The sequence below is a fragment of the Xenopus laevis genome, chromosome 2L, assembly GCF_017654675.1.
Source record: "Xenopus laevis strain J_2021 chromosome 2L, Xenopus_laevis_v10.1, whole genome shotgun sequence".
NCBI lineage: Eukaryota > Metazoa > Chordata > Amphibia > Anura > Pipidae > Xenopus > Xenopus laevis.
This window is the reverse complement of record NC_054373.1, coordinates 164487084-164631262: the sequence shown is the minus strand read 5'-3', so window position 1 is coordinate 164631262 and position 144179 is coordinate 164487084. Positions and strand designations below refer to the sequence as shown.

General features: G+C 39.5%; 3 protein-coding genes across 5 annotated transcripts; all 3 read right to left on the bottom strand.

The window, feature by feature from the left end:
• Nucleotides 1–4982: 4982 nt before the first annotated feature.
• cdx2.L (caudal type homeobox 2 L homeolog) lies at nucleotides 4983–15039 on the bottom strand. Its single transcript, NM_001096486.1, is given in 3 exon segments — nucleotides 4983–6928; nucleotides 8665–8813; nucleotides 14458–15039. Coding segments are annotated over 3 exon segments (771 nt in total). The 5' UTR covers nucleotides 14897–15039; the 3' UTR covers nucleotides 4983–6745.
• A 36855-nt stretch (nucleotides 15040–51894) lies between these two features.
• urad.L (ureidoimidazoline (2-oxo-4-hydroxy-4-carboxy-5-) decarboxylase L homeolog) lies at nucleotides 51895–69349 on the bottom strand. The gene is given in 2 exon segments (NM_001097792.1): nucleotides 51895–52771; nucleotides 69168–69349. Coding segments are annotated over 2 exon segments (528 nt in total). The 5' UTR covers nucleotides 69343–69349; the 3' UTR covers nucleotides 51895–52418.
• Nucleotides 69350–73253: 3904 nt separating this feature from the next.
• Nucleotides 73254–139395, bottom strand: LOC108707566 (receptor-type tyrosine-protein kinase FLT3). Of its 3 annotated transcripts, none has more exons than XM_041582656.1 (24): nucleotides 139284–139395; nucleotides 115353–115456; nucleotides 113606–113808; nucleotides 111174–111289; nucleotides 108741–108852; nucleotides 107697–107857; nucleotides 106712–106839; nucleotides 103783–103945; nucleotides 102991–103153; nucleotides 100042–100145; nucleotides 98338–98446; nucleotides 97049–97224; nucleotides 95701–95804; nucleotides 95482–95614; nucleotides 95296–95400; nucleotides 90171–90281; nucleotides 86619–86772; nucleotides 85291–85418; nucleotides 84935–85056; nucleotides 82406–82528; nucleotides 81295–81406; nucleotides 79798–79897; nucleotides 74697–74802; nucleotides 73254–73829 (listed from the first exon to the last, which is right to left on the bottom strand). In XM_041582656.1, the coding sequence occupies exons 1-24, from the start codon at nucleotides 139378–139380 to the stop codon at nucleotides 73722–73724; spliced, it is 3042 nt and encodes a 1013-aa protein (XP_041438590.1). In that variant the 5' UTR covers nucleotides 139381–139395; the 3' UTR covers nucleotides 73254–73721. The 3 variants fall into 3 exon arrangements, with proteins under 3 accessions (XP_041438590.1, XP_041438591.1, XP_041438592.1); XM_041582657.1 differs by having other exon boundaries at nucleotides 103783–103861; XM_041582658.1 differs by lacking the exons at nucleotides 111174–111289; nucleotides 113606–113808; nucleotides 115353–115456; nucleotides 139284–139395 and adding an exon at nucleotides 109792–110542.
• Nucleotides 139396–144179: the final 4784 nt, after the last annotated feature.

Below are 144179 nucleotides of genomic sequence, written 5' to 3'. Positions count from 1 at the left end.
GGTACATCCTTTACAGGTAAGCCCATTTTTTAATATAGGGGGACCTTAGTCTACTTATTTGGCAGAGCCCAACGCCCATGAGCCCAAGCAGTCTTCTTTGAGGTGGGCCCATATAAATAAGGGTTTACCATTTATCTCTGTGGCTCTCTACTTTCCTTCAAACCATCCTCTGTGTCTTTCTCTCCCCCATTCTCCTTTAATTTTCTTCTTCCTTTCTACTATGTATTGGCTTAGGCTATGGGCACACGGGCTGTTGTCAGTGGCTGTTGTCAGTCTGTGTATTTTTGCTCAGTGACCCTGCTCCATTGATTTAAATTCGATCCAACTGTGTGCGGCCACACACTGTCCTCAGCTTCAGCTCAACTATGTGTGACGGCACCCACAGGCTGACTGTTGACAACTCAATGGAGCAGAGTCACTGAGCAGATCTGCTTCTCTCTCAGAATGACAACAGCCAATGACAACAACCTGTGTGCCCATAGCCTTATCTTTCATTTCCTCTTTACTCTTTACTTTATTTTACCCCAGTGGCATAACTACGGGGGGAGCAGGGGGTGCGATTGGGCCTGGGTGGCACCCCCTCAGAGCCCCCCGGCAGCTCACGCACCACTGACTTTGACAGAGTTCCTGGCGTACGGAGGCTGCACTTCCCGCGCCAGGGCCCACCCCCCTCTAGTTACATTACTATTCTACCCCCTATATACAATCTTGTCTACACTCTTGTTGCCTCCTACCCTTAACTGTTTGCTGTCAGCACTTTCTATGTCCTCTTGGTGGTGTATTTTGTCTTGGCCACCAGGTGGCAATATAAGCAGACTTTGCCAGTCACACTTTGAAACACTTACCTGTGCTGAGTTCATCGACTGAGAAATATGTGCTGACATCAGAAGTAGCACCCATATCACATGCAATATATTACCATCTCTGACGGTTCAATTGAAATGTCAGAATCTATTCCACCTTGCAGTGCACATGGCTTGCTCATTATTTGTTGTGTTTCTCTGTCCTCTTACTGTACTGTGTAACTGTGTAGGTGCCAATCAGGCCGGGGTCTGGTGCTAAAGCAGCACAATAATTTAACTAAGGTTTTGTGGGCCCGGGTGTAGGCTTTCCACATCGGCACCCCTGGCCCATTTGTCATTCCCCCTTCACCCTCTGGGCAGCTCCCCTCTGCCCCATGTATAGGCACCTATGTAAATACCATCCTCTTCTCTTCATGGATTGTTCACCTTGAAACTAACTTTAAGTAAGATGTAGAGAGTGATATTCTGAGACAATTTGCATTCGGTTTTATTCAGCAGCTCTCCAGTTTGCAATGTCAGCAATCTGGTTGCCAGCGTTCAGATTATCCTAGAAACCATGGATTGATTTGATAAAGAGACTGGAATATGAATAGGAGAGGGCCTGAATAGAAAGATGAGCCTTACAGAGTATTTGTTTTTAGACGGGGTCGTTGACCCCATTTGAAAGCTGGAAAGAGACAGCAGATAAAGGGAAATAATTCAAAAAATTATAAAAAAGAAAAAATCAAGGCCAATGGAGAATTTGCTGAGAATTAGCCATTCTAGGTGAACCACCCCTTTAACCATCCTCACACTGCTATGTCTACGACAGATGGGCCCTGTAATCCCCTGTTCTATAGTCGGCATCAGACTTGGGGTCCAGGGCCCAACAGGTTGCCATATTAGGGAGCCCCCACACCCCTGCAGCCCGCCTCAGGCGTATCCCCCCTCCAACGGCCCCCCGCTCTGCTTGTATATTTTTTCTTCAAGACACGACTGGGCCAGTAAGTGAGGTCAGTAATTGATGTAGGGAGAAGGTCCACCCAATTTTTTCCCAGTGTCCTGCCAGCCCAATCTGACCCTGTCTCTAATACCAGCCATGTATCCAAAAAGACCCAATTACACTGTGATCCCTTGATCCTATAGTCATTTTTACAACATTATACTGAGTGTTAATGCACAGTTTTCAGTACACGTGGCAGCCTGTTGATCCTGACCAATATCCAAGTCCGGACTGGCAATCTGTGGATTCTGGCAAATGCCATAGGGGCTGCTGTAAAATGCCATAGACAGTCACTATTTAGTGGGCTGGTGGGGGGTTCCTTGTGCCTCTGTGTTACTGAAAAGCCAGGGATTATTTTGAATCCCAGTCCTGACCTTCCAATATCCATGTATTATTCTGTGAGCTTGAACAAGCAGATCAATGGAGAGGTGGCAGTAGCACATATAATGCCTCATACATAGTGATGGGCGAATCTGTCCCTTTTAGCTGAAAAATACAGAAATGGTAAAAAAAAAATGCAAAATGGTGAAAAATGTGCGAAAACGCATTGAAGTCAATGAGCGTCAAAATTGACATGGGCAAAAATTTTTTACGCACGACTATTTTGTTCAAATGCATTAAAGTCAATGGGCGGCCGAATAATTTTGACGCAAGACAATTTTTATGTGTGCGCCAATTTCGACAAGCAACAATTTTTTTTTGTAGCTTTGAATGTTTTGCAAACACATTCACGGGCGGTGAAACGCAGAGATTCAATTTATTTTGAAAGGTATTCACCCATCATTACTCATACAGTCTCAGTCCATTTGCTCAAGGGTCAGATGCTCCACAAGTCCATGTAGGGCCACCTTTAGGCCCAACCTCAAAACCAGTGTTAGAATAGAGACCCAGTGGTTGATGGGAGGTCAGGGAATTAAAGGGCACAGTGGGGAGTGGAGTTAATTTGTGATAGATTCCAGGGAAAACTCACATAGAGGGAACAAGCATAGACATTTCCAAAAATACTGCCTTAGCACCAAATGACTGGATCTGCAGGTGAATCTGCTCCTTTCCAATGTGTTTGTATGTGCAGGGGCTGCCATATAACTTGCACTGATTGCACTCACATAGACAGGTACAAACACAATGTGGAGCAGGAAATGCTCACGGTTAATTCTATATCTGACTGAAGTCCAAAGGTGACACGATCCATGCAAATACAGGGGAGTGGAGACGCTCACTAGGAGTGTTTCTTTGAGTGTTTGTGGCTGTAACCAGCAATGATATATATATATATACCTGGAGCTCACTGCGTGTTTGTGTCTGTAACCAGCAATGATATATATATATATACCTGGAGCTCACTGCATGTTTGTGTCTGTAACCAGCAATGAGATATACCTGGAGCTCACTGAGAATAACAGGGTCACAGTATTCCTGTGTTCATTTTTCTCCTGGACTGCACAGACAAATACACACATGATAACTGGACGCCTTCAGAATTGTGTTGTTTTATAGTGTAGTATAAATGTACTTCCACTTTTGATTTGATTGCATTCTGAAAGGCCTACTGTGTCCCCAGTTTGTATTTCATCAAATCTTAACGATCCAATGAGGGGTGGGGTCTGGGTAGAGCACCCAAAGTACTTGAGATGGGAGTGGGTCTGAGTTTGCAGGGCCTACAAGAGCTGGGCCCCCTCTGTGATTCACTGAAACTACACACTAAGTCCAGCAAATCTGGGCTGTTGAAATGCCATTCGCTGCTTTCTGCCCCATGTCTGCGATTGCACTGACAGACACAGCATACATAAGGGGTAGATTACGGCACAGAAGCACAAAAGCGTGCATTTGTTTCTGCAGAAGGCAACAGAAGTAGTTTCCTATGCTAGTAGTTTTCTATATAAGTTGCCAAAAAACATAATTATAGATGTAAAAAAAATTCACCAGTGAGAATTCTACTGATCACAAACTTCATTATAAATGCAAAAGAATGTTGAATCCCAGTACCATGTCAGGCATCTTGCTGTTATCTTACATATAGAGATAATTATGGCATTTTCTTTTTCATTATATTGCACTGGAATCAAACATGGGGATAAAGGACAGACTTGTCCATGGCCGGGTAACTGTGCTTAAGGGCAAAGACACACGCTCAGATTCGGGGAGATTTAGTTGCCCGGCGATTAATCGCCTTTTCTTCGGCGACTAATCTCCCCGAACTGCCTTCGTTTTTCTGAAGTCGCCCAAATTTTTCTAATGAGGCAACTTCGGAAAACTAAAAGTGCCATCCCGCCATCGATTTACATTCTAGCCGGCGGGAAGGCAGTTCAGGGAAATTAGTCACCCGAAGAAGAGGAGATTTGTAGCTGGGCGACTAATCTCCCCGAATCTGAGTGTGTGTCTCTGCCCTAAAGCTTCCAACTCCAACTGCCGGAACAAAGAACATGGAGCCAAATTGATACAGATCAGCTGGGATTCTCATTGGAGGATTTTTTTGTATTTTAAAGCAGTCGATGGCTGTGGAGATTTGGGGAAAAGTTTTGGGAAAGTTTTATTGTGAAATATTGCTTTAAAAATACAACCCTGATGTTGCTGGACTACAACTCCCAGAATGCCTTAACCTTTATAATATTTCACATTATTCTGGGATTTGTAGTCCATCAACAACTGTTGGTTGAGCAGTGCAGTGATTTACTACCCCTTTAAAATTATATTTAGAATTGAATTGCTACTGAAAACAGTATCTGTCTGGCTGTGTAAACTCTCTGCACTCCCAGCCTTCATGCAATGTAGTAAAAGCCCGTGACAAGACTTGGGCATATTTGACTCGTTTTGTTTCGCCAAAAATTCGCCCATCCCTACCCGTGACAGTAACACACAGGAGAACTGAATTCTTCTACATTGTTTGAGTCAGAACCAGAGAAGAGAGTGGGATAATAAAATAAAACCCATGGCTTTCAATTGCAATCGCAGTTACAAATAACGTTAACACCATTCATAAAAAAATGTGTAATGAATTTATGTGGGAAAGTTGCTTAGAAAAAACATTATTTATGTTCTAATGCTGAGGTTGCATACTGGCCTCAAGTCTGAATATACAAGAAAGGGTTTGGATTTTGGCTGGCTCTTTTTATATAGATAAATTCAACACATCTCTTGAATGAATCCCATTGTAGCAGCTATAATAATGTTGCTAAATAATCAGCCACTGTGTCTAATTCGCCACCAAATTTCATCTTTATTTTGCATCGCTCACAAATTCCTTCTGTTCCAACAACTGCAATGATCTGCATGAAGCATGACCCTGCGGCACAGGCATAACCTTTGCAATAAGTTAAATATATCCTCCGAGTTTTTCGTACTTTCTTTAGTTTCTTTTCAAATACAGAGCAGATATAAAACACTCAGAACAACAATTCACAGTTCTTTGCTGCAGGATTCCAAGGTATTGATTCCCCATTCATCTTCGTTGCTGAACCAAACAATGTGCCTAGCCAGATACCAGCAAGGAGAGGCGCAAATGGTGATGTAAACGTCTCCCAACATAATTGCTTTATAGTACAGAAAGAGAGACAGACAGGCTTTTGTGTTAACTGGAGACAGAACTACAACTCCCAGTGGTTGAGGTGCTAAAGGCTGCCTACTCCTGTTTTAATGCCATTCATCATGGTCTATTTATCTGATTGATAAAATGCTGAAATAAAAGATTAATATCAGCAGCAGGATGAACTGGCACCCCTTGAGCTTGGAACCTTTACATTCACACCCAATAGTACTTTGCTCATAGAACTGGGATCAGTTAACTCCTGCATTGCTGTATCTTGGAACTGGGGCTGTATTTAGGTCCGGTGCTTCCGTGGGCACCCACCTCAGCCTCATTGGCACTGCCACCAGATTTAGCTGAAAGCATCCGGTGGTGGGTTGGGGGGGGGGAATTATTTTTTTTCTGGACATCCCTAAAGCTGCTGCCTTAAGCACATGCCCTAAGGTACCAATATAGTAAATACGCCCTGGGTGGAATTCACTAAAATGCTACAGAAGGGGAAGCCACTTATAAATGCCTGTGTGTAAGAGCCCTGAGTGGATGAGGCCCCTGATCTTCAAGCAGCAGGAAATGTCAGCTTACGGGACAAGGTCTCTTACCACTGGACAGGGAAGAGGTTGCATTTGAGAAAGGGAGATGGGAGCCCCGTGTATGCCACACACTGCTGGCACAGTATAACTTACAATAAAATATTTTAATAGAAGGGATCTAATCCTGCATTGAAATGTCGGTGTGCTTGCTTCTATTCTATTGCATGCGGCAGGGTACTATACATATCATTTGCTTTGAAGATGGTTAAAATTTAACAGAATATTTCCCCCACCCTGTAGCATCTGCTCCCATTAACTGGCACATGTGGAGCTGCCATATCATATAGACGGTCAGCCTTTACCTCTGTAATAACCCATCCTGTCAGGTTATATTTAAGTAAACAAGTAATCCCTGAGACATACAATATCACATAAAAATATCATTTTTGTTACCATTTTATGTACAAATATATTAAAATTAACTGCATATTTTAAAGCCTGGGTTCCAACCCTTCAATCTCATAGGAGAAATGATTTTTAGGTAAAAGTCTATAAGAGTATGCAGGAGTCCTAGGGTGCTGTCAGTGACCCCCCAAGGATACACACCCAATGAATAGCAGTCCATTCCTGGGTGTTACTGTTAGCAGCTCCCAGTTGTATCCACCTAATGGGTACCAGGAAGAGCCTGGGTAGGCAGGTGATACTATTAGCAGCCCCCAGTTGCATATAAAACCAGGGAGTAGCTGTCAGAGCTCCCCATCAATCCAACTACTTAAGAAGGGTCTTGCTCATAGTGACTTCCATGCACAAACAGCACCATCTGGGTCCATGTCCAACCAGCTGGGGATCCAGAGAGTGGGCCAGTCTGTGAGAGCTGCTCATGATCAAGCATTCAGATGTAGGGGTTTCACTGTGTGACAGCATTTGGCAAGCCCCCCACATTACTCGTAGCATGTTGTATCATGTGGTGGGTAATGGAAGGTTCTGGGCTGAGAGTGTCTGGTCCATTTTGGCCAGCCTGAGTCTGCTGGATTCTTTTCTTGTTGATTTTTCTTTCTTTGGCTCTTCTGTTTTGAAACCAGATCTTTACCTGGAGGTGAAAAAATGGCAGCAAATGATCAAGCCAAGGTTCATTTTATTATATGCTGGGACTTGGTTAGTAACATTTCAGAAAAAGCATGAATTATGGAAACTCGTTCGTGAAGATTCTCGTTCATCCGGGTCATGGTACATCTGTAGAGATAAGTCGAATCAACTGGGCTTGTTGTGTTTTTTTTCCTTGAAGATGTTGTGCCAGTCATCCAACTGACTTTCTCAATTCTCAATAACAAGTTATTCTGAACTGAGAAAGCCAGTTGGATGACTGGTGAAATGTCTTCAAGGAAAATAAACGCAGCAAGTCCAGTTGATTTGACTTATTTCTAGATATTATGGAAACTCCAGTATATGAAAAATAAAATATATGCTGGGGGCATAGGTTTTACTAAAATCTGAAAGGGGTTGTTCACCTTCAAACATTTTTTTCAGTTCATTTGGTTTCAGATAGATAAAGACTTTTTCCAATTAATTTTCTATTTGTGACAGTTTTTCCAATATTGAAGTATAAAGTGTCATTTTTCACCTTCTTATGTCTTTATAAAGCAGCTCAGGGAGGAGGGGGTCGCTGGCTTTGTAAACTCTTCTAAACTGATACATTTTGTTGATACGTTTCCTATCTTTGTCTCTGCTGAGCAGAATCCCAGAGTGTCATTAAAAGCAGCTGTTAGAGTTGATACAATAGTTACTAATATTCCACAGATGCTGCTGAGAAATGTATCAACTAATGTAGCAAATTCTTTAAAATCTGCACTTGGATCACTGAGCTGCCAGACTGAAACACCAGAGACAGGGACAATCAACTTCGATTTTGGAGAAATGGTAAGAAATAAAAAATAAAAATAAATTGAAGAAAGTCTTTATTTCTGATGAATGATCTGAAAACAACTCAACTGAAAATAAGTGCTTAGAAAGTGAACAACCCCTTGAAGAGACCAGCAGAATTGCAACCCTGATGTGATAATAAGCCATCACCAGTAACAATTAAATCAATTAACCTAAGGGGGTACAAAATTTTGGCTAATGAAAGAAAATGTAATTCTAAGTATCTTTCCACAAACATTAATTATACGGGATTAAAGTCAATTCCTAGATGTATCAATCCAGACCACTGTGAAGAAGCATGTAAGGTTGCCCTCTGCTACATTGTTTCAAGAGACAGACTGCAGAAGGACAAATACATTTACAGCCAGTACCAATTCTACTGAATGTATATTGGAAAGTTCATTAGAACTATTTTTATCGTAAGGTTTACTTCTGCTTGTATACAAAATCTCCTTTATGAAGATGATAGCAATGGACAAGTGAAGCCCACCGGGATACCAGGAGAAGTCTCAGTGGGCCCAGGTGTCAGTGGGCCTCTTGCTTCAAACCATTTGGCCTATTTCATGGTCATTCTCTATTTTTTTATGGGAAAAAAGAGGCTTAATAATGGAAGAATTGTGTATAGTATGTGGAGTAAAGAGACTACAAGAATAAAGAGGTTGAGTGAGGAAAGGAGGTATAATAGTTTGGAAAGTGGGTCCTCAGCCTAAGGTTTTCTGGTGGGCCCTTGGCTGCAGAACCTCTTGGGCACTATAAGGTGTTGATACTGCTTGCAGCTCTGAGGCTTTGGCAGGTACAGTAACTGCCCAATTCCCAAGTTACTGATGTGGCACCCAGGGGCAGTCTCCCAGGAAAATAATGGACCCAGCACTATTTTATGCAATCTATTTGCTCCTTGGTCCTCACCTGCCTCTCGGAGAGCCCCAGACCGACTGCCAGCTCTGCCTTCCTCCTGATAGTGATATATCTGCTGTAATGGAATTCCTTCTCCAGCTCTAACCGCTGCTGATCTGTGTATACAACGCGATACTTGTCCTTTGTCCTTGTCTTGGATCCTGGGGGAGAAGTCAGAAGAGCGCTGTCAGTTGTAATTGCAGAACACTGTATTGTCTCTACATATATTATTTATTTAACATTTACTAAATATTTGTTTTCTATTCTCTCTCTCTCTATCTCTCTCTCTCTCTCTCTCTCTCTCTCTCTCTCTCTCTCTCTCTCTATATATATATATATATAAAGCAAAAAAACTTCCGCACTCATAGGTCTTGATAAGTGAAAAAAAGCTGGTAGATTTATTTCAACGTTTTGGCTTACAAACTCAAGCCGTCATCAGGATATATATATTTTTGAATGATTTTATATATATATATATATATATATATATATATATATATATATATATATATATATATATATATATATATATATATATATATAATCATTCAAAAAGACCACCAACATTGGGAATTTTGTTGAAACAAGTAAAAAAATTGTATTGCATATACAGCCATTTAAAGCGGTGTGCCACCCTACGGATATATATATATATATATATATATATATATATATATATATATATATATATATATAGTCCCACAAAAGTACAGCACTCAACAGGTCCTGTGCAAACAAAAATAAGCTTTTTTTTTTATTTAATTTGCAAAAATAAAAAGTTACAAAAAAAATAATCTTTGTTTGCACAACACCTGTTGAGTGCTGTACTTTGTGGGACTATTACATTATTTGTTACCAGCACCAAGACAAATATATAGATGTGTGTGTATATATCAGTCTGCATATTGTTATGCATATTACAATGCACAGGAGAAATTGCATTTGAATTTGGAAGAATATGATATATTTTACTTATTCCAAGCCCAAAGAGATCCGCACTCACAGGTCTTTTTGAAATAAGATAATATACTTTATTTCAGAGCTGCATAATATATATATATATATATATATATATATATATATATATATATATATATATATATATATATATATATATATATATATATATATAATTTAGGATCTCAGGATTAAGATAGTGATAAGAATACGAATACTAATAATATAATGCACCACACACATCAGACAAGGAAGGGGTATATTTGATTGGTGTAAATCACTTTAACTGGAATAATCTAAAATTATAATCTTACATAAAAGTGCCAGGCTGCAATGTAATAACTGTAATACTGGAGACCTTAAGTTATTTCAACCTAATAATTATTATTAGTAGTAGTAGAAGGAGTATTTTGATATCAAGAGAATGAAATATTATATTGTATAATTAATTTGAAGTTTCCAATGGTTACTTTTAAACAATAATATAAAAAAAAACAATGACAACAAAAAGATAGATAAACATTAACTGCTCAATTAAATACATTATTTATCTTTTTTGTTGACATTGTTTTTTGTTTTATATTATTGTTCTAGAGTAAAATAACCATTGGCAAAGCTTCAAATTAATTATACAATCCGATCAACTGTTCAATTAAACATGAACTGTTCTAAAATAAATAAATTTTTACAAAAAAAAACCAAAAGAAACGATTCTAGCAAATTCGTTGTTGTTGATCACAGCGAAATGAAGTCGATTAAACGCTTTAACAAATATGAATGCAGAAGTGGATGGATCGCTTCTCCTTTTCCCTGGATGATCTGTAGGGAATTACTATATAAATGACACCCATATTACAACTAATCATCTTTAATTTGATAGGTGTTGTAAAATAAAAGTACAATTAGCGCCAATTTGGCCTTGTAACCCTCAATTGACAATACAGGTCTATGTCTGTGATGAAAAATGATATGAAAATTCACCTGCCACCGTTACTATTACACTGGGAAACACTTTATTCGTTTGTTTTTTTTTTAATTTCAAGGGTCGCAAGAAGTCGGCAGCTGCAATCGCAACAATCGCAAGGATTTATTTATTTATTCCGTATTTTGAATACATTCGGCGACGTATCCGTTTTGTAAAGGGGACGTTGTGTTGTAAGGGAACGTAAAAACAAAATGAACTACCTGGGCCAAGTGGCATCCTTTTAAATCAATCGAATTGAAATAGACGAGTTAAAAATCAAGTCTCCAGTAGGGAGTTGAATGGAAAGAGAGCTGGAGGAGTAGAGCTTAGATCCTAGAATTAAGGCAAGACGCGGCCCTCCAGTTGCAACTCCCAGCGCTCACCTACTTTCATGGTCGTAGCTCTTTGCTAAATTGATATTTCTATGCAGAAATATTGAATCGAATTGGGTTTACAAGGATAAAGAAGCTGAGTAGGAGCAGGGGCAGAAGTCTAGGCGACAGAGACGTTTGAAGTCGCACTATCAGCTGCATCTTGTAGTAGGTGTGTAATGCCTGGCAGGCTGACTTTGTTCAGGTTAAACTCTACAAGGGAGAACAAAGACCCCCTGGAGAGGGGACAAGGCAGATCAGAGAGAATTGGGCAGTGTCAATGAATGGAGAACACAGGGGCTAACAATGAGCTACAAGGCAAAATGTTATCAGGCCTATAGATATTTGGAATTACCACTACTGAACAAACGCCGCCGCCGAAACCTTTCATCCCCGACATTAACATAAAGCGACAAACAACAATAGCAGTGGGTCTATACCAGAACCAACACTAGAAACAGCAGCCCAGAACTGGACCCCATTCATTCCAATACCTACAGCCAGTCTGATCCTAGAAGCAAAAAAATAAATAAATAATAATTATTTCTTTGGAAATAAAAAAACACTCAACCAGAACCAGCATTAACAAAGCAATTTGGCCTGCAGTCCAACGCAGGGAATCATTGTAGGCCCATTTTACACAGACCTTTTATTTTTCTGTAATTATAGATTTTTTTTCAACTACACGCGACAAACTCTATTAACTATTAAGATACCAAAGGGATGCAAAAAAAAGAGCAGCTTTATTGGACATGGGCTGACAATCTAATGTGAAATGGAACAGACTCCATTGTCAGCAGATTTTAGAAATTATCATTTTATTTCTCTATTTTGAAAATCACCAGGACTGGAGACATGACTGTCAATGTTCGATACTGAGCCAGGGTTGCAGGGAGTTGTATTTAGCGTTTCCCCTCTTTCTCTCTCCTGCTAGGAGGGTCTTGTCAAAAATCTTTATTTACTGCTATTTGCAGCGTGTTTTCCGGTCTCAGGGGGAAACAATGGGTTACAAGGTGGATATCAAAGCAAAGACGCATGACAGATGTGCGACTGGCGCAGACAGCACCCTCTTCCCTATAATCAAGAGTGCAACTCAAAGGCAACATTAACATGACAAGAGGACAGGGCGCCTGACTTTCTCGCCATCCAGGTGAAAGGGACATCACCCTGCTCCTATCTGACCCCTCAAATCTACCCCCCAGCTGTCTCCTGTGCACAGCGACCCCCCAAACACACAAACACTGCAGGTCCAATGATATATTGCTCATTCTGCATTAAAGAGAAAAGTCATATATATATATACACATATATATAATCGATCAGGAGATCAGATATAGGGAACAGATATATTTCTACTTGCTATATACATTATTCTAACTCTCAAAAAATCATATGCCCTAGTGAAGTTATATCAGTATATATATATATCTATATACATACTTCTATGTCTCCAATAATCATAATATATATATATATATATATATATATATATATATATATATATATATATATATATATATATATATATATATATATACACACACACATACTTCTATGTCTGAAATAATCATAATATGATATAATCATAATAATGTCCTAGTGGAGTCATATAAGTATGGAATAATAAAAGGTATAATTGAATCTTTACTGTAACATATGCAAACTACATACAAAAACATAGACAACACACACACACACACACATATATATACATATATTTGTGTGTGTTTGTGTTTTTATATGCAATCCATTTACATAGTAGAATGCAATCTTTAAAATATGCAGATTGCATACTAATACATGTACATTACACAAATAAATAGATGTATTGGATATGTATTTGTTTCCACTCCTTATACAGAGTATAATGACATCTTTAACATATGCAGTAATGCAGATAATATACAAATACACATTCAATCCCCAAATATACATATGTCTTGTATCACATGCAACCCATATACACATAAAATACAATCATCTTTCTAAAATATGTAAATTGAATACAAATACATATACACTCCGCAAATATATGTATTGTATATGTATTTGTATGCAACCCATATACACAGTATAATGGAATAAATAAATATTTATATATATATATATATATATATATATATATATATATATATATATATATATATATATATATAAAATAATATATATATATATATATCTCTGTCTTATTGTACAGCGTGGTGCAATGTGTTCTATTGCGCCTAATAAATATCTATAATTTGAATACAATACACTAAGGGCGTGAGCAGCCCCCCAGCACAACATAAATGCAGAGATTGTCAGAGCTCAGTAAATACACTGTCTCTAAACAAAGCCCAATATAACTGATTCAGATTTAATAGATCAGGAATATCTACTTAATGAATGCGTCAGAAAGCGATAGAAGAGGCTGCAGGATTCACAGGATTCTAATAAGGCATAAATGATATATAATTGGCCATAACTAGGGCAACAAGAAGGCTTTTTTAAGTGTCACTGGGTCGAGGGTCATTTTGCCTGTTTTAAATTCCAAAAAAAAAAAATAGAATGGAGAAAAAGTCTGCTTTATACCCAGGGTATAAACATCTAATTGGAATTTAGAATTATCTTTATTATGTAGCAATAAATTGTAACTGGTGAAACATTTCTACCAACGTTACAGTGTTACATGATTGCATTTTATTTCTAAAAATCATGGTCTTTGTCTTTTTTTATGCACTTTTGACATAAATTGGCAAATCTTCTTTTCAGTTCCTAAATTCCGTTTTAACCACTTACCTGCCAGCAGAAGAGCAGTCAATATTAAAATGTTTATGCAACTGCAGTTTAATAGGGCGATTTTTTTTTTAGACTGAACGAATATAAAAAGTAACAGTCCCCCCAAAATCCACCAATTAAAGCGCAGAAATTAATAGTATTTTTCCTGGCGTAGAACTGTAATTCGATCTAACCCTCGGATTTTTACACAAAACAAGAAAAAGGAGCGCATTTCTGTCCGATGACTAACGTTTCCTGGGAATTACCTGCCAGAAAGTTAAAATTTAACGCCTCCCCTTGTCAGATGAATGGGCACTGAAAAGCAGAACTGGGTAGTGCGAGTTTCGTTGTATTTAGGTATTATTTTTCTTGTCTTGTTTTTTCTATCATTTTGAATTGGACTTGTGACTGCAGTCTTGCAAGTCGCACATCCTATATAGAGATCTACAAAGTCTTGTTCCATTTTGAATTGGACTTGTGACTGCAGACTGCAGTCACAAGTCCAATTCAAAATAGAACAAGACTTTGTAGATCTCTATAGGATGTGCGACTTGCAGGACTGCAGTGTCTTGTTCTACTTTGAATTGGACTTGTGACTGCAGTCCTGCAAGTCGCACGTCCTGTAGAGATCTACAAAGTCTTGTTCTATTTTGAATTGGACTTGTGACTGCAGTCCTGCAAGTCGCACATACTATATAGAAATCTACAAAGTCTTGTTGGGAGTTGAAGCTAATAAGGGGGGTGTAGGTGGCTTACCCGGTATGTTTGCCTGGGGGACTGGTTTCCTGAGCCATTCGTAGTGATGCCGTCGGTGTTCATCTTCTGATTCTGGCGATAGTTGAGCTGGTGGTGGGGGCCCAGCTGGTAATACCCCAATACAAGGCTGTCCTTGCACCTGCGCCGGGGAATAGTCAGGGCTAAAGGTCATGTTCCCTACAGGAGAGGGGTTGATGTGAGAGTGCCCGGGGGAATAAGTTGGATGAACCCCCCATTCATCCCTTGGGGGTCCATAGGGGGTGATCCAGCCAGTGGAGGAGCCAGAGGAAGGTGCCCCGTGCTCTATCCCCATTGCATGGTATCCGGCATAGTCAGGGTACTGGGGGGCAGTGGGGTAGTTGTGCAGCCCCGGGTGGGCGCGCATAGATCCAGGGTACATGGCAGCAGCGTCCTTTTCCAACAAGTAACTCACGTACATGGTGGCAGGGGGGTGCCAGTCAGCTGCATAATCCTCTGCCCCTCTAACTGCCAGCTCAGATGCCTGGAGAAGCCCCCGATGCCTGTGAGCTCGCCCGACAACTTCCACTCAGCAACAGCAGCAGCAGTAGCCCATTGGCCTAGCACCCATCAAATGCAGCCACTACTACTTGCCTCTATTAGTATGGGCGCTCCCGCCACACGTGACGTCACGCTAGCCTCCTCCCCCTCCCCCCGCGCTATTTGCATGTAAAGGAGATAAGAGGAGGCAGCAAGCTGATCCCAGAGAAATACTCCAACCTTTATTGTCTCACAGCTTCCTCCTGCCATTACCAAGCCCTGCACTTTAACCTTCAGTCATGGGTTCAAAGAGCTCAGCCGAGCAATTGGCTCTACAGGCAACAAACAAGGGCCAAGTGGGCAAATATCAACTCCCTTCTCTGATGTCTTCTATAATAATATGTAATACATACACTGATGACATCATTAACGTGTAGCTGAGAATAACGGGGTTCTTTATAGTAGTAGATATTCTTTTGACATTCACTATCTGCATAACTATCCATTATTATTATTATTATTATTACATTATTATTAGCAACATGTATTTATCTATCTATCTATCTGTGTCTTTCTGTCTGTCTATCTGATCTCTATATAATTTTCCATCAATCAATCATCTACCTATAATTTAACCATCTATTATCATCTGTAATTCCCTATTTCATCTATCTATCTATTATCTATCTATTATCTATCTATCTATCTATCTATCTATCTATCTATCTATCTATCTATCATCTATCTATCTATCTATCTATCTATCTATCTATCTATCTATCTATCTGACTCTGTCTTTCTGTCTATCATGTATCTGATCTTTAAATAATTTTCCATCAATCAACCATCTACCTATAATGTATCCATCTATTATCATGTATAATTCCCTATTATATCATAGATCTGTCTTTCTATCTATTATCTCTCTCTCTCTCTCTCTCTCTATCTATCTATCTATTATCTATCTATCTATCTATCTATCTATCTATCTATCTATCTATCTATCTATCTATCTATCTATCTATCTATCTATCTATCTATCATGTCTTCTTTTATCACACATAAATGTATCCATTCACCTATCATGCATGTGTGTGTTATTTTGTGAATAAGGTCTGCATCTCTCTTTCTATCATCTATAATCGATTTGTGTCATATATAAATGTAACCAAGCACTTTGTATCTCATTAATTAGAGAACATGATATTGCAGGGGAGTCATGGGGGTTTGCTGCTCTATTAATAGAGCTATCTAGAAAGCTGTTTGTAAATAAGGGATATATATATATATGACTCTTTTATTACTGCACATGTCTAAGCGTGCTCAGTGTATTAGTGCAAGTAGAGATAGAGATTCTCTGTAGTAAATCTGATAATCTCTTCATTGCTTTGCTGACTACTAACGAGAAACCTTCCTTTCTGCAATTTATTCAGTGCGAATAATCCCAAACCCTTGTCCACCCCGGTCCGGTACCTCCAGCGTCAGGTTCGGAATCCTGATCTTTAACATAATATTTGGGTCATGCGCTTTTGCTATTCAGTCAGTTGGAACTGCGGGAACGAATTTATATTATTCGGGATTATTTCTAATTAGCCCATAGGCAAACCTTTGCAATTGAGAACCCAAAATGCTTTTCAAAATGAGTTGAAATACAAAACACATAAAGAAAACCTGCCAAATATTTGTAACTTTCGGAGCAAATTGTTACAATTATTATTATTATGTTAAAAATGAATTAGGGGGAAACAATGTCCAGCCAGAACAATTCTTATATAAGTATTTATTTCCATTGTAAATCTACATGTTGCAACTGGTTGATGTCTTGTTCAAATTGATGTTATTTATGGCTGAAAGTAAAATGATGGGTTACAATGTTTCTTTCAGGAAAGGGAATCTAAATATTAAATCAGAAATTCTTTTTCTAAACAGTTTTTTAATGAAATATTTTTGGCAATTGTGTTTCATAAAATATATTAGCAGCTGATCACAGCCAGGTAATTCCTATAATTGACATAATAATAATTATAATATGTTTTGTAGGGCTTCCAGTTGCAGGAAAGAATAAGGAGATTCTCCCCTCTTGAGAGAATTCCCTCCAGTCAATTTTTAATTTCCAAAGGAACAACACATTCAAAGTAAAAAAAATCTTATTTCGAATTGAATAAAAATAAAGTATATATGGTTGATTTTAACCTAAATGTCCTGGTGTTTTGTGTGTAATTAAATTGTAAGCTCTTGTATCTGTAATAATAATAATAATGATAATAATAATAACAGTTAATACATGAATAAACGTAGATGCCAATTTTTGTCTATTATTGAAAGGTTTAAAGATGTCATTTTAATTCGTTTGTACCAAAACGGTTCAGGCGCTATTTGCATCTATTCCCACATACACGCACACGAAAAGAACAACCTATGAATACAGAGTAACTTTGGGGCCATAAATAATCATTAATTACTTAACTGGTGTGAAAGTCTAGAGCAGTTATTGTTAGTGGCCAATCTATTCTGTATAGGTGCCCACAGACCTCTATTAGAGAATTTGTATGGGATACACAGTTCCCCTGGCAGCTGTAGGGTCGCTGGGGATTTAGGAGATTTAGCGCCATGGTGTCAATTGCAGTGATATATTGTGCAAAGAGAAAAGTCTGTCAGTGCAGGGAAGTGGGGAAAGCACAGTACTGTATGTGTCTCTGTCAGGTTCCAAAGTTCTTTGAGTGTAACTACAGGCAAGAGACTCATATGCTGCAAATAATCTCTCTGGATCCATATTTATTTAACAAAACTAAAACAAAAAGAAAATAAAAAAAATAAATTAAAATGAATTATGGATACAAATGGGACACAATTAAAGAGATACTGACACCAGAAATGAAACCTGTATGTGTCTCTGTCAGGTAAGAGACTCATATGCTGCAAATAATCTCTCTGGATCCATATTTATTTTACACACAAAAAAAAAATTAAAATGAATACAAATGGGACACAATTAAGGGTAGGGACACACTGGGCGATTTGGGGAGATTTAGTCGCCTGGCGACTAATCGCTGCGACTTTCCACGACCAATCTTCCCCGAATGCCTCCCCTCGCTCTGTGCCTGGCTAAGGGCTGGGACACACTGGGCGATTTGGGGAGATTTAGTCGCCTGGCGACTAATCGCCGCGACTTTCCACGACCAATCTTCCCCAAATGCCTCCCCTCGCTCTGCGCCTGGCTAAAATGAAAATCGCCTGCGCTAATCACACGCGGCGATTCGTTTTCCGAAGTCGCCCGAAGTTTCCTCGTGAGGCAACTTCGGGCGACTTCGGAAAACGAATCGCCGCGTGTGATTAGCGCAGGCGATTTTTCATTTTAGCCAGGCGCAGAGCGAGGGGAGGCATTCGGGGAGAAAAGTCGCGGCGATTAGTCGCCAGGCGACTAAATCTCCCCAAATCGCCCAGTGTGTCCCAGCCCTTAAATGAAAAATCGCCTGCGCTAATCACACGCGGCGATTCGTTTTCCGAAGTCGCCCGAAGTTTCCACTTCGGGCGACTTCGGAAAACGAATCGCCGCGTGTGATTAGCGCAGGCGATTTTTCATTTTAGCCAGGCGCAGAGCGAGGGGAGGCATTCGGGGAGAAAAGTCGCAGCGATTAGTCGCCAGGCGACTAAATCTCCCCAAATCGCCCAGTGTGTCCCAGCCCTAAAGAGATACTGACACCAGGAATGAAACCTGTATGTGTCTCTGTCAGGTTCCAAAGTTCCTTGAGTGTAACTGCAGGCAGGAAGCTCATATGCTGCAAATTATCTCTCTGGATCCATATTAATTTTACAAAACTCAAACAAAAAAAGTAAAATGAATTATTGATACAAATTGGACACAATTAAAGAGATACTGACACCTGAAAGGAAACCTTTTTTTACATCTTTCATAATAGTGTCTTTGCATGCTATTTATCATTTTGCCATAAAAGTATTTGCCTGATGCTTCACATTACCTGTCTGATCCCCCATGTTTCTCTATGAGGGGGCTGCCATATTTGTGCAGCAGAAGCCCATTAGCATTAGACTCTCTTACAGTCAGGTTGGCAAAAGGGAAAGTCAGGTTGGCAAAACAATCAGGTTTAGGAACTTCAAGTAACAATTACTTATAACTATCAGCAAAAAATGATCAACATGACTTATCATCATCATTTATTTATATAGCGCTGTCAAGATACGCATATAGGTAACTTTTAATGTACATTAATATATTGAAGAGATGTTTTTTTAGTGTCAGTATCACTTTAAGGACAATTCAGCAGAAGATTACACCCATACACACAGCTAACGTACAGCATGCACCTGTATAATGTGAATTGACTAAGAAATACCTGTAACATGCTTTTCTGCAGCAGCCCACAATAACTGCAATTCTGGGAGGAAACTTTTTCATAGCACAGGTATGGGATATGTTATCTGAAAACTCATTATCAAGAAAGCTCCGAATTACAGAAAGGCAGTCTCCCATAGATTTCATTTTATAAAAAGAATCCAAATTTTTAACTTTTTCTGTGTAATAATGAAACAGTAGCTTGTACTTGATCCCAACTAAAATATAATTAATCCTTATTGGAAGCAGAACCCGCCTATTGGGTATATTTAATGTTTATATGATTTTCTAGTAGATGTAAGGTACAATGATCCAGATTACAGCAAGATCCATTATCCGGAAAACCCCAGGCCCCGAGCATTCTGGATAACAGATCCCATACCTGTGTAATGACTGGTACATTCCCTTGGGTTTGTAAAATGAGCCTTTTGGCTCATTGTAAGGGAAAACGGATTTTGAGATGCACCCTTTGCTTCTAAGGCCTCTCTCATGGAGCTGATTTTGTAGCAGAGATGATAAGTTACAGTATTTATTTTTGCACCATTATCTGTCCCGTGTGTGTCTGCTGATAGGCCAGTGCCATGCTTGTCCATGCACACACAAGTGGGGGCAGTCACTAGCATTTCTGCCCTTTCTTCACTGGCCTGATGCTTATTAATATACGATGTACTACATGTTTATATGCATTGCAAAAAGGCAATTATTAGCCCCTTTCTAAAAAAAATAAAATAAAAAAATAAAAGTTATTATAGTTAGATATAACAAGCAAACATTGACCAATATCTTGATACCTTGGCAAATCAGAAGATATTTCCCCTTTAAAATCAAGGAAACCACCAAGGCCCAGATCAGGTCCTGAGAATCCCAGATTGGTGCAGTGACAGGTTGATCCTGTGCCACTAGGGTATCCAATCAGCTCTCTCTCTGCAATAGAAAAGAGCAATTAAAACTAGGGATGCACCGAATCCACTATTTTGGATTCGGCCGAACCCCCGAATCCTTTGCGAAAGATTCAGCCAAATACCAAACGGAATCTGAATCTTGATTTGTATATGCAATTAGGGGTGGGAAGGGGAAACCATTTTTTACTTTCTTGTACGCAATTTCCCTCCCGCCTCTAATTTGCATATGCAAATTAGGATTCAGATTCGGTTCGGCCTGGCAGAAGGATTTGGCTGAATCCGAATCCTGCTGATTCCCGAACTGAATCCTGGATTCGGTGCATCCCTAATTAAAACAAAACATACACTCACAGGCAATTATTGAGTTACCAAATCAGTTTCAGACTAGGGGCTGCCACTTCAGAGGACCCAAATCCCACAGGCCCCCTGCTGCAACCACAATCCCCCTGGGCTCCTTGCCCCAACCACAACCCACCTACACCCCCCTGGCATGTACCATCCTCTTCTTGCAGCCACAATCGGGGAGAGAGGTCAGGGGGCAGCACTGCACAAGTCTACAGGAGGAGTTGCTGGGGCCCACCTGGTTTTTCCTGGTGTCCTGCAGGTCCAGTCTGACCCTGTACCAAATTTATTCTGCAATTAATTTGGTTCCCCAGAGAAAAAGGTCAAGAAACACTATTATATGGTGCTTAGTGATGTCATCAGTGATAAAAGGTGCTTTGTGATGTCATTTTTCCTATACCTATCATTAAACCTTGTGCATTACAAGAAATAATTTATAATATGAGAATATAAAATGTCAAATCAGAGTTTCATGACCTGTATAGAATCACTCAGCCTGTTGCCTGATACCGTTATGTATCAAACAGCTGTATGTACAGTATGTTGTATGTATTACAATATGGGGGTCCTTATTTCCTATATATTCTATTCTTTATCCATTCTGGCAGTGCAAACATGCCCATATACACATAGATTAAAAAAAAAAAATCACATTTCTTTAGACTGATCTGTATTTAAGGGATATTTGTTTGAAGCGCTATTGACCCCTACAGTGCTTCCACCAAAAATTCCCATTTATCTTTCCCATATCAGTATTTAAGGAAATGTACATAATGGTCGGTATTGACCCCCTAAATGGCAGCAAAGCTGTTAGCAAACACGCCTGCTCATGGACTGTTAAATTGCTTTCCAATATTTGTCAGGCTAAAACAAATGGAGCTGTTTGTGCCGGATTCCAGACAGTGAGACGATTGTGACTTGGCCTTCGAGTGCAAGTATTTACTGCAAGGGAACAAGTGTGGGATATTGCGTGAAGAACTTCCTTCTTGTGGTGGGTGGGTGATCATATTCTACTGGGACAACTGATGGAGTTCTGGTGGATAACACATACATAATACAGGTTCTTCTGGTCAGGCCATGTTGGATTTTACTGGGACCAATACTATGAGCACAGTTAAGCTCATCCACTTAACAATTTGTTTGCCATAAGGAAATAGTTTATAGCTGGCTGCTGCCCAGAAACATGTCCCAATGTGCTTCTCAGCCACATAGTTGGCCAACTGGTCTAGAGTGACAGAAATAGTGGCTGATATCTACCCATACACGGGCATTTATAGCTGAGTAAGCCACACATTTACAAAAAGAGCATTACAGAAATTCAAGATGGGGGCAACTAAAGGATATTAGTATATAGCCTGCTGCCTTATTGGTTGGATATTACCAATTAGTTTGAATGAAGGGAATGAGAATAAGGTAATTCCCCAGTTACGTGCAATGCCTCGCACATGAATAAAGAATAGAATTCTTAATGAATCAGATAAAATTGAGCATAGGACTGGCCAGATATGGGATGACTTTGACGTAGTTGGCCAGCTTAAATATATTGCAATATATGGACAAACAATCCCTGTTTTGTTTAAAGGGTAAGGCATTTTTCAGTAGCAGTATGCACAAAATGTCTGTCTTAAATATATTGATAATGGGTTGAGTGCAGAGGACTCTTGTAGTTGTCTATATGTATTTTGTGGTCACAGCCTCATTGCACCCCCGCCTAATGGTTTTAAAAAATAGTGGTGAGCACAACTTTCCCTTGTTTGTTACATGAATAAAGAATGGCCAGTGGCCAAACAGATACAGTTACCCTACTGTGGGCAATTTTAGGCTCACCTACGAGGGCACTTGCCCTGGGCCTTGAGTATCACTGGGGTCCCATGAAAGGAAATGTCGCTGGTTAAATGTGAATAGCTGCTGTCACTTTATGGCACTTTATTATGATTCAACATGGCTAAGGCCAGCTATGGGGAACAAATTAACTGCATTTTAGTAACAGTTTAGCCAGTGGCGTAACTAAATATTACTGGGCCCTACAGCAAATTATTTTTCAGGCCTCCAAAATGTCTAGTGATTTACCTGTTTTATCAATATTTATTGAAATTGTATATGAATTAGGGCCTCATGGGGCCCCTGTGCCTCCTGGTCCCCCTTGCAGCCGCAGGGTCTGCTTCCTCTGTAGTTACGCCCCCAAGTTTAGCCTTGACAGGGGTGTTAAGCTTAAATACGCTATGGCAGAGGTATTATGTTTTTTTGGTTCAGGCATTTTTTTAAAACATTTTTTTGGTTTAGACCCCATTAAGGTGGCCATACACGGGGCAATAAAAGCTGTTGACAGACAATGTTGGCAGCTTATTGGCCCATGAAGGGGTCCTCCAACAGGCTTCTTTATTTGATATCTGTTCGAAAATATCAATTGAACCGGTTAAAAACTCATGAGCAATCAACGAGCCGATGCGGTCCTTGCGCAGACCTCCTGTTTTCCTGTCATTGGATCGATCATTGGTACTAGGATCCACGATTCGTCCGATATCGCCCACTTCAAGGTGGACATATCTGGGAGAGACCTACTCACCTGGAAACCTTGCCAAACCAGTGGATGTCTGACCACAGGGCCAAATAATTAGATCAGCCCAATATTGCCCATCTCAAGGCGGGCATATCAGGGAAAGATCCATGCAGTTAGCAATCTCACCAAACAAACTTTCTGTGTTTGGCAATAACTTACACCACATTCAGTTATGCATATTAGGAAGCAGATAATAAAGGCTGCAATGAGGCCCTTAGCAAACATGCTCTCTAGTGCAATCACACAATCTGCACTGTTGATGCGCACGCATGAAAAAGTAATTGCTGGGGGGCAGCATTGCTCTGCCTTTATTTATCAGCTGCTCTATGGTATGGGGTAAGGACAGGGCCGATTGGCATCTGCACTTTTTGCTGTATTTTTTTTAGTGAGGGGCACCACAAAGTTCCACCTGCTTGTGAGTCCCTATTCCTGCATTACTCCTACAGGTAGCAAGAAGGACCTCAGTGAAGTCTTACATATTGGGCGGGGTCCCTCTAGCTGGTGGCCACTAGACATGTGCCTAATGGCTAATCTGTTACTGCTACAAAACAAAGCACACATGAAAGGAATACTGTCATTTGTTATGTAAAGCTTGCTAGTGTACTTCAAAAAGAAGCAGACCAAGCAATTAGCCTGGGGCTGCATTGTGCAGCCTTGTGAATCCCCCTCCCCCAAGAAGCCGATCTACGAGTCAGGATTGTACTGTATTCGTTTCTGTGCCACTGACATCCCAGACATTATTCATCTCAAAGGGAAGTTTTTGGTTGCTACACGTGTTCTCAATGACCTCCTGGAATGCAGTCAAACTGTTTGTGATGTTTGTGACGGCCAAAGCTCCTAGTTGTATAGGGACAGAAAGGACAGTGTGATACATGCAGAACAGGCTGAAGGCAAATTCACTAAAGGCGAATTCTCACCAGCGACTGCTTTGCCAAACTTCGGCAGGTGCAAATTCGTTACCAGGGCAGTACCCCACAGCAACCAATCAGTGATTGTCTTTTTTTAAGCCAAATATAAGTAGAACAATTAAAGTAGCAATTCGATTGGTTGCCATAAGTTACTGCCCATAGGCAAATTTGCCCAGTGTTGATAAATGAGTCCCACTAGTAACAGGTCAAAGACTACTGAAATGAACTGCATATGGCACAGATGGTATTATATTATTATAGTTATGTGTGTTAATAACACTGTTTTCAAATATTTACAGCACCAGTCATGGATTTCTTTGCTTAAAATGCCTTTATTGAGACATGGGCTCAGACCCCGATGGCAACGTTTCAGACCGCCATCGGTCTTTTATCAAGCCACCCACTGTAACACTGTTACTGTAATAATAACTGTAATGTGTTGTCTCTTGTTGACTTAATTTCTTTTAAAATCCCATGTTATTCCCATGCTTATTCCCTGAATTGTGCTTTATTAATTTAATACCCCTATATCTGATAGCTGTATAATGTCAGTGAAAGCATTACAGGTTTGGGATGTTATCATTTTGGCTCACACAAAAAAATGTACGCTGAGCACAGAATATTGAATATTTTAAGCATTTATACCAAGTTTATGTCATATGTGTGATTGTTGTGGCTCTTGTGTTATGAGCTGGCACCCGCAGAATCATAAGCGTTATGATGTCATCAGGACCAGAAGTGCTGTTAAGGCCTATTTAATCTTAAAACTTAAGCTCAACAACATTTCTAGAGGTGTACAGAGTTATGCCAACCTGTAGCCAATCAGAGTACTAGCATTTGCAGCCAATGACAGCCTTAGCATGTTCACACCTGCACCCAAAAAAGAGCATTGCCAAGTCCAGAACATAAATGTTAACAATTCATTCTCCCAACCACACTAGAAAGAACATCAGGATATGCATTTGGTGATCTACAGTAAGGCCATTCCTGATGATACATTCAGGGATTCTGTGCTTATTGAATCTGAAATAACAATGACCTGACAACAGACTAAATATTATTATTTCCCTGCGTATGACATGGACACTACATTCTCATAAAATGCATAACTTACCAAAAAAAATATAAGCTCAGGCTTTCTGCATACAAAAGAAAGTGAAGAGTCCACCCTGGAAATGTTCTTCTCGTGTTTGGAATGGTGGCCAGCAGAGTTGAATTGTGTAGGATCACTGCCGGAAAACAAAACTCATTTGGCTGTAGGGAAGAAGCCTGTTCAAATAATTACTAGCTGTCTCATTTTAAAAATTTAAGGAGGATAAGGTATGAGGTCTCTGTGGAAGCAACTCCTTTCCAAATATTTGCTTTGTGTCTCATGAACTTATCACCCTTTTAGTATAGTAATGTTTGTCCCGTGTCTGTTGCACTACTGACCTTTAACCAATATATGTATGAAGCACTGTGGACATGGTATCATCATTTTAATAAAGTTGTATGTATCCTTTATACAGTATGTCTGTGGCTCAGAGGGTGTCATTATACAGTGGTAGTGGTTATTGGTTTAGATTGAGCCATTTGGCTCATGGCATGTAATAAACATGGACCTCCTTGCTTGGACCTCCTAGGACCTCCAGGATGGATAATGTATGTCTCTGACCTCCAGGTCTACATTATGGATACAGTATGTCTGTGGCTTAGAGGGTGTCATTATGCAGTGGTAGCGGTTATTGGTTTGGATTGAGCCATTTTTCTACTGCTAATAGTAGAAAATTCGGCAAGCACTCCGGACGTCACTCGTTAGATAAAAAGTAACTTTATTTCAACTGATTAAAACATCAATCCTGACGCGTTTCATATCATAAAATATTCGGCCAGGATTCGATTTTTTTCAGCAGGATTCGGATTCGGCCGAATCCTTCTGCCCAGCCAAACCAAATCTGAATCCTAATTTGCATATGCAAATTAGGGTTGGGGAGGGAAATCGCGTGACTTTTTGTCAGAAAACAAGGAAGTAAAAAATGTTTTCCCCTTCCCACCCCTAATTTGCATATGCAAATTAGGGCTCGGATTCGGTTCAGTATTCGGCTCAATCTTTCGCAAAGGATTCAGGGATTCGGCCGGATCCAAAATAGTGGATTCGGTGCATCCCTAGTAGTCATAGGCATGTTTAACACAAACTTCTAACGGCTATTTAAATCACAAGCCGGGAAATGACATCATCATGTGAATTAACAAGGTGTTCAATTAGAGTATATTTTAACCCTTAGTGATTGACAGAAAGCCGTCAAAAACAAATAAAATTACAAATTCTCATATATTTAATCAAGCTGAAATGTACTTAGTGTAAAATGGCCTAGAATGGTTTTATTGAAGATCCAAGGATTAGAACAATTAATTCCAAATTTATGATTGATTATGACTTATACTTATAATTGCTTTTATAATTGTTTTTTATTAATAGTGGTTTTATTTTTCCCTTGTTCTTCTTCAAAGATTCGTTACTTATTGTCCATTCAAAATTGTAATTTTTGTTTCCTTAAGGCTTCTACATACTAAGTAACATTCTGAAAATATGTAACAACATTTGTTGCAAAAGGCCATATATATTAACCAGATAAGAGTCATGTTTATAAAAAGCAATCAAAAAAGCATTACTATACTGATATTGAAAAAAACACTCGATATTCATCTGGGAATTAAAATCATTCGACTTCAAATATCGAAGTTGAAGGATTTTAGTGCAAATAGTGCTATCGAACGATCGAAGGATTATTCCTTCGATCAAACGATAAAATCCTTTAGAAGGATTTTAATCCAACGATCGAAGGAATATCCTTTGATCAAAAAAACTTAGGAAAGCCTATGGGGACCTTGCCCATAGGCTAACATTGAGTTCGGTAGCTTTTAGATGGCGAACTAGGGGGTCGAAGTTCTTTCTTAAAGAGACAGTACTTCAACTATCGAATGGTCGAATGGTCGAATAGTCGAACGATTTTTAGTTAGAATCCTTCGTTTCGAAGTCAAAGTCGTAGTCGAAGGTCGTAGTAGCCCATTTGATGGTCGAAGTAGCCCAAAAAAAACTTCGAAATTCAAAGTTTTTTTACTTCAAATCCTTCACTCGAAGTTAGTGAATTGGCCCCTAATTGAACACCTTGTTAATTCACATGATGATGTCATTTCCCGGCTTGTGATTTAAATAGCTGTTAGAAATTTGTGTTAAACATGCCTATGACTACATATCTTATGATACGAAACGCGTCAGGATTGATGTTTTAATCAGTTGAAATAAAGTTACTTTTTATCTAACGAGTGACGTCCGGAGTGCTTGCCGAATTTTCTACTATTTGCACAGACACCTCCAGCTACGGGTTCGGGGCGATACACCTGGGCCATCCGGTTAACTTGGTGAGTGCATTTTCCCTACGCTGCAGTTTGCTTAAAAGTTGGATATCAAGTGTGGGACCTGGGGTCTTTACACCCAGATCAAAAAGCTTAGAGGGTGAGCGCTTCTACAAGAGGGGCTTTATTGCTACATTGAATTGATATTTATTATTTTATGTTATAGTTATAACTTTGATTTAGTAGCAACCCACACTTACAACTTCTAAGTTATAATTTTGGATAGAGCTGCCTCTATTTCTGAACATTTTTCTACTGCCCACCTTCAACATACGCAGTATATAAGCAATGAGCAATGGTGGTGATAAAAATCCAGTGGGGCAAATTGAGGCCTGGTTGGGAGTCATTGGGTAACACTGAGGGCTTTGGAACTTAAGCATATGGTGCAAATACTGCCCATATATTGAAAATACATTTAGCTCATGACATGTAATAAACATGTACCCCATTGCTTGGACCTCCTAGGACCTCCAGGTCTGCATTATGGATAAAGCCTGTCTGTGACTTCCAGTTCTGCATTATGGATACAGTATGTCTGTGGCTCAGAGGTTGTCATTATGCAGTGGTAGCGGTAATTGGTTTGGATTGAGCTATTTTTCTATTGCCCACCTTTAACATACCCAATATAGAAGCTATGACCACTGGTGATGATGAGAAGCCAGTGGGACAAATTGAGGCCTGGTGGGGAGTCATTGGGTAACATTGAGGGCTTTGGCACTCAAGTATATGGTGCAAATACTGTCCATATATTGAAAATACATTTGGCTCATGACATGTAATAAACATGGACCTCCTTGCTTGGACCTCCTAGGACCTCCAGGTCTGCATTATGGATTGTTACTCTTCATCAAGTTTATGTACCAGTGTTAGCTTGGTCTTAGATCAGTCCAGTCTGCATTATGGATAGTTTACTCTTCATTGTGCTAATAGAACACAAGTATATCAGTTAGTAGCAGTGTTAGCTTGGTCTTAGATCATTCCACATATCAGGTGCTCACGGTGGACAATATAATGGATATACCACCCTTATCTAGAGAGAACAAGGAAAATGTTCCCAACCTTTCTCCAGTAAAAAGAAAAAGCTCTGAAAATTCTGGAACCACCAAATCATTTATGAATGTATATTTTTCAACTGACATGGAGCTATACTACCTTTTCTTTCAAAATAGCTGCCCATCCAGTTTCCAACCACAGACTGAAAACAAACTAGAAAATGAGTGTGTGTCATTTTGTTAGGAGTGTAAATAACTGTTTAATAAATGTATGTGATGAAGCATTTTACACCGCAAACCATGTTCGTAACCAGGAATTCTAAGGTCTTGCTTCCAGTGTTCATTGCAGGCTACCATTTTTGGAAAGCTGTTATTTGTCACTGTAACGACTGGTGCTTTAGTCATATTTTTGCTTCTATGGATGTACAAATTTATTTTATCCAAGTACTCACTGGCATAGGGCCATATGGCCGGACCTATGTTTTCAGCAGGAATGTCTTTATTGCAAAGCTTCTATAACTAGTGGTCCTAATAAAATATGTTGGAATGTGATGTCAGAATACTACTGGTCACTTGCAGACGGCTACACGATTAAAGGTGGACTTGAAAGTTGCACACTGGTAAAACATACAGTAGAGCAAATGTTGGGATCTACTTAAAGGAAAACTATACCCCCAAAATGAATACTTAAGCAACAGATAGTTTATATCAAATTGAATGACATATTAAAGAATCTTACCAAACTGGAATATATATTTACATAAATATTGCCCTTTTACATCTCTTGCCTTGAACCACCATTTTGTGACTCTATCTGTGCTGCCTCAGAGATCACCTGACCAGAAATACTACAACACTAAGGGGCCAATTCACTAAATTCGAGTGAAGGATTCGAAGTAAAAAAACTTCGAATTTCAAGGTATTTTTTGGGCTACTTCGACCATCGAATGGGCTACTTCGACCTTCGACTACGACTACGACTTCGAATCGAAGGATTCGAACTAAAAATCGTTCGACTATTCAACCATTCGATAGTCGAAGTACTGTCTCTTTAAAAAAAACTTCGACCCCCTAGTTCGCCATCTAAAAGCTACCGAAGTCAATGTTAGCCTATGGGGAAGGTCCCCATAGGCTTGCCTAACTTTTTTTGATCGAAGGATATTCCTTCAATCGTTGGATTCAAATCCTTCGAATCGTTCGATTAGAAGGATTTAATAGTTCGATCGAAGGAATAATCCTTCGATCGTACGATCGCAGTATTTGCGCTAAATCCTTCGACTTCGATATTCGAAGTCGAAGGATTTCAATTCCTAGTCGAATATCGAGGCTTAATTTACCCTCGATATTCGACCCTTAGTGAATCAGCCCCTCACTGTAACAGGAAGAAGTGAGGAAGCAAAAGTCACAACTCTGTCTGTTAATTGGCTCATGTGACCTTACATGTGGTTTGTATGTGTACACAGTGAATCTACGATCTTATTTTTTAAAATGGCAATTTTCTATTTATGATTACCCAATGGCACATACTACTAAAAAAGTATATTATTATGTTAATGGTTCATTTACATGAAGCAGGGCTTTACACATGAACTGTTTTACTCAGTATCTTTTAATAGAGACCTACATTGTTTGGGGGGTATAGTTTTCCTTTAACGCAAGAAAATAGATTTAAATAAAAATGTGTAGATGCAAATCTGCCCTATTAATGCTGCTCTTGTTTAAGATGAAGTTAGAAGTTTATTGGACCCTGTATGGGTCCATCCCTATGGTCTGCCTGGCCAGATAGTTATTAAATATGTTAAATTACCCTGTACCCTGTATTGTTGATCTAGTCCTTTCCACGGAGGGTTTCCCTAGGTCCCCATTATGACCCCATTGTTGGCCCCAAGTGGGGTTTTAAGAATCAGAGCATCCTGATTTGGCAAAGGGTATACAAGCTTTAGTTATGCCAACCCAATTTGTTCCAATAACTCTACTTACCTCTGCAGCAAAAACATGGAACAATGGAGAAAACTGGAATTACACTGGGTTCTTTGCTTCCTTAAACTAGAGACTCTGGATAGACCTTTACCAATCAATTTACCAATCAATCTAAGTAAGCAGAGTATTATTATTAAAGGGATACTGTCATGGGAAAAAATTTTTTTTTCAAAATGAAGCAGTTAATAGTGCTGCTCCAGCAGAATTCTGCACTGAAATCCATTTCTCAAAAGAGCAAACAGCAGGGGCGTAACTATAGAGGAAGCAGACCCTGCAGTTGCAGGGGGGCCCAGGAGTGTAGGGGGCCCAGTGAGACCCTAATTAATTAGCAATTTTAGTATATCTTGGTAAAATAGGCCAACTTATAAATATTTTGGGGCCCTAAATTGAATTTGCTATGGGGCCCAGTAACAACTAGTTATGCCACTGGCAAACAGATTTTTTTTTATATTCAATTTTGAAATCTGACATGGGGCTAGACATATTGTCAATTTCCCAGCTGCCCAAAGTCATGTGACTTGTGCTCTGATAAACTTCAATCACTCTTTACTGCTGTACTGCAAGTTGGAGTGATATCACCCCTCCCTTTTTCCCCCCCAGCAGCCAAACAAAAGAACAATGGGAAGGTAACCAAATAGCAGCTCCCTAACACAAAATAACAGCTGCCTGGTAGATCTAAGAACAACACTCAATAGTAAAAACCCATGTCCCACTGAAACACATTCAGTTACATTGAGAAGGAAAAACAGCAGCCTGCCAGAAAGCATTTCTCTCCTAAAGTGCAGGCACACGTCACATGACTTGGGGCAGCTGGGAAATTGACAAAATGTCTAGCCCCATGTCAGATTTTAAAATTAAATATAAAAAAATCTGTTTGCTCTTTTGAGAAATGGATTTCAGTGCAGAATTCTGCTGGAACAACACTATTAACTGATTCATTTTTTAAAAAAAATTTTTTCCCATGACAGTATCCCTTTAAAGAACTTGATCATGCAAGTGATTTCTCAATGCAGCTGTAAAATTGTACAGGACAAGGACATCATGAGTTTTGGGCTTGTCTGCTAATCCACTGAGAACCATAAGGAAAACTCTACTTGTTGTTCCTCTTGATAGGAGCCGGTACATCAAGTAGTCTCATATTGTATCAGTATAAGGGTAATGGTACATATAGTGATTTTGTGCATTTGGTCACCCAAGTGATTTTGAGCTTGGTGGGCAGGTGGTAAAACACTTGTAATCACCCTCCAGAAATGTGTGGGTCAATTGATAATGTATAAGCTATAATTAGTTGACCCATAAGTGCCCCCATGAGTTCAGCATTTACCATAACAATTGCCACCTGCCTGCCAAGATGGAAAACACATTACTGTGACACTAACATATTTCTGAATTGTTTAAAGTGCTTAAGGTTGAAAGTTAAGATGGGGTAGAGTACAAAGTGTACACAATTTGCACATTTTCAGGCCGAAACCCACCTGTCACTGGCGGTGCCAGGAAGTTTCCATCTGAATGACAGTCAGCACAGAGGGGAATGAAAAGTATCCCCACCGGTGACGTGTGTTGTTGGCCTTGGATCATCACGTTTGCCTCATTGTTGGTGGGAGTGTGTGAGTCTGGTGCCTTGGGCATAGTATTCAGATTTGCCTTTGATCTCAACAACAAAAGAGGACGAAACTATCAAAACAATAAATAAAAGGTTTTTGCACAGCACAATGCATATATATGGGTTGAAGCAACACCAAAGTCTTGTAAGTCATGTTTGTGAAAGTGTTTGCCTTGGTATGCAGGGCAGGGTTGCTTTAAGTGCAGTGCCTACAATACGGAGCCTTCGGCTGCAGCGCTGCATCTCACCCTCACTGGGTGCTGCTCAATGCTTTGATGCCAACACTGGGGAATGCAAATTTAGGCTTACATATATATCTTTACCTGTAGCTGTGGTTAACAGTCCTAGCATTACGTGAAGAAATTTCTTAAATATTGTCACTGGACAAAGCGCTATGGCACAGGGCGGGGGCATAATCTTCTCAGCTGGTGGAGAGTTGCCCAAATCTATCACTGTCACTCACATTCAAATAAATGAAGAGCTTTGTAGACCAAAACACTCAATAGAATGTTCTGGCTTTAACTCAGCTGGTGCATTTTCATTTTACCCAACACTCACTAATGGGAACTGCATTATACCAACATACAATAGGCTATTGACTCAAAAATGCTCTTACGAGCAACTGAGAGAGTGGAAAGCACCAGTACTAGTAGTGTTTCCTGCACTGGCACTGAGAAGGTTTTATGTCAAATAAAAAACACCAGTGGAGATGATGCCTTCTCTGCAATCAACCTTATAGGACAAGGAAAGTCTAGGTTATATACTTGACCCATTACATTGGCTCATATATCCTTCTCGAACGGTAATATTTCATATTAAAAAACATAGTCTGCCCCTGAATCACACACAGAGAATCAACAATCTTCTTCTTGGCCGCCTTTTTTTGGAAGTCATGTAGCCAAGATGGCAGTTGCATGAATGCTATTCTCTGTCACCTGTCGATTATTCAGGGGCAGGCTATGTTATGTACATAAATGGGGTAATTTATGAAAGGTCAAGTTTTAGAGGTTTGTTAGGTTTTTTATACCACGAATAAACTCACAATTCAACAATATTTCCCTAAAAAATTTGAATGGAAAAAATTGAATCATTAAATTCGGGGGGAACAACCCAAAATGAATCAAGTTTTCCACGGGAAGAGACTCGAATTGCTCGAATTAATTGTGTTTTCGAGTGAAACCCACTGAAAAAAAATCCAACATCATGAAGGCTATTGACATCTTCAGATGGTTCAAGGGACCTCTGCCGTTGACTCCTACATGACCTTGACAGGTTTTAGCTGGAGTATTTTCAGATTCAAGCCATTTCCAGGGTTGGGGTATAATAAATCTCGAAACACTTGACTTTTTTACCCCAAAAATTAGAGTTTTTAATTATAGAATACCCTTGAAAACTCGAATTTTTCATGGAAAAAAACAACTCGACCTTTGATAAATCTCCTCCAAAATGTCTTTATTTTTATTTATAGAGTGACTTGTTTATACAGTACTGTAAATGCAAAAATTCCAACATTCCCTGGTTGTATTTTTATAAATCACAGATTTATAAATCCAAGGATTTAATTTAGGTTTCTAAAAGACCAAACATTTTTCATGTTGTTCAGAAAAAATATTGAGCAGCCACCTCTATCGGTGCTTGGTCCACCAGTATAATCACTCAACAGCTGGTCCATCTGCAGGAAGATCTTTACAATGACTTGCTCCTTGTGTCATGACCATGGAAGGCAGGCAGGTCCGGACTGAGAATTAAAATAGGCCCTGCCATTTCAGGTACACAGAGGCCCAATCAGCCCACATAGAGGCCCAAACAGCCCCCACCAGCGAATTAAATACTGACTTTCTATGGGACATTATAGCAGCCCCTCTGGCATTTGCCAGAACCCACAGATTGCCAGTCCGGGCCTGAAGGCAGGGCACAATTCTTTAAGTAAAAATATGGCGAAATTTCCCTCTGGTGGACTTTGGCAAGCTCTATTAATAAATACACACCCCAATGCATGAAATATGTCAGTAGTATTTTCCCACATAGATGCTCAGGATATAATACAGCCATGCAAACATGACAGATGTGCAATAAGCCGAGAGGAAGGAGCCACATGTAAAATACAGTAAGAATAATAGGAAAGCAGTTGAGCCCTTTGTCTACTGGGAAGGGAGGAAGAGTAACCGTGTTGTTTGGCTGAAGCAGTTTCCTACACCCTGCAGCAATCATTTATGCAACTGTTTGGTGGGAGGTATTGAAGAACTGAATTCCAGCTGCTACATTCTGAGGGAAGGCCGGACTAAATATTGATTAGAAAGTTGTTGTTAGCCACGGATATATAATCAAGCACAAAACATGAACATAGTCGTAAAAATGTTAAAAATTAACGCATAGGCAGCCAGATATGAATTACGCTGACAAGTAGCCAGAAGCAGAATAAACGTATTTCATGGAACACTGTGGTCTCTTAGCATTTCATAACACAGTGGTCCCCAAGTATTTCATGGAACACTCTGTTCCCTTAGCATTTTATGCAACACACTGGTCCCAAAGTATTTCATAGGACACTGTGGTTTCTGGTTCAAAAGTATTTCAAGGAACATTGACATTCCTTAGCATTTTATGGAACACAGTGGTCCCAAAGTATTTCATGGAGCACTGACGTCCCTTAGCATTTTATGGAACACAATGGTCCCAAAGTATTTTAACTATCCACTATACAAACTATCCACTATACACACTATCCACTATACACACAATCCACTATACACACTATCCACTATACAAACTATCCACTATACACACTATCCACTATACACACAATCCACTATACACACTATCCACTATACAAACTATCCACTATACACACTATCCACTATACACACAATCCACTATACACACTATCCACTATACACACTATCCACTATACACACTATTCACACTATCCACTATACACACTATCCACTATACACACTATCCACTATACACACTATCCACTATACACACTATCCACTATACACACTATCCACTATACACACTATCCACTATACACACTATCCACTATACACACTATACACACTATCCACTATACACACTATCCACTATACACACTATACACACTATCCACTATACACACTATCCACTATACACACTATCCACTATACACACTATCCACTATACACACTAGCCACTATACACACTATCCACTATACACACTATCCACTATACACACTATCCACTATACACACTATCCACTATACACACTATCCACTATACACACTAGCCACTATACAAAGCCAATTAACCAATGACAATGTTTCAGATAAATATGTCTTTAATCAGTCCCCATGTATTTAACAAAATAATTCACACATTTATTTCAAGGAAAACCCCTAGACCTGCTAATTTATCTGCCCATTAGACAATATTATAGGGAGTAACATAATGGGTGACAGAATGAGAATCAAATAACACAGCCAAAGGAATTCTTAGTCCCATTTTATTGAGAACAAAAATAAATAAATAAACACAGGGAAAACATTATAACTCACCAGATATGTTTCTCCCATAACATGGGTTCTTTCAAATGTGAAACATGTTAAGCAAGCTAGGTTGCCTCATATTATCTCCTGTTTGCCTTACCCAAATATCTCTGGGCTGGCCAGTTTTGTCACAGGAGTCCAGGACATGATCACACTGGCCACTCAGCTGCAGTCAGGGGCGTAAAGTAGAAACATCACTTGGCAATGGCAGGAAGAATGAGCCCCACATTTGGAAATTGGAGGTTGGAAATGTTACATAAATTAAATATATAGCAAATGTGCCCAATACAAAAATGTATACATTTTCATTACCAAAGGGCACTTGCTTTTTCTTTGCACTTTGCAAATTCACACCACTTCATAAGGCCCAAATACGTTACCACTAAATGTGAAGTTGCGTCTCTGCAGCCGAACGGTGACGAAGTTTCACTAGCGTAAATTCATCAGCGCGAGTATTTCATAGCGAACTTCCACTAACATTCGTTTCTGCCTAGTGAAACTTTGTTCATACACTTACGCTGAGGTCAACTTGAATATAAGTCGTAAAGACGTCTTTATTCGAGATGTTGATGAAAATGCTTGAAGTGGCCACTTATTATTACAAACTCTGAAGAGGTGAGAATATAGAAGTCTTCTTCTGCCTTGGCAATCTGGAGATCATTTGCAGCTGTACCTGAATCTGTCTCAGTGTAATGTGCCGGTTATAACCCAGACTGCTTTGTGTCCTATGGACAGTGGGTGTGAAGACAAAGTCATATGAGAGAAAACAAGATGTTCCAGAGGTTTAGAGGCTAGTGGAACAAATGTTTCCATGGCATTCCTGTGATAAAGAAGACTCTCTTCAGCAATATTTCTGCTGACCATGACTCAAGGAATTTGTGTAGGGAATTCCTAAACAATATTTTTCCAGTGAAACTAATAAAAAATATTTTCAGGCGAATAAGCAAAGGCCATAAACAGAATTTAATAAAACTTATTTAGAAACAGTTAAAAATGATCACAATTTAAAACACTGAATGGCTATATCCCGAAGAGACAAGAACTGTTACTGATGGAATATTGGTATATACAAGTATGGGATCCATTATCTGGAAACTCTTTTATCCAGAAAAAAGAAAGGACATCTCCCATAGACTCCATATTATACAAATAATCTAAATTTTTAAAATGTATTTTCTCTTTCTCTGTACAGGTATGGGACCTGTTATCCAGAATGCTCAGGATCGGGGGTTTTCCAAATAACGGGTCTTTCCGTAATTTGGATCTTCATACCTCAAGTCTACTAGAAAATCATGGAAATTAAATATATTCAAGAGGCTGGTTTTGCTTCCAATAAGGTTAAATTATATCTTAGTTGGGATCAAGTAAAAGGTACTGTTTTATTATTATGGGGAAAAAAGCGAAATCATTTTTAAAAATGTGGATTAATTTATTATAATGGAGTCTATGGGAGACAGCCTTTCAGTAATTCTGAACTTTCTGGATAACGGGTTTCTGGATAATGGATCCCATATCTGTATTAATAAAAAGGTACCTAGTACTTGATCCCAACTAAGATAAAATTAATCCTTATTGGAGGCAAAACAATCTTATTGGGTTTATCTAATGTTTCTATGATTTTTTAGTAGACTTAAGGTATGCAATTACGGAAAGATCCCTTATCCGGAAAACCCCAGGTCCCGAGCATTCTGGATAACATGTCCCATACCTGTAATAAGGTCTATAATCTGATGATTGGTAGGTGCTGAAGCCACTCCATATACTTTGCTATTTGTGAGATCATGTCATTTACCAATTTTCAGGGTCCCTTCCTGTGTCTTTATCAGTCTGACTACTTAGATAAGGACAGGCACATGCAGAAAGGTGGGTCCCACCTGGCCGGTATTTTACTGGCCTAGCCAGTAAAATTCTAGCCAAGATCAGGTTCAAAAACACTGGGGATGCACTGGACATATAATCATTTTTTTAATTTCCGATGCGCCAATCCCCATTGCTCCAGTCCAGATGATGAAAATTTGCACAAATAAAGGGGAGGGGACAGGGGCAACGAAGGGCAGTGGGCCTAGGGGCACCCACTATGTAAATCCGGCCCTGTGGAAGCCACAGGTCTGTGTGCCCCAAAACAAAATGCAGAGTCCTGTGGCAATCATGTCAGACTGGGAAGGGGCGTCTGGACCCACTTACCTCTTACCATCACATACCTACTTATCTCTTTATGCAGTCCAACAATCGGGGTGGGGGGAGGTAAGGAAGTAGCGCTCAGCCTCAGGCACCTATCATTAGCAGGTTTGGGTCCCATGAGGGCCCACTGGGTTTTTTACCTGGTGTTCAGCCAGTCCAGTCCGACCCTTGTAGCAAGTCAGGACCAATGAAAAGCCTCCCATTAAGTAAATGACTCGTGTGGTTTCTTTTTGGGGTGGCTAAAATATGGGTATTTCAAATTCACAAAAGCAGAGTCTTTAATTTATAAAGAATTCATCCAGATGCGAGAATGGAAACCTAATATTCCCCAAAGCAGGATTTATTTTTTGAACCAAAACATATAAATGTGTAACCAACTCGGAATGAATGCAGCTGGGGTATTGGGGTTTCCACCCAAGCATGTGAGTTTGTAGTATAGGTATGAATGCAGTTATAGAATTTTGTAACCTACCAATGTGTGTTTTTTTTATGGTGACCCGCATAATAATCTTTGGCAAGGGCATAACTACAGAGGAAGCAGACCCTGCGGCTGCAAGGGGGACCCAGGAGGTATAGGGGCCCAATGAGGCCCTAATTCATATAAAATTTCAATAATTATTGATAAAACAGGTCAACACATTTTGACATTTGGATACCTGAAAAATAATTTGCTGCGGGGCCCAGTAATATCAAGTCACTTCACTGGTCTTTGGGACCTTATTTTGCCCATTGAGGGAAGAGAAGAGAGAGGGCGTTTGAGAAAAAGTGGGGGAGGGAACAGGCAGTTGACATGGGAGGAGGAGAAAACATGCAATTCAAGAGGAGCTGAGAGAAGAAAGTGTGAAAGAGGAGGAGGTGGACTTTAGTGTGAAAGGGGAGAAATGTCTATAAATGGAGAGTAATGGTGTGAAAGAGGGCAATGGAAGTGAGGAGAACAAATAATGTGGTTTGGATGTTTCAAGGCATAAGTTTTTGTCGGACACATTGCAGCTTTTTATTTGTTGCTTCTGAGTAACTATTGTACAGGTTCTTTAAGAACAAGGAATGATAAATAGAAAAGAGAGCGTAGCATGATGTAGCAAGACTGGCTCCCACATCTGACGGAGAAAAATTAGACAAATCAGGGTGTTCAACTGCAGATATCTCTAGTTCACATGACTATTCCTGATGTAGGAACTACAAATATCTCATGTGCATTCAATGTACACTGGATATAGAACTTGGAGGTGAGTTCTAATATACTTTAAATTAGGAGGTAAATTCTTAAAATATACAAAATTCAGTTTGTCATAACTCATTTGACATCATTAATACTAACTGATGACATCACTAACTACCATGCAGTTTTGTCATTGTATGACAGCTCCTAGCCTTGACCAAATGGTCATGAACATCACCTTATGGATTTTGATGACCAAAACTGAATTAGAGATTTGGAAATGTAAAACAGGTTGGGTTTGCCAAAAATACACAAGTGCAAGAGCACTGAGAGGTGCAAACAGCGATGTAACTATACAGTGCCAAGCTCCCCTGCAAAAAAAAATCTTTGGAGGGGCCCAGCATGTACTTCAACCCCTACTGGGGGGTGGGGGATTTCTTTACAGCTATAAAGGAAGCAGACCCCTGGGCCCCCCTATCCCCCCAACCACTTCCTCTATAGTCACACCACTGGGTGCAAAAGTGTACTCCTAGTGCTCATTTAAAGAGCACTTTTATTTGTGGTCTGTCTGCGGTGTGCACCTAGTACCATAGCACAGGTTTTATTGTGGTCTAAAATTGTTGCAAATCCCCATAGGTAGCCATACATGGGCCAATACAAGATGCCCGCAGCTTATTGGCCAGCAGCATCAGACTGGGGGGCACCGGGTCCACCGATCCTGCAGCCTCAGGGCCCCCCACACCATCCCCTGGGCCCCCCAGCAGCAAATTCCTCACTGTTGCCAACACCCCCCCCCCTGTGAGTGCGTGCCCATACATTTTTCTGGCAACCCTGTTGGCCAGTGTATGGGCCCTCCGACAGACTTCCCTGATTGATATCTGCAAGAAAATTGGCCAAATGTCGATTGGGCAGGTTTTAAAATCCAGTTGGATTGAGGACCATATCATTTCATTGATGTGGTACTTGCACTAACCACCTGCATTCCTAGCATTGTGAGCCCACTCAAGATGGGTTGCTTGTTTGGCAACCTCTCCAAATGAACAGTTCTGCCGATGTATGGCCACCTTAACTCGCATGAATGATGTTAGAGGTTGGATAGCGGGGGCAGCTCTCTGGGTAGGTTTGCCACCTGGCCGGTATTTTACCGGCCTGGCAGGTAAAAATGTTGCTTGATGAAAATGTTATTAATAGGGAAAAACCACAAAAATATAGGAAGGTCGTTATTTTTGTTATTTTTTTGGCAACCCTATCTCTGGGGTGAACGCAGGTATTTGTACTTTGTTTTGGAACGAGGAGGACAGGGCCAGATTTACATAGTGGTCACCCGTAGGCCCACTGCACTTTCGTCGCCCCTGTTCCCTCCACTTTATTTGTCCAAATTTTCATCATCTGGACCGGAGCTATGGGGATTGGCGCATGGGAAATTTAAAAAATGATTGTATCTCCAGCACATCCCCAGTGTTTTTGAACCAATGTGGTTGTGGTTGGGCAGCACGCTGCCCCCCTAAAATTCTGCCGCCCTACCAGGCCCGGGCCTAGGTGGCCTTTCCACAAATCCGGGCCTGAAGGAGGATTGCACAAGTTATTTGAGCTCCTTTGACTCTTAGTGCTTATATAAAACCTTCCTGTACAGTACAAGCCATTTTAACACACAGTTTTCCATGGCCTGTGCATCTGGACTGTCGCCCTGGGGACCATTTATGAAAAAAAACACAATTTGCAAAAACCTGCATATTTTTTTCTGCTTCAGTCCTGCCCCTTAAGCCTGGAGGTGCACATGGAAAGAAAACTCACAGTTCTTGTTTTCTTCTATATGAGCAGTTTGCTATGGCTATTCCTACCTATGTAAACATCTATTCATCTCCATTCTATGGAAACATGCAGACTTTAGACATGTTAAGCTCCCCATAGACGCGACGATTCTTCTTGCCGAACGACCGATTTTAGGGAAGCCCAACAATCCTTCGAAATTATGGTGGGGTTAGTGGGATTCGAACAATCGTACATCTTACGATTTTTCGGCCGACATCTGTCAGGAAATTGATCGGCCAGGTCAAAAATTCTTTGTCGGTCCCAGTGCAATCTCTCTATGTTTGCAGAGCCAAGCTGGCAGCTCCCCTTTGTTTACTGCCAAATTGGTCTTTTTAGTTGATGGTAAATTCGTACGATGGTACGATCGATCTGAGAAGATCGTGGTCTCACGATCAGGATCTGATCTTTTAAAAATCTCAACATCTATGGCCAGCTTAACTCTTCCATGGTGTATTTCCATAGAGGATCGGCAATCAGTTGATATCATACATGTGCTTAGGTGATTATTTAACTTCCTTAAAGGATCAGTAACATCAATTTTTTTTAAAAAAAAATTTCATTAGTATAGAACGAAAAAAAAGCACAAAGACATATTAAACTTTTAAATCGCTATGGGGCAGATTTATCAAAGTTCGAAGTGAATTTTCGAATTAAAAAACTTTGAATTTCGAAAGTAATTTTTGGGTACTTCGACCATCGAATAGGCCAAATTCAACTTTGACTTCAATTCGAATTAGAAAATTTGACCACTCGAAAATCGAAGTACTGTCTCTTTAAAAAACTTCGAGGCTTCAGACGCTTTCAGGCAAGTTTTGAGAAGTCGAAGTTTTTTTTCGAAAAATCCTTCGAATCATTAGATTCGAATGGTTAAATCGTTCGATAGTACGATTTTACTTTGATTGTACTTCGATCGAATACGGATGTTTTCGCTGGAGAAACACTTCAACTATCGAAGTTATCAAATTTGATGGTTGAATTTCGACGTTTTTTTACTTCGTAATTCGATCCTTGATAAATATGCCCCCAAGTGTTTATTAAGAAATAACTCTGCTTGCGCTCCTCTTCAGAAAAAGCAACACGGCGACGATCCATCATTCGGCGCTCGATTTCTCCTCCTTGGCTATCTGCTATAAGGAAAGCAGGGAAGAGGAATCGAGCGCTGCACGATGGATCGCCTTTTCTGAAGAGGAGCGCAAACAGAGTTTCAGTAAGTTATTTCTTAATAAAGACTTATTTAAAAGTTTAATATGTCTTTTTTTCGTTCTATACTTTAAAAATTGATGTTACTGGTTCTTTAAGTGCAGGAACAGCAAGGTGAAGGGCCCAGTGCAGGAATGTGTTTCTGTCCCTTAAAGGAGCCAATGGAATTTCTTCCAGTCACGTCATCCTTATCATGTCTTAGAGCCAGGTTATGGGTTGTGGGACAGTACTTGGGCAAGGCATGTTGGCATCCAAGACAAGTGCAGCAAACTGTAGCCCTAAATAATGGCGCATTGTATAGGAGACAGGAAGCTGGAAGGTCTGCTGCAAGAAAAACAATACTGTTAACTTTGGCATGCTCGCCTGACCCAATCCATCATTCTATTGAGTCACTTGCACACTGGTTACGACTTCACAAGACAATGGGACCTCTTCTTGTACAGCAGTGATCAAACAGATGTGATTTGAGGTGTCATCCTATCTCTCCACAGTTTATTGTCAACACATTTCTCCCATGGTGTGTTCTTCTACAAAACATTATGGAGCATTTGTGTGGAGTTCATAAACATGGTGCTCAGTTTGGCACTCACCCCAAAGACTTGTTCAAGAATGAAAGGGGACGGTGGATAACTGGAAGCCATGTGGTTGTAAATGATAGAGATAGCAGCTGAGCAACATATGAACTGTAGAGCTAAGACATGGAGTGTAGATAAATTATAGCAGGAGTTCCCAACCTTTTTTACCCGTGAGCCACAAATGTAAAAAGAGATGGGGAGCAAGAAAACATGAAGATGACCCTGGGGATGACAAATTAGGGCTGTGATTGGCTATTTGGTACCCCCTATTTGGACTGGCAGCCTACAGGAGGCTCTGTTTGGCAGTACACCAGGTTTTTATGCAACAAAAACTTGCCACCAAGCCTGGAATTCAAAAATAAGCCCCTGTTTGGAAGACCACTAAGAGCAACATCCAAGGGGTTGGTGAGCAGCATGTTGCTTACAAGTCACTGGTTGGGAATCTCTGAGTCATTGCAATGCACAAGATAATTAAGGCTTGCCTTGGGTGGAAAGTATAAAAAATGTTTAATGTTAAATTAAATTTACAAATAATTTCTAGGAACTAGCTGGAAAAGTCTGGTTTGGGCAACTGCCCCTCTTGCTCCTTTCTGTGGATACCCATGTTTGGTCCATTGATGTGTTTCTCTGCCATAGGTATTTATAGGGGCCAGCCATTGGCTTGGGGTAAAAGTCTCAGCAATTATGGGTTTAGAAAAAATAGGTGCCTAGGCCAAGTTCATGATTTAGAGTGGATACCATTACATTGCTGGTGTATTGTCTCTCCCAGAAAAATGTTAGACATTTTCAAATGTCACCCCTCTTTGAAATGTTAATTCAAAGAGGGGTGACTGACCAGGGCCCTACAAGGTAGCAGTTGTGGGGAGAAGCTGTTAGAGCAAGATGCATAAGTAGAGCGTGTTGGTCACAGTAATGTAATATATACTGTGCATCCGTGTTTACAATGTCATATTTTTTGCATATGCAGCACAAGGATGGCCGCGTCATTATTATCAAAAACAAATGATTCTTTGAAGTAAAAGTGGAACTAACAGCTTCTATAAATAAATATAAACATAATAATAGAAGGCGTTCAATATATTAACTCATTTGATTTACTGACCTTTATTACAGTCAACAAGTGAACCTTAATGGCTGTATATATTTTTATGACACCGTTGCTGGCTGATAGTGAGGCATTATAAAGATGCTATTGGGGGGTATTACATATTATCATCTTGTGTGATTACTGCAGAAATAGTTAACCTCAGACAGGCAAAGGAAAATATCACCAGTAGGTCCATTGAACGCAACCTCTGAATTTTCACCTTATCGGATGGGGGTTGTTATAACTTTTTCCCTGCACCATCTCTGCCTTTTGTCGTCACAGCATGTTTATGGGCTGTTGTAAATGTGCGTTTATGAACTTTTTTTTTACTGTGTAGTTGTGCTTATCGCTTTTCCTATCACCGTACGACTATCAGTTTTGAAGAGGGAATGAGTGGAGATGACTAAAGCAGGTAGAAGTTTATAGTAAAAAGATATGGCATAGGGCAGAGCTGGTGCTTTTAAGGATTCTTCCTCATTTTATCGATTTCTAACCCCAAAACAGAACTGATGCATGATCCATGCAATCTGGGGTTTCTTAAGCTCTTACAATTTCCCAGATCTCTAATTTGTTTATGGTCTGTCCTTTGGCCCCAGGTCTGTAGTTCTAATTGGTTGGCAGCTGATTAGTCATTTAAAGGGATACTGTCATGGGAAAAAAATTTTTTTTCAAAATGAATGAGTTAATAGTGCTGCTCCAGCAGAATTCTGCACTGAAATCCATTTCTCAAAAGAGAAAACAGATTTTTTTTATATTCAATTTTGAAATCTGACATGGGGCTAGACATATTGTCAATTTCCCAGCTGCCCCAAGTCATGTGACTTGTGCTCTGATAAACTTCAATCACTCTTTACTGCTGTACTGCAAGTTGGAGTGATATCACCCCCCTCCCTTTTCCCCCCAGCAGCCAAACAAAAGAACAATGGGAAGGTAACCAGATAACAGCTCCCTAACACAAGATAACAGCTGCCTGGCAGATCTAAGAACAACACTCAATAGTAAAAACCCATGTCCCACTGAAACACATTCAGTTACATTGAGAAGGAAAAACAGCAGCCTGCCAGAAAGCATTTCTCTCCTAAAGTGCAGGCACACGTCACATGATATCACCCCCTCCCTTTCCCCCTCCAACAGGCAAACAAACGAACAATGGGAAGATAACCAGATAGCAGCTCCCTAACACAAGATAACAGCTGCCTGGTAGATCTAAGAACAACACTCAATAGTAAAAACCCATGTCCCACTGAGACACATTCAGTTACACTGAGAAGGAAAAACAGCAGCCTGCCAGAAAGCATTTCATGTGACTTTCAGGCACAAGTCACATGACCAGGGGCAGCTGGGAAATTGACAAAATGTCTAGCCCCATGTCAGATTTCAGAATTGAATATAAAAAAATCTGTTTGCTCTTTTGAGAAATGGATTTCAGTGCAGAATTCTGCTGGAGCAGCACTATTAACTGATTTACTTTGAAAAAAATGTTTTCTCCCATGACAGTATCCCTTTAAGCTTTAAATTATACATGTATATACAGCGGTGGAACTAAACAACTACAGGCCCAGGTGCAAACTTTGTAACCAGCCCCCACCAACATCAGTGGGCCCCTGTGGTGGTTATTCCACTGTGTATATTTGACAAACAACTAGTTAAAAGTTATTAAATCTTGAAAAATATCAGTTGAAAATTTGATCTTGTAGAATATTCAATATACATGTTTCACAAAACCAAATATACATTTACTGCGGTCATATGTAATACTGAAGGGATAATTTACTACGGGAAGGGACACTGGAACTCTTAGGGGAGCACAATTGTGCCATTTAGAGCACAACAAAAAACACATGCCCCTACCCCGAACCTTCTGAACCTTGCACCAGGTTGCTGCCAAACAAACATGCCATGAGCCCTATATTCTATAGCAGGACTATTGAACTGGAGGCCAAGGGCACTGGATGTGACACTCCAAGAAGAAGTTTTCATGGCCTCAACATGTACATGACCTCTGTAGACCTTTTTGTATAATTGTTTTATAATAATCTGGCCCCCAAAACATGTGAAATAACGAATAAATTGCCCTCTACAATCTTGGATAGCTTTGAAATGCTGTAGTGTTTATTTTTGAGAGGGCCTTTCTTTGGATATTTGGGATGACAGCATGCGCACGGGGCCCCCGAGGTTTGGAAGCCGGTGGGCCCTAAATCCACCAGTCCGATGCTGAGTGGCAGCCTTGATATAAGATTGGAGTATAGACAGGCAATGGAAAGTTTGATAGGCAAGAGTATTACGCGCAAGAACCACCTTATTTCCTGGAGTCAAACCAGGGACCTGGTGGTCTTGCGCTATCTGTGATACCACTGCTCTATACGAGCAGACAACTAAGGCCCTGATTCACTCCTCTGCTTATGCTTACTATTGCTAGGAAGAATGGCTTGTTTCACCTGTTGCCAATTTGGTCACAGGTGATTTGTGTAGGCTATTTGACTGGATATAAAAACCCCTACTCTGCTCTGACTCATTGCCCAGTATAGGTCTATTTTGTTAGTTCCTGGGTGTGATCTATTATTGTTTAAGCTCTGGTTGATCTTGCCTGTCCCTATTCCTCAATTGTTTGCCACCTGTCCTGAGCCTTGCCTGAACTTTGACTACTCCTTTGGATCCTGCTTTGTACCCAGATATCAGTGTGTTGGATCTTGGCCTGTGACCTCGACTACGCTTCAGCTTCCTGATTTGGTACCGTATTGTCTGTTTGGTTTCAACCCGCCCTGTCCCTTGACCACACTCCTTGTTCTCCGTTCCAGTTATACGTTATGGTTCCCTTGCCTGCCCAGAGCCTCCCCCTAGGTACTCTCACATTAAGTCCCGGTGGCATCTGAGTAGCGGAGGGCTCCATCCAAAGCCAAAGGCGGTTGCTATAGGGGTTTGCTCTGGGTTTTGAGATACCATACGTCACACATCCATTTTTGTCCATCAAGAATTATTTTAACTAAGGTAAGAAAAATGCATTCTTTAACCATTATATTAATAGAACTTATAGAAATATCCATCAATGTAATGTGCCTACTAATAATATACCTTTTGTTTGTAGAGATTTCAAATAGAAGATTTGTTGTAACAAATATTGCATATAATCAGTGTCAGACTGGGCCACTTTGGTCCACTGAAGAGCCTAAACCCAGAAAGCAAAAATTATTTATTTACAGTACTCTTTTTATCTTTATAATTTATATCTGTCTGCCTGGTATCTGCGTGTAAATATGTACAGGTAACAACAATCCTATTTTGTACAAGAATAATGTTCTTGCTTTGAGTGTATTTGCCATGAATGACCTTTGATCCCTCTTAATTACCACTTGAGCACTAAACCTACTGTATTCTGCATTGCTTATCTATTATATACTATGTAATGTGGGTCCTATGCTACTAAGGCTAGGGCCACATGACACAGATCTCAGCCTACGGATAAACTCAGGTTGAGAATCTGCTGCCCCGATGCTCTTCATCTGCTGCGCTGCCTGCACCCCAATCATTACCTCTGCTCAGGGTGAAGACTGATTTTGCATTTCACGCTGAAATCTCCCGTGCCTGCAGTACAGCATAGAAGGGGAGCAGCGGATTCTCCGCAGGTGGAGAATCTGTGTCATGTGGCCCAAGTCTGTGTATATTTTATAAATAAGTGATAAAAGTGGAGGAATTGGTAGATCAGACAATATGTAAACACAGACTGTGTGAGTGATCTACAGTATAGCTAAGGCATGTTGAAGTGAACTTGACTTTAATTAAAAGGGGAAACTGTGGATTGGAACTGAGGGTTGGAAAAAAATAAGGATGTATCCACTGCTGGGATTTTAACCGCTGTTCAACCATAGGTCATTGTTAGGATATTGGTTTTGAAGGCACTCCTCCTCATACTAATTTGGTAACACTTTTATCAACTATTAGGGTAAGGCCAGACCCAAAGTTGCCTCAGTGAGGCAATTCTGGGCGACTATTGAAAACGCATCGCCGCGTGTGCATTAGCGCAGGCGATTTTGCGCTGTAGCCTATGGGGAAAAGACGCTGAGGCAGTTCGGCGAGATGGTCGAGCAAAAGACGTGGCAATAAGTCGCCAGGCGACAAAATCTCCCTAAATCTCCTCGTCTGGCCTTACCCTTAAGGGCACACGCTGTGATATGGGGAGATTAGTCGCCCGGCGACAAATCTCCTTTTCTTCGGGGTGACTAATCTCCTTCCTGTCGGCTAGAATGTAAATCGCCGGCAGAATGGCACTCGGAATGCTGCATTTTCCGAAGTCGCTTCATGAGGCAACTTCGTTCAACCATGGAAAATGAATAATAAATCACACGTTACCTGCAACTTACTAGCTGCTTTCAAAGCTTTGAAAGCAGCTAGTAAATTGCATGTAACGCTTGTTAATCCAGCACAGCGCACCTAATTTTGCTTTAAAGATTACTTTATGTGGATACGTGGATCCATTCTTTTTTCTGGTGCTGCTTAACCCCCTAAATACTCAGCAAGCACGGACCTTCATCCCCCCTTTCCCATGGAAAATGAATAGCACCGAAATCCCGCCTGTTATTTACTAGCCATCAAAATCCATCTGTCCTCCAACCTAGACTCCAGTTTCTGCAATATAATCTTACTCACAAGTCCTTTAATCAGCTGACTTGTGCCACGTGCTTTCAAGAGTCAGGACCAAGAGTACAGAGAGGTCCAGGCAGCTACTGCTTTCAATAGTAATTATATTTATAATGAATATATTGGAAAGCTGCTTAGAATTACATTTTCAATACATTTATACCATGATGGGGCTTTGATGTTACTGGGAAAGGAGACATTGCAAGAGTGCAAAGCTAAAAATAATATTACAATGATTTAAGCTTTTCATCCGTAGCATTGAGTTTCAGGGAGGAGGGGCATTGTAGGCGTCAGTGTTGAGTAAGTGCCCCCGCTGTACATTTGATAACAGTCGTCAGACACATTTGGTCTTTGATCAAGATATTCAGAGGGGGCAGTGGCTAGAGAATAGAGATAATAAGAACAAGAGATAATACAAGAACATGTAAGGTATGAAAAAACGTTGACTGAAAATAAGAATTGAATGATGAGAAAACACAAGAAAGACAGAAAAAATTTTCTCCAAATAATTTGAGCATATTATAATATAAACAGTAGGGATACACCGAATCCACTGTTTTGGATTTGGCTGAACCCCCGAATCCTAATTTGCATATTAGGGGTGGGAAGGGGAAAACATTTTTTTTTTTTTTGTAACAAAAAGTCACACGATTTCCCACCCCACCCATAATTTGTTTATGCAAATTAGGATTCAGATTCAGCTCGGCTGGGCAGAAGAATTCGGCCAAATCCTGCTGAAAAAGGCCGAATCCTGGCTGAATCCCAAACTGAATCCTGGATTAGGTGCCTCCCTAATAAACAACCCTCATTCAGTGCAGGTTAATCTAGGTGTGTGTGTTTTTAACAAATAAATAACTTGAGGTGGATAAACTTCACGGTGCCATAAAAAGCATATGGGAAACCCAAAACTGCTCATTTCAACAATTGTATTTGCCCGAACACAGCAAATATTGTAATCAGAGAGCCAAACAGAAAACAAGCTCCAATGTGAAGCCTCGGCACCTCTCCATTGTACATTTCACCTTGACTTGCTTGCCTCCAGTCATTATGGGCAATATATATTGCTTGTGACTGCGTTTGCTGCTCAATGGAATGGAGACCCCCAGCAGTTCCACAAAACGAGACTTCATGCTCCGAATGCACAAAGAGACGGAATCCCGAAGGTCTGAATAATATTTATTTTCAGATGCCACTCAACAAGTTCCAGTAAGACGTTGTTCAATTTTAGTTTCGATTGTGTTAATTAAGATTCAATATGAAATGCAAATATTTTGTTTAAGTGAAATACCTTTTACCCAGTAAAACAGGTGGTATTGGAATTCTGGATTTATTCTCTCTTGAATGATATTTCAATTTTGTACACACATTTGGAGGGCGTGTTATTTTAGTTTTTGTTGTGTGCGTCTGTATTATTTGATTTTTTTTAATAATCACAAATTAAAAACAACGTTTGTGTACACGAACAATGTTTAGAAGTTGTAATTGTTTTATAAAAAATCACATAATTCAGACACACAGCAAAATCTATAAAACACTACAAATACAATATATATATTTATATAATGCACATTTTTTTTAAGTTTAACTATAGAAAAAGTCAATGTATTGGATACCAGTAAAATAACACCTTTTGTTTTTAAAAGAAATATAAGAAATTCCAATTTATAACAACTTTTAATGGATATGTCTATATGATTATTGAAAGTAATAGATAGCACACCCAATTGAAAAAATTTAATTTATTAAAAAAAGGAAAAAATAACAAACAATACAAAAATCATATTTTGTGAGCCCAACGCGTTTCGACCATAAGGGTCTTCCTCAGGGGCACAAATAATAAAAAATCAAAAAAAGGCAGCTGCCTTTTTTTGATTTTTGATTTTTTTTATTATATGTGCCCCTGAGGAAAAAACGCGTTGGGCTCACCAAATATGATTTTTATTTGTTCTTTTTTCCTTTTTTGTAATACATTTAATTTTTTCAATTGGGTGTGCTATCTATTACTTTCAATATTTTGTAGTCTGTTCTGGAGACCCTGATGGGGAGCATCCTATGGATTAGCAACCCATACTTTCTTTTGAGGTTGTGCGCCTTCTGCCTTATTTTGTATATGATTATAACATCTGCAAAAAATGTATGCAATAAACACGTTTATCTTTGTAAAATTAAGTCAATGATGGATTCGTGTTTTTATGACACACAAGAGCACCCACAGAAAAAATTACACACAGGTATTATACCATACTAGCAGAGAAGCACACTTGGAGGCATATTTATCAAAGGTTTTTGAAACCACAATTAAACTCTATTTCTCTAAAACCATGAATGCTATGAAAATTATTAAAATATCCAAATATATACGTAAAAACTGGACGATCTGCTGAATTTTTAAGACAATTACTAGTGAAAAAAAACAGAAAACCTCTTAAAGTCCGAATCGATTCAAAATGGTCCAATAGGATCAGCGCAACTCCCGTTGACTTCTATGGGACCTCGACAGATTTTACTTGTCGCCGTTTTGTATTCGAGTTTTTCGTGGTTTTTACACTTAATAAATATTACATTTTTTGTGTTTTAGTGAAAAAAAAACTAGATTTTAGATAAATACCTGTGAAGAAAAATTGAAAAGTGAATTTTAGTAAATCGGCCCTTGTCTTTCAAGAAATTGTTTAATTATTACATATTATACATGTAAATCATGAACTGGAACAAGATGCACCTTGTATTGAAATGTCTAGTCATTTACAATATTTTACTAACAACTCAAATTTATTATAGATAAATATTTTACAGCTTTTGTCCACTGGTAATAAGATGTATTAATGAGTATCCAAAATACTTTACAAAACATATTAGTCCATGCAAGATATTTACAATAATTTTATCATAATTAACTTAAAATTATTATTTCATGGTCAATTAATAATACAGACTTTTTTAACCTTAAGGGGCAGATTTACATGAGTCGAATATTGAGGGTTAATTAACCCTCGATATTCGACTGCCGAATGTAAATCCTTCGACTTCGAATATCGAAGTCGAAGGATTTACCGCAAATAGTTTGATCGAACAATCGAATGTAAAATCGTTCGATCGAACGATTAAATCCTTTGAATCGTTTGATTCGAAGGATTTTAATCCATCGATTGAACGATTTTTCTTCGACCTAAAAATTGTTAGAAAGCCTATGGGGACCTTCCCCATAGGCTAACATGGCACCTCGGTAGGTTTTAGGTGGCGAAGTAGGGGGGTCGAAGTTTTTTTTAAAGAAACAGTACTTCGACTATCGAATGGTCGAATAGTCGAACGATTTTTAGTTCGAATCGTTCGATTCGAATTTTTGGTCGAAGTAGCCAATTCGAACAGTCGAAATTCAAAGTTTTTCTTATTCTATTCCTTCACTCGAGCGAAGTAAATTTCAATACATTTCATTCTAAAAAGAATTTAAAATGCAATTCCTTTTCTTCTTTACATCATTACTCGGCCTTATATTTTGATAATGAAAATAGTTTCCCATTTTATAAATGTATTTGCTTTCATGTATATTTTGGTTTTAATTTTATACATACATCAGTGTCATCTAATCTTGTAATACTTGTAAATTAGGGCACATTTATAAAAATGTTGATTTTTCTTCTAATTAAAAAAAAGTCATAAAAATATCAAATGTGCACTTAAACTCAAATGATGAAAACAACATGCATAGCAACATGAAAAAAAACAACCAAATTCAGTGAAATCATATTCTACCTTTAATTTAATTTAAATGTCTGCCAAATTTCAAATGAATCTTTAAAATTCGAATTGAAAAATAGCTTGCATTTTTATTACATTTTCAAATTGCAATTTTGGCCATAAAAAATACCTGAAATCATGCTAAAAAGTTGAATTTGAATGTTGGTAAATCTTCCCCATAGTTTAAGCATATGCACTTACGTGAATTGGCCTTCAAATAATATTTAACGTAATCAGTTTAAAAAGCGGATTCAATTCTAATTTTGTAAACTCAAATGAAGAGGAATGCTGAATATTTCTGTTGTGTTCTTTACAGTTTGTAAATACTTATTCTCTCCCCATACAGTTTATATTACGTATTTAAACAATGATTACAACATAAACTATAAATCACTTTCAAATATATTAACTACTCTTGGTTGCATCATAACAATTTAGGAAATGTAAATTTTTTTATGTTATACTTAGCTTTTTTTTTTTTTTCAAACAAAGGTTACAATCTTATATTGTTTACATTTTTAAAGTTTGGTAGGTAATTTTTCATTAAGGAACAGATCACATATTCTCAGATGACAAATCTTTTTGACTTCAGCGATGCCTTTCTGAAGCTCCTCCGACTGCTCATTTTGAAGACGAGAACCTAATTCCTGCATTATTTTGTTTTTGTCAGACATTTTGGCACATATGACAAAGGGGAATCCAAATTTCGCCTTGTACTGTAAATTGAGAAAGCCTAGGGTCTCTTTCTCTTTGGCACTGAGCAATGTAAGTCCTGCTTGAGCTTGTTCATTCTGAGACTCATCAGTGAGTGTTCCTCTCATAAGGTCTCTCCCAGCTAAGTCAGGGTGGCACCTTAATATTCCTTCTTTCCCTGTTGAAACCAATGATAACATTCTAAGTTATTGGACATTTAATGGGAACAGGAAACAATGATCTTGTTTGACACATTTTACTGTACATTTTAGCTATTTATCAAATACTAAGAAGAGCAACTCCATTTTGATCAAATATTGACATTTTTTAAAATGATTTCCTTTATCTCTGTAATAATAAAACAGTACTGTGTATTTGATCCCAACTTAGATCTAATTAATCCCTATAGGAAGCAAAACAATCCTGTTGGGTTTAATTCATGTTTAAATAATATTTTGTCAAGATTTATCATGGATCGAATTTGAGTTCATGGGAGTTATTTTAAACTCCCATGAACTCGAAATTCAACCAACTGCAATTTATTTAAAAAATCTAATTTTTTGTAAGCGGGTGAATAGGATCTACCAAAACTAATTTTTTCTCTGAAAAAACTTGATTTTCAGGAAGGTTCCCAGGACGTCTCCCATAGGGTAAAACAGCAATTCGGCAGGTTTAAGGTGGCGAATAGTCAATATCAAGTTCTTAAAGGGCCAGTGTATGATAAATTTCGAAAATCGAATTAGAATTTTTTTTAAAAAAATCAAATCGAATTTTAACAATTTCCTAATCGAATTTGACAATTTTGGCCATAAAATGTGAAAATTCAAATTTGGAATTCGAAAACTCAAATTTTCACTTCACCCTTGATAAATCTGCCCCTTAAAGTATGGAGATCCAAATAATGGAAAGATCCCTTATCTGGAAAATCCCAGGTTACGAGCATTCAGGATCCCATACCTGTACTAGTAATAATTGTAATTAATAACTATGGGAGTTATTACAAAACAGAGAATTTGCCTTTTTTAAAAGGAGTAGAAATTACATCAAAATAGTAAACCCTAATTTACTTAAAATCCATTCATTTTATGAGCTTTTGATTAAATTTTTAATGAGCATTTACCTAAAAATGCCACTGAACTTTCCTATCAATAAGGAAAAATATTGTAATAATTATTATAATAATTTACTGAGACTTGAAAATTAGATTTTGTTGCATTAAACCAGATTTTTATAAACAGCCCAGGTAAGCAATCGTTTTAATGCCTTAAAGATAACATTTTCAAATGCAGTTCTATATTTTGGGTAATAAAAGAATTTGCAGATTGACAATAGCAGCAAAATTCTCTCTCCTTATTTATGGCGGGTTTTTTTGACCAAAATGCTGTGCCTTAGTGGGCAATGTAAATTACAGAGTGTAAATTGACCCAATTATGTGTTTTGAATGATTTAGCTGCTTTTGCATTGCTGGCATTTCAGTGGCCCTTAGGTTTGATTTACTAACCAAAAGCTACAGTTCTATTGTGGTATAGAGGCACTGTGAGATCATCATACGGCTACGGCACATGCCATTAAGTTGTGTTTTGTCTGCCCCAAATTGTTGGTGTTTTCATGCTGTTCTCATTGCCAATAATGGATGTCTTGCGGTGTAATTTTGAGAGCTTTATGTGGTCAAGGGAATCACGTAGGTTTTTGTGCCGCAGCACACACACACACACACAATCAGGTCCTAAAATGACAATGTTTATTTGGAAGGACTGAAGCTCAGATTAATAGTCAACAGAGTTGTCTTTAGGGGATGCAAATACGATTTACTGCCTGTACAAAGTAGGGCAATATTACAGGTATGGGTATCCGAAAACCCATTATCCAGAAAGCTCTGAATTACGGAAAGGCTATCTCCCATGAACTCCATTTTATCCAAATAATCCAAATTTTATTTCTCTGTAATAATAAAACAGTAGCTTGCACTTGATCCAAACTAAGATATAATTTATCCTTATTGGAAGCGAAACCAGCCTATTGGGTTTGTTTAATGCCAACATGATTTTCTAGTCGACGTAAGGTATGAAGATCCAAATTACAGAAAGATCCATTATTTGGAAAACATCAGGTCCTGAGGTTTCTGGATGACAAGTCCCGTACCTGTATAACTCTTTATAACAATGTTCCCACCTATGGTCCCCTGAAAGCTGATCAGGTTCTGTAGGTTGTAGCTTAAAGGAAAACTAAACCCCCCAAAACAATGTAGGTCTCTATAAAAAGATATTGCATAAAACAGTTCATATGTAAAACCCTGCTTCATGTAAATAAACCATTTTCGCAATAATGTACTTTTTTAGTAGTATGTGCCATTGGGTAATCCTAAATAGAAAATTGGCCTTTTAAAAAAATAAGGGCCGTCTCCTGGGATCGTACGATTCACTGTACTCACAAACAAACCAACAAACTATACTTGTTAGGTCACATGAGCCAATTAATATACAGAGTTGTGTCTTTTGCTTCAACACTTCCTGTTAAGGTGGCCATACACGGATAGATCCGCTCGTTTGGCGATGTCGCCAAACGAGCGGATCTCCCTCCGATATGCCCACCTTGAGGTGGGCAATATCGGGCTGATCCGATCGTGGGCCCTAGGGCCCAACGATCGGATCCTAGCGTTCGCCAAACGGGCGGTCGGATCGCGGGACCGCATCAACGAACAGATGCGGCCGCGATCCGACGGGATTTTTAATCCCATCCGATCGAGATCTGGCCGACTTTCGGCCAGATCTCGATCGGGGAATCCCGTCGGGGGCCCCCATACACGGGCCAATAAGCTGCCGACACGGTCTGTCGGCAGCTTTTATCGGCCCGTGTATGGCCACCTTTACAGTTAGAGTTGTAGTATTTCTGGTCAGGTGATCTCTGAGGCAGCACACAGACCATCACAAAATGGTGGCTCAAGACAAGAGATGTGAAAGGGCAAGATTTACTTAAATAAATAGACCAGTTTGGTAAGATTCTTTAATATGCCACTTAATATGATGTAAACTATCTGTTGCTTAAGTGTTCATTTTGGGGGTATAGTTTCCCTTTAACAGCAATGGTAAGGCCATAGAACAGACTGCCCCCCTCCCCCAGTATCAATATCTGCATTTAATGAATTGCACTTATTTCTGAGATTTTGCAAGCTCTGACTGCCACAAACATTATTTACAACAACTAAAAGAAGAACAAGAAAGAAACCTAGCAGCCCATGGAGTGTTTTCTCCTAAGCCAGGTTTACAGTCCTTTGTCAGGGAGAATGTGATGACATGGTAATAAAAACATTTGTTGGCCAGGCTGGGTATCCAGGAGAATAAGGTAATAGGTTTGTGGAATTTATGGCTTCCCCCAAGCAGTGACAAGATAAGATGTTTAGGATATCTCCAAGCTGAGCAATCTGAGGCTTTGATGTGTCCCAACCTACAGAGCGACTCAATGCTACTCCGGTGTGGCCCGCTGGAAAAGTATCTATTGTGGGACATTGAAATAAACCTGCTAAAGGAAACGGTCAGGACTTGCACTTTCACAGCTCAGCAGGAGCTGTCACCAAAAGGAAGTTATTGTAGTTTATGTTCCCTTAAACACAGACTGAAATGGTTAAATAGTTAATTTCACAATGGAAGAATTGTTTACTAATCTGTGTATTGGTGTATAAAGTATAGGTACATACAGTCTGAGTTTAGCGTTAATGGAAGATAATAATACAAACCAGCATGGCACCTTATTGACCCTGGTTGACTTGTGTGCTATTTGGAAATGCAATGTAGGACAAATTTAAATCTATAGATTTGATTGGATCCAACAACGGGCAAAATTCAATTCAGTGAGAAAAAGTTATCTGATGGTTTATAATGTGGAAACGCATGGACGAGATTCAATTCGAGGAAAAAAAACTTTTCTCCTAATTCAGTTTTTTCCTCATAGACTTCTATAGAGATTCCGTGTGATAAACCTTGAGATAAGTTGTCCCTGAATTGAATTGCATCTCAAATTAAATCTCGTCCATTAGTTTTCACAGGATAAACCTTTTTTCTCACTGAATTGAGTCTGGCCCAATGTAGGCAATGTCAACATCAAAATATTTAAGCTAATATATATATATATATATATATATATATATATATATATATATATATATATATATATATATATATATATATATATGACTTTATTTTCAGTTTATGGCTCCCTGGTATAGTTAGTAAACATATAGTTAATATATGGGCACAGCCTACTGTATGCACAGAATATTTGTTCATGGCATTTCAGAATTAGTGATCGGCGAATTTGCGCCGTTTCGCTTCGCCGAAAAATTTGCGAAATTCGTGAAATGGTGAAAAGTTCGCAAAATGGCGCCGGCTTCTCGTTTTTGATGTCCGGTTTTTCGAAAAAAAAATTTGCGGGCGTTTCGCAAATTTATTCGCTAGCAGCGAATCGCGCAAATTCGCCGCGAATTCGCGCCTGGCGAATAAATTTGCCCATCACTAGTTAGAATGTCAGCAGATATTCATCCATTGTGGTGTGACGAGATGTTACTTGGCCCCATGGCAAAATAACATTTGGGTTCCTCTGAACTTTTATAATATGACATTTTTCAGGAAACTATTTATCAATCAGTGCTATGCTGAGCCCCTATGCCTCCTGTTCCCCCTGCCCCCCTCCAGGGTCAGGATCCTCCTCCTATAGTTACACCCATAGTCATGGTCACCTGTTTAGTTTCACTCAAGGAGCTTCTCATTGACATCAACCTCTGAAAACCTACAATGTATAATCTCCATTATTGGCAGCAGAAAAGGGGCATCTATGGGATCTTAAGCTGGCCATGGATCGGACTTTCCCATCTCCCGACCCTCCACTAACCATTCAGATCAAAGTCTTACCATTCCGACCAAATAAAGAAGTAAAAGAACAGATCAGCCAATGTTCTGCCCCTGACAGCAATCGTACGATATCTATGTCCGACAAAGCTGGTGACAGTCTCCCACTGAAAATCGTACGATCGGCAATACACGCAGAGATATTATCAGCAGGCGACAGAAATTTTCTAACCTGTCCGATCGACCAAACGACCGATCTCCGCCGGATGAAAAATGTCGGGACTCTCCACACACGGTCCGAAAATCGTACAAATCAACGTTTCGTATGATCGGATTATTGCGTCTATGGCCAGCTTTAGCTGATCAGCAGCAGCTGGGTGTCAGTTGGTCCACTCTCTGTAGTGACCTCTGATGGAAGACAGACAATCCATAGTCTGGTAGTAGTATTTCAGATAGAGTTAATAGGAGGTCCACTTCCTTTAGAGCTCGGATCCCCCTTTCTAAAGCAAGAGCCACCTTCAATTGTAAAAAACACAAGCATGAAAAAGGTTCCTGGGGGTGCCAAATAAGGGCTGTGATTGGTTCTTTGGGGGACTCTCAGTGGACTGGCAGCATATAGGAGGGCCTATTTAGCAGGACACCTGCTTTTTAATGCAACCAAAAGCCAGGAATTCAAAATAATCACCTGCTTTGAGGCCACTGGGAGCAACATCCAAGGGATTGGTGAGCAACATGTTGCGCATGAGCCAATGTTGGGGATCGTTGCTTAAATCTACTACTGATTTATTGTTTTTACTACTAATTTATTGTTTTGTTGTACAGTGCTTTGCCCTCAAGGAGCGCTTTACAAATAAAAATATACAAAATATACAAATGTGTTTGATATCAACAATGATGTGACAGGAACACATGTTGCTACCTGCTCCCAGTACTACCAATTCCCTACCAAACACTGCTAATGCCCATCTTACAGGATGACATCAGGACGTTGACCAAATGGTCCTAGACAAAGGTTCCTTGAAGGGATTCTGTCATGATTTTTTATGGTATAGTTGTTATTTCTAAATTGCACTGTTTACACCGCAAATAATTCACTCTACAATATAAAATTTCATTCCTAACGTAGCAAGTGTATTTTTTTTAGTTGTAATATTGGTGTAGTCACCATCTCAGGTCACTGATCATGTGCTTTCAGAAAGAGCCAGCACTTTAGGATGGAAATGCCTTCTGGCAGGTTGTTGTTTCTCCTATTTAATGTAACTGAAGGAGTCACAATGGGACTATTTTTACTATTGGGTGCTGTTCCAATATCTACCAGAGAGCTGTTATCTTGTGTCAATGAGCTGTTATCTGGTTACCTTCCCATTGTTCTGCTGATGGTCTGCTGGGGGGTGGGGAGGGGGAGCGGGTGATATCGCTTCAGCTTGCAGTACAACAGTAAAGAGTGACTGAAGTTTATCAGAGCACAAGTCACATGACTGGGGACAGCTGGGAAATTGACAATATGTCTAGCCCCATGTCAGATTTCAAAATTAAATATAAAAAAATCTGTTTGCTTGAAAAAGGAATTTCAGTGCAGACGTTGCAGATCAGCAGCAACTCCGCCACAGCAGGTTAGTCATTTCTGCTTCAGATCCCTTTCCTTTACCCAATTGCATTCCTGATTGACTTGTTTGCTTGCTATTCCTGTCACTATGGTAAATCACCCTTCACAGACCTTGCTTTACTACTCCCTTGCATACAATACAATGCTAGAGCTATTCAAAGGGCAGGGGGAATCCAGCCATTCAAACAATAAGGACAAAAAATATACAAACGAGTAAAGGGTAAAGAATTAACAATAGTTAAACTGCAGCCTTTCCTTCAGCTGTTGTAAGTACAAATATCAGTATAGGGTTCCATACTGGGACTACGGCTGAATGGACATAACAGCAATGTATTTATATATCTGTGACACTCACAGCCTGAAAACTACTACAATAAACTTTACGAGCATCTGAGATTTATGAGATTGGACCAACTAAGTAACTTTGTAACCCAAACTACCATGTTCAAGTTACAAGCTTGTGGCCTCATTGAATCTTCGATATTATCGTGGCTCTACGCCAAGTTTGGTACAGTAAACGTCGCCATGTAAATATGACCATCAGATCTATATCTGTAGCATATAGTGATTTACAGACAGGGGCCTGTATCTACAGAATTAATGTCTCGTTGAAATGCCTGTTAAACAGAGTATTTTGTAAAACTATGTGGAAGCCTGAAAGGGGCCATATAAGGAGGAAATGGAAATGACGGCTTCTATGTTATTATCTGGCCCATTGACATGCTCTGGGCTGCGCTCACTGCGGGGCGATCTAGATAAGCAGGATGTATGTAGCTACAAATTGCTGCGAGCAGTCTGAGCTACTGAAGACTATGCTTTGAAATGCAGAATTGACACGGGGCAGACACTGGCCGGGGGACAGATTCCATTGGCTACTGAGCTCTTCAGTGTTAGGCAAAAATTCCTGTATTCTGGTAATTGCTGAATATATTTTCCCATGTTGTGGCAATGTGTATTATAATTATTCACTGCCTTATCTGAGTGGTAAGGTTGGTGTTAGAGATAAGGACTCCTAGCAATTCAGAAAGACCTGATTTTTGAGGTTGAGTTTGAGTTGGCATAACCAACACCTGCTGTTCCACAAGAGCCGGAGGACTGCAGATTGGAAACCCCTGATTCATATAATTAAAGGAATGGTTCAGTTTTAAGTTAACTTTTAAGTATGTTACAGAATGGCTAATTCTAAGCACCTTTTCAATTAGCTTTCATTTTTTCTTTTCTTTTAATAGTTTTTGAATTATTTGCCTTCTTCTTCTTCTGACTCTTTCCAGCTTTCAAATGGGGGTCACTGATCCCTTCTAAAAAACAAATGCTTTGTAAGGCTACACATTTCTTGTTATTGCTACTTTTTATTACTCCTCTTTCTATTCAGGTCTCTCCTATTTATATTCCAGAGCTGCTGAATAAAAATTGAAATAACTCAAAAACCACCAATAATAAAAAATGAAAACTAAATGGTCTCATAATATCTGCATGATATTAAAAGTTAATTCAAAGGTGAACAACCCCTTTAATACAATATAATCTATCTATCTATCTATCTATCTATCTATCTATCTATTATCTATCTATCTATCTATCTATCTATCTATCTATCTATCTATCTATCTATCTATCTATCTATCTATCTATCTATCTATGTATCTATCTATCTATCTATCTCACCCAAGGGGCAGCCCCAATAGCTTGGTACAGTCATTGAACAAAGAAGATTTAATTAAGTTTGGCTTCCCAAAAAACAGACAAGTTGTGATTTATGGGACCTGTTATCCAGAATGCTCTGGAACTGGGGTTTTGCGGATAATAAATCTTTCTGTAATTTGGATCTTTATACTTTAAGTCTACTAGAAAATCTTGTACATATGAAATAAACCCGATAGGCTGGTTTTGCTTCCAATAAGGATTAATTATATCTTAGTTGGGATCAATTACAAGCTACTGTTTTATTACTACAGAGAAAAAGGAAATCGTTTTTAAAAATCTGGATTATTTGGATAAAATGAGGTCTATAGGAGATGGCCTTGCTGTAATTCAGAGACTTCTGGATAATGGGTTTCTGGATAATTGATCCCATACTTGTAATACATATAGAATCATCACTTCTGCAACGGAAAGACTTCTACTGGTAACCTCCTCAAGCAAAAATATCTCTCTACCGTTATTTGAATGGAGAGGATCTGGGGCATGTCATACTGGATTAGGCTGGTATTAATCTCATTTTTGGATGCTTTTGCCAACATATATGTAGTAGTGAGCTACAAGTGATTGGAAATAGCCTGGTAGTTTGGCCTTGTGCAACATGTCCTTCCACTTTAATCCAACTCTGATTCCAACCTGATTCCTTGTCCATGAACATGTAAATAGCAGGTATTTCATAAAGCACCAAATTACTCCACAACACTGTACAATAATTAGTGTCCAAGAACAGGCAGTTTGTACTCGGGTTCAGTTATTTCAAGGGTTCTTCCCTTAACTTTGATAGGACCCAATGCTGGTGGGAATCTGAGACATAGGAAATTGCTGTGGCAAATGTTTCTCAAGCCCATAGATTGGCTGCAGGGTCCCCTGGTCTCCATGTTTCTCTCCATGGCGGGCAACAGCAAGAAAAATACATCTATAGATAAAAATATATCTTCTATATCTGGCTAATCTATTATTGGATAGTGGATTGTTGGACTGATTTACAAACATCAGAGCATTGCTTGTATTTTCCATCTTGGTTTATGTTGCAAACTGCACTTGAATTGCTCCAAATGTAACTTATATTAGTAAATGAGCCCTTGTGTGCGCATAATTTTCCTTCTTTTCAAATTTATATAAGAATACATACATGGAAATGGGAGCTTCCATGGTTGAAAGTTTTCTTCATAGACAGTAGCAGAACAGCACTCCTACAGGTCATCACAAATAAGTGTTTTCCTATAGCTGTTTGCACAAAATGTCTATTACCAGTGGGTTCCTTTTCATATGCATAGAATCAGATCCATAGAGACTAAAGGTTCTGCGCACAGTATAAGCCCTACTCTCACACTTTACTATCACATAAAGAGAATATGCATGGAAGATAACCTTTAAATAAAATTAGAATGCAATCCCAGCATTTACTCACAAATAATGTGGCTGACAACAATAGCATACCAGCAGTTTGTACCCACAGTGGAATTAGAATGTAAGCTCATTGGAAAAATGATTTTGTACAATAACAATGGCTCATTTCATTACAATGTTTATGCTTTGGCCGAATGTCATTGATAGAGTCACTATAAGTAGCAGCTTGCTTGCATGGAAGCCCAGGGGAAGGATATTGCATTTTAGGGTGCAGGACCCTGGTGGAAGTGTCTGCCAGCTGCTCCATTAGGCGCTTGAATAGGGGGCAGGTCCTTTCCTACAGGATGTCACCTTTGTCTCTCTCCCTTTCATCCTGCTGAATTCCCCTCCTCTTTTTGTGTATCAAGATACTTTCCCTTTATTCTTTACCCTCCTCACTGCTCCTCCTCTTCCTAATCTGTTACCAATTCTTTGGAGACTTGGCCTTTTCCTTTTGTGCCTATAAGTCAATTCGGGCAATTACTGGCAGCGTGTGCATACGCCACCCCACGGCCTACGGGGCTGATACTGCCTGGACTGTAGATTAACAGACTTGTTATTCATTGGGCGCTCTCCCAACATACATTCAAATAAATGGGTATAAATTGCCCGCAGCACATCTTTCTATTAAAATCATTTAAAATGAGTGGAGAGTATATGATATTTAGTGGGCTGCCCAACTGGAAGTCCAAATCTGGGTGCAGCTTAGCACTGCCACCTTATGCTAATGCCAAAAATAGACACTCACAGGATAATCATTGGGTTTAGATTTATTAAACTGAGCGGCAAAAGTGGGGTTTCCCTTGCTTTCAGCCAATGCATTAATAGTTGAGACCTCCTGTTTGTTGCAAGTCCACATTGGAGCTACCAATACCCAATCACAGTCCTTATTTGGAAGCCCCATGAACTTTTTGCATTCTTATGTTGCTCTTCAACATTATTTTACACTTGCATGTGGCTCATGGGTAAAATAGGTTGGGGACCCCTGGAACAAAACATTAAGTAGATATTCAATCCTGTGTTTCCTGGGAATCTCTCTGGAATATTTGAGGAACATGTGGTTTCTGTCTGGAGTAAATTTGAAGGCTTTTCCTGCCTGTTATTGTGGCCTTTATTATCTTAGTGGTGCGCCATTGTTTTCAGGAATGGTTTTGCAAAGAAAAGTGAGCAAATTGAGTGTATGACTGTACAGAACTGATCTGTCCATTTAGAAACATTTGCAGGGATGCTAGGGCCTCCATTGTACCTACAACCTCCAGTGTGGTGTTAAAGAATGCATTTATTTACTAAGGCTATTAAAGTACGAATGTGAGGATCTCCCTCTTAATGAGTTTTATAGGAAGCATTTTCCAAGGGGTTTCTCCAAGCTTCAGTATTTGTATTCAGCTGGAGGCAGCTATAAATCTTTAGGATATCTGCCTGAGCAGAAGACCTAGTTGCCTCCAAGGCCCACAGAATTCTCCAGCTAACTCTTGCACTGCTATAGAGAACATGATTCTCTGTATTCGTTGCTCCAATATTGGCTCCCCAGTTTTATCCTAGTGGCTACCCCCAGTGTCATGCTGTTCACAAGTATATGGAATGTTTGCAGAGAAGGCACTTCTTCAGCTTATCTACTGACATGTCGTGTTTGGCTCCCATGTTCGTGCCTTTCTTCCCAAGCTGCACAACCCCACCCAGGAAATACACGTGCTCCCTGTTATAGAAAAGCACCCTAATATTATAGGTGAGGCAGTCTAGTATTATTAGCAGTGATGGGCGAATTTGCGCTGTTTTGTCGAAAAATTCACGAATTTCCTGCGAAATTCGCAAAACGCCGGTGCCCGTTTTTGACTTTTTACGGGCGAATTTTCGCGGGCGTTTCGCGAATTTATTCGCTGGCGGCGAATCACGCAAATTCGCAGCGAATTGGCGCCTGGCGAATAAATTCGCCCATCACTAATTATTAGGACAAACTCCACATGAGGTCTCTTGTAATCCCAAAAGGGATTCCCTTGTTTCACATTTCAATGCGTCCGTCATGATTATAATTTAACATAGAATAACACAGGAAGTAAACTCTGTGTGCCAAAATTGAACGATCCCCTGGTCAACGATTTTTGCAGTTATGGTGGAACAGACCACTGTTAATCTTAGGGAGGGACAGTAGCCTCCTCACTAGTAGCTCATGCTAGGGAATTCTATTACATTACTTACAAGGGTCCATATAAGGATAGAATAATAAGTTAATGGTGACTTGGGCTGCACTGATTGTATGTATGAGACTTGTCCCTGATTTATTAAATGAGCTAATAACCTTAGACAAAATGAGAGCCACCATCCAACATTACCCATAGGCTCTGCATGAATCCAGCAGTGTATCGCCATCTAGTGCTAACAAATAGCTCTGACATCTTGAAGAGACAGGTGCATTACTAAACAGTATGGGACCTGTTATCCAGAATGCTCAGGACCTGGTGTTTTCCGGATAACAGATCTTTCAGTAATTTAGATCATCAGACCATAAATCTATTAGAAAATAATTTAAACATAGGTTCGTTTTGCTTCCAATAAGGATTAATCATATCTTAGTTGGGATTAAGTATCAGGTTTTGTTTCATTATTACAGAGAAAAAGGAAATATTTTCTAAAAAAAATTCTGGATAACAGGATGCCAAATAATGGATCCAACTGTACCATAAATAAGAATTTCCTGTATTTAGGAGGGGTTTGCTATTAACCTCCTTTCCTTTCTATTAATCATCTTTAATATTTTGTACAGATCAGTCAATCTATCCCATTTTGCTGCGTTGGAAAATTCTCAAAGCGGCAGAAAAACACAAAGTGATCTGGTGGTGACTTTTTTCTTGAGGTGAATTTTTTTCATGCAAAATACATTAAGATCTATGGCAATTTGCTGACACTTATTTTCCTGCAACTAAATGTTGCAGTGGTTTCTCGAAAATATTCGCCAATGGCAAAATGCTGAATTTCACCGCAAATCCTGGTGAAAAAATGCTAAATTTTTAAGCCTGAGCAGAGCATGTATTTAGTGATGGGTGAATTTGTCCCACTTCACTTCTCCAAAAAATGTGCGAATTTCCTGGCAAATGGGTGAAAAATTTGTTAAATGCATTGTCATATGGGCTTCAAAATTATTTTGAAACGCGTCAATTCCGACGACTTTTATACGCGCACCTGTTTTGTCCAAATGCATTAAAGTCAATGGGCGTCCGAATAATTTTGACACGCGACTATTCTGTGTGCGATTATTCTGACGTGCGGCCAATTTTTTTTTGATGTGCCGGATTTTTCACCGCAAATTTTCTCTACAAGGATTTGACTTTTAAGGATTGGGATTTGGTTCACCCAGGCACGAGGATTTGGCTGAATCCCAATCCTGCTGAAAAAGGCCGAATACTGAACTGAATTGTGGATTCAGCGCATCCCTTAAAATTAAACCAATTATCATGTTGCTTAATGACATACTAACAGTGTTTTCTTTGTCTAAGATACAGCAAGCAATATGGCAGCTCCCAATTGTTTGTAGTTCAAAATGTTATTGTCTACTGGTTTAAACATAAGTGAAATAGAAACTATTATTATAAATAAAGATATTTTCTCTTTATATTTGCATTTATACTTATCATTAATTCTGCAGGAAATATTAAAATTTGTAAATTTGGTTTCTGGCATTGAAGTGGAACTCCATATGCAAAACCAATTATTTGCTTAATGAAAGAAAAAGCAACTTTCCAATATATATTCATTTTAAATTTTCAATGGGTTTTTAAGTTATTTGTAAATGTAATTGCTATTGAAAGCAGTATCTGCCTAGCTGTTTATATTATCTTTGTACTGCTGGTTCTGACTCATGAAACTATGTAGCAGAACTGACCTGTACTTTTCCTATTTTAAGTAACAGCAATAAACATTTTCTATTCCCAGAGTCACACAGGTAGAGCTACAAGCAGACAGCAATGTTGACACCTTCACCCGCTCTACCTGCTCTGCTTATTGCTCCACCTGCTTGGAAATGCAGATTTTAATGATAGTCTTAATAAACTAATGCTTTGAAGGTGGCTTAAATGTGAACACATGCATAAAGGAACATATGCTCCAAGTTTTATTTCAGAAAAAGATGCAAGAGTGACATCTAGTGTCCATTATTAGGTATTAAGATTCATTCTTGGGAATGAATCTTAGCACTGCAAAGAAAGGGCATTTGTCCTGAGCACCCAGCCTCATTTTCCTTGGCACCCAGCCTCATTGTTCTGAGCACCCAGCCTCATTGTCCTGAGCACCCAGCCTTATTGTCCTGAGCACCCAGCCTCATTGTCCTGAGCACCCAGCCTCATTGTCCTGAGCACCCAGCCTCATTGTCCTGAGCACCCAACCTCATTGTCCTGAGCACCCAGCCTCATTGTCCCGATCACCCAGCTTCATTGTCCCGATCACCCAGCTTCATTGTCCCGAGCACCCAGCTTCATTGTCCCGAGCACCCAGCTTCATAGTCCCGAGCACCCAGCCTCATTGTCCCGAGCTATTTACTGCACTTCACCTGTATAATTGTTGTATCCTCTAATACCTATCAACCTTTACTTTGGTATATCCCAAAACCCCCCGATTTTTTTAATAGCTAATCAATCCCTACACCATACCTTTATCCCAGAATAATGACTACCATACATATTTTTGTAATACTAAAAAAGCTTTTGTTTTGATGAATAAGCATACAGCATACTATTTGTCACTTTGGTCTCTGTAATTCACAGCTGTAACTCCTATGTTTATTGCCTGAAGAAGTGGGTCTGAGCCCGTGAAACGTGTTGCACTGATTGGAGTTCGTTAATAAATTTTGACTGCTTAATTACAGTCGTTTTGTGTCTGCTTGAAGGAGGTAAGTCCACTACTGCCTCCTCTGATTACCAAGTTTTGGTTTTTAAACTCGTTTATATCCTTTTATTTTTTTGGCGCCTCTGTTCTTTTTATACAATACTAAGTCCACCCTGGGTGGAGGGTTGATACCCTTTTTCTATCTACAGAGAGCGACTTTTTAATCCTGAGTGGGGTCAGGACAATCTCCCCACCTGCCTTTTCAGTGGTTGCCTATTGGTAACCCTGGTTTGTATATGTTATCTACTCTTATTTCAATATCCCTTACCAATACATATTACACTATTGGGGCTCTTGGTGTTCCTTTTGTTCATTGTCCCGAGCACTCAGCTTAATTGTCCTGAGCACCCAGCCTCATTGTCCTGAGCACCCAGCCTCATTGTCCTTGGTACCCAGCTTCATTGTCCTGAGCACCCAGTCTCATTGTCCTGATCACCCAGCTTCATTGTCCTGAGCACCCAGTCTCATTGTCCTGATCACCCAGCCTCATTGTCCCAAACACCCAGCTTCATTGTCCCGAGCACCCAGCTTCATTGTCCCGAGCACCCAGCTTCATTGTCCCGAGCCCCCAGCCTCATTGTCCTGAGCACCCAGCCTCATTGTCCTGAGCACCCAGCCTCATTTTTCTGGGCACCCAGCTTTATTGTCCTGAGCACCCAGTCTTATTGTTCTGATGCTCATTGCGATCCTAAAGGTGTGTGTGTGGGGGGGGGGAGTCAGCCCATTATTTTGGGTCATTATTTGCCTCTGCATGATTATGACGGAGAAAAAGTTTTGTCCACAGCCACCACCCACCCTGCCCTTGTGCTCCAGGATTGTCCGGGAAGGCCGGACATGCTGAAAATGAATTGAAGAGAAAAGCAACAATGACTTTCTGGCATAAAATGTAATTGAATTTTTAATTAACTTCTTTTGTACATGAGCCAAGTGCCATTTCCCGTGACACCCCAGTTTCATAGTGAATTAGATTTACTGGTGGGACATTTGCTCATGAAATCCTTTTATTGTCACATGGCTTCTTCTCTGTACATTGTGGGTCCATGTCCAACTTAAAGGGATACTGTCATGATTTTTATGGTGTAGTTTTTATTTCTAAATTACACTGTTTACACAGCAAATAATACACTCTACCATATAAAATTTGATTCCTGAACCAGCAACTGTAATTTTTTAAATTTATAATATTGGTGTGTAGGAGCCATCTCAAGTCATTTTGCCTGGTCATGTGCTTTCAGAAAGAGCCAGCACTTTAGGATGGAACTGCTTTCTGGCAGGATGTTGTTTCTCCTACTCAATGTAACTAAATGTGACGCAGTGGGACCTGGATTTTACTATTGAGTGCTGTTATTAGATCTACCAGGCAGCTGTTATCTTTTGTTAAGGAGCGGTTATCTGGTTACCTTCCCATTGTTCTGTTGTTAGGTTGCTGGGTGAAAGGGACAGGGCCATATTTATATATAGGCCCCCGAGGGCCTGTGCCTAGGGCGACACTGTTTTGGGGGGTGTTGGGATGCCTATTTTTTTCATTTCTTTTTTAAAAAAACCCTCCCCACCCTCTGCCATGGATTTCCGAAGAAATTCCGGATGATGGAGCTGAGGGGGTGAGGGGTAGGGGGTCCGAGGAACACCTCGGAAGTTACATCATGCTCGTCGTGTGCGCTGACCTCACGCATCAGTGTATTGATATCACGCGTCGCGCACGCTGACATCACGTGACGCGTTCAGTGGAAGTGACATCATCACGCATGAGGTCACCGCACACAATGTAGGGGCGTGTTTAGGTCTAATGCCTAGGGCCGCATCGGACCTAAATACAGCCACGGAAAGGGAGATGGGTGATATCATTCAAATTTGCAGTACAGCAGTAAAGAGTGACTGAAGTTTATCAGAGCACATCACATGACTGGGGGCTCCTAATAAACTGACAAAATGTCTAGCCCCATGTCAGATTTCACAACGAAATATAAAAAAATCAGTTTACTCTTTTGAAAAATGGATTTCAGTGCAGAAGTCTGCTGGGGCAGCACTGTTAACTGATACATTTAAAAAAAAAAACATGTTCTCTTTAAACAATCCCTGTAAACAATTGAATTTGGCTCCCTGTGTTTGATAGGTTCCTGTACCTTAAATGAGATAAATAGAAATATTTTGCCAAGAGAACTTACCAGCCAGAGGGAGGGATTCTATAAAATCAAAGACGCGGTTTTCCAGCTCAGTTACACTTGCAAATGGCTGTTGGGACCAAATTGCCGCTGTGACGAGGGGGCATCTTTCTATGATATTTCCAAATGTGTCCAGAAACTGCTCGTAGCTCATGGAGTTTATGGTGTTCAGGTCCATGTTGCTGAGCCCGTGTAAAAAGACTGAGGCTACTGTATAATCCCAAATTCTCAGGGAACTGACCTAGTTAATAAGTTCATTTTTTTAACCACCAGCTGAACCATGGGTCATTGACTCGGACTGATTCAGCAAGTTGAAAGTACAACTGCAGAAGGGAATCTTGTAGAACACTGATTCCAAAGTATAAGGCAGAGAATAAGTGCAAGCTCTTTGCTCTGCTTTAGGCCTTGTTTGGTTGCTTTGTCCTACTCATTAACTCACTGCAGTTGGTTTCACCTGATCTCAAAGGGGTTGTTCATAGTATGATGTAGAGAGTGATATTCTGAGAGAATTTGCAATTGGTTTTCATTTTTTATTATTTGTCCTTTTTGAGTTATTTAGCTTTTTATTCAGCAGCTCTCCATTTCGGTAATCTGGTTGCTAGGGTCCATATTATCCTAGTAATCATGCATTGGAATATGAATAGGAAAGGGCCTAGATAGATAGATAAGTAATAAAAAGTAGCAACAACTTTTTATATGTTGCCTTACAGAGCATTTGTTTTTTTTAAATGGGGTCAGTGACCCCCATTTGAAATCTGAAAAGAGTCAGAACATAAAAGGCAAATAATTAAAAATAACTATAATTAACAAATAATAAAGACCAATTGAAAAGTTACTTAGATACTATAACATACTAAAATTTAATTTAAAGGTGAACGAACCCCTGATGGTTTGAGGTTGGCTTTGTGAGAGATGTTTTAGGAGAGATGCAGTTTTCTGAACATTCAAATGGGACTTTGGCTATTTATAGAGAAGCTGCATCTTAACACCCCTGATGTTTCTAAGTCACGGACCCTAGAAACCAAAGGGTGTGTAAAATAGCACTCAGTCTGAAAACAACTATAAGAACTAAAGGCCACAGACTGAATACGATTGGATAAGATTTTATTATAAGGGTTGACCCATTAATAAGTATGTTTTGCCTACAATAAATCACATTATATATATATATATATATATATATATATATATATATATATATATATATATATATATATATATATATATATATATATATATATATATATATATATATATATATATATATATATATATATATATATATATAAATATATATAACCTGCCTAACTGTGCTAGTTGATCCAGAGTAAGGCAAAAAACCCATTTGAAGCCTCTCCAAGTTACCTGGGGGTACTAGTACAACTCCCCATGGGGCAATCAACTTGACCTTGTATCAATTTTCTCACTTCTGTATAAGAAGTAAAAGAAAATAGAGGGAAGAATACATGACGGTTATATAGTCATATACACTGCTGAACTAAAACAATACTGCGGCAAAAGTTTTTATAGTATGGATGTCACAAGTAAGAGTAAGGATGGAGTTGGTTGTATAGTATACAGTGTCGGATGGGGCATTAGGGGGCAACCACCAGGGCTGTGAAACCAAAGGCCCTCCTTAAAGGGCATGTAAAGGCTAAAATAGAATAAGGCTAGAAATGCTGTATTTTGTATACTAAACATAAACATGAATTTACTGCACCACAAGCCTAATCAAACAAATAATTTATGCTTTCAAAGTTGGCTACAGGGGGTCACCATCTTGTAACTTTGTTAAACATCTTTGCAAGACTAAGACTGTGCACATGCTCAGTGTGGTCTGGGCTGCTTAGGGATTATCATAAACAAAGCTGCTAGAGTTCTGCATGGCTGGGAAGTAAGGCGGGGGCTCCCCCTGCTGTTCATAAGTATGATTGTTTCCCTGCTCAGCAGTTAGGGACCATCTGACAATTCCTATCCACAGCAGTAAATGAAGGTACAATTTCACTGCATACAGTCAGGTTTCTTATAAAAACGGGACACATTTTTTAATTAAAGTATATTGGAGATTGGTTTCTTTTTCATTAAAGAAAGTAAAAATGGGATTTTATTTTTTTTGCCTTTACATGCCCTTTAAAGGCACCAGGACCCCCTGGTCCACCCATGTCCACCCCCCACCACACGTGGTGTTATGTTGACGTTGCATCCCGTATGCCATTCTTCTCCTTAAATCTGACAATTGATGGGTGGAGTGGACCTAGGCCAGTGTCGGACTGGGATACCAGGGGCCCACCAGAAAACCTTAGGTTGAGGGCCCACCAAACTATTATACCTCCTCTCCTCACTCAACCTCTTTATTCTCCTAGTCTCTTTTCTCTACATACCATACTCTATTCTTCCATTATTAAGCCTCTTTATTCCCATAAAGAAATAGAGAATGACCATGATATAGGCCAAATGTTTAGAAGCAGGAGGGCCCACTGACACCTTGGCCCACCGGGAGTTTTCCTGGTATCCCGGTGGGCCAGTCCGACACTGACCTGGGCTGGTGAGGGCCTAGGCCTACTGGGTTTTTTCCTGGTGTCCCACGGCCCAGTCCGACTCTGATGAAAAATCAGTTTATGGGCTAACTATAAAACAACAGTGAGTTCTATATTTTATATTAAAAAACATAATAAAGGCCACACATTCCCAGGAAGCAGCATCAGGGAAATATTACAAATATCCAAAATAATATACATACATGTTTCAGGGCCTACCGAAAAACAAAGAACATAAACAACACCAATGTACTAGAGCTTTAGTATTTGCTTAATAGCCAGACACGCATTGGCTTTCATTATCATTTGTATATACACATACATTATATATATATATTTGTAAGCAATTTAAATGGGAAACATATACTGTTTATAAGTAGTGTTTATCTTCCATTTATTTTCCCTTTTTACTTATGAAAAGCACAAATATTGGAAGTGCCATAATGTTTGCATTCTTTCTACTGAGTTACATGAAAGGGGAAGTAAAGTCTAAAATAGAATAAGGCTAGAAATGCTGTATTTTGTATATAAACATAAACGTGAACTTACTGCACCACAAGCCTAATCAAAGAAATAATTTATGCTTTCAAAGTTGGCCACAGGGGGTCACCATCTTGTAACTTTGTTAAACATCTTTACAAGACCAAGACTGTGCACATGCTCAGTGTGGTCTGGGCTGCTTAGGGATCGTCATACATTGTCAAAACAGCACAAGTCAAATAATATCTGCCAGAAGCCGATACAGAAAGACTGATTAATAATCAGAATATACAGACTGCACAGGGTCCTGTGTTGTCACGTAATCTAATGTGGATTTTATAGTTTTTGTATTGTTTAATGCAAACTTTCTCCAATTTAGCAGAACCAGTGGCTGCAGCAAAATAATCCTCCAAATAGAATCCCAGTTTATCTGTTTAAATCTGGCTCCATGATCTCTGTCCCTGCAGCTGGAGTTGGAAACAGTAAGTGCTGTTACACACGGCCCTTTTTTCCTGAACTCCCTTGCGTGGCGCTTTCTTCCATTCAGCCGCAGGGTAGCGCAGGAGTAGACGCAGTCAATTATTGTGAAGGGGGCTGTACTAACACAGACATATGTATGCGCCAAACGCAGGTGAAATGCAACATGCTGCGTCCCGCCTGCGTTAGCTGCTTACATACGTAAGTACAACCCCCTTCACAATAATTGAGTGCATCTACTCCTGCGGCAGAACGAAAGAAAGCGACATGCAAGGGAGCGCAGGAAAAAACGGCCGCGTGTAAGAGCCCTAAAGGGGATGTAAAGGCAAAAGTAAAATCCAATACAAATCTCTTCACAGTCGCCAACTGCTTTTCAGGGAAACAAACAAAGCTGCTTGAGTTCTGCATGGCTGGGAAGTAAGGCGGGGGCTCCCCCTGCTGTTCATAAGTATGATTGTTTCCCTGCTCAGCAGTAAGGGACCATCTGACAATTCCTATCCACAGCAGTAAATGAAGGAAGAATTTCACTGCATAAAGTCAGGTTTCTTATAAAAAAACGGTAGACATTTTTTAATTAAAGTATATTGGAGATAGGTTTCTTTTTCATTAATGGGATTTTATTTTTTTACATGCCCTTTAAGAGCCCCCTCCATGGCATATGCCCTAATGTTACCATTGCTGTCGGCCAATGTTGCCCTTATACTATCCATATGTTTGAGAGAAAATAAATACAAGAGACCATCTATATCTATAAATAGACTATACCTCCCATTTAAATGGCATCATATAAAAAATATCCGTAATGCATAGACTAGGGCAATGCAAATATAAGATGAAAATACAATATGGAACCCAAGGTAGAAGAAATCCTTCCTTTGCAGATAAACAATCTGTTTCTTTCTGCTCGAAGAAAAAGCCCAATAAGGGCTGGAGGAGATTCGTTATTATTATATAATAGCTGAGGTTGAAAAAAAGCACAAATGTCTATCAAGTTCAACCTTTTGTCCAATTGAAACCTCTACCTGCAACTGAGCAATGTGAAGGGTAAGTGAAACCCCCTGCACTAGATAAGTGGCTCCTGGGCAAGAAGGCTAGGGCTGTTCATCTCTTTGAAACTCTGCTTCAGACAGGAGGAATCTCTTCTGTTAGGCTGGTCCATGTTCTGATATACCTAATTGTGGAATAAAGAAAAAAAAAGCCATGTCTTTAGTTGTGAAACAGTGAAAAATTCGCAAAAACCGCCGAAACGGAAAGTTCACGAAAAATTTGTGAAATTCGCCCGTTTTCACAGAAAAATTTTTGAAATTCGGACGTTTTCACAAAACATTCGTGAAATTCGGAAGTTTTCATGTACAATCGAGCAAAACGGGAAAATCGGAAATTGCTGCAGACTAATTTTCACTGGCGAATTTTCACGAGAGATTCGAGAATTTATTTGCCGGTGGCGAAACACAGGAATTCGCCGCAAATTTGTGCCTGGCGTATTTCTTTTGCCCATCACGAAGTATGAAGATCCAAATTACAGAAAGATCCATTATTAGGAAAACCCCTTGTCCCGAACATTCTGGTTAACAGGTCCCATACCGATACAGGTGATATCCCAGAAATTCCCTAACATATTATGGACTTTAGAGACCTGGACGCTAGCTAGCGGAGCCTCGGGGGTATCAAGACAGTGTCTCTGGCTGTTGTAGTGAAGAAGCAGGAAGGATCAAATAAGAAACATGGCAGCTCTGTAGCTTTCCAGAAGTCTCCTATTACTGTACTAGTGTGCAGCCCGCTGTGCATATTATCCCGTAAGCTTGCACAGAAATAGCCATTCATTGGTTTTTGTAACTGTGCCGACTCAGTGTTCTATAAATGGCTATACTTAACCTCGGGCCGGCCCTGAATACGGACTTTGGCTCTTTGCTCACGTTCCCCAGGCAGTAATAAAATGCAGTTGTACCCAATTCGCTCTGGCGGTATTGTTCTTAGTGCTGCCACCTCCCCCCCCCCAAAAAAAACCCATTATACTTCCCAGTGCATTTTGACATACCAGAGCTTCCATATTTGAAATCTGATATCCCAAAAAGGAAACAAGCTGTGGGAAAGACAGTCTTTTCCTAGAATCAAACGCCCAGCAGGACTGCATCAGGAAATATCTGTGGGGGGAAAAACAGATCTTAAAATAAAGAAGGCAGAAAAAAAATAATGAAAATAAAGTTCATGTCACTGAGTCAACATTCAATACATGTAATAGAAAGCTTAGTCATGGGCTGATGTCCCCAAGGAACTATTGCGCCTTGACAAAGCCAGTATAGCGAAACGCGCATCGGCGTTTGAATCTAGTTGACTTCAATCTTTTTAAAAGCTTTTTAAAAAATCGGGTTAAATGGGAATGGAAGGGGTGGTGGATATTTCATTTAGTACTCGGTTCACTTATTCTCTTCCCTTGCAATACTGAATTTACAGGAGGCCGTGGATTTGTGGTTTTTTAGGCCGTTATAGCTCTTGACAGTTTAGGGCCAGTACCGTAACTAGAGGGGGCGGGCCCTGGTGCGTGACGCGCAGCCGGGCCCCGCCCCCCTCCGCATGGCCCAAATTTCAGTGGCGCATGGCGCTGCCGGGGGGCCCTAAGGGGGTGCGAGGCCCTGGCCCGCTCGCACCCCCTGCTCCCCCGGTAGTTTCGCCACTGTTTAGGGCTTATCTTAACAATTGAGACCACAGTCCCGGTTACTCTGCCTTCTTTGTCTTTGTGGTGTCCCAGGGATTAGAAACGAATTAGGTAGTAGATTTGGGACAACTCCACCTCTCTCCTTTTCCATTTTCCGATTTCATTTCAGGAACCTGAGTATTATTTTTTAATATTTATCCTAGTTTATGCGGTTACTCCAATTAATTTATAATCAATTACCTGAGTTATAATGAATTATTGAATTAGCACTGGAAAGCACTTTATTAATTAATTGTTGTCCCATTTTGGACACAGTTACCATAATCACTTATCATATAATATTGCCTCAATTTTTAATCGATTTAATGTGGGTGGATTCATCCATTGGTTTTTAATTGTAATTTAATTGAATCAATTCTTTGCACTGCACTTTATCTATAATTAATTTCTATCCTTTAATTCTTATTTATAATATAATGAATTCGTAGCACTGCAATATATGCAATTTTCTAACTAACAGGTATTGAAACAATTTATATAAGTAACAGCTAAAGTAAGATTGTGAGCGGGTACTTTTGCTCTTTGTTTTTGTCCCCAAGGAACTCACACATTGCTCCCAATCATACCATTTCATGTTCTGTGTGTATACTGTATATAGTGAATAAAGTACCCCCTCTTGCAAAATATAAGGATATTATAAGTTACCGAGGAGTTTCATGACCATATAAAAACACGAGGCCGAAGGTAACTTCTAATATCCTCATATTTTGTAACTGGGGGTATTTTATTTGTTATAATACACAAGTTTCAGTGAGTCATGTGACAGAAATGACATCAGAACTCACTGTTTATAACTGATGACATCAGAACTTACTGCTTATAAGGATATTAATACAAGGTATTTTATATATATATATATATATATATATATATATATATATATATATATATATATATATATATATTTTTACATACACATACCTCCCGACATTTTGGGAATAGAAAGAGGCAGATTAGTAGTCAGCACAACTGCAACTCACTTCTTTGGCTGGGTGCACGTCCTCCAGTGGCCACCTTCCACTGGCAATATTAGCGAAGAAAGTTAGTCCAGCACCCACTGTTTCATGAATAAAACGGCCTTTATTGGACCAAGGGCATTACAGCTGTAATGCCCTTGGTCCAATAAAGGCCGTTTTATTCATGAAACAGTGGGTGCTGGACTAACTTTCTTCGGGAATAGAAAGAGGGGCAAAAATATTTTTGACCACACCCGTTTTTACCCCCTAATTACCATGTTAATTTTACACAATTTGGCAGGTTATGACAGTTTGAACACATTTCGCTGTGGGTTTTATGTGTTATCACAGTTTTGCTAATGAAGGTGAATTGCCCTTTAAGCTGCAAGTCACAGTTTCTCCAGGAGACCTGCTTAAAATAGTTTTGTTGCTTATCTTAAATTGTTACAAAAGTATCTAAGTGCACCTGTCACGTATTCTGGGCTTTCTGGCAAAAGCCAATTAAGTTTTAGAAACCATTACTGTTTATAAAAGAGTGCCTGTGTCACTTTGGACTTATATATACACTAGGTATGCACCAAATCCACAATTTTAGGATTCAGCCGAAATCGTGAATACTTTGTGAAAGATTCGGTCAAATCCCAAACTGGATCCAAACCCTAATTTGTAAATGTAAATTAGGGGGGAAAGAGAACCCCACACACAGTGGGGCCGATTCACTAACTTCGAGTGAAGGATTCGAAGTAAAAAAACGTCGAATTTTGAAGTGTTTTTTGGGCTACTTCGACCTTCGACTACGAATCTAAGGATTCGAACTAAAAATCGTTCGACTATTCGACCATTCGATAGTCGAAGTACTGTCTCTTTAAAAAAAACTTCGACCCCCTAGTTCGCCACCTAAAACCTACCCAACTCAATGTTAGCCTATGGGGAAGGTCCCCATAGGCTTTCCTAAGTTTTTTTGATCTAAGGATATTCCTTTGATCGTTGGATTAAAATCCTTCGAATCGTTCGATTCGAAGGATTTTATCGTTCGATCGAAGGAATAATCCTTTGATCGTTCGATCATACTATCTGTGCTTAATCCTTCGACTTCGATATTCGAAGTCGAAGGATTTTAATTCCCAGTCGAATATCGAGGGTTAATTAACCCTCGATATTCGAACCTTAGTGAATCGTCCCCAGTGTGTTGTTAAGAAATTTTTGAATTCCATGTTTGTGAGCCAAAAAGTCACGTGATGTCTTGCATTTCGATTCGGCGAATCCTGGTGAAAAAGGCAAAATCTTGTCCGAATCCCAAACGAAATCCTGGATATATATATATATATATATATATATATATATATATATATATATATATATAAAACCTGATATATATATATTGTGCCAAACCAGGTATTTAATATGGTGGATGTATATACTCTCTTGTACTTTGAAAAAGGCTAAAGTAGCAGCCGAAACATTAGTATGTGCCAAATAAAGCTGTACTTAAATTTTTTATAAATCCTGAGCGTGCGTTTTAAAAAAAAAATATATATATATATATATATATATCAGGGCCGGAACTAGTAGTAGGCAAAAGAGGCAGCTGTCTAGGGCGCAATGATAGGGGGCGCTGGGCAGCTACCTACCTTCTTCTGCCTACCCCTAGTCCAACCCCCTCAGTCTTACTCCCCTTCCTTCCCCCTGTCACCCTTCCCTACGTCACTGTCCCCTCCCTCCTCACCCCTCCATTACTCTCCCCTCCCTCCTTCCCCTCCCTCCGTCTCCTCTGTCTCTCTTTGTTGACCGTGACTAAAGGTGGCAATACATGTAAAAATGTGTTTGGGGAGGTTACCAAAAGATCAGATCATTCACATATAATTCCACCTTGAGGATCACAATGCAGCCCACTATGTGAACCATCCAGGGTAAGATTTGGGCAGGACATAAAAAGTCCAGCAGGTGGCACCATGCTCTGTTTTAAACTCCACTGATACTTGTTCCACTGAAATCAGAGATCCCCCCTCCAATTTTTTTAAAAATATTTCATTGTAAATCGATCAATACTTTTTACACCCTTGCAGTTGAACGGGTAAATCTAAACGGGTCAGATTCGCAGATCAACAGGAGCAACCCTTCCAACATGTTTCCATTTGTCTCTAATCATTTATATCAGTTGTCAATAGTGTTTCAATCCCTGTCTTTTCAGAGGAAATAAAGGCGCAGCACATAGCAACAATTACACTTTATTGTTGACTGTTCCTTGTTCCATTGTCATTATGTCATTAAGGTGCAGATTTATTAAGGGTCCAACTGAAAATTCGAATTCTCTCATTTTTTTTTTATGGTCAAAACTGTCAAATTTTACTAGGGAATTATCCAAACTCGATTCTAATTTTTTTTAAAAATTCGAATAAAATTTTTCGAGATTTATCAAAGTCAGGCCCTTTAAGAATTCAAATTAGACTATTCGCCACCTAAAACCTGCCAAAATCATGTATAAGCCAATGGGAGAGGTCCAGTGACCAATTTGAAGATATTTGTAGCCTTCCAGACATTCAAGTTTGATTGCATGAAATTCAATTCACGTTTCCGGGTTGGTAACATTCGTTTTTACATATTCAATTTTTTAAATATATAACCGAATAATCAAATTTCGTGTAAAAAAAAAAAACTCCCATGAATTTGAAATTCGACCCTTGATAAATCTGCCCCTATTAGAGGCAGATTTATCAAGGGTTGAATTTCTAAGTAATGGGAGTTTTTTTTAAAAAAAAGACCAACCGAGTTTTTTTTGTGGGTGAACAGGCTGTTTTCGATCATTTGAATCGAAGTAAGATCGAATTTGATTCAAAGTATTTTAAAAAAAGAACTTTGATTTTTCAAAGTCCACCAATTGACTCATATAGGTTCTAGGAGGTCCTCCATGGGCTAAAACAGCAATTCGGCAGGTTGTTCAAAGTCGAAGTTTTAAAGAGACAGTACATATTTGCGATATTCAAATTTTCACATTTTTTTTCAAATTTAAATTGAAGTTCACAAAAAATAGCTCGAAATTCTAATTTTTTTACTTCGAATTTTCACTTCGACCCTTGATAAATCTGCCCTTAAATGTCGCCAATCATATTAACCCTACTTCCTGACATTTGAAAAATGCAATGAGGGACAAAACGTTCTGCCTCCAGCAAAGAGGCAAATTTTTTTGATCACACCCATTTTGTGACCACACCCACTAAATACCATATCCATTTGACAAATTTGGCAGGTTATGGAAAGTTTGAACACATTTCTTAGAGGGTTAGGGTCATATTTTATGTGTTATTACAGTTTTTCAGATCCAGATTGAAGAGTGGCATCATATAACATTGCTTTAGCGCTTCTGTATTATTTCGGGCACCTTACAGCACTGATTTGGTAGCACTAAATTTCCCATGTTATGCGAATGGCTGCTGCAGTTATGGCCTTTAGCAAGCGCACATACTCACATCTCATCAGTGGCATAAAACGGCTGTTCCATCTTAAATCCGCTCTGAAGGAGCTTGTAGAAGTGGGCATTAACCTGAATCCCAGGATAGGGATTGATTCCTGCCGTTAAATGAGACAACATTAAGGGGGTTATTTACTAAAATCCAAATGAAACAACATAAAGGGGGTTATTTACTAAAAACCCGAATTTATCTCATGTTTTATTACAAAAAAAAACAGAACCGAACTCTCATGCCTGATTTTAGCTTATTTATTAATAAAAAAAACAAGATTTAATCGGATCACAGAAAAACTCAATAAAATCAAGAGAAAACCCAAATCGCTCAAATTTTTCAGGTTTTTCCCGAATTGCTCAAATGTTTCGGGCTTTTTTCCCTGAATTGCTTGAATTTTTCAAGTCGGATTTTTGGGCTAAACACAACGTAGACCACAAAAACTTCAAATAGGTGCCTCTCCTGTTGACTTATACAGTACCTCGACAGGTCTGATATGGCTGATTTTTGGATTCTGGCTTTTTTTGCAGTTTCAGGGTATAATACAGTATATCTTAAAAAAATTATATATTTTTTTTCCTCTAAAAATGTGGGTTTTCTAGTGAAAAAAACTCACATTTTTTTTCCAGATTTTAACATTCAGATTTTAATAAATAACCCACTAAGTGTAAATAAGTAAAAAACACAAAATGTCACAATCTTTTGCTAAAGTGGAACACACATAGGTAAAAAAATAACAGGCACTAGAACTGCAGTAGAAGTTTAGCTCCCGGGCCACCCAGCTAGGTGTTTTATTTCCATCAATTTCAATATATACTGTTGGCATACAACGGGTTAATGGCAGTTAAAGGGTTAAAAGGGGGTCGGATTCGGGGCCCACTGGGGTTGCTGCACCCCCCCCCCCCAAGGCTTCCTGCACCAGCAGCAAAGACACATTAGACACCTCAGGCCCATCCACAAGGACCGGGGCCCACCGGGTTTTTTCCCGGTGTCCCGCCGGCCCAGTCCAACCCTGGGGTTAAATGTATATACCAAATAGGTTTAATTTTTTAAATGAATTGTTTAGTGGTCTGCTCTCTCAATATAACATGATGCTCCTGCTGCAATCAATTCAACCACAGGGCAGTGGCGTGACTATAAAGGAAGCAGACACCATGGCCAGGCAGGAATTGCTGGGTGCAGGGCCCCTATGAGGATCTTTTTACAGGGGTTAACTAGTTACTCCACTGCCACAGGGTTTGGCGCTTGGTCATTACAAACCCCTACTTCATGCTGGAAGTAGCCTAGGGACATCAGCCAGTGACTCGCAGCATGGGTGTATCGTTTGATGCAGGAAAGAAATATTTGGTTGGGGAACTCACAAATAATAAATATAAGGAAAAAATAATAGATATATTTTCTAAACAGAGTTATTAATCACCTACTACAGGTTAGTGGTTTTGGTATCATGACAGTTACCCTTTAAAATACACATACTTATCTACATCGTTATAGCATTTTTACCAAGAGAAAAGATCTCCCAGAGCAATATGCCATAGGACCACACATCACTTTTTATGGTATATATGCCTTCAAATATGCTTTCTGGTGCCATCCATTTGACTGGCAATCGAGCCTACAGGAAAAGCATAAGCAAACAGTTAGAGATGCAGGTTATTTGAATAATTATAATTAACCCTAATAGCAGTATGAAATTATGCAGTAGCATGAGCCATTGACAGTTCTGTAATTAAGTTGGATGCAGCCCTAGGCACCGGACTAAGGTGATGTCAGGAACGCCGCCCGGAGCTCCGGGCGGCGCACCCTTCCCCACTGGTGTCGCTCCCAAAATGGCGGCGCCCATGGCCACCACGTGGGTAGCGGCGCCGACACAATGACGTCAGCGCGATGACGCGGTGATGTCACCAATGGCGCCAAATTCGTAATAAAAGGGCGCCCTGGCCATCTAGACGCTGCCCAAGTATAGGATTTGTTTATTAGCATTCCTGGGTGCTTTATTATTGTTATTCTGGACTTTTGAACCCCTGCCTGGACCTTGATTCTGATCCATTCTGTCTGCCTTGAACCATTGCCTGGACTTTGACCTTGTATTTGCCTTAACCCTTGCCTGTACCTTGAACCTGAACTTTGACCGCTAAAGGCTTCCTCCTTGGTCCTGACTCTCCCGCTGGGAGCCGATAGGCCCCCTGACAGGTGAGCCCCCTAGACGTGGAAGTTACGTCATCAGCATGGCCACGCATGAAGTGAGTTCCTGTTAATGTGTGATGTCATACATACACTCTACAATGTTGCATATACCCCCCAACTCTACCTCCTATTTACACAGCACCCTAAAGCTGCTGCCCAATGCAAGGGCCCTCAGGTGCCTATATAGGAATAATGTCCTGGCCGTTGAGTAGCCTAAAATGGAAATATAAGGTTATTATCTCCAGTTAAGTGTGAGAGTGAAAGGGAAGATCAACTTGGACATTTATATTGACAGTGAAGGCAATATCATGGTATGACCTAGTTGTCAGGGGTGTTATCTGTAGTTTAGCAACATCTTTGCTTATTCCTGTCCAAACTCTATTCTCTAACCCAAAACAGCAGATTACAATAACAAAATGTTACTTACATTGCCTTTGACCACATAGTTCGAGTCATTCTCAATATCTCTAGCAAGTCCAAAGTCACAAATTTTGGCTACTTTCCCATTGGTTATCAGGATATTTCTTGCAGCGAGATCCCTGTGAATACACTGATCAGGGAAATGATTCCTTTTCAGAATTTATCCGGTTCCTCGCATTCCACAATAAGGTTAAATGGCAGCAATATTAGTTCAATAGTACTAGAGATTTCTTAGGAATCGATGAAGGCACAGTTCCAGATTAAGGGGCCGATTCACCAAGGGTCGAATATCGAGGGTTAATTAACCCTCGATATTCGACTGGGAATTAAAATCCTTCGACTTCGAATATCGAAGTCGAAGGATTTTAGCGCAAATAGTTCGATCGAAGGAATAATTCGAAGGATTTTAATCCAACGATTGAAGGATTATCCTTCGACCAAAAAAACTTAGGAAAGCCTATGGGGACCTTCCCCATAGGCTAACATTGACTTCGGTAGCTTTTAGATGGCGAACTAGGGGGTCGAAGTTTTTTCTTATCGAATAGTCGAATAGTCGAACGATTTTTAGTTTTAGTTCGAATCCTTCAATTCGAAGTCGAAGTTGTGGTCGAAGTAGCCCATTCGATGGTCGAAGTAGCCCAAAAAACACTTCGAAATTCGAAGTTTTTTTTACTTCGAATCCTTCACTCGAAGTTAGTGAATCGGCCCCCAATAGTTGCATGAAAAGGGATAAAGCTTGAAGTCCCAACATGAAAAGTGGATTCTGTGGATGTGGAGCCTAATCTAACATAAACAATGTATATCCCAGGCTCAATGAAGCATAGACATAGGACTGGAACAGCCTTATTGCTGTTTGAAAATTGGCACCTCCAAATCAGATTACTTGGCCTATGTAAGGGCCGAGGCACACGCTCAGATTCGGGGAGATTTATTCGCCCGACGACCTCTTCTTTGGGGCGACTAATCTCCCTGAACTGCCTCCTACCGTCTAGAATCTAAATCGCAGGTGGAATGGCAGTTGGAGCTCTTCGTTTTCTGAAGCCGCCCGAAATTTCCTCGTGAGGCAACTTCGAGCGACTTCGGAAAATGAAGCGCAACAATTTACATTCTAGCCAGCAGGAGGCAGTTTGGGGAGATTAGTTGCCCCAAAGAAGAGGAGATTTGTCACTGGGCGACTAATCTCCCTGAATCTGAGCGTGTGTCTCTGTCCTTAGGGGCCAAAACAATGACCTGTCTGACCAATATCTGGCCGAGACTCAGTTATCTATTGGGCAGGTAGTCCTATATGGCCCTTAAGCTGGCCATACATAGGGAGATCTGCTTGTTTGGCGACGTTGCCTAATGAGTGGATCTCTCCCTAATTTGCTCACTTTGTGGTGGGCGATGTCAGGCTGATCCAATCATGGCCCTAGGGCCCAACTATCGTATCCCAATGAGAAGAATACAGGTGGTTGGATCATGGACCTCATCAACTAACCAATCGCCATCTGCCTGATTTTTGGCTGGATATTGATTGGGGAAGCCCATCTGAGGGCCCCATACACTACCCAATAAGCTGCCGACTTAATCTGTCGGCATTTTATATCTGCTCGTGTATGGGGGACTTTTTAGTCTCCTAGGGCCAGGTTAATTGGAGAGTGAGGGCAAGATTTGTCCAATTTTTCAGTTTTCTATTTGGTTTTTAAGACTTTCCAAGAAAATACCTTTTTCTCTCTTACACCAGCCCTGGGGACCATGACAGAGTACATTAGTCTGGTTGCTAGTGATGAGCGTATTTATTCGCCAGGGCGAATTCTATCCGAATACCCGCGATTCGCCGCCGGCGAATAAATCCGCAAGACCGTTGCGAAAATTCGCCGTCAAAATAAATGGACGCCGGCATTAATACCAGACGCCGGCATCAAAAACGAGATGCCGGTGCCGTTTCGCGGGAAATTCACGAATTTTTCAGCGAAACGCCACAAATTTGCCCATCACTACTGGTTGCTAAGGACTTCACTGGTCAGAGGTTCACTTACCAACAAGGTATCACTTTTCAATTTTGGAAGCCAATATGTAGTGATTTGGCTTTTTGGTGAAATAAATATGGTTTAATCTTAATGATTTTCAAAAGATTGCACCTTCTATTTATGCCCCTCAAGGGATGTTACTGCAGTTGTTATCTATGGACATTAATGTCTATTTTTGGAAATATACATGGAACACAAACCCTACTTTTGCTCAGTTGTTGGTTAAATTCATATTCTTATCCAGTGTCACATGGCTGCTTGACAACGTTTTGTTTATCCACAAAGGGAAAAGCTTTTCCAAACTTCCACGGCACAGTGGATTTTGTCGGGAACTGTTTAGCTTTATGCCATTATACAGAAAAGGAAAACTGGTTCATATTTAATTGGATATCACATCTGACACATCTGAAATTTCAATCTGTGACATAGTAATCTGTTACCTATGGCATGGATCTTCTGATAAATAATGACTTATACTGTACCAATAATTATTTTACTGTACCATTTTTAAAAACAAGCAAACTTACAAGCTTTGACTCGAGGAACTCCATCCCCTTTGCGACTTGATATGAAAAGCACAGCAGGTCTTCAAACGTTAGAACATGCAGATCTTCTTCATCATAACATCTTGTGTTTTCATATTTGATTTCTGTAGTTTGAAAAAAGCATGTTTTAAGTATTATAAAGACAATCAATTGTATTTTTATTTCAAATGAATAATAACCAGATCAGATGAATTTCTCTCTAAGGCCTCATCTTGTCCTGCTAACTGCATGTCTATGGGGATGATGTTTAACCATGTATCCTCCCTTTCACTAAGTGAGGAGTGCAGAGTAAAAGCTTCATTCAACATTAAACAATACAGTATTTAAATGTTTCTCACGTTGTTCTTGATTGTCATTTTGTTCAGAGTTTAATGAAAAACTCCCTATTTGTTGACTGTCCCCAGATACCAGTGTTCTGTTTTCTGCCATGTAAAAGCCATTGTCCAGGAGGCTTTCCCGTCTCACACTAGAGAAGATAAAAGAAGAATCTCAGAAATCATTAGGCTCTGCTATTTCTTTATATAGAGTCAACGATTGAAAAGGCAAAGATAATAAAGTATTAAATGGAATATTATTCAGTATGCAATGTACTATGTACATATCAGCTACTTATGTATTCTGAGGATGTCCTAAAGGGGTACTAGCATTCTAAAAAAAACATATTGGTTTCACTTGAAAAATTCTTAATGCCTCCTCTTATCTTAAGCCAGCAAATCATTAGGCCACTGCATTGCCATATACAAGAATGTATATGGACTGTTGGACTGAGCTGAAGTCACATGACTAAATATGCAAGCAAAAAATTGCTAAAACATTTTTCAAAACAATTACCCTTGCTTTAAAGTGTGACCCATTTTACAAGAAAAATTTAGAATTGTACTTTGATTCTTAGGACCTGATGTGAATACAGGGTCAAACTTGGATGCCAGGGGCCCACCAGAGAAGCTTAGACCAGAGGCCCAGTTGTCCAATGTTTTTCCTCCTCTCCTTACTCAACCTCTTTATTTTAATAGTCAAATTTATTTACATACTATAATCTATTCTTCTATCTATTTAGCCTATTCGTTCCCATTCAGAAAAAGAAAATACAGGGCCAGGCTAACTATGGGGCTCAATTGGAACCATTTTGGCAGTGCCCCTTAGACAAAGTTTTGCTGTCTGGCACAGGGATCCAGGGCTGCCTGCCTCACCCTCTGGCCAAGTAAATGCTACCAATTGGGGTTGGGGGTGGGCTGATCAGGTTGGGGCAATCTGGGACAACTGGGGATGGGGATGGGCTTGGCCAACCAGGTTTGAGACAGGCTAGGCAGGTGGAGGAGGATCTAAAAGTTCCTGGCTCCTTATCCGAGCTGCTGTAGGTGCAAGGTAAAATAAGGCTCAATTGGTCCAATCAGCCTAAAGCCAACCTTGAGGGAAGACCATGAAATAGATCAAATGGTTAGAAGAAAGATGCCTGCTCACACCTTGGTCCACCGGGAGTTTTCCTGGTATCCCAGGAATAGGACATTGAGATATGAACTTCTGGCGTATAAATGGAACAAAAAAGATATAGTGGAGGTTACAAACCATACGGATTGTAACTCGCAGCTGTATTGCGTTGATACACATAGTCCAATGCAATAACTCACGAGAGACTAGATATTTGCAGCATGTATATGTTCAGTACCTGGTTTTTTGGTGCTGAGTAAAATTATGGTAGAAACTGAAGTTATGGTCCTTGACAACATCCGTCCACGTTTTGTGAAATGTTTCTCTTTCGCTCCTCAAATAATTTAGAAGGTCGCCATGGAGACAGTATTCAAAAATAAGGTAAATAGGTCCTGTTGTTTAAAGACAGTCTAGATCAGCATTATAAGGCTACAAAGCCTCAAGATATTTTAATGTTTTTAAAAACTAGTGGTGAGCACAACTTTCCCTTGTTTGTTATAGTTCTACAGGAGCAGTGACCAGCTCCATGTTGTAGCTCCCACCCCCTCCAACTATAGTCAGGTGATCCCACTGGTGTCTAATAAAAGGGCAGCCAAGTTTGGGAGTTTTACTTTGAAAGCAGCTAGTAAGTTGCAGGTAAAACGTATTCGTCCCTTTTGTAAAATGTATAATGAAACCATAGAATTCTTAATGAATCAAATGAAAATTGAGCATAGGACTGGCCAGATATGGGATGACTTTGACGTAGTTGGCCAGCTTAAATATATTGCAATATATGGACAAACAATCCCTGTTTTGTTTAAAGGGTAAGGCATTTTTCAGTAGCAGTATGCACAAAATGTCTCTGTCTTAAATATATTGATAATGGGTTGAGTGCAGAGGAATCTTGTATTTGTCTATGTGTATTTTGTGGTCACACCCTCATTGCACCCCAGCCTAATGATTTTGGAAACTAGAGGTGAGCACAACTTTCCCTTGTTTGTTATAGTTCTACAGGAGCAGTGACCAGCTCCATGTTGTAGCTCCCACCCCCTCCAACTATAGTCAGGTGATCCCACTGGTGTCTAATAAAAGGGCAGCCAAGTTTGGGAGTTTTACTTTGAAAGCAGCTAGTAAGTTGCAGGTAAACCGTATTCGTCCCTTTTGTAAAATGTATAATTAAACCATAGAATTCTTAATGAATCAAATGAAAATTGAGCATAGGACTGGCCAGATATGGGATGACTTTGACGTAGTTGGCCAGCTTAAATATATTGCAATATATGGACAAACAATCCCTGTTTTGTTTAAAGGGTACGGCATTTTTCAGTAGCAGTATGCACAAAATGTCTCTGTCTTAAATATATTGATAATGGGTTGAGTTCAGAGGAATCTTGTATTTGTCTATATATATATATATATATATATAGTTTATAGCTGTTGAAATGTTGATTCAGTATAAAGCATAGTAAAACTTAATTCTCCACTGACAATTCTCAAAAGAACAACGTATACTAGGGATGCCCTGAATCCAGGATTCGGTTCGGGATTAGGCCTTTTTCAGTAGGATTCGGGTTCCGGCCAAATCCTCCTGCCCAGCAGAACCGCATCCGAATTCAAATTTTCATGTGCAAATTAGGGGCGGGGAGGGAAATGGCGTGACTTTTTGTCACAAAACAAGGAAGCTTTCCCTTTTCCATCCCTAATTTGCATATGCAAATTAGGATTTAGATTCGCTTGGATATTCAAAACTTTTGCGAAGGATTCAGGAGTTCGGCCGAATCCAAAATAGTGGATTCGGTGCATCCCTACATCATATACACAAGATATTCAACAGCCAAAAAATTATTCTGCAGATGCCTCATCAATTTAAGCATGGAGACGTCTTGAACTGTTGTCACCATCGGTTCAACTGATATTTATTTTGCAGGGTCAGACTAAGGGCTGCGTGTGAGTCTAAGTATGTAGTATATATGCTGAAATGCCCTTGTGGACAGGCATATATTGGACAGACTACCAGATAAGGAGCGCATAAAGGAACATAGAGGCAATATAAGAAATGTTAAATCAGGTTCTGCTACAGACACATCAGTATCAAGACATTTTCATATCGCAGGTCATAATTTAAACCAGTTAAAATGGTTGGAACTAGAGAAGGCACAGATGCCAAAGAGAGGTGGAGAAATTAAATCAGCCCAAAAAGAGGCATATTGGATTAAAATAATGCATACTATGTCCCCAGTAGGTTTGAATGATAGTTGGAGCCTTAATTCCTTTTTGTAAATATGTAACCTATGTTTGCTTCTTTGTCCTCAGATACTAAAGTCTTCCCATGTTAGAATCATTTAAATGCCTAAACTCATCTAATGGTAAGATTTATATAATGTTTTCGTAAATAAGAGGGCAGCAGTGCAGTATGACACATAAAGTAAACCTATGCTAATCGAGGTAGGCTCTAACAGATGAGCAGTTCCTTGCAATTGTTTAACTTTTTAAATTTTGTAATATATGTATATTTACATGTAATTTATCACCAGTTTTTGTACAGATTTGGTCCACGTTTGGGATGAATCAGAATGGGACTTTTTTCAAGACACGGCAAGATATGGAATTAGTTGCCGTTCAGTGACTTTAAATGTGGTATTCATGGACATAAAAAAGACTTTACCATGCAAGGGTTAATGGTTTGCACTGTGGCAATTGGGGGTGGGGTTTCTTATTTTGACCTTTAAAATGCTTGTTTTGCACCGATTTGAACACACTTGAGAAAGGGCCTTTGACGCCGAAGCATGTCGTGTGGACAAAAATAAAAGCTTAATACCAGTTAAATCTATGCCTAGTGTATGATTCCCAACCTTCTATGATGATCAGACTAATGGTGGCCATACACGGGCAGATAAAGCTGCTGATATCGGTCGTTTGGATCAATTTGACAGCTTATCTGCCCATGTATGGGGGCTTCCGACGGGTCTTCCCGATCGATATCTGGCCACGATATCGATCGGGAAGGTTTGATTTTAAACCGACCGACCCGTCTGAGCCCCTTGGCGCATCGTAATTCGATCGTTTGGCCATACAGCCGAACGTTCGAATTACCCCCGATATAGCCCTGCCGTTAGTGGCATATCGGGGAAAGATCCGCTCATTTGGCGATGTCGCCAAACGAGCGGATCTTTGAGTCTATGGCCACCTTAAGGGCTGGTTAAGGTGGCCAAAGGCGAAAAGATCCGCTCGTTTGGCGACATCGCCAAACGAGCCAATCTTTCCCCGATATGCCACTAACGGCAGGGCTATATCGGGGGTAATATGAATGTATGGCCGAACGATCAGATTATGATGAGCGCGCAATGGGCTCCGGCGGGATCGGTCGGGACAAAATCAAACCTGTCTGATCGACCAAACGACCGTTCTCCGAAAAATGCACAGACTCTCCTCACACGGATCCTCGATTCGTACGATAGGATCTTTGTGTCTATGGCCACCTTTACGCTTACTGGGGCTCATTTATCAACACTGGGCAAATTTGCACCTGGACAGTAACCCATGGCAACCAATCAGATTGCTACATTCATTGTTCTACTTGCAGCTGGTTTCAAAAAGCTAATCACTGATTGGTTGCTATAGGTAACTGCCCATGGGCAAATTTGCCCAGTGTTGATAAATGAGCCCAACTGTTTCCTCTCACTAAAGCTTATTAATTCTTATATTTGACCTTAAATGGCCTAGCAAGTGGTAGGTTAATAATAATTTAAGGGTAAATTTTATAAACACATTTCCTGTACTAAAATAGTCCAGAACGGAATATAATTACCTGCCGTTGTACATGCTCCCATCATATTGACTATGTTTTGATGGTGGCCAATTTGAGTCATCATTTTTAGTTCCGACATCAGTGCATCTTTTTCCGAACCATCAGCATTTTCTGTGAAAATAAAAAGCTCCAGTTGTATTTTTTTTTTTTTCGCCCGTATTTTGCCTTTCTATATTTTTAGCTATGGAACCTTGACAGGGACATATTTATAAAGGATCATTCGACCCTGATTTCCTGGAAAGCATGTTTCCTCCAGAGGCCGTCATTCACTGGAACCTTTTATATCTTTTAGGGATTTAAAATTCTTATTTTCAGATTTGTCCCACGGGGACAGTAATTCAAGTGTGGTGATTACCCTTTATGAGGATAGATCCAGTCAGGAAAAGTAGTCATTTCCTTGCAATTAAAAAGCGCTCCTAGGTTCATATTAAACCACTTTTACATATATTTCCTAGAACTATTCAATCCTTCTATCCAATCAATAAACTGAAGCACATGAACTTAAGTTGACCACAAATCTGGCAACATGAGCAATCCAGCCAAACACTGTTGGGCATGGGCAAATTTAAATCCACCTAACAATACCTTCATTTATTGGAGCTATACTTTGGCTGTTGACACCCCTACATCACTGTCAGTATTACATAATGTTATTAAGAATATTAATTAAGATCACTGGCAGACATGTGGCTTATCAACAATTGAAGATCTGTTAGAAGGTTCAAGTATTAAACCCTTTGATGAACTAGTGGCAACATATGATATCCCAATAACAGATAAAATACTATATGATAAAATTCATAAATTTCTAGCCAGGCACCCCTTTAATCCCATTACTTTTACTCCCCAAATTAATAGATTAATTAAGACAGAAGGAAGCAATAAAAAGGGTACATCCATCTTCTATAGAACATTATTGGATCTAGTAGGAGATCCCCCCAAGTGGCAGTTAAACAATTGGCAGGAGAATTTTCAGATTGACATATCAGAAGAAGAATGGGGGGCAGCATATAGATCCTTCAGAAAGGCATCTCATTGTGTCTCTCATCAAGAGGGCTTTATTAAAACCATTTGGCAGTGGTATATGACCCCTGAACGAATTTCTAAATTTGATCCTAAATCATCACCCTTGTGCTGGAGAGGATGCAATCAGACAGGTTCTCTGATGCATGTTCTTTGGAGCTGTCCTAAATTACAGAGACTCTGGGAAGATATTGACAAATTTCTTAAAAAACTTCCCGTATCACTAGAAACAATCCCCCCTGGAATGGCCTTGCCTCATCTAGGTACCATGGACCTGCCACCTCAGGAAAGACTGATAATGAATCATATTTTTATTGTTACTAAAAATCTCATAGCAGCTAATTGGAAGTCCCCAATTATACCCAAGCTTTAAGACATTTTAAAAATAGTAGATTCCAATCTTTTAGCTGAAAAGGCTTGGGCCATAAGATCTGGCAATCTCCAGTCTTTCCTGGGAAGGGCTAGTTTATGGCCTACAATATACATACAATCTAAACTTTCAGAACTTTAGAGTTTTGAGATCAGAACTATAATCCCCTCCTCTCACAGGACACATATATGTAGAACAGTATATCCGGTTTCATTTGGCCTTATTGGATGTCAATTGAATCTTAATTTTTGGAAAATACAGGGAAAACTTTCTGTTCTATACTTTGAAGATATTGGGACTTGTAGATTAGTGTTTGTTTGTTTGTTGTTAGTTATTCATAAGTTATGGGTTTTTATTGGATATTAATCCCCAGATATTACCAGATATGACTTAGATGTTGAAATAGGAGTATAAAAAGGTGGATACTACACAATTATACAAATATAAATACCATCAGTTCAAACTACCGTATATACTCGTGTATAAGCCGAGGTACCTAATTTACCTAAGAAAACTGGAAAAATTTATTGACTCGTGTATAAGCCTAGGGGCCCCATGTCAGATTTCAAAATTGAATATAAAAAAATCTGTTTGCTCTTTTGAGACATGGATTTCGGTGCAGCACTATTAACTGATTCATTTTGAAAATCAATCTGTACCTGCACCCACTGAATAACAATGAAAGGTAGACCTGCCCACAGTATAAAAAAAAAACAGTACTCCATTCCATTAAATCAACTTGTTATTTATTAATCAACTAAAAATTCATGTTACACTAACAATTAATCAAGTAAAAATTCAGTGAACATTTAATTTATTTAATCAATTTTTAATTCATTGTAAGCACACCAGTCACAGTAAAATAACTTATAACTCAACCAGGGGCAGAGAGATGCAGCAACTACAAAGGAGCATGGAAACAGGCAGTAAAAGTAGAGCAGCAAACTTAAAGGGGCAAACAATCTAAGAGTCCTCAGGGGTTAAATGTAAAATTACATTTTGGTGCTGGATTGTTTGCCCTCCCCCAGGATCACTTGCTCTGACAGCAGCACCCCTCCAGATCTTTTGCACAGACAGCACATCCCCCGTTCCTCCCCCCCAGGATAATTTGCTCACCGGTAATGTAGCAGAGGAGCCAGCTTAGAAGGAACACAGTGAGTGCAAGCATGCAGCCCCAACCGGCCCAGAAGATAAATCAGCACAGGCAGCCCCTCGCTGTAATCCCCAGTCGCTCCCTTCTCAACTCGTCTGACATCAGGTGGCACAGCAGATAACGTGCACAACCGGACAGTAGCAGGAACAGCGGGGCAGCATTTCCAATTAACGCACTATGTGCCTGGTGAAGTAGGGAGTGGGGCGGGCCCATTAAGTTTGGGGCCCACATAGCTACTATATACTTGCGCGAAACTGGGGCGCACGATCTAACCACCTGCAAAGAAATGAAGTAGCGAGTGCACGCAGGGGCCCACAAGGACTGGTCCGACACTGCTTCCCGGTGCCTTAATATTACCGGTACCTTTTTTCTGCTTTTGCCAGGTGCTGCAGTGCCTCATTGATCTTTTGAGCAGCCATGACACCTCTAGCGACAACCTCACCGTCACCAGACAGGAGGAGCTGCGCTACGTCATGCTCAGTCTCCTGATGCGCTATGGGAGAGGGAGGAGTGTTGGGGCCGCGGAAGGAGCCTCGTATCTGCGGCCGGTGAGGGGTGTCTCTTAGCTGACCCGCGTATAAGCCGAGGTAGAGTTTTTCAGCACATTTTGGGTGCTGAAAAACTCGGCTTATAGGCGAGTATATACGGTATATGCAAGTGTGAAATATGCACATTGTTGATTTCAGTGAATATTGTTAGCTATCATAACGTAGACGTAGACTATAGTTTAATCATTATTGTTGTTTTACTGCTAACTACTACGGTTGCTGTGATTACTATCATTGAATGTATATGTTTGATGTAATGACATTACTAGATTCACTATATTTATTATTGAAATGTTTGTAAAATTTCTTTCTTGAAAAACCCAATAAAAAATATTGAAACTATTTATTGGAGCTAGAGTGGTAGATCTGGGCAGCATGGGTGCATTTTACCTTCAAGGTAAATACTGCTTCTTGACAATTTCATATTTAATATTAGAACCTTAGGGCGACCATCCTGACTGTTGTTGCCCCACATAACAAACAATTAAACAGCACTCTCTTTAGTTCATATGCAAAAACATTCAGCCACATAATATACCCCTTAGTTATGTAAATACCAATACATCATTGTCCCACCTGATATTGTAACAAAGGGTTGTCCACCTGCCCACTGATGTTGTAAATGGAAGTGCTGGAGTTTTTACAAATTACCTGCAATTTCCTGGCCCTTTCACTAAACTCATGAGCACATGTAACATGTCCTTTATTGTTATTATTTTAAGGTGTTCTTCAAAAGGTCACTCATCAGCATTGCGCATTTGGTATATATTTACCACATACCACAACATGAGCTGTATGGACACTATATAAGTACACTATTGAAAGTAATGGCGTTTGATCCCTGAATATATTAGAAGCGCGAAAGGAGTTAAAATCTGAAGATGAGAACTGGCTAATATGGGGTTTAAATTGAGCCCTTTTGCAGACTCGCTTTTGCGGGGCCAGATTTCAAGATGCCTGCACCCCTAGGCCCACTGCTCCTCCCCTCAACCCAACATGCTTTCACCAACGGCACTTGCAGTTTGCGCACTCTTCTCCCACTCATATCCCCCTTCCCACCCAACTCAACTCAACCTTCTCCCCTCCGCTGCTTGAATTTACCCCACACCAACCTGCTTTCCCCAACAGAACTGCTACTTTGCACACAACACACTCTTCCCCTGTCAGCTTTATAGACTGAAGGTACAGCCAGTTGGATGGCAAGCTGCTCCCCAATTTTTGCTGCCCTAGGCCCGGCCTTTGTGACATGCCCACAAATCCATGCCTGCTCTTTTGAAGGATTTATGACTGTGTTAAAATCCCGCCCCCCAATTTAAAAGGCGTGGGGGGACAACCCCATAAAAGAGGGTTAATTGTGTAATAAAATTTAAATGTAAACTGAGAACAGTATTATAATAAGGTGTAGGCAAAATTGTGTACTAAGCCAAAATGGCCACATTGGGAAAATACAGATTGCTTCAAGATTACAGGGAAGAGAGATCACAATAAGTATAGAACCACAAGAAGAGAGCACCATATGTTAGAAATAGTAATGCCATCCAATCCATGGGCACTTTAAATGGATTCTGCCATGAGAAAATATGTTTTTTTTATAAAACCCATGAGTTAATAGTGCTGCAGAATTCTGCACTGAAATCCCTTTTTCCAAAGAGCAAACAGATCTTTTTATACTTAATTTTGACAGACGTTGTTAGTTTTAAAGGTGCCCTCAGTCATGTGACTTCATAAACTTCAGTCACTCTTTACTGCTCAACTGCAAATTGGGGTGATAACAACCAATCCTTTCCCATCAGCAGCCCATCATCTGAACAATGGGAATATAACAAGATAACAGCTCCTTGACACTGCAATGCTAAAAATGTTCCCATGCCCCAGATATGAGAATAGCACACAATGGTAAAAAAAACAAGTAATGCAGTTACTGCCAAGGCGCTAACTGGAGGAAATAATCTTCCTATCACTGCACAATTTAGAATGCATAACAATTGTATAGAGAAGAAGATAGACCCTCCAGTGGATATTTATGCATACCTTTGAGCATTTTTACAGCAACTTGAAGTGAGACCCCTGGCTTGGCAATACCATATGCAGTTGCAGTCACCACTCTTCCAAAGGCCCCGGAACCCAATACTTTCCCTAAAATTAAAAATATTTAGTTTGTTTTGTGAATTATTTATGTAAATTACAAAACAATATCAGAGATGGTTATTATCTTACCAAATTCCAGATTTTCTCTAGGGAATTCCCATTTTAAATCATACTCCAAGACACTGAAATCAATGTATATGTATTCATTGTCTGATGGGCCAATGTACTGTATCATTTGCAGCTGGCTTTGATAGAGGTTTTTCTTTAAACAAAAAGATTCAGAAACATTCAAAAATGTTAAATGTCTTAAAAGTTTGCTTAGGGTCTACGTTTGAGAAGTATTCTTACCTTTTGGGATTTGTTATAAATCAGCACAGTTAAAAAGAAGATGCTTAATGCACAGAGACAAGATATCACAGGGATAAAATATGAATTTTGTTCAACAATGGGTTCTGGGGAAAAAAACAAGAAAAAAAATCCATTATTGGTCTTGCTTTATGAGGAAAATGGCAGCTACACATATTGCAGTAGCTGTAGAGACATTAAGGGGGCACTTTACTAATATTAGGAATTCCTTTTTTTTCATGAATATTTTTCTCTAAAAATCCTAATTTTTTTTAAAATTTCTCAAAAACTGTAAAAAAAAAAATCCATAAAAAACTGTAATACAAACTGCCAAGTAAAATCAGTCAAGGTTCCATAGAAGTCAATGGGATCAATCGAATTGAAAAAAAGTTTTTTTGTTTAAATTTAGTTGTTTTTGATCGAATTAAAATCGTTCGATAGATCGTAGAAATCGTTCGAACGATTTAAAAAAAAAAAACTTCGACTTCTAAAAACTTAGCCAAATATTTGCTGTAGATTCTAGGAGGTCCCATATGCTAACATATCAAATCTGCATGTTTATTGTTGCTAAGTGCTGAATTCAAAGTTTTTTTAAAGAGACAGTACTTTGGTTTTCGAATGGTCGAATATGCAAAGTTTTTTCAATTCAAATCGAATTTTGGACTATTCGATGGTCGAAGTACCCAAACATTGCTTTGAAATTCAACGTTTTCGAATTCTAAAATGCACTTTTAGACCCTTAGTAAATGTGCCCCTAATTGTGGTTTCAAAAAGCATTAATACCACTAAAATGCAACATTTAATGAATAGGCCTCTAAGTGATTTTTAAAGCAGAACCAAAACCTAATAACAAATATGGGTAGAAATGCTGTATTTAATATAATAAACTTACTGCACCAACCTGAAGATTCAGAATCTCAAATAAAGATTCAGACCTTCAAAGCTGTGCACAGGGGGTGTCTATCTTTTATCTTGTATTTTATTAGACGTGCTGGTGACACTGCATATCAGGTATATTATATCATAAATCCCCCTTGCTTTGATCATTCACAGCAATTTGGGCTCAGGTAGTCATATGATATTTTTTCATAGCATTACTAATGAACTCGAGTTTCTGCATTTCTTAAATGGGCCTGATCCTATTATGAGTAGTTTGGCACCAAACCACAGTGCAATTATAAAAAAAAGAATCATAAATTATACAAATAAATTATGCAAAAATCCTAATTCTGCATATTAACTCTGTATCCACAAGTGGTAGACAAGTGGCACAATTTAAATAAAAATATACATACATAAATGAAATAAGACATTTTCCTGCTGTAAATGGGAAAGTTTAGAGTTGGCTTACTCATGTTTATTAAAGGCGTCTTTTCACAAGTCACTCCAACAGAATTATTTGCACAGCAACAGATCCAAAAAGTTCCTGTAATGTTGCCTATATACAGGGTGCTCCTGGACATCCAAGCATCAGATATCCTTTCTGCTAGTCCAAACGAAAAGCCATCAATAATGTCATCTGTGCAGCTTTAAGACAACATATAATTAGATATAAAACGTACGGACCAATCAGAGAGGCAAAAATGCTTGGTGTAAGGTGTTACTATACAAAATTGACAAAATGCTGTGCTCAGTACTTGCAGAACCACGTTTGTCAGCATTTGCCCACTGTAAAGCAAGAATTCTCATAACATACCTGGTTCTCATGGAGGAAAATTAATGTGCAGGTTTAGGGCAAAAGTACGGTGAGTTAAAGGGATTCTGTCATGATTTTTATTTCTAAATTTCACTGTTTACATTGCAAATAATTCAATCTACAATATAACATTCATGTACTAGCAAATGTATTTTTTAAGTTGTAATATTGGTGTGTAGACAGCAATCTGAGTTCATTTTGCCTGGTCATTTGCTTTCAGAAAGAGCCAGCACTTTAGAATGCAACTGCTTTCTGGCAGACTGTTGTTTCTCCTTCTCAATGAAACTGAATGTGTCTCAGTGGGACCTGGATTTTACTATTGAGTGCTGTTTTTAGATCTACCAGACAGCTGTTATCTTGTGTTATGGAACTGCTATCTGGTTACCTTCCCATTGTTCTGTTGTTTGGCTGCTGGGGGGAAAAGGGAGGGGGTGATATCACTCCAACTTGCAGTACAGCAGTAAAGAGCAACTGAAGTTTATCAGAGCACAAGTCACATGACTGGGGGCAGCTGGGAAACAGATTTCAAAATTAATTCTCTTTTGAGAAAATGTATTTTAGTGCAAAATTCTGCTGGAGCAGCACTATTAACTGATGTATTTTGAAAAAAGTTTTTTCCCATGACAGTATGCCTTTAAGGTTTGCCCAATGAAGTCTGATAAACCTAGCCTTGTTTGCAATATACAATGTATTTTAAATGCGAAATTATTATAAAACAAGGCCTTAATACTAGGATGCCTATTGGGTCTTTGTGCAGAGTGGGGAAAGGCTTCATATGGCCACCACCACACCTTCAACTGGACCTCCACTAGACCGTTTACTGTATCAATAACCAACATACAAATGATTAATGGTGGTGGTATTTGTGTTTACCCATTTAGATTGTCTTTAAATTCACTTGAACTTTTTTTTTTTTTAAAACATATCTTTTGTACCCCACTTACTTGGAAAGATCTTCCCTGCTTCTCTTCCATGACCAAACTGCTAAGGGGTTGGCGCTAGCAGTACAAGACAGGTAATCTTGCAATGATGTTGCAAATATCTCAGGTTTCTCTAAAATAGGTTGAAGACAAAGATGCATATTTTAGCAAAACAAAAACAACACATTTCTTGAAAACGATCAAACTGATCAGGCAAATTGATCTGGAACAACACTTGACTGGGCTAGTTTGCTCTAATCAACTAGAAGTCAGCACCTTCAACAAATTCCTTACGTACTGGGTGCACGTCCCACTGTGTTCAGTTCTACAGCTTCTGAGGAAGTGGCCGGTAGCCACGAAATGCGTAAAGCGGGCAGCCTATAATATGTTCTTTTTTAAAATGATTTTTCATGATTCTTCAATAAATTTCTATTTTTTAATAAATGAATAGTCGGCTCCTTTGGTGCTCCATTTTTCTTGTGCTCTATATGAAACTTGGCTGTGTGGGTTCGCAGTGTTTGAGCAGCATGCTGGAGCTGAACTCTGACCAGTAAGTGCTCCCACGTTTATTCATTGCTTCACTTCCACAGGTCAATTCCCAGATCTTGGACAGTACTCAAAAGTCACTTTTCATATGGTTAAAATGCCTTATTTCTTTAAGGTGGCACAGACCATGAGAGCAACGTTTCATGTCTACATTGACCCTTTGTGAATACTGTGCCATTTCTGTAGACCTAAAGTGAAGTTGGACTCGTTTGCTCAGCATACTTAACACCCTGCACTTGATGGCACAGACAAAATTATAATGGAACTCCTATATGAGCAGTATAATAAAGACAACGCCCTCTTGGCAAAAAGGGCCAGTATTTCTGCTTCTCTTCCTTTCAGCCTTTACATTTCTGCTCATTTCTCTGGCCTCTCACAGATTTGGGGGTTACATCACAGGTCACATTATAAAGGTAAGAAGAGCGCAGAGCAGACATGGTGAAACCTATGTGACATCACCAAGTTAGCTGTAATTTGCATTATATTTCAGCTTCACTTATCATTTAGGACTGATATCTACAGATATTTTTCTAATGAAATAAGGTGTCTTCCACATTTAAAATTAATCACTGGGAGTGTTACAAGGGAAACAGAGATAATGCAGATATATGTGCAAGACATATCACATTATACACAGATGTGTGACTTCTTTTACACAATACCAATAAATACTAATTGGTCTTAAAGGAGAAGGAAAGGTTAAAATTAAGTAAGCCTTATCAGAAAGGTCTATATAAATATACCAGTAAACCCTCAAAGTAATGCTGCTCTAAGTCCTCTGTCAAAAGAAACACAACATTTCTTTTCTTCTATTGTGTACTCATGGGCTTCTGTATCAGACTTTCTGTTTTCAGCTTAAACCTCCTTGCCCCAGGCGTGAGCATGCTCAGTTTGCTCCTCTTCCCCCCCTTCTCTGCTGTAATCTGAGCCCAGAGCTATAAGTGAGCAGGCAGGAAGTGATGTCACACCAAGCTAATACTGCAGCTGCTATCCTAAGCAAACAGAGAGCATCTAGAGCTTTTTACTCAGGTGTGGTAAAACATTCTACAGAATAAATATAGCATTGCACGGTTTGCACTATTGCAGCTAATCTATTGGCAATAAAATGCCTCCATAGCTTTTCTTCTCCTTTCAATACCAATGCAGAAAATATCAAACAACATCAGCCAACAATAAACTTACTCAGTAGATTTAAAATGAATGTTTTGTGAAGCTGCACATCTTCATTCTCTATGTAGAACGTATACTCTCCAGTCATATATTTATGGTCGCAGAACTTGGCTACGCTGTTCGTGAACAAGAACCAAACATTATTCTGTGAGTGTTTACAATGAAGGATGAAAACAAGAACCATCAGCTTGAAAAGATTCAGTCTGATTTTTATTCTTTTTATGTTTTTCAGGAAATTACTAGAGATAACTGCCTGGAAAATAACAAGCTATTGATACTGTTTGTGAGTATATTTTAAGCATTGTTTATCAACAACGCACAGGGCAGCCATCAGGGGGGGACAGGGGGGGAGAGTTGTAGGGGGCCCCAAGGATAAGGGGGGCCCGACCTCGCCACACTTACTTGATTAGCCGGGCCCCCATCTTTCTGAGAGCTGCTGACTTCGGGAAGGCATGGACGTTTAAGGGGCCCTGGCCACCAAATTTCTTATAATGTGGGGGGGGGCCCTGGCCACCAATTTTGGCCACCAATTTTTTTTTCTCATGTGGGGTCCTAGCCACCAATATTTTTTAATGGGGAGGCCCTGGCCACAAATATCTTTTTATTTTTTATTAACATGTTGGAACCATAGCCACCAATATTTTTTTTGTTTTTTTACTATGTGGTGGGGAGGGCAGACCTGTAGGTGGGGCTTGCGGTGGGCGACCCAGGGGGCCCAGGAAATTTTGTTGTATGGGGCCCTGCGATTTCTGATGGCGGTCCTGAGTCAACGCACACATATTACATTAAAACTGAAGAATGTGCACCAGTATATTTTCATAATTCTTTACATAATCTATGCATCATTCACATCAGTCCCAGCCCAAGTGGAGCTTACAGTCTAAAGTTCCTATCACTTCACATACACTATGGTCAGTTTTATCAGGAGCCTATTAACCTGCCTTCATGAATTTGGAGTGTGGAAGGAAATTGGAGTTCATGGAGAAAGGCCAAGCAGACATGGGGAGAACATAACAAACTCCTTGTATTTAGTGGCCAGGACAGAATTTCCATTGCATTTGCACTTATGACTTTGTCCGAGAACAGCAGAAAGAATGGAACTATTCTAGAACTGGAGATCTTCTACCAACACCAGTTTTAGGTTTGTCACTGTTTAGTAGGAAATATGGCTGTCATCAGGATGGTTGTCCCTGGCTTGGTGAAATTTGGATCTTAACATGGGGCTTGACCATGTAGCACAAATTTACATAAAACTTCCATGACTTGCCTATAAACTTGCAAAGAAACTTACACAACTTCTGTATCCATGAAAAGGCACATCAGTGTGACAAGGGCAGGAAAGTTTGTAGGGTTTAGACTTAGGGTAAACTCCACTGACCCCCAATGAACTGACTGACTTATAAGCACATGAATTAATGGAACTATTTACATGAGCCACTTGTTATAGAGTAACATCAACTGTTTATATTGGGATCTAGTTACTGAATTATATGTGCATCTCCTGCATGAACAATGGTGGAATGACTACAGCAAAGTCATTGATCCTCTAAACGTTGCGAACTATACATTTTCCATAAATTGCAGTCAAAGTACCATTGGGGTTCCCTATAGTTTCAGCCCCCCCCCCAGTAATTGCAGGGTCTATTTCCTCTATAACAAACCTCTACAGTAGCTTCACTACAATATAGCAGACCCTATGGCAGCCAGCTGACTGAGCTATAGGACGTGTGCATGGCTAAAGTTGAGTGACAAACCCCCTTTAGATTTTTTTTTTGTGCTTGGTCCTAGTTACACCACTGCACCCCTGTTTTCAGTAAAATCATTTATGGGTTTGTATCAGCAGTGTATTTGAAGTTACAAATGTAAGTTGACTGATTGGTGTTACTAGTCCTTTAAAGAAGAACTAAACCCTAACAATAAATATGGCTAATAATGCCATATTTTCTATATTAAACTTGCACCAGCCTAATGTTTCAGCTACCCAATAGCAGCAATGATCCAGGACTTCAAACTTGTCACAGGGGGTCACCATCTTGGAAAGTGTCTGTGACACTCACATGCTCAGTGGGCTCTGAGCAGCTGTTGAGAAGCTAAGCTTAGGGGTCGTCACTAATTATCCAGCAGAAAATGAGGTTGGTCTGTAATATAAGCTGATGCTACAGGGCTGATTATTCAATTCTGATGCTAATTGCACTGGTTTCTGTGCTGCCATGTAGTAATTATCTGTATTAATTACTAATCAGCCTTATATTGTGGCATTTCTATTCTATGTGTACTGTATATTGTGAGTGGGTCCCTAAGCTCAGTAAGTGACAGCAGCACAGAGCATGTGCAGTGAATCAGCAGAAAAGAAGAATGGGAGCTACTGGGGCATCTTTGGAGACACAGATCTTTACTGCTAAAGGGCTGTGGTTGCATTGGGCTGGTACAGAAGCACAAAACATAATGTACAACATTTCTAGCTACTTCTTTAGTTAGGCTTTAGTTCTCCTTTAAGAGCCACTACAACCTTATCCTATGCTATGGGAACGAGAAGCAACTGGGGTGGGGAAAGTAATAATAATAATAGTGTACTTTTAACAAATGGACATTTCTCAATGAAGAATGAAGAGTGCGGCTGCACAGGGACGTAACTAGAAGGGGGCTGGCCCTGACGCGGGACGTGCAGCCGGGCCCCGCCCCCCGACGCATTTACGGTCGCATTTCCCATTTATGAGTGGCATGCGAGCTGCCGGGGGGGCCCTGGCCCAATCGCACCCCCTGCTCCCCCGGTAGTTACGCCACTGAGGCTGCAGTTATTTAGTGGAATGTCAAGGTTTTTAACTTGACCCTTAGCTGATACCAAACAAAAACCTCTAGGAACGACAGTTCAAAGCTGGGGTACAGGTTTCGTATTGAGTGAAACTTGCTAAGCAAAAACAGTATAGACAGGGCTTAGCACAATCACAGTGCCATAATCACCTTGTTCCCACTGTAGCGTTTTCGCATGGAAAATGGTTTGACTGGTAAAGCCATGTACACCGTGCTGCTGGGTATGCTTCGAATGTTACATGGAAACAAAACTCTTTGCTCTGGTCAATAATATACTCTTCCTTGGAAGTATTCAGGTGAATGAAGCCCTTGTCTGCAAGTGAGAAAAAGCACAACTGTTGGCAACAAATAAAGCACTCCCAAAGTTTACCCACATGCAGATGATTGGTCCGTGAATCCTGTATTTTAGTTGGCTTATTTTATTTGGATCCTTCTCTGACTTTTTAGGCAGTACATTCAATGTTCTCTTCAATGCCTTGTAGCCCGTGGGCGTAAGAATGACCTTTAGGTACCAATAATAAACTTTTTAGGGGAAAATGTAGTGTTTGCTCCAGGCCGGCAATTACTCATTGACATCCAAGTCAATGCCCTGAGAACCTGCACATGCCACTAGATCCAGGGATTTCCCAGGTAGTGTAGTGTATATAACATCAATTTATCTGTTTAGCATTAAATAAATACCTTAAAAGCCACCGATGGCAATGGGTCTTAACCAGTTCATTAGATCAACATAACCTAACTTAAAATTTATTTCTGTTTGCCAAATACCTGTCTACCTGTTCCCCAGCTTTCCCCAAATTTGGATTATTTGGATAAAATGGATTCTATGGGAGATGGGCTTCTAAGTAACATGTTTCTGGATGATGGATCCAATACCTGTAGTTCTATAAAAACTCCATAGCATAAGGAAAACTGTCATAACATATCAAATACTAACTGTACCTGAGAGGATGACATGGACTGACTTGCTTGGTAAGTAGGTTGAGGAGCAGGTGTAAATACCACTGTTTGATCTATTCATCTGCAAAGACGTTGCGAATGAGACTCTGACCATATGTGACACCGATTGGATGTTAACGTATGCATTTTCTTCAAAGGCATGCAGCTATATTCAATATATGAATACATAGGTTAATAAAATCACTCCTTCCACCAATGAAACCACCCTCCTCTCTCTTTATTATATTTTAGTCACTCATAATCAGGACAAGGGCAGCGCTTGACAACAGGGAAAACAATTATATATATATATATATATATATATATATATATATATATATATATATATATATATATATATATATATATATATACATACAGTCATATGAAAAAGTTTGGGAACCCCTCTCAGCTTGCATAATAATTTATTCCACTTCCAACAAAAAACCGTGGCATGTCTTTCATTTCCCAGGAACATCTGAGTACTGGGGTGTTTTCTGAACAAAGATTTTTAGTAAAGTTGTATGAAATTAAATCAAATGTGATATCCTTGAAATTTTGCTAATTTGAATGCATGTAACTGCTCAGTACTGATTACTGGCAACTCCAAATTGGTTGGATTAGCTTGTTAAGCCTTGAAATTCATAGGCAGGTGTGTCCAATCATGAGAAAAGGCATTAAAGGTGGCCAATTGCAAGTTGTGCTTCTGTTTGACTCTCCTCTGAAGAGTGACAGCATGGGATCCTCAAAGCAACTCTCAAAAGATCTTAAAATAAAGATTGTTCAGTATCATAGTTTAGGGGAAGGCTACAAAAATAAATCTCAGAGGTTTAAACTGTCAGTTTCAGTTATAAGAAATGTAATCAGGTAATGGAAGGCCACAGGCTCAGTTGCTATAAAACCCAGGTCTGGCAGGCCAAGAAAAATACAGGAGCAGCATATGCGGAGGATTGTGAGAATGGTTACAGACAACCCAGAGATCACCTCCAAAGACCTGCAAGAACATCTTGCTGCAGATGGTGTATCTGTACATCGTTCTACAATTCAGCGCAATTTGCACAAAGAACATCTGTATGGCAGGGTGATGAGAAAGAAGCCCTTTCTGCCACAAACAGAGTCGCTTGTTGTATGTAAAAGCTCATTTAGACAAGACACAGTCATTTTGGAACAAAGTGCTTTGGACTGATGAGACAAAAATGTAGTTACTTGGTCATAACAAAAAGCGCTTTGCATGGCGGAAGAAGAACACGGCATTCCAAGAAAAACACCTGCTACCTACTGTCAAATTTGGTGGATGGTCCATCATGCCGTGGGGCTGTGTGACTAGTTCAGGGACTGGGGCCCTTGTTAAAGTCAAGGGTCGGATGAATTCAACCCAATATCAACACATTCTTCAGGATAATGTTCACACATCAGTCACAAAGTTGAAGTTACACAGGGGTTGGATATTCCAACAAGACAATGACCCTAAACACACTTCGAAATCTACAAAGGCATTTATGCAGAGGGAGAAGTACAATATTGCATATTTTCTGTTAATCCAATAAACTTTATGTCACTGCTGAAATACTACTGTTTCCATAAGGCATGTTATATATTAAAAGGAAGTTGCTACCTTGAAAGCTCAGCCAATGATAAACAAAACAAACAAAGAATTAAGAGGGGGTTCCCAAACTTTTTCATATGACTATATACTTTGTTGATGTGTACAAATGATGGTGCTGTGTTAAGAACAAACCCTGGGATAATTAGATTAGGCAAAAGTATCTTTAGTTTATGCCATGAAAACACAATTGTAGCTTTTAGGGGAAATCTGGAACTAAATGTGAAATATATCCCTGCTTCCTTTAGAGTCTTATGAGCAGGGTTTCTGTTGCAGTCAGTATTTGCATATACCGTATATATTCGTGTATAAGCCGACCCGCGTATAAGCCGAGGTACCTAATTTTACCTATGAAAACCAGAAAAACGTATTGACTCGCGTATAAGCCTAGACACAACTATGTTATATATGTTGCTCTTTCTTCACGGCTGGGATGCCTCACTACAACATGCAGGAGCCGTGAATGCGCTGGTGGAAGTCATAGCTGGACAACAGATGGAGGGCTGCAGGTTTGACATCCCTGATTTATATCAATGCACCTTCCACCATTAAGATGGGAGCCCAATGCATAGTTCTAGGGCCCCTCTAACTGTGGTCCTTACACTACTGGGGGTTTGCTGAGGTGACCTTTGATCCCAGCCTGCAGAAGCCAAGTGCTTTCCCATTGGGCAGCGGCGCTTATAAGGGATGATTAGGTAGAAAGGCTGACCAATAAACTGTAGCCCAGGCCAGTAGCACCAGGGGCTTCCTCGTTTATGCCCCTTTGTTCCACGCGGTGTGCGTGCGCGTCCCTTTGTCTCTCCGTGTGTGACAAGCAGAGAGTTGGGCAGTAGCAGAGCAGCAGTCCTGATACAAGAGACGGCACTTACCCTGAGGTGAAGGTCTCACTGGTCGCTGCTTAAGGCGCTGGGACTAGAGAAGACGCGCACTCGCGCAGTTCAACAAAGCTGTCACGTGGGGCAGGGGTTTGCCTTATTATACGGAACACATTTTAGGACATCATGCGCCTACCGTAATTACCTTTGACGCATGCGTTGTCCTATGCCTTCTCCATAGCGCATCGTTGGCCTTTGTAGTCACGCCTGCTCCAAATGCGCAGTCACACCAGGTGACACTTGCGCTGTTGCTCTTCGCGGCTGGGAGGGGGATTCATCGCTACAAGGCAGCTGACCCGCGTATAAGCCGAGGTAGGATTTTCAAGCACATTTTGGGTGCTGAAAATCTCGGCTTATACGCGAGTATATACGGTAATCTACATGCTGGAAGTGGAAACCCTTCTACTGTGCATTTTTAATAATAATAAAAAGAATCACCGGAAAGGTCACTTACCTGATCTGTACTGTTATAGGACCATTCTACTCTGAATTTATATGTTTCGTTCATAGCACGACACCTTATAATAAAGGGCTCCCCGACCTTAACAAATATTTTGGGCAGTAGTCCTTCAGAATTTAGATCTGCCGAGGAAAAGTAAACAAGACTTTTTAAACCTCTGAAATCACTAGAAACTTTATGATTAGAAAATGTATACGAACTGCCTATGCTTCTCGTGCTGTTGCTGAACTGTACCCCCCACAGCCGCTATGTTCTGGTTTTTGGACAATAGTTATAATAGGTTATTAATGGGGGGGTTTCACCTTTAAATTAACTTTTAGTGTGATGTAGAGAGTGATATTTTGACAATTTACACTTGGTTTTCATTTTTTATTATTTGTAGTTTTCCAGTTTTTTTGTTTTTTATTCAGCAGCTCTCCAGTTTACAATTTTAGCAGCTTTCTGCTTGCTAGGGTCTAGTTTACTTTAGCAACCAGGCAATGGTTTGAATGAGCAACTGGAATATGAATAGGAGAGGGTCTGAATAGAAAGATATACAATAAAAAGCTCACAGAGCAGTCGTTTTTTAGCTGCCAGGGTGAGTGACCCCCATTTGATAGGTGGAATGATGTAGAAGAGGAAGACAAGTAATTGAAAAACTATAAGAAATAAATAATGAAGACCAATTGTAAAGTTGCTAAGAATAGGTAATTTTATAACATATTAAAAGTTGACTTAAAGGTGAACCAGCCCTTTAAAGAAAATAAACACAGTTTAGAGTATGTTCTGTTTCGTTCTAAGGCCTGATCTCTGCCAGAAATGTGGTTTTAGCATATTGGCATTAACAATATAGAAGTATGACTTGCCATACAGAAGAATGGCAAAAACAGTTATTTTGCTCTCGTATTATTAATATAATTACATTTATTTAAAGCTCTCGCCCCTGCACAGCACAAGAAGTGATAGAACAATACATACATTCTCATACAGTTCTTTTTACCTATTGTATACAGTTGGGTACATTCTGTGCCAAAGGTATTAGCGACACAACACAGAATATATTCATCCTGCAGAAAGCGTGAATCCAGGGCATTCATTACCCTGCGCCTGCCATAAATGTCAGTGCCACTGAACAAATGTGTGCCAGTCTTGTTTATACACCTGCAGACATCACAACAAAACTAGGTGTTATTATCACATTTATTTTATATTTGTACATACTGAATTCATACTTTTCTCAGCTTACAATAGTAGCAAAACTTAAATACGGCCATTCACAATAAATCCACTGCAGGTATTGGACCTGTTATCCAAGATGCTTGGGACCTGGGGTTTTCCAGTTAATGGATCTTTCCGTAATTTGATGCCTTAAGTTTACTAAAAATCATCTAAACATTAAATAAATTCAATAGGCTGATTTTGGTTCCAATAAGGATTAATTATATCTCAGTTTGGATCAAGTACAAGCTACTGTTTTATTATTACACAGAAAAGGGAAATCATTTTTAAAAATTTGAAATATTTGGATACAATGAAGTCTATGGGAGATGGCCTTTCAGTAATTCAGAGCTTTCTGGATAACGGGTTTTTGGATAAAGGATCCCATACTTGTACTCCCATTGGGTAGGTACAGTATGCGCAACACTGAATTATGGAACTGCACCCAATATAATAGTGTTGATAATACCGATATGGGACCTGTTATCCAGAATGTTCGGGACCTGGGGTTTTCTGGATCTTTCCGTAATTTAAATCTTTAAATCTAGTCTACTAGAAAATCATGTCAACATTAAATAAACCCAATAGACTGGTTTTGCTTCCAATAAGGATAAATTATATCTTAGTTTAGATCAAGTACGAGCTACTGTTTTATTATTACAAAGAAAAATCATTTTTAAAAATTTGGATCATTTGGATAAAACGGTGTCTATAGGAGACAGCCTTCCCATCATTTAGAGCTTTCTGGATAATGGGTTTCTGGATAACAGATCCCATCCCTGTACTATATCACTGATCTACATGAAAAATAAATATCTTGTGATACCTGCCATGAGGGGAAGAGCACAATAACCAATATATAGTAGGTTCAGGGTATCCTTCAGATATGCAGCTCACAATGTTATTCGTTTCTGTAAAAAAAGGTTTTCTTGGTTTGCCTAAAATAATTGAAAAAACAAAACAAAACAAAAAACAGTCAGATTCCACAGAATTAATGATTTAATGAACCCTCAAAGGAACCGTAGGTATTATTCAAAAGGATAAATGATTAAATATTTTGCATACAAGTCAGTTTCAAAATGAGTTTGTATTTTTTTCAACGGTTTGTCAAGATATTTAATGGTTTATTTCAGAATTCCTGCTGCAAAACACAAACACATGCTGTGAGTCTCCTGGTCTAAAAAGCTTATTATTTGGCTGACAAATGGCATAATTGGTTGTTTGTAGCAGGTAAATGAGATGTTAGATAGAGTGAGTGCACTACCAGCGCTCCCTAAGAGGTTAGGAGGTGGATAGGGGAAAGAGTGAAGATACCTATGTGCCTCCCCTATATGAATAATGCTGCCAAATACAGGCAGCATTGTATTCATGGTGGAAGCCCCAGGATGGAAAAGTGAAAAGAACAGTTGCAAAATATTGAATGTACAGCTATTGGCACTACAGTGTGACTTTTGTGGTTTAATGATGCCCTTGTCTTAAAGGAGAAGGAAAGCTACTGAGGCATTTTATTGCCACTAGATTAGCTGCAATAGTGTAAACTAGAATAATATATTTATTCTGTAGAACGTTTTACCATACCTGAGTAAAAAGCTCTAGATTAAGCTCTCTATTTGTTTATCTGCAGTATTAGCTTGGTGTGACATCACTTCCTGCCTGAGTCTCTCCCTGCTCACTTATAGCTCTGGGCTCAGATTACAGCAGAGAAGGGAGGGGGTAGAGGAGCAAACTGAGCATGCTCACGCTCGGGGCAAGGAGGTTTAAAGGACCAGTAACATAAAAAAAATTTTTTAAAAAAATTCGTTAGTACACATCAAAACAAAAACACCAACACAAATTATACTTTAAAATCACAAAGCTTTTATTAAGAAATAACTTACAGAAGCTGCACTTCCTGTCCTTTACAGAAACGGCGAAAAGGCGACCATCCATCCTGCTGGGTTCGATTTCTCCTCCTGGCTACTCTGCTGACAGTGTGTGAACGAGCAACTATTCACGGACAGGCATCATCTCTCCTCGGCTCTCCTCTCCTTCACTGTGCATGGCTTCCCTCCTCCTCGCTGCTCCCCCCCAGCCAGATCCCCTGAACTGAATGATGAATGATCGGCCCGCTTGTCACTTCACAGCCGCACAGTATCTTTATTGCGCGTATTAACGGTGCGCAGGGGGAAGAGGAGGCCAAAGGGATTACAGAGAAAGCTGCTCAGTCCATTGCCCTCACATTTTTATCCTGACCCCTTGTGCCTCTGGCTTGTGGTGAGCTGAAGTTTAGGAAATACTCTCTCTCAGGCTCTGTGCATTGCAGCAGGGACGGAAAGTGTGGTTGAAGCACAATTAGGAAAAGAAAGGGATGTGGCGCCTCAGGACTTTCCCCCTGCGCACCGTTAATACGCAGCAATAAAGTGACAAGCGGGCCGATCATTCATCATTCAGTTCAGGGGATCTGGCTGGGGGGGAGCAGCGAGGAGGAGGGAAGCCATGCACAGTGAAGGAGAGGAGAGCCGAGGAGAGATGATGCCTGTCCGTGAATAGTTGCTCGTTCACACGCTGTCAGCAGAGTAGCCAGGAGGAGAAATCGAGCCCAGCAGGATGGATGGTCGCCTTTTCGCCGTTTCTGTAAAGGACAGGAAGTGCAGCTTCTGTAAGTTATTTCTTAATAAAAGCTTTGTGATTTTAAAGTATAATTTGTGTTGGTGTTTTTGTTTTGATGTGTACTAACGAATTTTTTAAAAAAATTTTTTTATGTTACTGGTCCTTTAAGATGCAAACAGGAAGTCTGATACAGAAGCCCATGTGTACACAATAGAAAGAAAGAAATGCTGTGTTTCTTTTGACAGAGGACTCAGAGCAGCATTACTTTGAGAGTTTACTGGTATATTTAATCTGATAAGGATTACTTAGTTTTAACCTTTACTTCTCCTTTTAAAGTGGCCATACACGGGCTGATAAAAGCTGCAGACAGACTGAGTCCCTTCCTGATCGATATCTGGTCGAAGGTCGGGCAGATGTCGATCGGGCAGGGTTAAAAATCCTGTCCGACCGCCATATTGGCAGCATTATGATCCAATCATTTGGCCCTAGGGCCCACGATCGGATCAGCCCGATATTGCCCACCTCAATGTGGGCATATTGGGGAGAGATCTGCTTATTTGGCAACATCGCCAAACAAGCAAATCTCTCCATGTATGGCCATTTTAAGTTAGGAAAAAGTTGATTGTAACAGTGGGATAAATGTGTATGTTTAATTATACGACTTACTTACCTTTTACCTTTAATTCAATATGCACAGAGAAGCTGACATTGTCATTGTTAATGAGGAGTTTATATTCCCCGGCGTGTTTCTCTGACATTCTTACTAGGTCCAAAGAAATGACGAAGCTGCAGAGATACAACATTGTGCATAAAAAAGTTATTTTACAAAAAGATTCCTCTGCTTATATCAGTGAGCACTTCCTCGTTTGTAAAGAAAAGACTGATCATTCATGGTTGGGTATTACCTAAATGCAAAATGATTCAGATACTGGTTTTGTTAGCAGTTTATACTATTGTTCTTCATGTTAGTGATGTAGGCGCTAATTAAAATTCGACCCACCCCATCCTAACTCGATCTGTCAGTAACCGCATGCGAACCTAACCAGGCACACTCCCCTATATATATATATATATATATATATATATATATATATATATATATATATATATATATATATATATATATATATAATATATATATATATATATATATATATATATATATATATATATATATATATATAATATATATATATACCAATGCCAGCACCCGCTGTGATGTTACAGGAGGACCAGGCCTGTGTGAGAGTATAAAATAGCACCCATAGGGGCAAATTTATTTACCTTCGAAGTTGTGCCAGCGTTGGCTTCGGCGCACTTCGCCAGGCGAATTTTCGCTAGGGCACCGCTAATTCACTACAATCCGAAGTTGCACTCATGGAGGCGAAAGGTAGCGAATTTGCGCTAGCGTTACTTCGTCATGCAAAGCGAAGTTATTCTAGCGATGCCTAATTTGCATACGGCGCCAAGTTAAAGTACAATGGACGTATATGTAGCAGCAAATACATTACACTACACAAGCCTGGGAAAGCTTCATAAAATAAAATAGAGTTGTTATTTTGCCCTACACATGAGCCCACTGTATAGTTTAGGTGCCATATGTTAGGAAATGTAGGGGGGAAGGAGGGTACCCCCAAAAAAATGTACGATCTTTTTCAGCCTGTCACCCTTAAAAAAGTAAAAGACGCCAGTAATCCCTATCTACTCTATTGCACTTCGCCTGGTCTGAGGTGGCGAAGACAAGTCTGGCGCAAGAGGTAACGTTCAGTAAAATGCGCAAGTTAGTGAATTAGCGTAGTTATGTCCCTTCGCCATAGCACAACTTCGCCTGGCACAAGGGTGCGAAGTAGCGCTAGAGTAGGTCCACTTCGCTATCGAATTTACACCAGCGCCTGTTAGTAAATCGACAAAGTGATGAAATCATGTGACGCTGGCGAATTTGCTCTAGTGTTAGCCGCTTCGCGCTTTAGTGAATTTGCCCCATAGAGTCTGAAGTGAGGCAGTGGAAGGCCGCGGGATGGATGGAGGCTAAAGTTCAGCCCGAACCCGCCGAGGCCCGAGGGCATATTGCATTTATTATTAGCCTATCTATTGCATTTATTATTAGCCTATCTATTGCATTTATTATTAGCCTATATATTGCATTTATTATTAGCCTATCTATTGCATTTATTATTAGCCTATCTATTGCATTTATTATTAGCATATCTATTGCATTTATTATTAGCCTATCTATTGCATTTATTATTATCCTATATATTGCATTTATTATTAGCCTATCTATTGCATTTATTATTAGCATATCTATTGCATTTATTATTAGCCTATCTATTGCATTTATTATTAGCCTATCTATTGCATTTATTATTAGCCTATCTATTGCATTTATTATTAGCCTATCTATTGCATTTATTATTAGCCTATCTATTGCATTTATTATTAGCATATCTATTGCAATTATTATTAGCCTATCTATTGCATTTATTATTAGCCTATCTATTGCATTTATTATTATCCTATCTATTGCATTTATTATTATCCTATCTATTGCATTTATTATTAGCCTATCTATTGCATTTATTATTAGCCTATCTATTGCATTTATTATTAGCCTATCTATTGCATTTATTATGTAGAGAATTATTTAAAATAAGGAGATGCCCCTCTCTATCTGTCCCACTTGATTTTAGTGGTCCGCAAGATCCTTCAATATCTCATTAAGGTGGTGATATGACATTACCCTGGAGGTCCTCCTGTGTATATTACAAGTATGGAACTTGTTATCCAGAATGCTTGGAACCTGAGGTTTTCCAGACAAGGGGTCTTTCTTAATTTGGATTTCCATACCTTAATTCTACTAGAAAAATCATGTAAACATTAAATAATACCAATAAGGATTATTTTTAGCTTATTTGGGATCAAGTACAAGGTACTGTTTTAATACTACACAGAAAGAGTAAATTTTTAAACATTTGCATTATTTGATATAAAGGAGTCTATGGGAGATGACCTTCCCATAATTCGGAGCTTTCGTGAGTCGATATGTAATGTATATTATATTACAGTAATTTAGATAATAAATAGGAAAACTGCTTTACTCACCTGCTGTTCCAGTTCTGTGACATTCTGCATGGTGTGATGTTATCTGGGAGCAGCCAGACACATGATACAATCCCGCTTACATTCAGGGTCACTTCCAGTGTTACAGAGTCAAATACATTGACTTCCACGGGCAGTTTTGCTCTGATGACATTTTCTGAGCTCCAGTAACACCCCAAGTCGGTCGCTGTGCTCATGTTAGATATCTAGAGTTAATGGTATGAAATGGGGTAATAGGTTCTAATCTTAGAAAATTTGTCATGGGAAAATTCGCCATGACAAAAAAGTCGCCAAGACAAAAAGTCAGCATAAGAAAAAACACCCATTGACTTTAATGCATGTGGACCAAAAAGTCGCAGAGACCAAAAAAAAAGTTGCCACAAGAAAAAACACCCATTCATTTGGAGCGAGAAAAATGGCAGCGCTCTTGAACTGAATAGAAAGTCGGAGTTAACAACTACACGGTCCGACTTTCTGCGTGCACTGTCGGACTGGCCCACGGGGATACCAGGAAAACTCCCGGTGGGCCCAGGTGTGTCAGTGGCCCCTCATGCTGCTAAACTTTTGGCCGATTTCATGGTCATTCCCTATTCTATGAGAACAAAGAGGCTAAATAGAAGGAATATAGATTATAGTTTGAAAAGAGAAGAGACTAGGAGAATAGAGGTTGATTGAGGAGATGAAGAATATTAGTACTGAGAGTGGGCCCCTGGTCTAAGGTTTTTGGGTGAGCCTCTGGTGTCCCAGTCCGACAATGTCTGTGTCCACATCCGACAATCATGTCACGTCGGATGTAATGTAGTTATTACCTCCGAATTTATTCACCCATCACTAATCTTCACGTGTGTACTCCATCCAACTAGTCGCGTGCGTTTTGTTGGCGGGCGTTGATCAGACAAAACCACTTGTGGAGCTCTACCCTAAGGGTAGATGTGTTCTCTGTACATATTAATATATTTATGAACAATACTTTTTGGATACGCTCTAACCCTGCAGCCAATAATTTTAATACAATGCGGTAACACGCAAAAATCCTCCTTAAAATCTCTCACCCTTTAACTGGGTGGGTCCAGGTGCAAATGCCCCGGACCAGTCGCTTAAATTGTTACTCTCATTAAGCATTCAAGTCAAGTTACTCAGCGCTCCAGGACTCTGGCTCGGGTGCGACGCCCCAAACCCGTAGCTTAGGGAGGTCTAGCCGACAATCACTTCAAAACTGCTGCATGCACTTTCACAAACATTTGTTGGGGAAATAAAGTTACTTTTTAATCCACCCCTGACCTCTGGTTTGTGAAAGTGCACGCAGCATATTAATATATATATAAAAGAACCCCAAAAAAGGCCATTCATTCATAATACTCCCTGCAATAGTTTCAACAAAATTCTGAAGCTATAAAAGATTTCTACCTATTTATTTTGAGATAATTTCCAGATGGTGCTTGTCTTCCTAAATTGGAAATAGGCAAATGGTTTAAGTTTATGGACAGATAATTTTTATGCTAAATCGTCAGCATAACAGTAAAATCAGCCATCCTCGATGGCTTATGGTGGAAAACCAAATGGAGACACTTTTAAAGGAACAGTGTATTACAATTCCTTTTTTTAAAGACACACATTTGAGATACATATATATATACATATATATATATATATATATATATATATATATATATATATATATATATATATAGTCCAGAGAGCTGAATTTGTGCAAAAGTATATAAAAACTGGATTATGTGTTCATACTTACCCTCGCTGCTGGTTGCGCTACTGTGGAGCTTTTTATGATATCACATTTGATTGCCAAAGAACTATGGCTCCTACCCATGCACAACAGCATTAACATGTTGGCAACTGAAAAACAAGACCACAGAAAATATTTACAGACATGTGTAAGCTGCTTAAGATATATACTAAATGAGCGGATCTTTGCCTGATTTGGCCACAAACACACTGGTCTAATTTAAGCTCATCCAATCATCTGGTTACCAGGCCAATGAGTGCATCATACTGGAGGCCTATGCAGATCCATCAGCTGAGCAACACATCTATGGGCTGATGTACTTCATGGATAATGGATCTTTGCAGAGGTTGCTTGAGTAAGTAATGAAAAATAGTGGGAGAGTGGGTCTATGGTCTAAGGTGGTGATCCCCAACCAGTGGCTCATAAGCAACATATTTCTCTCCAACCTCTTAGATGTTGCTCCCAGTGGCCTCAAAGCAGGTGCGTATTTTTGAATTCCAGGCTCGGGGGCAAGTTTTGGTTTGCAAAAAACAGGTGTACTGCCAAATAGAGCCTCCTGTAGGCTGACAGTCCATATAGGGACTAGAAATAACTAATCAAAGCCCTATTTTGACATCCCTGGTAACTTTTTTCATGCTTGTGTTGCTCCCCAACTCTTTTTACATTTGAATGTGGCTCACGGGTAAAAAAAGGTTGGGGACCCCTGGTCTAAGGGTTGCTGGTGGAACCCTGGCATTCCAGTCCAACACTGAATCAGTGTTTGTCACTCACAAACACTTTTTGCACAGTAGTTATACTTAAAGCATTAAACAATGACAGAAAAAAAAATTCTAACTTAAAAACAGAAAGAATGGCTGTTTGAAAGATAACAGATTTCGGCAACCTCTAAAGCTGCCCATAGTCACAAAGGTATCATCGTACGAAACTAATGTTCATACGATTTTCAGAAAGTGCGTGGAGTGTCCCGACATTTTTCGGGACAAAAAGAAAACATTGTTGCAAAGGGAATGTTACTGGATTTGGCTGCTACAATCAAGGCACCCAAGAGGTTTAAATGAAGAATTCCATATGTCTGTCTTTCTGTAAACTTTACCTAAAACAAATTCCTCTCTGTTTTTTGCAGATAAATCTTTCTACGTGAATATACATCAGGGATAGCTAAGGTTTCCTGCTCTTTCTTCCTTTTGTGCAGAGTAAGATAAAATACTTTGATATTTTGTTACTAATTTTGTTTCCCTTTACATTGAATTTTGTGGTATTGTGGAACTGTAACTCACTGCTTCACCAGTGGACTTTTGGATTTTGTCCTGTGTTGACTGCACTTAGTGGTGCACTTAGTTAAATCATTTATTGTACAAATTTAACGATTTATTGTATAAATTCACTTCAAGCTGTACTACTTTTTTGTACTATCTACTGCTTGTTATGTATGCAAATTAGTTTCATTTGTGTGGGCATACCTCACAACTGTCCTGTTTTCAGCAGGACAGTCCCGCTTTTGACAGCTTAACCTTCAGTCCCGCGTTTGTACTGAAAAGTCCTGACTTTCTATGCACTGAACAGCCAGAAAAAGAAACAAAATTTCTAACTTAAATCTATTTTGGCATAGAGCCCAGAACAGCCACCAGGTGCAACTAAAAGGTGGCCATACACAGAGAGATCTGTTCGTTTGCGGATCTCTCTCCGATATGCCCACCTTGAGGTGGGCAATATCGGGATGATCCGATCGTGGGCCCTAGGGCCAAACGATCGGATCCTAACGATTGGGAACGGGCGGTCGGATCGCGGGACCGCATCAACGAACAAACGCGGCCACGATCCGACGGGATTTTTTGTCCCATCCGATCAGGGAAGCTCGTCAGGGAAGCTCATACACGGGCCAATAAAGGTGGCCATACATGGAGAGATCCGCTCGTTTGGCGATGTCGCCAAAAGAGCAGATCTCCCTCCGATATGCCCACCTTGAGGTGGGCAATATCGGGCTGATCCGATCATGGGCCCTAGGGCCCAACGATCGGATCCTAGCGAATGCAAACGGGTGGTTGGATCACGGGACCGCATCAACGAACAGATGCGGCTGCGATCCGACGGGATTTTTAATCCCATCCGATCGAGATCTGGCCGACTTTCAGCCAGATCTCGTTTGGGGAAGCCTGTCGGGGGCCCCCATACACGGGCCAATAAGCTGCCGACTTGGTCTGTCGGCAGCTTTTATCGGCCCGTGTATGGCCACCTTTAGATACTTTGTAACAATTCTGAGATAAGCAAATAAGTAATCGTAACAATTCAGATAAGGAGGTCCCTTAGGGAAAAGTTAGACTCACAGCTGTGATTGGGGAGATAAGTTACCCAGGGGCTAATCTCCCTGAACTGCCTCCCCACCGACTAGAATGAAAATCGCCGGCAGGATGGCACTTCATTTTCCGAATTTGCCTCACGAGGAAACTTCGGGCATCTTCGAAAAACGAAGCGCACCGATTGCCTTTCTGCCGGCGATTTTCATTCTAGCTGGCGGGAGACAGTTCGGAGAGATAAGTCGCCCGAAGAAGAGATTTGTCGCCGGATGACTAATCTCCCTGAATTGCAGCGTGTGTCTCTGCCCTTAAAGGGCAATTCACCTTCATTAGCAAAACTGTAATAACTGAAAAAAACACAGAAATATGTTCATAACCTGCCAAATTTTGTAAAATGAACATGGAAATTAGGGGGTGTGGTCATAAAAATGGGCATGGCCAAAAACATCTTTTTATTTCCAAAATGTTGGGAGGTATGGTGTGGGGATGTTAAATACTTGTCTCATGTACCTGTATGCTTGACAAAGGGGTTGCTGCCCCAAAAAGTTGCACTTACTAATCAACACGCAAGGGCTTGTCCTGCTTGCATTTGCCATGTGTGCCAGTGAATGTTCTGCATCGTTGAAGGTTGGGAGGGAGCCGATCCCTCTATCATTGAGCACAGGGCTCTCAATACTTTGAAGGCCATGTCAGGCCGGACTGGCAATCTGTGGGTTCTGGCAAATGCCAGAGGAGCTGTTATAAGGTGCCATAAAAGTCAGTATTTATTGGGCTGTGTGGGCTGATTGGGCCTCTGTGTACCTGAAATGCCAGGCCTATTTAAATTCTCAGTCCGGACCTGGGCCAGGGTGTGTGAGTTGGGATTAACCGTTACCCCGACATATTATGTACTATGTCGATCGGTCATTCAGCCAATCAGACAGGTTAAAAAATAATTTCTCTGCATGTATTGCCTATCTGACAATATCAGTCGGAGACTGTCACTACATTTTGTCGGACATACCGTAACTTTGATACGATTGCTGTCTGTCAGTTAATGGCCAGAACATTGTCTGATTTGTTATTTTTACTACTATCGTCCATCCGATATAGGCTTATAATTTACACCAAAGAGTGTAAGTCATTTCATGTAAGTTATTAACAATATATAACATGTTTGGTGGGTTTAAGATTGGTCGGTACGACAGTTGAATGATAAATGGCAAAGTAGGATTTACAAACCCCTCTATTTCTAATTCTAGGACTTATACATTATGTATACAATATCTCTGTATATCATTTTATTTAAAGCGGCTGCTCAGCTTTAAATTAACTTTTAGTATGATGTACAGAGTCTTATTCTGAGACAATTTGCATTTGATTTAAATTTTTTATTATTTGTGGTTTTTTGAGTTATTTAGCTTTTTATTTATTTATTCAGCAGCTTTCTGGTTTGAAAATGTCAGCAATGTGGTTGCTATGGCCCAAATTACCCTAGCAACCATGAATTACATTAAATGAGAGACTAGAATAACAACCACAATACATTTGTAACCTTACAGAGCATTTGTTTTAGAAGGGGTCAGTGACCCCCACTTGAAAGCTGGAAAAAGTCAAAAGAAGAAGGCAAATAATTTAAAAATTATAAAAAAGATAGAATGAAGGCAATTGAAAAGTTACTTAGGATTAGCCATTCTATAACATACTGTAAGCTCAATTAAATATGAACTATCAACAAAAACCTATAGTGTTGATTATTTTTTATTGAAATGGTTCCCTAAACCTCCCCAATGAAGTCAGAGTGATGGGAGATTTCAGATGTATATTTACAGGTATAGGATCCATTATCTGGAAACCCGTTATCCAGAAAGCTCAAAAGTACCGGAAGGCCGTCTCTCGTAGACTCCATTTTATACAAATAATGCAGATTTTTAAAAATGATGTCCTTTTTCTCTGTAATAGTAAAACAGTACAGTGTACTTGATCCCAACTAATATATAATTAATCCTTTTTAGGGTGGTGGCACAGGGGGCGATTTTGACGCTTGTGATAAATCTTTGCTACTGCGGGAAACTGATCTCTCTGAAATGCCTTCCCACCAGCACGAATATGAATCGCTGGCAGGATGGCATAAGCGTCACTTTGGTTTTCTGAATTCGCCCGAAGTTGCCTCACAAGAAAACTTTGGGCGACTTCAGAAAACCGAAGCAACGCTTTTACCATCCCACCAACGATTCACATTTTTGCAGATGGGAAGGCATTTCGGGGAGATTAGTCACCCGCATTAGCAAAGATTTACGGCAGGCATCTAAATTTCCCAGTGTGCCACCACCCTAAGATGCAAAAAATCTTATTTTTTAAATACATTTTAGGTACACTTTGGGGGTTATTTATCAAAATCCGAATTTATCACATTATTTTCTGAAATATGCTCCAACTAAATCTGCACAGGTTATTTCCCCTTATTTATCAATACATTTTACTGAAATATTCCAGGGTGGAAAAAAAATTTGAAAAAAAAATTGCGAAAATCGTACAAAAACTCAAATCGCATGAATTTTTGGATTTTCCTCCTGAAAAATCTTCTGATTTTTGCACGAATCCCAGCGCAGATCAGGATATCTGCCGGACTTCTCCCATTGGACTTCTCCCATTGACTTGCACAGAGATTATATCTGAGATGCTGAATTTTCGGATTTGGACTTTTTCCATCCTCGGGGTATAATAAATCCTGAAAATTCTGAGGTTTTTTTTCGTTAAAAATTTGGATTTTATAGTCAGGAAAACTCGAATTTTTCAAGTTTTTGGCTTTCGGACTTTAATAAATGACCCCGTTATGTACGGAGATCCAAATGACTGAAAGATCCCTTATCCGAGAAGCCCAATGCCACAAGCATTTTGGATAACAGGTCCCATACCTGTATATTTAGAAAGCTATTGTAACCTTTAGGGCAAAGACACACTACGATTCAGGGAGATCAGTCGCCCGGTAACAAATCTCCTCTTCTTCGGGGCAACTCATCTCCCCGAACTGCCTCCCCTGTCTTCCCGCCGGCTACAATAGAAATTGCCGGCAGGATGGCACTAGGAGCGCTTTGATTTTCGAAGTAGTCTAAAGTATCCTCGTGAGGCAACTTCAGAAAATGAATCTCTCTGAGTGCCATCCTGCTGGCCATTTCCATTCTAGCCGGCGGGAAGACAGGGGAGGCAGATTAGTCGCCCAGAAGCAGAGGAGTTTTGTCGCTGGGCGACTAATCTCCCCAGCGTGTCTCTGCCCTAAATATAAGTCAGACAAAATGCAGAGGACAATGGTCAACATATCTCTGGTGCACGTGAGCTTCCACTTTCCCATTTTACCACATGAGCTATTCAGCAAACTGAACAGCTTGGCATCAAACAATCATCATCCAATAGTAGCCACTCTGTTGCGATAGCCTTACATTTTGTTTCACATTGATGAATGTGCAGTAATTCTAAACGCACAAGAAGAAGACAGGCTCTGAGAACAGAGCAGAGTATGAAAATACAGCCGCCTCAAATACCTATCTGATTGTACTCACTAATCTGATCTCAGCAACAGAGCAGTTCTTAGGTCGGAGTCCCTAAGCTACAAACCAGAATAGTATTGCAAAATCTTGATCCTCTAATCAGTTATGTTTTGTTTTTTTGCTATATTGTGAAAGTGTGTTGTTTCCAGATAACCTTGCAGATCTGGTGACTGTGATAACCACACTGGTGTGAAGCTCACCTCAGGTTCAAGAGTTTTTCCTTACTCTCTCTCATGTGGCAGGCTTTGTGTGAGAAGGTTAAATAAACAATAAACCACAGTATTCCCACATCTAAATATGTTTGCAACAATACAATGTGTGCTCAGTCTATCTCGTTTCATAAGAATGCGGCCTGCTGGTGGCACAGTTTTAGTGGCGTCTAACGACAATATATCATTTTATGACAAATATATCATTTCATCTCAACACAGGAAGTAGTATATTAGTCTCCGCATACTTTAAAAATTACATATCAGTGAAGTTGGAGCACAATGCATCTGGATTCTGTCTAAGGGGCAAATTTACTTACCTTTGATGTTGCGCCAGCGTTGGCTTTGCCGCACTTCGCCAGGGCGCCGCTAATTCACTAAAATCTGAAGTTGCGCTCAGGTAGGCGAAAGGCAGCGAAGTTGCGCTAGCGTTAATTCGACAAGCGAAGTTACGCTAGTGATGCCTAATTTGCATACGACGCTTAGTTAAGTTGAATGGACGTATATGTAGCAGCAAATACATTACACTACACAAGCCTGGGAAAGCTTCATAAAATAGAGTTCTTATTTTGCCCTATACATGAGGCCAGTGTATAGTTTTAAGTGTCATGTGTTAGGAAATGTAGGGGGGAAGGAGGGAACCCCCAAAACAATTTACAATCTTTTTCAGCCTATCACCCGTAAAAAAGTAAAAGACGCCAGCGTTTTTTGGGACTTAGAAAAAATTAAACTTTTTTTGAAGCAAGCCCTCTCTACTCTATTGCACTTCGCCTGGTCAGAGGTAACGGTCAGTAAAGTGCGCATGTTAGTGAATTAGCGTAGTTACGTCCCTTCACCATAGCGCAACTTTGCCTGGGGTAAGGGTGCGAAGTAGCGCTAGAGTAGGTCCACTTCGCTAGCGAATTTACACCAGCACCTATTAGTAAATCGGCGAAGTAACAAAGTGACGTCACACTTGCGAATTTGCGATAAAGTTAGCCGCTTTGCACGTTAGTGAATTTGCCCCTATGTTGCATCTTAGCAGACAGAAGGAGTTTTTTTTCTACTTTTCATTTTGGGGGCTTTTTTGCACTTTTAATTAGAGCACACTTCTCTGAGACTCTATAACAGCATTTTAGAATGCTGGGGACATTGTTCTTATATTGCTGGGTTCACAATGTCATGAAGTGCTGGGGCACTGTGCTATACATTGCAGGAATGTCTGTCTCAAAAAATCCTGAAGTCACTTTGAGCTGAAGTGTAATCTCAAAATGTCATGACATGCTGGGGCCATTATGTCATGGTCTTTATTTCAACAGAAATGAATGAGCAATTCTGTAAAATTGTTTTAATTTAATCTTAACAATTTTTGTTCTTACAGATGAAAAGGGCTGGGACACAGTAGTATAACGGATACCTTCAAAATGGGCTTGGACTACAAAATTGTATTTTTCTCCTTTGATCAATGCAATCCATGGGGGAAATTCACTAACCTGACGAAATTCGCCAGCGCCGGCTTCGTTTAAAGCACAACACCTCACCAGATGTAGATTCGCTAATTCACTAAAATCCGAAGTTGCGTCCAGGGAGCCAAACTCTGGCTAAGTTGCGCTAGCGTTACTGCACCTAGCGAAGCGAAGTTGCGCTAACGTTGGCTAATTTGCATACGGCGGAAAGTTAAAGTATAATGGACGTATATGTTGCAGCAAATACATTACACTACACAAGCCTGGGAAACCTTAATGAAATAAAATAGATTTGTTATATCACCCTACACATGAGCCCAGTGTATAGTTTATGTGCCATATGTTAGGAAATGTATGGGGGAGCCCGGGTACCCAAAAAAAATTTTTATGGACTTTTGCAGCCTATCACCCTGAAAAAGTAAAAGACGCCAGCTTTTTTTGGGACTTACAAAATTTTTCAAGTAAAAATTTAAGAAAACCCTATACATTACATTGCACTTCGCCTGGTCTGAGCTGGCGAAAACAAGTCTGGCGGAACAGGTAACGTTGAGTAAAAGGTGCATCTTAGTGAATTTGCGAATAACGCTCTTTTGCCAGAGCGAAACTTCGCCTGGCGTAAAAGTGCGAAGTAGTACTAGAGTCTATCTCCTTCGCTAGCGAAATTACGTCTGTGCCCCTTAGTAAATCGGTGAAGTCCCGAAATGACGTCACGCTGGCGAATTTTCGCTAAAGTTAGTCACTTTGCCCTTGTGAAGTCACCATGTCTCCAGTGAAAATTCAGATAGAGCATCTGTTTGTAGATAAAAAAGGGTTTATAAAAAGTTATACATATCCCATTAAACATGGAATGCAGTGGAGATTTTCATCCAAGAGAAGTTTAAAGACTTGGTTCAAAAAAATATTGATCCCTCGCCCAAAACAGGCCTCAATTCTATCTGACCAATGAGATTTCATCATTCCATAGAATATGCAACAAAATGTGTACCTAGGGATGAGCTTCAGTCTGCCATCTATTTGCCACAAGATGACGTTTAATTATGCCATCTGTTTTACTCCAAAATTGCATGAGAACTGAAAACTACTCAGCAGTACAGTGACAACAAAGTCTAAGGATACAGGAACAGATTTGCAATGATCAACCTGTGCCCTGATTAGAGAAACAACTTCTCCCAATACCTGCTCTTCTCTTATTTATTGTAGCCCAGGACCTCATGATCCCTAATTTTCTGTAAAGAAATCTCATTTTGAAAATTCAGCTACAAATGACTTCTCAGATATTGGCCTCAGTATTTCTCAGAATTGTTGCATCATGGTCTTGCAAACTAAATATCTAAGCCAGTTTGGCAGAAAGAAGTTTGGCAAGAGTTGGTTCTGGCAATCCAGGAAAGCTGACTTCACAATTGTCACGATCGGCACCCTAAATCCAGAACAAGTGCTAGGTTCCCTGGTCTCAGCTCTGCTTCCGCCTGTAGTAGCCGCCTTTCACTTCAGGAGGAGCCCTTCGATAATCGGATGCCGCAAGAGTTCTGGATGAGCAAAGGGGCACAATTGTTTACCAAGGATTTAGGACAGAAGGCCACACAAATCAGGAGGAATAAACGGAATACCTCCCAACTGTCCCGTTTTCAGCGAGACAGTCCCGCTTTTGACAACTCAACCCGCAGTCCCTCGTTTGTACTGGAAAGTCCCGATTTTCTCTGCACTGAACAGCCAGAAGAAGAAACAAAGTTTCTAACTTAATTGGCTTTTGGCAGAGAGCCTAGCTGCTAAGATACTTTTGTAACAATTTTGAGATAAACAGATAAGTAATTGTAACAATATAAGATAACTTGTCTCTTGGGAAAACTTAGACTCACAGCTTAAAGGGTAATTCCCCTTCATTATCAAAACTACAATAATGGAAAAAACTACAGAAATATGTTCAAACTTTCATAACCTGCCAAATTTTGTAAAATGAACATGGTAATTAGGGGGGGGGGTGGCCACAAAAACGGGCATGGTCAAAAAAATTTGCCACTGCTCGCGGCAACTTTTTTGTCCCACTTTTTATTTCCAAAATGTTGGGAGGTATGGAATAGCGGTCAGACTGGCCGAGTCGGTACAGGCAGAGTTCAAGCAACGTCAGACAGGGTAGGATCAGGACTGGAGACTTCAGAATAGTCAGGCAGGCAGGCAAGGATCAGGATTGCAGAGTTCAGAGTAGTCAAGTAGCCAAGCAAGTGTCAAAACCAGGATACACAAAGGAATTCACGTAGAATAAGCACCCGGGAACAAAACAAGTTAGACCTAACAATAGGCCACTAATTAAATTCCGAAGTCCCTTTAAATACCTTTGAATGTCACACCAATGCACGATGATGTCAACACGCCGGCGCGTAAAATCCGAAAGTGCACCCCGCACCATAGAGAAACCGGCAATGGAGGAGTCAAGAACCACATTGCGGGGGTCCCCGCCAGCCACTGGACCACCAGGGTAAGATATCATTACAACAATCTAAGGGGGAATCATTGCATAATTCAGGGAACTTCAACTCAACAATTGCAATGTCTCGACAGCCCAACAACAACAGAAGGCCACAGTTTGGACATCCCTATTATTAAACAGTTATACAATATGTAGTCCTTTGAGCAATGATCCCTATAACAATGGATCCCCACAGCAGAGGTTCTTTGTAATACTCATATACTAGCCATGTGGTTTGTACCAGGTCTAGAACCTATCATAAAATTTACTGGTCACCTATTTGAAAATAAACATTGGATTGGTTGATCTAGGGACTAGGTCCAGAGCAAACTGTAAGACTTTTATAATATTATGGGGCATATTTACTTAGCTTGAGTGAAGGATTCGAATTTCGAAGTATTTTTTTGGCTACTTCGACCATCGAATTGGCTACTTCGACTTTCGACTACGAATTTGAATCAAATGATTCAAACTAAAAATCGTTCGACTATTCGATAGTCGAAGTACTGTCTCTTTAAAAAAAACTTCACCTACTTTGCCACCTAAAACCTACCGAGCACCAATGTTAGCCTATGGGGAAGGTCACCATAGGCTTTCCTAGCTTTTTTTGATCGAAGGAAAATCGTTCGATCGATGGATTAAAATCCTTCGAATCCTTCGATTCGAAGGATTTAATCGTTCGATGGAAATGCAGTAAATCATTCGTCTTCGATATTCGAAGTCAAAGGATTTTACTTTGACGGTCTAATATCGAGGGTTAATTAACCCTTGATATTCGACCAATAGTAAATGTGCCCCTATATGTCTGTAGGAGAATTGAACACTAGCCTTAATCTATACACCATGAATGCTATTTCTAATGAACAATGTTCCTGTAAGGTGACATAATTAATATTTGTGCCCTAGATTTATTTAGAACTTCAGTCCATCTTACAATAGTTTGGTAGTAGCATCCATAATAGCTAAAGAACCTTGTTTTTACCGCTTGTACAGATGACTGTTACTGTGTAAGTACAAGGTCGTAAATTACATGAAACAAGAAATGATGCCTTTGTGATAGACTTCCCTTCGCGGAGTTATTTTCAGAAAAGGCGGCTGTAACTGTCACTACTCCAGCAAGTCCTTCAGCAGGTCACACTTCCCGTTCAGAAGACACTGCCATTTCCTGTGGGATCTAGAGAATGAACTGCGTTCTACAAGCAGGAAGAGAAGGACTGAGGAGACAGAAAGTCAACAGCGTATTCAGTTTAACCCCCGCACTAATCTTCTGACTGCAACTTATAGAAATGAATATAACATTTAGAACAGTTTTTTTAAGTTTGTTCTTTCTGGAAAATGTTCTACAGAATTAAAATATATTTGTCAACTGAAGTACAAAGAAGGATAATGACCTACATTATAGCTTTGTACAGTGCAATCAATAGCTGCTAATGAAAACAAATGAGTTCAAGTATTTAAAAGCCGATAAACACAGTAATTAAAAGCTGGCCATAGATGTAGGGATCCGCTCATTTGGGCATGTCACCAAACGAGCGGATCTCTCCCCGATATGCCGACATTGAAGTGGGCGATATCGGGCTGATCTGATCGTGAGCCCTAAGGCCCAGCGATCGGATCCTGATGGATCTGTTCCCTTATCACTGTGATCCCCGGGCCGCCAGGGATCAGGAACCTTGGCTCTCCAGCTGTTAAGGAACTACAAGTCCCACAATGCAATGAAGGAGCCTTTTGAAGGAGTCTAAAGGCAAATGCATTGTGGGACTTGTAGTTCCTTAACAGCTGGAGAGCCAAGGTTCCTGATCCCTGCGCCTAACCAGTAGCTCTCGAACAACATGTTGCTCACCAACCCCTTGTCTGTTGCTCCCAGTGGCCTCAAAGCAGGTGATTATTTTTAAAATCCAAGTTCGGAGGCAAGTTTTAGTTGTATAAAAACCAGATGTACTGCCAAACAGAGTCTCCTGTAGTCTGCCAGTCCTCCTAGTGGCTACCAAATAGTCAAACTCATTCTTTTTTGGCAGGAACTTTTTCCATGCTTGTGTTGCTCCCCAACTCTTTTTACAATTGAACGTGGCTCACGTGGGACCCTTGCATTTGCAGATTTTATCGATAGCTGCCCCTGATTTGTGTTAAGTGAATCAGTCAGCCATGTGCCGAAGGTGAAGCCATTCCAACACAAACGCAAAAGCGAAAAAGTGTTCAGTAGCGCCTAACATGCGAAATACCAAAACAGATGTTAAAGACAACAAGGCAAAAAGGCTAAAGGTAAACAGGGATTTGTGTCCATATTGGTGCATGATGCTAAGTGCTAGGATCTCATCAGTCTTTAAATTGAATAAAGCAACTCTGTAAGCTCAGCAGCCATGGACACCTGTAACTGAACCTCATACAAATTAATATAAATCATGGGAGGATAGGTATAGAATGTCATGTGCATCTATATCAGCAGGGGTCAGAGAGAGATAGAGACATACAGTAGCTTTAAAGAAAGAAGACCCTGGTACTACTGCGGATCCCAGGAATTACTGAGGGTTCAATAGGGCACTGACTAAATTGATTTTGCTATGGGGCCCAGCAACTCGATCATGCTCGTTGCCAATGATACATGCATACATGCAAATATGTGCAAATGCAGTAACCCACAGCAACCAAGAAAATCCCTTTGATTAATTTAGCACAGTTCCTGTTTTATAGAAACTACATCTGAAACACTCCTCATAGTTCAGCAAATATGAACCCACCAGTCTGCAGTTACTCTGCTGCACAATTTACTTGTCATTTCCTTTCAGAACACGATTTTCTTTTTCACAACATCAACACTAGAGGAAGATATGCTGATAAACATGCTCATGCCAACAGGCTAATTAGCCAGGAATGAGATTCCACTAAAGAGGCCAAGTGAACCCCAATAATCGAAAGGGGTTGTGCACCTATTAAATAACTTTTAGAGAGTAATATTCTGAGACAATTGGTTTTCATTTTTTTTTTTATTATTTGTGGTTTTTGAGTTATTTAGTATTTTATTCAGCACCTCTCCAGTTTGCAATGTCAGCCATCTGGTTGCTAGTGTCTAAATTACCTTAGCAAACATACACTGATAAGAAACTGGAATATAAATAGGATAGGGCCTGCATAGAAAAAAGTAGTAATATATTTGTAGCCTTAAAGAGCATTTGCTTTTACAATGGGGTCAGTAAACCCCAATTTGAAAGCTGGAAAGAGTCAGAAGAAGACAAATAATTAAAAGAAAACTATGAAAAATAAATAATGAAGACCAGCTGAAAAGTTGCTTAGAATTGGCCATTCTATAACATACTAAAAGTTAACTTATATTGTTCATATGGGTCTTTGGAGTGGTACTATATTGCACAAAGTGGGCTCTACATTACAGGGCTGTCCAACAAAAGGCCACTTATAAGCTTTGTATAATTTCATTAAATTCAGAAACCCAAACACGTGGTATAGTTGACTTGAAAGTCCAACCTATGGTCATGAAATAAGGACAGGTATAGGAAAACTTTGTTAGTGTTAATATATATATTGCATCAAATAAACAGTCACCCCAAATCTCACCCTAATTGACCTTCAAGCGGAGGGTTTTATGTAGATTAATTTGGAACCTGCAACCCTCCCAAATGATTTGATATGTTACAAAATAGGTGTAATAGCTTGTTAAGGGTTGATAACAATTAGCAGAATAATATTAGCAACTTTTAATTACCCATGCACATCCTGGTTTGACCTTTCAGGTGTTTGTATTAGAACAAATAACGAAAATCTCCTCTTCGTCTGGGTGACTAATCTCCCCAAAACTGCCTCCCCACAGGCTAAAATGTAAATCGCTGGCGGGATAGCACTTGTTTTCTGAAGTCGCCCAAAGTTGCCTCATGAGGAAACTTTGGGGCGACTTCAGAAAACTAATCGCTCTGTGTGCCATCCTGCCAGGGATTTACATATTAGCTGGGGGGAGGCACTTTGGGGAGATTAGTCGCCCAGAAGAAGAGATTTGTTGCCGGGCAACTAATCTCCCCGGATCTGCCTGTGTGCCCTGACCCTAACTAGCCTTCACACTGAGGGTTGTATGTAGATTAACTTGGAACATGCTACCCCCCAAAATGATTTTCTAACAATTAGCAGAATAAGATTTGCACCTTTTAATTACCCATGCACATCCTGATTTGGCCTTGTGTCTGTTCCTGACTACGTTTTCTTGTTGCTGAATATGCCTTTGCTCGATCCTTGTCTAATACACTGGAATTCTCTCTTTCTTATGTTTAGGTTCCCGGGTGATCACACAGCAGAAAGTACAGTGGTCCCAAAGGGGTGTAGATAAAGTCGGTGTCGGCAGGGGTCCCCTGCTTCACTAAACAGGTTTTTTTCAAGCAGTTCCAGGGCTCCCGATTCCCAGCTTATTATAGATGCATGCAGCCTAGCTACCATTGAGTGAGAAATATGTGTTTAAATAGAACAATATTAGAGCTATCTGGATAAAGGGTTTCTGGATAATGGATCCCATACCTCTCCGGTGTCCATAAAATTACGATTAACATTTTCCTATTTTGTACAATTACAGTGACATCAATTAAAAATGCAGTGTTGTTGTTTTATTTGCTTTGCTAAGCTTTCTTTTCTCAATCACACTGATGTGGGGTTGATTTCCTGCGATGGTAGATAAAAGCTTGGCCATAAAGCATGACAGAACTGCTGCTATGTGAGAAAAACACAGGAGACCGTTTGACTGAATTTCCCTGTGTGCAACCACAATAATGATATCTTATAAACGCATCATTTAGAAAACAGCTTTCCAAAACTTCACAAACAACACACATTAGTTTTCAGGCACAGTTGTGGATAGGCAATATCCATATGCCTGTTGACTTATAGCTCATGTAGAGAAGTTTGAGTTCCTCTCAGGGGTGCTGTGCCAGAACCAAATTTGGCTTTTCTTGCACAGAGAACTCAATCGATCTTCTTTGTGCTGTCGTGGACCCCCAGACCAAACCCAGGCGGCAAATTTATTTGCCCTAGACATAAATAATGCTTCTTGGGTGTTATTGCTTAGAAGCCCTGGAGCAAACTTTGCACCTGTAAAGATGTTAGGGGTCATTTACTTATCACAGGGGTGCAAGAATCATGAACACAAAATAACTTAATCCTGAAATCCTTTTTTTTGAGCAGTTATGGCCACTCGGACTTGCAGCCCACAGCAACCAATCAGATGTCTTGTTATTTTATTTGACTTATAAATAATGCTTCTTGTGTGTTGCTGCTGGAGCAAACGTTGAACCTCTAAAGACATTAGGGGGGAAATTTACTAAAACTCGCCAGCAATGGCTTTGCACCCATCGCTACACTTCGCATGGCGAAAATTCCTTCAACGCTAATCTACTAAAATGTGAGGTTGTGTAGAGGGCACCGAACGCTGGCGAATTCTGGCTAGTTTTACTTTGGGAATCAAAGGGCAGATTCACTAGTGTTCATTTATGCCTAGCAAAACTATTTAGAGGTCTTCACTCAGGCTAATTTGCATACGGCAGGAAATGATGAAGTTAAATGGACGTATATGTTGCAGCAAATACATTACATTACACAAGAACCTTAATAAAGAAAAGAGAGTTGTTATAATGCCCTACACATGAGCCCACTGTATAGTTAATGTTCCATATGTTACAAAATGTATGGGGAACCCGGTTACCCAAAAACATTTTTAAGGACTTTTGCAGGCTAATGTGCCATCGTTTTTTGGGACCTAGAAACTTTTTCCACTAAAAATATGATGTAACAGAAGATTGAGGAAGATCTATGCACTCCAGTGCACTTCCCCTGGTCTGAGCTGGCGAAGGCAAGTCTGGCGAAAGAGGTAACGTTCAATAAAATCCGCATCTTAGTGAATTTGCGAAGTAACGTCCATTTGCCAGAGAGCAATTTCGCCAGAGAGCTAGTGTCTTTCCCTAGTGAAGTTACGCCTGCGCCTGTTAGTAAATCGCCGAAGTGCCTAAAAACGGTAACGCTGGTGAATCGTCGTCAGCATTAGTCACTTCGTCCTTTAGAAAATCTGCCCCTAGGAGTCATTTACTAACCCCAGGGTGCAAGAGTACTATTCAGAGCAAAATGTTTCCCTTAAAGGAATTGTTCAGTATAAAAATAAAAACTGGGTGAATAGGCAAAATAAAACATTTTTCCATATAGTTACACCACTGAGCATGTGATATAACAGTACTACAATATTGCTTTAGTAATTATCCTTGTTCCTTTAGGTATGGTCTGTTAGTATTGTTCAATTCTCTGCATATACAGTAAATTGAATGCACGTGTGTGTGGGAGGAAGTACACCTACAACATAAATAGGAAAGAAGATAGGTGCTAGCCATAAAGCAAAACAACAAGATCTATTTAAATGCTCACTGAATGCAAGCAAACATTATTACGCATAGGTTAATGAAGGCACCTCTAATACAAATAGCCACACATAGATGTAAATGGTGCACTACAAGTGTAAACAATTTTAACACCTTCTATATTAATATGATGTTTTACTGCCTCCGGCGTTTGCAGACATCAGCTTGAGCAAAATGTGCTATTTTGGGTTCTCTAAATCAAAGTGTGTCCTGTAGAGTTGTATGTATATCTCCCTCGCAACCATGAATAAGAATTATGCAAAGTTTGCCAACAGTTTGTCTAATCAACTGGTATGGGTTACAACTATGAACCATGCCTAAGCATTGATGCATAGAAATGCTGTACAGGTATGGGATCTGTTATCCAGAATGCTTGGGACCTGGGGGTTTCCGGATCTATAATATAGAATGCTCGGGACCCTGGTCTTTTTGTAATTTGGATCTTCATGGCTTAAGTCTACTAAAACATCATTAAATAAACCCAATAGGCTGGTTTTGTTTCCATTGTGGATTAATGATATCTTAGTTGGGATCAAGTACAAGGTACTGTTTTATTATTACAAAGAAAAATGAAAGCATTAAAAATTTGGATTATTTGATTACAATGGGGTCTATGGGAGACAGCTTTTCCTCAATTCGTAGCTTTCTGGATAACGGGTTTCCGGATAACAGATCCCATACCTGTATTTTATATACAGGTATGCAATCTATTATCCAGAAAGCTTGGGACCTGGGGTATTCCAGATAAGGAATCTTTTTTCTTAACTTGGATCTCCATACCTTAATGGGTCTGTGTATCATGCTATGTAAAAAGTGGATTGAAACAGTACCGGTGATGTTACTCATAGAGACCATTCACAACTTTGTATTGTTACTGTTGAAATCGAATTGCTGATTGGTTGCTCGGGACAACATCACCGGTAATGCTTCACTCCAATATAGCCTCTAATGGAGATGGCCTTGCACAATTTGAAGATTGCTGGATAATGGATTACGGATAATATCATTACTATAAAACAATAAAACATATATTGCTTACGAATGCAATTGGTTATTGTATTGTAATGGCTGTACCAGGCTGGAGGTTGAGCAGCCTTGTAATGGAGTTTATAGCAGTTCCCCAATTAGCATCTTGTTATTGTGCTTGATTCTGAGCTTTGAGAAGGAGCCAGCACTTTGAGAAAGCGACTGTTTTTCCACCTCCCATTATACTTCAATATGACCCAAGTTGTGCTCCCTAGCCCCTAGTGGTAGACAAGAGAATAGCACGCAAGCAGGAAAAAGCAGGGTTTTTTCTGCTTGCGTGCTATTCTCATGTCTACCGCTAGGATGCACTGCTTGGGTTGTTAGCAATGCAAACAAATCCTTCAGCAGAGGTGTCAGGGAGCTGCTATCTGGTTAGCGACCCATAGTCGTGTTGATAGACTGCTGGAGTGGGGGAAGGGTGGGGGTGATATCACTCTGGCTGAGGGCACCTAGGAAATGGACATCATGTCTAGCCCTATGCCAAATTCAAAATTAAATATAAAAAAAGTGTTTGCTCTTTTACAAAACAGATTTCAGTGCAGGATTCTGGTGGATCAGCACTATTAACTGATGAGTTTTGAGAAAAAAAACACGTTTTCCCGCGACAGTATCCCTTTCACTTTTAGTAGGTTATAGAATGCCCTATTCCTAGCAACTTTGCAATTGGTTTTCATAGTTTTTTTTATTTTTTTTATAGTTTTTGCATTATATGCTTTCTTCTTCTTCTGTTTCTTTCCAGGTCTCAAGTGGGGGTCACTGATCCTGGCAGCCAAAAGCTATTGCTCTCTGAGGCTATAACATTATTATTATGTTACTTATATGTTATTATGTTACTTTTTATTACTTATCTTTCTATGCAGGCCCTCTCCTATACATTCTGTTATATTGCCCTAGACATGAGCACAGTGTATAGTTTATGTGCCATATGTTAGTAAATGTAGGGGGGGAAAAATGTATGCTCTTTTGCAGCCTATCACCCTGAAAAAGGAAAATACGCCAGAGTTTTTTGGGGCGAAGTACCGCTAGAGTCTATCTCTTTCACTAGCAAAGATACGCCAGCAACCGTTAGTAAATCGGTGAAGTTCCAAAATGACGTCACTCAAATTTTCGCCAGTGTTAGTCACTTCGCCCTTTAGTAAATTGCCCCCATATCTTTCAATACACCTCAAGCAATGTAACACCTAAAAAAAAACCACATGGAATTCATGTGGAAATCTTGGTACACTAATGAAACTTTCAGTAACAATGCCTTATCTTTACATACAGTTTTAGAACCTTGGCATGTTAATAATCTGACCAAGAGGTGGCAGCATTTTACCAACCTGGCAGTCAAAGTATGGCTCTTTCAAGGAATCCATATGGTTATTGGTTATAAATGTAGTGTCTTATATCGTATTTTGGTGGCTTGTTGCTTATTGACAATAACAGCTTCACTACAATGTCCCTAATTGTAATCTCTAAAGTGCATAGTATTCTATATCTTTTGCACCTTGCTGTGATATGCATTGTTGTTTGATATCAATATAATAACATGATCATGCAGTAACGTTAATTCTTGCACTCCATTTCTGTCTATTAATGTAATACATAGCAATATGTATACTCTGATGTCTGAGAGTTAGGGTCATAATAATGCCATACACCACTCAAGCCTTAAAGTATTCATATTGATTAAATATCTAATATGATACATCAGCTTTGTGCTGGAGCCAATGGAACTAGTCTAGTCTTATGGTTTATGGTGTGTATATTATAGACCACAGGTCATTGTGGTTCACACAACAGAGACCAAGAAAGGAAAAGAGGAATACAGAGTAAGCAAATAAAGAAGCCAGAATGTACAATAAATACAAGTAACAAAACTAGTAAGTTTTAATGCAAAATGAGTTATTGAAAGGTGTGGTTTACCCTTAAAGGGATCCTGTCATCAGAAAACATGTTTTTTTTCAAAACACATCAGTTAATAGTGCTACTCCAGTAGAATTCTGCACTGAAATCCATTTCTCAAAAGAGCAAACAGATTTTTTTATATTCAATTTTGAAATCTGACATGGGGCTAGACATTTTGTCAATTTCCCAGCTGCCCCAGTCATGTGACTTGTGCCTGCACTTTAGGAGAGAAATGCTTTCTGGCAGGCTGCTGTTTTTCCTTCTCAATGTAACTGAATGTATCTCAGTGAGACATGGGTTTTTACTATGGAGTGTTGTTCTTAGATCTACCAGGCAGCTGTTTTCTTGTGTTAGGGAGCTGTTATCTGGTTACCTTCCCATTGTTCTTTTGTTTGGCTGCTGGGGGGGAAAAGGGAGGGGGGCGATATAACTCCAACTTGCAGTACAGCAGTAAAGAGTGATTGAAGTTTATCAGAGCACAAGTCACATGACTTGGGGCAGCTGGGAAATTGACAATATGTCTAGCCCCATGTCAGATTTCAAAATTGAATATAAAAAAATCTGTTTGCTCTTTTGAGAAATGGATTTCAGTGCAGAATTTTGCTGGAGCAGCACTATTAACTGATGCATTTTGAAAAAAAATTTTTTCTCATGACAGTATCCCTTTAATCTGTGCTTCTTTTGGATAGTATAGAAGCTATAAATATCATTTGGAACTATTTTAAGCATCCTAGGTTTACTGGCAGTCACATGAGTTGGGTCAGCTAAAGAGAAATAGAGGGCCTCAGCAAACTGCGAAGATAGAGCTACTAGGAACCTTTAATGTGTTAATATCTGCCTTCTGCAATTACTGTATTCCGAGATGCTAGTGGTTGTCCTTTTTGCCATTTCCAGCAACTTTTACACAACTCCTATTATGCCAGTGTTGTGTTTCTCTATCAGGTAAACTTGAACATGAATGAATATCACTCCATATTCACTGAACTGATAAATAAGGGCTAGGCCCAACAATGGACTCAGAATTGTGCCCATCAAAATGCTATGCATGGGCAGCCTGCTTGCAGAGAAGTGAGCCAAGGCAGGAAGAGAAGTGCAAAAAACATGCTGGGTAGCACAAGTTTTTTTGTATTAAGAACCCTTGCACTTAGTAAATTATCCAATGGCTCATCTAGGTTCAGGAGGATGAAGCCTAATTTATAGTTCAGTGATAATAAGCTCTGAATGCAATATTATATGAACAGGATTTAGTGCTGACGAATGCTGCAAGACATTGCTTGCTGCTGGAATTCTGTCCCATTGACTTCAGTGGACTAAACCATGTCCTACATAAAAATCACAATGAAAATGACAGTGGGTAGATTTTTCAAATTGAGTGAAATGTCTATTTTCACGTGATTTACCAAGAGCAATTTACTTTTTGAGCAATGACACAGCATTTGTAGCGTTTTCTCAGAAAAAGAAAAGTCCCTTTTTCATTGCCCTTAAAGAGAATATTTTGTGAAAATGAATATACGCTTCATCTCACTGAGATAAGAAACATGAGAGATGTATTCTAGCTCACTCTTTCACATTAACCAGAAAAACTGTCTCCCTTTGTGCAGGATTTGTGCCGGAGTCAGTTACTTTGTTAGATTTTGTTTGTTCTTGAGTCAGTTATTCAAGTTAGCTCTGACACATCTGCACATAGAAAAGGGAGTCCCCCTAAAGGATATTACATTTACCTGTTGATCAAAATCTGAGCCCGACTCTGAGAAACGTTGTTTCATTGCTTAGAGGATGATAACAAATAGTAACTTAAATATGTTAGAAACTAATATTGTTGAACTGCTGTGGGGTTGCCATACTTGGTTTATATAATTACTTTGTTAGATGGGTACCCAGGCTTCCTGCTTTGCCAGAGGCCCCATCTATACGAACTTCAGTTTTGTGAAAGTCTGTTGCTATTTTAATTAGTGAACCCTCCTATAAACAGAATTATGAAAGCCCAAACCTGTAAAGAGACCAAAGATATTTCCTTAAAATGGCTCTTAGTAAAAATAACAATACCATGAAATAGTGCTCATTTCTACCTGAAAACCAGAATGTTCAGCATTATGAGGAACTGTTACTTCAAATATGAGAGTTTCAGAATGACACAATATCATGAAAAAGAAGCACCAAAGAAAGAAATATAACCTGTTGTTTAACCCCTTCTCAGCATAAGCAGGCTGCAACTGGGATTTTTCATTCTGATTTCAGAAGATGGCCATACAATGGCCAAAACATGCTGGTATCCAACCAACTGACCGCAGGCTGAATGGACGGATATTATAGAAGGGGCCATTTGTTGTATGCCCACCTGATATTGTTCCGTTCATCTCTGGTGAAGAAGAGGGGAACTACAGTCCAGCCTGATGGCTATTTAGGGTGATACTTAGGGAGAATGACAATATATTCTCCTACATACCCCTGAAATCCTAGTTTGAAGATCAATTTAGGTGAGATTTCTGTTGCCGTCCTGGATATTCTTGAAAATATGATTGGTACAACCATGTTTTTTACTTAATTTGGAAACTTTTTATGAGCTAAGGGATGGTCCTAAACAAATATTTTACCTCAAAGCGGGGCTTAAACTGAAACATTCCAACAACCACTGGCAATTACATATTTAAAAATATTCCACTTGGTATTTATTTTGTTGGGTTTTTGTATTTTTTATCTTTTTCATTTTCCGCTCCCCAGTGAAGAATTAAAACTGATAGCTGGATTATAGGCATATGTATCATGTTAGGCTTATGTTGATGCCACAATGAAGAACTAAAAGATGAGGGTCTGCAAAAAATTAAGCAGTCTGCTTCTGCTGGATCTATCACTGACCCTGACCCTTTCTTCAAGGAAGCTTAGAACATGCAAACACTATGGTTTGATTTCATCAACAGCCAATCAAGTTTCCCATATTGTATTTTGTTGTAGTGTGGGAAGATAGTATTAGGAGGAAACCCACACAAACATGGGTAGAACATACAAACTCCTTGCATATAGTGCCCAGGTCTAGAGCTTACCTTAGATCAGTGATTCCCAACTAGTGGCTCATGAGCAACATGTTGCTCACCAACCCCTCAATGTTGCTCCCAGTGGCCTCAAAACAGGTGCGTATTTTTAAATTCCAGGCTTGGAGGCAAGTTTAGGTTGCATAAAAAACAGGTGTACTGCCAAACAGAGTCTCCTGTACGCTGAGAGTTCACTTAGGGGCTACACAATGGCCAATCAGAGCCTTTATTTGGCATCCCCAGGAATATTTTTCATGCTTATGTTGCTCCCCAACTCTTTTTACATCTGAATGCTGCTCACGGATGAAAAAGGTTGGGGACCCCAGACCTAGACAATAGTATTCCAAGGCAAGTGTGCCACCTCGACATGCTATCCAAGCAGATGCTGTCTTGGACAACAACTGGGTGACCACAATACTAACAGAAAATAAATGATAAGTGAAAAAGTGTATTAAATCACTTTCCATATTTCAGCCAAATACACATAGAACTAAACCACTTGCACAGCGAGAGTTATTTAGGCTGTGATAACACCTTATACTGTGGTTAAGTACTGTTTTGTCAAGACGGGCCCCACCACATTCTATTTTATTTTAAGTAATAGCATTGAAAAAGTTTGATTTTAGAACCCAAATGACATTTGCAAAGGTTGGATGATTGGGAAAAAAATATGAAGAAAATAAAACTAAATTGGTCACATTAAAGCATTTCTAAGAACCTCTTGTACAGTTTGCATGTATTTATATAAAAAGCTTCACTTGCCCCTCTAAGGCAGTAGTTGTTGGACCTCCAAGTAGGGTATGAACTGAGAAACTCCAACTTTTGGTCATATTTCCTCACAAGGTTACAGACACAAAAAATATTGCTATTTCAGCAATAGTTTAAAAAATATCAAGGACTTCAGATAAGTTGCCACACCAAACATTTCTCTAAACAAGACTTTCATGTAGGAGAGCAACCAAGACTAAGTTCACCTTAGCTGACCTTCAGGCTGAGCCTCAACTGCCACTGCTCCAAGTCCCTGTAGGGAGCCCAGCCCTATAGTTTGGGAACCACTGCCCTAAGGTACATACGTTTAGAGTGGTCTGTCTGAGAACCAAGCTTGGACATCTAAGATCCTACAGACACTACAACTTTATTACTAACACAAAAATCCACCCAAAATATCTGTACAATCATATTTCCTCAGTCCATGGATGATTCCACTAGGAAATTTCCACTGAAAATGAAAACTACCTAAATAAATTTCATTATTCTCTAGGCAGCTATTTACCCAAAATACTATAGAAGATCTGAAAATTTTTGCTGCCAAGTGCAACAGATTGCAGCATTTTCTTGTCTCTTAACAGTTGAATTGGTATAGTGGCACTGATATCAGTTATGAAAATTGTAATTCCTTTTCCCCTTAAAATTTGCAAGTGTCAAGATTGATTTATTTCCAAAGTAAGGAATTAATTTACGATTGCAGCATCAAAGTCGCTCGTTTGAGCAAACCCTTATAATAATTTTTAAAAATTACCACTTGCAAAAAGCTAAAACAGAAAACGGATGCAAATAAGTTTCTTAGAACCATAAGCCACCTTTATAGTAATAAGCACGTAGCCATTAGTCACCCCAAAGTTGTGGCTCTATCAAAGTGCCATTGAGATTTATCTTACCTTGAAGCCAAAATCCAGGCCTTGCCGAGCAGATATTCTTCATGTTGCTCGCTCTGTATAGACTGCTTAGTATGACTTCAAGTTGTGCAGCAGGCATCTGCAGGTCACCTCCCTATCCAGAGACGTCAAAAAAAGAAAAACCCACAAGCACCTATTTTTTTTTTTAAGTCAGCAACAAACTTCTCCATTTTTAAACCTCTGGGGTCTGCATCAGTCCGTCATAAACAAGAACAATAAGGAAATACAATGCTTAAAAGAAAAGTAGGGTTGCAAATATATCATGTGATATATAATGCACAGACTGTGATAGTTATAGTATCCAAAGTGCATGGTAAAAGTATATATATATTTTTTACCCATTAGAACTACTATGTGGTTTTTGGTCTTATTTGCATATGTCACTGAAGCCTGTACCGAACATGTCAAGATTTGTTTGCCATTAAAATGTGTACTAACCACTTTTGTAAGCTTTATTTTTGCACTTGTGAAACAAAGCTCTGCCACGGTTACATGGTCTGCCTGGATTGCTTTTCACAGCCCAATATACAATTGTGCAGGAAAAGTATGAGAGACAACTGGAGGATTTGAACTACAACATGCTAAAACATAGGAGAAGTCCACATTCCCTTTGGTCTGAAGCATTCACAATATTCTATCTATTGTGAATTATACCTTCTTATTAAGAGGTGCATTTATATCACGGATGCAGGGTGTATATAGTACATAATGGGACAGGAAAGCTTGCTACTTTACTCAGATTATAAACTGTTAAATTGAGTAAACTGTCTCTGCACCAAAGACAATGTAGTAGAGTGCTGTGCAAATCATCACCTACCTGATGCTATCCAAATGATCCCCAACTAATCTTCCTTTAAAATTTGGAATAAAGAAGTGACCCCTATTTGAAAGCTGGAATGATATAGAAATAAAGGGTAGAATATTTGAAAACTATAAAAAAAATTAATATAAAGACACATTGCAAGGAATAGGATATTCAATAAAATATTAAAAGTTAAGATAAAGGTAAACCACTCCTTTAAGACCCAACGACATTTTATTTTTTGAAGCTACTAGTCCTTAATACACATGCATGTGGTGCGGGTCCGGCTTTTTGATTCCAAAAATCTGAAAAAGTTCTGGGGGAAAAAAAGCACGACTTTTTCGGAATTTATTATGCAACAAAACTGCAACAATTCCGAATACGAAAATATTCCGGATAAAAGCTGTTGAAATCATAGTAAAACAGTAAGTTAGGTTTAAAAAAGACACGTCCATCAAGTTCAACCTTTTAACTTTTTTTAACCTGCCTAACTGCCAGTTGATAAAGAAGATGGTAAAAAACCCCATCTGAAGCCTCTCCAATTTGCCTCAGAGGGGGAAAATTTGTTCCTGACTACAACATGGCAACCGGAATATTCCCTGGATCAACTTGTACTATGAGCTATCTCCCATAACCCTGTATTCCCTCACTTGCTAAACACCATCCAACCCCTTCTTAAAGCTATCTAATGTATCAGCCTGTACCACTGATTCAGGGAGAGAATTCCACATCTTCACAGCTCTCACTGTAAAAAACCCCTTCCGAATATTTAGGCGGAATCTCTTTCTTAATATCACCCCTTAAGCGCCTCTTCTCCAGCATGAACATCCCCAACTTGGCCAGCCTTTCCTCATAGCTAAGATTTTCCATACCTTTTCCCAGCTTATTTGCCCTTCTCTGTACCCTCTCTAATACAATAATGTCCTGTTTGAGTGATGGAGTCCAAAACTATACGGCATATTCCTGATGGGGCCTTACAAGTGCTCTATAAAGTAGAAGAATAACCGCTTCCTGCCGTGACTCTATGCCCCTTTTAATACAGCTCAAGACCTTATTTGCCCTTGATGCTGCTGACTGGCATTGCTTGCTACAGCCAAGTTTATCATCTAGAATAACTCCAAGGCCCTTTTCCATAATGGATTTGCCTAGAAGTGAATCGTAGATGTCCCTTACTACAACTGTAAGATCTTTGTTTGATTTATGGTTTTAGAGATTTTAAGGTATTTTTGTGCGACAATACATATAAGTTGCAGTTTAACCTTCTTTTCTGCGACTTTTGTGCTTTTTCAGTTTCGATTTTTTTAATACATTTCGGGGCAGATTTATCAAGGGTCAAAGTGAATTTGAGGGAATTTTCGAAGTAAAAAAATTTGAAGTAATTTTTTGGATAATTCGACCATCGAATAGGATACTACGACTTTGACTCTAAGTAAAATAGTTCTAATATTCGACCATTCGATAATCAAAGTACTGTCTCTTTAAAAAAACTTCGATTTCAATACTTCGCCAAATTAAACCTGGCGAAGTGCTATGTTAGCCTATGGGGACCTTCTAGAGCATTTTTTTGGCAAGTTTTTGGAAGTCGAAGTAAAATCATTTGATCGATCGCTGAAATCCTTCGAACCGTTCGATTCGAAAGATTTAATCTTTCGATCAAACGGTTTTACTTTGACCGCAGGATACCCAAATTCGATAAAAAAATTTGACTTTGATATTCGAAGTATAAGTATTTCAATTCGATGGTCGAATTTTCGAAGTATTTTTAACTTCGAAATTTGACCCTTGATAAATCTGCCCCCTTTATGATGTTCATGGTTTTAGAGATTGTGAGTTTAGTCATAGTTTTTAGAGTACGGGACGGCTCGATACACGCAGGCCCCCTGGGTGGGGCGGGTTTGGACCAACCTCGCTGCACCATTTACGGGTCGCGACCTTAGACTGTCGGCTTCTTGTTTTAATGTAGAACTTAATTTAGAGATATTCCTGGAACATGGGAGTAACTTGACCACTTCCCCAGTTGCACGTATGCATGTAAGAACAGATAAATATATTCTTCCAGTTTTCTGCAATGCAAAAAAAAATATTTTTTCAGTAGTTTTGACTTGCAACAAGCACAACATTTAGAGGCAGATCCTACTAAGGTTCAAATGGTAATTTTCGAGTTGGTTTTTGGTCATAACTCACAATTTTGAGTTTAAAACCACCATGCCCCTGGAAGTATCTTGAATTCGAAAGGTTGACACCTAAAACCTGTCAAGTTCATTTAGAAGTCAATAGCAGAGGTCCGCTGACCTATTTGAAGAAGTTAATAGCCTTCCTGACATTAGATTTTTTTTTCAGAGGAAAACTCGATTCAAATTGCGTTTGAATTCGATTCGAGTTTTCGGTCGTTAACATTTGTTCAAATTTTAGATGTTCGAGTTTTTTCAAAAAGAAGGTACCATACGAGTTGTGAGTACATTTGCGTTTATTAGAGTGAAAAAAAAAAAACTCACATAAACTCTAAAATTCAACCTTTGATAAATAACCCCCTAAAGGTCACACCAAGAGGGTTATTTATTAGAATACCAAAAACGATAAAATCGGAATTTTTTGTGAAATTTTTTTTCTGGATTTATTATACCCCGAGGATGGAAAAAGTCCATATCGTTTTCTATAGCAAGTACATTATTTCCTATTGTATTAACACTCAATTACACCAAAAATGAGTGACTGTATTATAAAAATAAACCACATAACAAAAGATAATTTTCTGCCACAAGAACTCTCTCTCTTTTGTCAGTTTAGTAGACAATGGACTAAACTGTACAAAAATATGCATTTATTCTGAATATAATTGCTGATTACAAATGTACAACTTTTCACTTTTTTTTTTACACTGACTTTATTAATGGGTTAGTTCACCTTTAAGTTAAATTTCGGTTTGGTATTCGGCTGAATCTTTCACAAAGTATTTTGGAAGAATCCTAAAATAGAAGATTTGATGCAACCCCACAAATTACACAATAATATGTTTAAAGTTGATAATTCCAGGTTTCTACAATTCCTTATTTCACTGTAAGGATTACAAAACGTTGTTATTGCATTAGGAACATAATGTCCTTTTTAGAACTGAAAAAAAATTACAAAAAAAATTACTGAAGTCTAGACTTAAAACTTTGTAGTACATCCATTGAAATTAATAACTGAAATCAAATATATACCTTATGTGGATTTACATCTTGACTCACTGTTGGCCACTAGTGATGAGCGAATTTTTTACTCTATCCATGGATTCTCGGCGAAATTCCCTATTTTGCCATCTGCAAATCTTTTTGTAAAAATTGTCACACATAAAGAAAATGTTGACACCCATTGACTTCAGAGTGTTTTTTTTGCCGTTTCATTCATTTTTTTCCCGCAGTTTTGCAAATTTTTCGGCGAAGTGGGACAGATTCACTCTTCGCTACTGCCCACTTCTATAAAGATATATCCTCCCAAAATTAATATTTGAGCAACAGATACTTTATATCAAATTAAATGGCATATTAAAGAATCTTATCAAACTGGAATATTATAATTATTATTATATTTAAGTAAATATTTTCCTTTTACACATCTTGCCTTGAACCACCATTTCGTGATGGTCTGTGTGCTGCCTCAGAGATCACCTGACCAGAAATACTACAACTCTGACTGTAACAGTAAAAAGTGTGGAAGCAATAGACAGTGTTAATTGGCTCATGTGACCTAACAAGTATGGTTTGTTTGGTATGGGGAGGCGGCCCTTATTTTTTAAAATGGCACATACAACTAAAAAAGTATATTATTATGAAAATGGTTTATTTAGATGAAGAGGGTTTTACATATGAGCTGTTTTATGCAATATATTTTTACAGAGACCTACATTGTTTGAGGGGTATAGTTTTCCTTTAAAGTGGACTTGTAACCAAGACACAAAAATCTGTATAATAAAAGCCTTCCTTTAAAGTGGACTTGTCAACAAGACACAAAAATCTGTATAATAAAAGTCCTTTTCAAATTAAACATGAAATCCAATTTCTGTTTTTTATTAAAGCATACATAGCTGTTGTAAA

Coding starts and splice junctions, on each gene's coding strand:
- LOC108707566 (XM_041582656.1), bottom strand. CDS start 139,380: ATGCCTGCTGCACAACTTGAAGTCATACTAAGCAGTCTATACAGAGCG. Junction 100,146..102,990: donor AACGCTACAGTGGGAACAAG/GTGATTATGGCA, acceptor GTTCACGAACAG/CGTAGCCAAGTTCTGCGACC. Junction 90,282..95,295: donor TGCTGTAAAAATGCTCAAAG/GTATGCATAAAT, acceptor TTATTTTCACAG/AAAATGCTGATGGTTCGGAA.